This window comes from Salvelinus sp. IW2-2015, linkage group LG18 (genome assembly GCF_002910315.2).
Source record: "Salvelinus sp. IW2-2015 linkage group LG18, ASM291031v2, whole genome shotgun sequence".
Taxonomy (NCBI): Eukaryota; Metazoa; Chordata; class Actinopteri; order Salmoniformes; family Salmonidae; genus Salvelinus; species Salvelinus sp. IW2-2015.
The window spans coordinates 15,509,989-15,654,167 of NC_036858.1; the positions used below are offsets into that span (position 1 = coordinate 15,509,989).

A 144,179-nucleotide genomic window follows, 5' to 3' on the forward strand; every position below is an offset into this window, starting at 1 on the left:
AAAATAAAAGCTGAAATAAATCACTCTCTAAACTATTATTCTGACATTTCACATTCTTAAAATAAAGTGGTGATCCTAACTGACCTAAGACAGGGAATTGTTCCTAGGGTTAAATGTCAGGAATTGTGAAAAACTGAGTTTAAATGTATTTGGCTAAGGTGTATGTAAACTTCCAACTTGAACAGTTTTTTCATGAATTGGGTGTGGGAATTTCCATGTGGAGTTGATAAACATTACATTTTACATTTACATTTAAGTCATTTAGCAGACGCTCTTATCCAGAGCGACTTACACATTGTAAAGTTCATACATATTCATCCTGGTCCCCCCGTGGGAATTGAACCCACAACCCTGGCGTTGCAAGCGCCATGCTCTACCAACTGAGCCACACGGAACTACAAACATCAACAAATAGGGCACTGACAGCTGTCAGTGTAGCTAGCTAGCATGTTAACCTTATTGAGCTAGCTAATGTTGTTTTTTACTACACCATATTCAAAAGATTAGTCAGCTAGCTTTATGTCTGGTTCTGAATTTGTCATAAGCATTGATTTAGGGAAAACCTTGCCACTGATGGAAACTACTGGCCTATCTTTGACTTCGCCATCTATTATTATCTCCAAAGTTTTGGTATCTTCTATAAATTGCAGCTGTAAATCCGCCATAGAAATAGTTATAAAAAAAAAGATGAAGCTCCATTAATAATGATAACTATTGAAAGACAGCTCAAATGTTTTTTTCAAGCTGTTTGAGAGAGTGCCAAGAGTGAGTAGGTGTGTCCAAACTTTTGACTGGTACTGCATATATATTTTTAATACAGACTAGCTAAAAATAAGTGAAAATTGACCAGTTACTCAACTGGATAATGTAATTTCTGGGGGGGGGGGGTTTGCAAAAACAGTTTGCACCCCCTATTTTTATTTGCTCCATGGCTCAGGCGACCAAGTGGACACAAAGCTGTTTGGCTCATCTCAGTCACATCGAGGAATAACTTTGCAGGTGTTTCTGATTAATAAACAATGCCATGCTGGTGGGTGGTAACCAAGGGGCCAGGGTTCCGTTCTAGAGGCACGGTTTCGACTGCTCCTACAGTTTTGCTTCGGTACTGCAGTTCAATTGACGCCCAGCCCAGATAGACAATTTCCATATAGACAATTTCCACATAGAGAAGTCAGATTTGAAACTTCCTTATAAGTAATTTGTTTTGTTCGATAACGTCCCTCTTTATATCCCAAAAACTCAGTTTTGTTGGCGCGTTTTGTTCAGTAATCCACTGGCTCAAAGGCGGTCAAAACATGCAGATGAATACATCCTAATAGTACCGGTAAAGTTTGTCGAAACATGTCAAACGATGTTTATAATTAATCCTCAGGTTGTCAATTGTCTAAATAATCGATAATATTTCAACCGGACAATAGCGTATTCAATAGAAGGGAAAAACAACGAAGGGCGCGCACTCGGTCATGCGCACAAACCAGCACTGCATGATTCTACAGTCCACTGACAGAAAGGTCTCATTCTTCTTCATTTTTCAGAAAACAAGCCTGAAACAATGTCTAAAGACTGTTGACATCTAATGGAAGCCATAGGAACTGAAATCTGGGTCCTAACCCATTAGGTACTCTATAGGCATTCAATTGAAAACTACCCACATCAAAATAATCCCACTTCCTGGATGGATTTTCCTCAGGTTTTTGCCTGCCATATCAGTTCTGTTATACTCACAGACATTATTTTAACAGTTTTGGAAACCTTAGAGTGTTTTCTATCAAAATCTACCAATTATATGCATATCCTAGCTTTTGGGCCTGAGTAACAGGCAGTTTACTTTGGGCACGCTTCTCATCCAGATGTCAAAATACTGCCCCCAAGCCATAAGAAGTTTTAAGCACAAAATCGTCTAGAATGTCATTGTATGCTGTAGCGTTAATATTTCCCTTCACTGGAACTAAGGGGCCTAGCCCGAACCATGAAAAACAGCCCCGAACCATTATTCCTCCTCCACCGATCTTTACAGTTAGCACTATGCATTGGGGTAGGTATCGTTCTTCTGGCATCCGCCAAACCCAGATTCGTCCATCGGACTGCCAGGTGGTGAAGCGTGACTCATTACTCCACTGCTCCAGAGTCCAATGGCGGCGAGCTTTACAGCACTCCAGCCAACACTTGGAATTGCGCATGGTGATCTTAGGCTTCTGTGCGGCTGCTCGGACATGGAAACCCACTTCATGAAGCTCGCGACTAACAGTTATTGTGCTGACGTTGCTTCCAGAGGCAGTTTGAAACTTGGTTGTGAGTGTTACAACCGTAGACAGACAATTTGTACGTGCTAAGCGCTTCAGCACTCGGCAGTCCCATTCTGTGATCTTGTGTGGCCTACCACTTCGCGGCTGATCCGTTGTTGCTCCTAGACATTTCCACTTCACAATAACAGCACTTACAGTTGACCGGGGGTGCTCTAGCAGGGCAGAAATTTGACAAACTGACTCGTTGGAAAGGTGGCATCCTATGATGGTACCACGTTGAAAGTCACTGAGCTCTTCAGTAAGGCCATTCGACTGCCAATGTTTGTCTATGGAGATTGTATGGCTGTGTGCTCGATTTATACATCTGTCTGCAACGGGTGTGGCTGAAATAGCCGAATCCACAAATGTTTTTATTTGATTTTATTTAACTAGGCAATTTGAAGGGGTGTCCACATACTTTTATATATACAGTGTACGTAAATTCAACCAACCAATAGGAATATATAAACATCAAATACATATTTCTGAAGTGGACACATAACCAACACTGTTACGGCAACTGCACCACCTGCAACTGCAAGGCTCTCCAGAGGGTGGTGCGGTCTGCCCAACGCATAACCGGGGGCAAGCTACCTGCCCTCCAGGGCATATACAGCACCCGATGTCACAGGATGGCCAAAATGATCATCAAAGGACATCAACCATCTGAGCCACTGCCTGTTCACCCCGCTATCATCCAGAAGGTCAGTACAGGTGCATCAAAGCTGGGACCGAGAGACTGAAAAACAGCTTCTATCTCAAGGCCATCAGACAGTTAAATAGCCATCAGTAGCCACATTAGAGGCTGCTGTCCTATATACATAGACTTGAAATGACTTGCCACTTTAATAATGGAACACTAGTCACTTTAATAATGTTTACATATTTTGCATTACTCATCTCATATGTATATACTGTGTTCTATCCTATTCTACTGTATCTAGCTCTGACATTGCTCATCCAAATATTTATATATTCTTAATTCCATTCCTTTACTTTAGATTGTGTCTATTGTTAGATATTACTTGTTAGATATTACTGCACTGTGGGAGATAGCAAAATGCGTGTTTTTCTACCACCACAATAACATCTGCTAAGCATGTGTTTGTGACAAATACAATTTGATTTGATTTACATGGGCATTTAAGACTTTTTCGGTTTTTATTTATAAAAGAAGTTCTCACTTTGAAAATATGAAATATGGTATGTAATCCCTTTTTATATTTAAATAAAAGGCAGTAAAACTGTGCAAAGGGAATCAAGACTTTCACTCGCAGGGCTGAGCAATTAACCAAAAATGTTATTAAACAACTAATTGACAGACGTTGGTTCAATTACTTGAATTCCATTTAGTTATCATTTTTTTGTGAGCCCAAAGCGCTGTTATTGTAGAGAAAAATCCTAATAATTCAGGAGAGAAATCAAGTCAAGAACTATGTGGGACACTGGGCTGAAGGGAGTTGTAGCTTTCATTAAACAAATATTCAACCTAGTTCAGCGCAGACACGTGGTAATTAACTACAATGACCACAATCCATTGCAACATTTTTTTCATCTCAAACAGACAAATCAGAAAGGAAAAGGCTGACCTCTCACCAAAATAAGCCTAATGCTCTTCTATAGGCTTAGTTTGGACCCAAGCGTGTTGCCTGCCTTCCCTCCTTTGGGACAACTACTCCCATTGTTAGGGTCGGAAACACGAGCATCTCCTCATCTTTTTTGATTAAAATTCTAGAATTGTTTATTGTTCGATCTTGCCCCCTGATCACTTCCTGTTGCAATTTTTTGTTGTTTTGATTGCGTTACCACTCTGTCGCTATATTTTGCGATGTTTCAGACCCCTCCAGCGGCTTTTATTTGCCAAAGATATTGCGTCAAATGTAGCCTATTTGTAAGGCTGCCCCCAGCGACTTCCCTGTTTGTGTGTGTGCCTGCTCGGTTGAGCTCAGCTGTGCTACTCCGCAGTCTGCTCCCTCTCCGCGCCTCCGCCTCGTGTGCGCACCAAGCAGCCTTAAAATAAACTAGTCTGCACCTTAAACATTTTCCTTGTTGTTAAATGACACCACAGCTCTCCAAGACATAATTAATAATAATACAAAATAAAATACTAAATTATTTAGTATTTTCTAAAAATGTTATCTGCCTTACTTTTTTTCTATGCTGTATATTTAAATAGGTTGCTTTTTGTTCTACTTCAAATATGATATTTAGGTTGGGTGGGGTTATATCCTGCCTGTTTGACCCTGTCCGGGGGTATCGTCGGACGGGGACACAGTGTCTCCCGACCCCTCCTGTCTCAGCCTCCAGTATTTATGCTGCAGTAGTTTGTGTGTCGGGGGGCTAGGGTCAGTCTGTTATATCTGGAGTATTTCTCCTGTCTTATCCGGTGTGAATTTAAGTATTTATTTATTCTCTCTCTCTCTACTTCTACCTGAGCCCTAGGACCATGCCTCAGGACTACCTGGCCTGATGACTCCTTGCTGTCTCCAGTCCACCTGGCCGTGCTGCTGCTCCAGTTTCAACTGTTATTCCTGCGGCTATGGAACCCTGACCTGTTCACCGGATGTGCTACCTGTCCCAGACCTGCTGTTTTCAACTCTCTAGAGACAGCAGGAGCGGTAGAGCTACTCTGAATGATCGGCTATGAAAAGCCAACTGACATTTACTCCTGAGGTGCTGACCTGTTGCACCCTCAACAACCACTGTGATTATTATTATTTGACCCTGCTGGTCATCTATGAACATTTGAACATATTGGTCATGTTCTGTTATAATCTCCACCCGGCACAGCCAGAAGAGGACTGACCACCCCTCATAGCCTGGTTCCTCTCTAGGTTTCTTCCTAGGGAGTTTTTCCTAGCCACCGTGCTTCTACATCTGCATTGCTTGCTGTTTGGGGTTTTAGGCTGGGTTTCTGTACAGCACTTTGTGACATCAGCTGATGTAAGAAGGGCTTTATAAATACATTTGATTGATTGATTGATCCAGCAATTTTGCGCCCTATAGGCAATATCAAAATGTGCAAAAATAACCTAAAAAATAGGTTAATTTACCAGAGATTCTTCTGTGGCCTATTATGTTAGGCTATCTGTATTACAGGGCTACATGAAATAATAGGCAAGACGTAGTTTGAAGAAAGTCGAGTTGGAGAGACTGTCTCTTCAGCTAAGTTTTATAGCCTAGCTTTTAGAATTGGGACGATTTTCAGACAGAGACAAATATGGGTGATCAATATACATTTTTAGACAATGTAGTAAACTATAGACCAATCATATTTAGGAAGTACATTTCCTTGGAAAGATAACTGCCCCATGGTTCTCCGTCCATAGGCTATAGACTACTCTATTTAATTAAATGTGCACCTGATCTCACACGTAGACTATAGCTACCGAACTTGAAGCAGCAACAATAATAATGACAGGGAACACTTGCACTTTCTCTTGAGCAAGGTCTTGCATATAGGATAGAGCCTACCTTTTAGGAGGACGATTTGCAGGCAGAGACAAATAAATGGGTAATTCATATTTATTGAAAATGAAAAGGCAGAAAGCTTGCTCATCATGGTAGCCTGTGCTTTTCCTTTTCAATATTATGATTTTTTTTTTTATTGCACCTCGACTCACGTTGGTTGATTTTACATGATCAATATTTCTTTACAGACACTGTAAAAAACTATAGTCTAATCATATTCATGTACATTTCCTTGGAAAGATAACTGCCACATGATTCTCCTCCCATGCATAGACACCAGGCAGCCTACGCAAATTTGTAATTCATAACATATCATCCTAAATGGTGTTTCTCGGATTTACGTACAGAATATTACGAACTGCTCTGAGACCAGGTTTGCGAGACCACACATACTGTATAATAGGTACACTTGATCTTGCATGCCCGACTAGGAGAGGAGAGGTAGGCTACTGAACTTGAAGCAGTGAATTCTGAGTGTGTGAATAATGTGACAGATTTGATTTTAATACAATAGATAGGCCTAGGCTAAAGCATACAAAGAGCATTTCCCAATAATTTGCTAAATATTTTCATCCCAAAGTTTCCAGCCCTCTAGACTGAATGACAGCATAAGCATAATTGTTTTAGGTTTTTTTGCCAACTTGAAGCGCTTCCTACTGGGCATCACGGTCGTGTCGCCGGCGATAACAAACCTGGGGGGAAAAAAATTCTCACAGGATAGCAGCCTACATCTTTTGAAAAAAGGTGCTACCTAAAAGGGTTCTTTGGCTGTCCAAATAGGATAACCCTTTGAATAACCATTTTTTGTTTGTTTGGACCATGATAGATCCTTAGTGATGTGGACACTGAGTAACTTGAAGCTCTCGACCCGCTCCACTAAAGCCCTGTCAATGTGAATGGGGGCATGCTCGGCCCTCAGTTTCCCACAGTCCACGATCAGCTCCTTTGTCTTGCTGACGTTGAGAGAGAGGTTGTTGTCCTGGCACCACACTGCCAGGTCTCTGACCTCCTCCTTATAAGCTGTCTCATCGTCGTTGGTAATCAGGTCTACCGTACCACCGTCCTGTCGTCTGCAAACTTAATGATGGTGTTGGAGTCGTGCGCTGCCAAGCAGTCGTGTGTGAACAGGGAGTACAGGAAGGGACTAAGCATACACCCCTGAGGGGACCCCATGTTGAGGGTCAGCGTGGCAGATGTGTTGTTGCCTACCCTTACCACTTTGTCACACCTGGACTACTGCCCAGTTAAATTATCAAAATATAAAAAATCTTTAAATACAATAATTGTTATTGATGAGATTTATATTTTATTTTTTCTGTCTCCCTGATATCCCTTTCCACCCTGTTTCATAGCTGCGGGAAGGATGTTTTAGATAGGGAGTGCTGTCAACAGGGTGGGTTTCTCAGGGGGTGCTGCAGCACCCCTACCTCCCGTGGCTATGCCCTGTATGCAGAGCGGCAACAGAATTAAAATAAAAACATGTCTTAACCTTTTTGTAGTTAATAAATCCAATATTGAAACGTTATAACTATAGTAACCGTATCGTGCATTGAAAAGATGAATCAATTTTTCTCGAATAAAAAAAAATCTCTCCTTAATTTCTGAATCACGATTGTAATGTCAGTCGGCTAATAGACTATGCTTCGGACGGGGAGGGGCCTACACACACGCACACACACACACACACACACTGGCAAAGATTTTCAGCTGGCAGGCAGGCAGACACTGGAATAAGTTTCTGAGTGACAGAGTGAGGGCTTTAAATAGGTGCTTTGTTGCATTTTTTTGTAGGACTGGAAAAAAATGCTGGAATGTACAATAACGTCATTACCTGGTTCCCATGCTTTTAAAATGCTGGTTCCATTCATGGTTCTGATTCTGTTCGTCGAAAAACTTTATTTTCAATTTTCGGTTGTTCCCTGAACTGGTTCCAACCCCTGCTTTACAAACTCACTTCAAGCTACTTTTTCCACAGCCTCAGGTCAAAGAAATTATTTCTAAAATAACTCTGTGCTTCAGTCCATGTCTTCCGCAGGTTCACCAGGTGATACTGACACTGCTAATTGTTTGGACTTGCATAGAGGTGCTTGGACAAGGATGTTTTTGTGGAAGGAAGGATTGTGGTTGTAAAAAGTAAATTGTTTGGTTCGGTGAGATTTAGAAAAAAACTCTAACCTTGTAAAAGGGCAATGAATAACACTCTCCACTGCATGACTATAGAAAGTCTTCCTCCTATACACAAATACACATACAGTGCCCAGTGACTAGTGCTGAGCGATTAAAGCTTTTTGAGGTTAGTTTCAGTTAGATTATTTTTTTTAAATCACAGTTTTAGATTTTGGTATCGATAATTTACTTTAACATTAAACGCATTATGAAATATTGACATTACAATGATTTTAGGAAATTCCAAAGACAAAAATAGTGAACATTCAATTGCCAAAACATTGAAAATATTCCATTGTCTCTGTTAGGTCCACATTGGTAGACATCAATAGAAAAATCTGAAATCATTATGAAATACTACAATATATCAGTTGTGTATATTACTTTGATTACTTTATTATTTTTCATTCCTTAAAGTACTCATCTCTGCTCAAGCAGTAGCAGACAGACCATGTGCTCCCAATACTGTACTGTCTTTAGTCATCCTATTTACCTAGCCTGCCTAAGTATGCTGCAGAGCTGTCTGACAAAATCAGTTTACTTGTTCTTCAAAATAGATAAGGAATACTTTCACAAACTGTCTGTCCCTTTCGTTGTTGTGTTGTACATTCCTCTCTCGTGTGATCTATGTGGTCAGTCCGTCTGTGTATCTAACCAACCGTACCCTGCACGGAAGTGTATCCATCCAGAGAACTGTATAGACTTCTTTGGAAAGTAAACAATAACAAAACTAATTTAGAACACGAGGCTCCACTCTTACATCCAGCTAGTTGTTCCTTATTATGGAAGTCATTGTCATAGTGTGTGTTCTCTCTTTGTGTCATAGGGTAAACAGTCTACCATCATGCAGTGGATGTTATCCCTAGTGCTGTTCTCAGGTCAGTGTCTTTATTCAATGTCTACTCACTATCATCAAGCGTGAGGCGCAAAACCAGGGGTTAAAAGGGCCGTCAAAATTAATTTTGTCCTGTGTTTATTTAAATCATTATTGTACAACAGCTGAATGAAAGGAACACTACCAAGGTCTGAAAGAAATGGATCAGTGTTATTTCCTGATAGTTGCTGGTTGAAAATACAATCTACACCGGACCTTGTAAATCAGCAGGTTTTACATGGGTGGAGTTTCGGCTTGCCTGGTGAAATCACTATTGAAATAAATGTATTAGGTTGTAATCTTTCACATGACTGGGAATACAGATATGCATCTATTGGTCACAAATATATATATATTTTTTTAAAGGTAGGGTTGTGGATTAAAAAAAAGAAAAGTCAGTACCTGGTGTGACCACCATTTGCCTCATGCAGGGTGACACATCTCCTTCGCATAGAGTTGATCAGGCTGTTGATTGTGGCCTGTGGAATGTTGTCCCACTCCTCTTCAATGGCTGTGCGAAGTTGCTGGATATTGGCAGGAACTGGAACACGCTGTCAAACTCAAGTAGTTTTTTACTGGGTGACTTTCACTTTTACTTGAGTCATTTTCTATTAAGGTATCTTTACTTTTACTCCACCACTGAGTAAAAGTAAAGATACCTTCATAGAAAATGACTCAAGTAAAAGTGAAAGTCACCCAGTTTTTGTTTATTACGGATAGCCAAGGGCACCCTCCAACACTCAGACATCTTTTCAAACTAAGCATGTGTGTTTAGTGAGTCCGCCATAGAGGCAGTAGGAATGACCTGGGATTTTCCCTTGATAAGTGCATGAATTTGACCATTTTCCTGTCCTGCTATGCATTCAAAGTGTAACAAGTATTTTTGGCTATCAAGGAACATGTTTCGAGTCAAAAGTACATAATTTTATTTAGGAATGTAGTGAAGTAAAAGTTGTCAAAAATATAAATAGTAAAGTATAGATACCCCCAAAAAATACTTAAGTAGTACTTTAAAGTATTTTTACTTAAGTACTTTACACCACTGCAGTAAGGTACTTATTTGTTACCCAGAAATGGTTTGATACTGAGATAAAAATGGCTGCCCTGGGTCTTTAAAGAGAATTGTTCAAGACAATTTTCCACCTTAGGAGTTTGGCTGTGGATTATCCTGTTCAAAGCAGGAACCAGAATTATTTCCCAATCGTTCCGTTCCGAACAGACCTGATATTTTTTCTATTCCGAAGCCTAAAAAATGTCCAGACCAGAGTAGTAACTCCCCCTGCCAGCATCACAACCAAAGTGTTAGGGGCAACAGTGAAATGTAAAAAAAAAATAATGAAGTAAAATCTCCTTTAAATAACGTCAACCTCAGTTGCCCCCATCACTCCCATAGATGTTTAGCTAGCGGTGGATGAACTTAGCTTAAGTTTGTAGTGGCTGTTTACAGAAAACCAAACCATACAGTTTCTCCTGGCTCATAGACTTCTTTCAGGATGAGGAACCATCGAACAATACGTTTGCCCTTTAAAGGCAATTGCAGAATTGAAGCTGAACACAGGCAGATAGTTTAGTAGACTCCGGAATTTTTTTGTGGACTATCCAAAATTAAGAACTATAGTTACGAGAGGTTGCTTAAAAGCTGCAGTCTGTGATCAGTATAAGCACAAAGATCAAAATTGCAGATTTTCTTAAATTATACATCTAACAATGCAATGTTTATAATGTTGAAGAAATCCCATTAAAGCAGATGGAAGGTTTTTCGGAGCACAAAAAAATGTAATAGTTCAAGCAACAGAGACCATCTTCCTGAATGTTGAAAATAAAATGTGTGTGCTTGCTACAGCAGTCTTCATTTTTATTGGTAGTGGGAGAAGTAGTTATAGTTTATTTTATTCCAGTAACAGTACACTCTTAGCACCTATTTTTCTATCTAGAACCAAAAGGGGTTATTCTGCTGTCCCATAGGAGAACTCTTTGAAGAACCACTTTTGGTTCCAGGTAGAACCCTTTCCACAGAGGGTTCTACATGGAACCCAAAAGAGTTATACCTGGAACCAAAAGTAGTTCTCCTATAGGGACAGTCGTAGAACCCTTTTGGAACCCTTTTTTCTGTGTAGTGGTGACTGTAGAAATAGTAGTACTGATTGTAGTAGTACAGCATCAGTAATGTACTGTGATGGTAGTAGTAGTGACTGTACTGGAAGTAGAGACTGTACTGTCCGAAGTACAGTAATATTGACTTTCTAATGTTTTATTGAGCTCCCCCAGTATTTTGGTTCGAACAGTCGGAAGATTCGGTGTGAACAGTGGATTCACTCCACAGCGACCCCAGCGTTAAGCTGAGCGCAACTGCAGATCTGAGTCACATGGCATCATTGTAAATGACGTCACACCGCTTCCCCCTATATTGGCAATTAACAAGGCTCGAACTCGGGACCTCTGCCTCGCAACCAGTCGTGACCACCCTCCTGAAGCGTCTCTACCCGTTGCTATATTGATTGCGTAAGGGGAGAACACTTCACGAGTGAGTTTCACAGATCCCAATCTGCTTCACATGCTTATGTAGAGGGATAAATTATGAAAAGGGTATTCTGATTTTGATTCACTTTTTCTACTCTAGTGACAGACGTAACAGAACCATTAAACGGACCCATGACGGCTGCCCCGACACCTGTTATGACAACAAGAGGTAATAATGCCGCACCCCATGTGATATGATAAATAGACCTACAGTACAGTACCTTATAGGGGACAGTGGGGAATGTTGAGCCATCTTTTACATTTAGGATCATTACGTCAAGGAAATAGAGTATTCTTTCTAACAAATATATCAACAGATACTGTGCCCTATGTAATTATTGGGAGAGTGAAGCATTTAAAAAACATTTTTTTGTCTCTATACTTCAAAACGTTGGATTTGAAATCAAAAAATGATTATGAGGTTAAAGTGCAGACTGTCAACTTTAATTTTAGGGTATTTTCATCATATCGGGTGAACCGTTTAGAAATGACAACACTTTTTGTACATAGTCCCTTCATTTTAGGGGAATAAAGGTATTGGGACAAATTCACTTATAATGTAATAAAGTAGTAAAAAGTTAAGTATTTGGTCCCATATACATAGCGGTTCACACGATATGGATGAAAATACCCTCAAATTAAAGCTGAAAATCTGCACTTTAACCTCAATCATTGTTTGATTTCGAATCCAAACTTTTGGAGTATAGAGCCAAAAGAAGAAAAAAAGTGTTCCCTGTCCCATCTCGAGTTCATATGCATGATATTTTTCTAAAATACTATGCAATTACTGACAAAATGTAATCATCATTTGTATGGGGTATGTTCAGCCTTTGGCTCAACTTGCCCTGGCCAAAATGGCACAATTTACCCCAAAGCAAAACATTTATTATATTAGCCCACACAACTACAAGGATTAGGGTTGCATAGTTACCAGGTAATTTACCAAAGTTACCGGAATCTTCAGTAATGTTGGTAATTACCAGAAAATCTAAGGCAATCTATCATAACTTTGGTAATATAGTTTTTTTTTTTAAAGTATTCATATATAGTATTAATTTATTATATATGTGTCCACATTGTCCATGAGTTTCTAGTGGATAAACATTATGGTTCAAGAGAAAATAGCCTAAAAATGATTACATCAAATCCTTGAAAGATACCAAAATTCTGGTAGTTTACTGGTAAACTTTGGAGGTTTCCAGTATTATACCCTCCCTTTGCAACCCTAACAATGATGCACTTTCATGCTAGGTTTAGGACCTCGTATTGTAGCTTATAGAGAAACCAAATAATGTATAAACAGTCTTAAAACTATCTACTTAGGTTTAGAGACAAGCACTCAAACACATTCACTTGACATGTGAAAATCTGTTTTTTGGACCAAACTTCCTACATTTTTTCATGTGGTTTCTTCCTTCACAGACTCCATGAAATGATGGCCTCTTCCTAAATATTTGGTCACATGATTCATTTTGTGTATGGTTTCCTAGAAACAAGGGTTGGCTCAACTAACACTTTGACACGATTTACCCCACTCTCTCCTACTGCTTGCAGCTGAATCAGAGCCCTCTCCCCTACTTTTAGTTAGTGATGGGAAGTTTGGGTCTTTATACTGACTCTGATCTTTTCAATTTTTCAAAATAATTAATCTATAGACTCGTTCCTTTGATTCAATAATACCCAGAGGCCAAACCATGCAGGACCCCTACCAGCGAACAACGAACTGAAAACTCAAAAGAATGATGATTCTACAAGACTCTCGTTCTCTCTGTCATTTGTGACTGAGACTAATGAGTGGGCTTCAAAACAATGTACATTTCTGATTGCTAGGTATACAAATAAGATTATTTCTTGATACCTTTAAAACAAGGTTTAGTTGCAGTCGCAACCGTACTAGATTGTGAAAGACGCGTCTTGGCAGAATGCAATTGCTTGGCTCCCATAGGGAGATTAGCAGATCATCATTAATATTAACTGCAGCGACCCCCAAACAATTCGTTCTCGAGTTTGTTGAGCAGAAGCAGGCTGTGTAATGTTTGGTTCTACACAGCAGTGTCCATCGATAACCTTCAATTATCAATTCATTGCACACATTTTTACACCATGCAATCAATTATCAGTTCTAAACATGTCTTTTTCCTTCTCTAAACTGTCTGCATGATCTATTTTCCTGCGCGCACATACTGTATGATAGACAGTTGGTGGTCAGAGCATGGTCTCCAGAGCCGCTGAGTCAGAGGAGCGCATATCCATCCTGCTGAATAATATATAAGCCTGCTGAAGAATATATCAAGCCTGCTGAAGAATTAATTGGGGCCAGCAGGTCAAATTTAACGACTAAAATGAATGAGTTACCCGTAAAAACTAACCATGACTCGAGTCAGTGAAAAGAGTTGTTCAAAAAGAACAAATCGTTCTCAAACTGCACATCACTACTTTCAGCGAGCGTGAAATAAACACCCCAGAAGCTAATTGGTAGGCCAACAGCTTTTTTAAGACATTGGGATACTTACTTATTATTCATAATGATGTACTACTTTATTTTCTATTTATAGATTGTGCAACAGCATATTTTTGCTATCAAGCACACCATGAAGACTTTCTTCTTCTCTATTTTGACATGTACCCATCTGTCAATCTCTCGGTCTTCTCCAGAGATGCCCACCATCCGCGTGGTGAACGGCAACAACCGCTGCCAGGGCCGTGTGGAGGTGTTCCACATCAACCAGTGGGGCACGGTGTGTGATGACTTTTGGGACCTTCAAGATGCCCTGGTGGTGTGTAGGCAGCTGGGCTGTGGTCCCGCCATCTCAGCCAATCCTATGGCCTACTTCGGATCCGGCTCGGGCCCTATCCTCCTAGATGATGTAGACTGCAAGGGAAGCGAGATAGATCTCACAAACTGCTCCCACTTAGGCTGGGGAATGCACAACTGTAACCATAATGAGGACGCTGGAGTCATCTGCACAGGTAAGGGATTTGATTCTAAGGAGTTGTGCGCTTTTACTTATCAATGGGAACGTGTATAAATATTTCGGAATTCAGATATGACGTCATTGTTTAAGCAGCGCTACCAAACCGTGCAAATACATCCGCCAAACACCGGCTTCGAGAGCATTAGCACTTTTATACAACGGGTTACCAACTTATTCAAATAATAATTGACATTTTCATTAAAAACGTTATTTTATTAATTTATTCATACTGTAGCGACCCGCACAGACAGCTGTGTGTTATGTGTTAGGCTAGGAGGTGGTTGTGTTGTACTGACCAGTGCCCAGTGTTCGCGGGGTCCGACATGTCAATCAACCTGCTATCTGCCAATCACGGGAATGCCTGGAATGTTCTGATGCCGGGCATCCTGGCGGTTGGCGGAGTGGCGTGGAGGGGGTTGGGCAGGGGGATGGAGCATGGGAGGTTAAGACCCGGTTTGGCCTTTGTTCTCTCTCTTTTTACGTCTGGGCTTCACAAGAGAAGGTCACGATTGGCTTGTGGGTTATCTGTCATTTATTTGGCGTGGGCTACGGCCAAACAGTAGCCTGTGTAAAGTTGGTTTAATAAACCGTCGATTCGCAAACTCAATCCTATGTCTGGACAATTGTTCATTTATGATCTAGTCAGGTCATTACAATACTATTTTATCCTTGCACAAGATAGTCCCGACAAATCTAGCGTTGCTAGAGACGCGACCCAGTCGTTCAGTCTTTTTATTCTGTATCTACGGACGCGACCCAGTCGTTCGTTCTAAATGTTCCATTGCTATATTGGCTGGAAACGTTCTTATCCCTTGCTTGCTACAGTAGCTAGCCAACTACGGCTAATTTAGTCATTTCAAAAAGTGCAGCCAGAATATCAGCAAAGTAGCTACATTTGTTTAAGCTGTTTTCTAGTAACATTTATTTGGATACATGCATAACAATGAGCTAATGAGGCGCGATTTCGCCTGGTATAGAACATGTGCTCACTCCAGGACACTGCTGTTCAGAGGAGCTACCAACAACACAGCTACAGTAAAACAATCCCTTCAAACTGAAGCTGTAAAGATAGAAAATTAGCTGCGTTACGTTTGACCTTTTTTCCATAGATTTCTTTTTTTATTTAACCATAAAAATGAAGCAAGCTGATTCATGATCTCGACTGGCTGAGAAACGCTGCCTGCCAGCAAGGTTTATACAAATCTCCACTGTTGAAAAAAAAAAAAAAATCTGTCTAAAATAAATGTGAGGTAAATCGGCATTTTGACGTCATAGATTTAGACAGCGGTAAACTTGTGCAATAGACACCGGCTGGAATGCGGTTTTAACCAATCAGCATTTAGGATTAGACCCACACGTTGTATAATACGTCAATAAATCAGCAATCTTTTTTTTCGGTTTTTCAAATTGCCGGCGTATTTGAGATAGAATAGGGATCGTGTATGCTGTACTAATGATACTTTTTTTTAAAGGAGTAATTGAGTGCAATGTACAATAGGTGAACTTAGCAAACTAGGCATTTGTGGCAAGTGATTGCTTTGACACCAGAGATTGCTTTAAAATAGCTGTATATTTTGATTGGTAGAATATACACTATATACACAAAAGTATGTGGACACCCCTTCAAATTAGTGGATTCGGCTATTTCATGTGGCTGAAATAGCCGAATCCACTAATTTGAAGGGGTGTCCACATGTGTTTGTGGACCACTCTTTCTTTGGTTACCACTGATATATTCAGCCTTTTCCCCAGATAAATAGCGTGATGTTCTACCATCTGTGCTGTCTATTGATAGAGCACCCCACTAAGACGATACAGATGGTGAGAGTGGAGCTGACCCCTGATTCACCTACGAACTTCAGTGATCCTGCCGTGAGTGAGGCCATTTTGCAGCAGGTGAGTCTCACCCTCTACTCAACTGTATATTGGGCTTTCTCAACCGGCAAACTCCGGTCCCAGCAGGAACAGACCCAAAGTCCAATGCAATTCTTTACAAACATATTTCAGTTTTAAAACACAGTCATGGAGATCAATTAAGAGTAGAACTAAGAGTACATTATGGAACCCTACAATATTATAAAATATATTCAGTAAATGACTCTGCTTTTCAGATAAAAGCCCAACTGAGAGCTCAGGGGATGTCTGACGACATTAAACTGAGTTGGAAAGTGCAGCCTGATGAAGAAATTTTCCACAAGAAGGAGAAGGGAAAGAGTCCGAAATAGAGGAAGAGGTCAGAACTTTAAATACACATAGGCAAATATACACAGTTTACAAACCATTAAGAACACCTTCCTAATATTAAGGTTTTATGCACTATATTCATTGATTCAAATGTTTTTCTATTACCTATAGTAACTGCTATAATGCTTGATATTGAACGATAATGCTTCCTATTGCATTTCTTTATATAACCATAAGATTTTTTTTGCTTTAATACAGAAAAAACTAGTTTTATTGTAAATGTGTGATGTACAGTTCAATAATTTAAATACAATGTTTAAAGGACACAGGACTATTTTTATCTATAATTTACCCTATAATGAATAACTTTAATTAGCATGGAGCCTTACTTTGAGGCAGGTAGCCTAGAGGTTAGAGCATTGGGCCAGTAACTGAAAGGTTGGTGAATCGAATCCCCGAGCTGACAAGGTAAAAATCTGTCGTTCTGCCCCTGAACAAGGCAGTTAACCCACTGTTCCTAGGCTGTCATTGTAAATAAGAATTTGTTCTTAACTGACTTGCCTAGTTAAATAAAGGTTACATTTTTAAAAATAATTACTTGAAATATGGGTATACAGTTGAAGTCGGAAGTTTACATACACTTAGGTTGGAGTCATTAAAACTTGTTTTTCAACCACTCCACAAATTTCTTGATAACAAACTATAGTTTTGGCAAGTCGGTTAGGACATCTACTTTGTGCGTGACAAGTAATCTTTCCTACAATTGCTAACAGACAGATTTTTTCACTTATAATTGTATCTGTATCACAATTCCAGTGGGTCAAAAGTTTACATACACTAAGTTGACTGTGCCTTTAAACAGCTTGTAAAATGATGTCATGGCTTTAGAAGCTTCTGATAGGCTAATTGACATAATTGGAGGTGTACCTGTGGATGTATTTCAAGGCCTACCTTCAAACTCAGTGCCTCTTTGCTTGACATCGTGGGAAAATCAAAAGAAAATCAGCCAAGACCTCAGAAAACATTATTGTAGACCTCCACAAGTCTGGTTCATCCTTGGGAGCAATTTCCAAACGCCTGAAGGTCCACGTTCATCTGTACAAACAATAGTACACAAGTATAAACACCATGGGACCCCGCAGCCGTCATACCTCTCAGGAAGAGACGTGTTCTGTCCCCAAGAGATGAACGTACTTTGGTACGAAACGTGTAAATCAATACCAGAACAACAGCAAAGGACCTTGTGAAGATGGAGGAAACAGGTACAAAAACATCTATATCCACAGTAAAACAAGTCCTATATCGACATAACCTGAAAGGCCGCTCAGCAAGGAAGAAGCCACTGCTCCAAAACCGGCATAAAAAAGCCAGACCGGTTTGCAACTGTACATGGGGCAAAGATCGTACTTTTTGGAGAAATGTCCTCTGTTCTGATGAAACAAAAATATAACTGTTTGAACATAATGACCATCGTTATGTTTGGAGGAAAAGGGGGAGGCTTGCAAGCTGAAGAACACCATCCCAACCATGAAGCACGGGGGTGGCAGCATCATGTTGTGGGGGTGCTTTGCTGCAGGAGGGACTGGTGCACTTCACAAAATAGATGGCATCATGAGTAAGTAAACATATTGAAGCAACATCTCAAGACATCAGTCAGGAAGCTAAAGATAGGTCACAAATGGGCAATGACCCAAGCATACTTCCAAAGTTGTGGCAAAATGGCTTAAGGACAACAAAGTCAAAGTATTGGAGTGGCCATCACAAAGCCCTAACCTCAATCCTATAAAAAATTTGTGGGCAGAACTGAAAAAGTGTGTGTAAGCAAGGAGGCCTACAAACCTGACTCAGTTATCAGTTACACCAGGAATGGGCCAAAATTCACCCAACTTAGTTGTGGGAAGCTTGTGGGAGGCTACCCGAAATGTTTGACCCAAGTTAAACAATTTAAAACCTCTTAGTGCACGGATCCCGTTACCGGGATCAAAATCGACAACATCCGGTGAAGCTGGAGCGCGCCAAATTCAAATGACAAAATTGTAATATTAAACATTCATGAACATACAAGTGTCCTACATCATTTAAAAGCTTAACTTCTTGTTAATCCAACCGCGTTGTCTGATGATTTCAAAAAGGCTTTACGGCGAAAGCATACCATGCGATTATCTGAGGGCAGCGCCCCACATACAAAACATTAAAAGACATTTTCCGAACCAGCAGAGGCGTCACAAAAATCAGAAATAGCAATAAAATAAATCACTTACCTTTGAAGATCTTTCTCTGTTTGCAATCCCATGGGTCCCAGCTACACAACTAATGGTTGTTTTGTTCGATAAAGTCCTTCTTTATATCCCAAAAAAGTCAGTTTCGTCAAGTCAATTCACCCGTTCAACATGCAAAGGAATCTGAAAAGTTACCAATAAACTTTGTCCAAACAAGTCAAACAACATTTCTAATCAATCCTCAGGTACCCTAATATGTAAATAAACTATACAATTTAAGACGGAATGTAGTATGTTCAATACCGGAGATAAATAACGAGGTACGCGCCCTCATCCACGCGCACCACAAGACTAGTCAAAATGAGAGCCACTTTGAAAAACTACAACTACTAATTCATTTTTCAAAAAACAAGCCTGAAACCCTTTCTAAAGACTGTTGACATCTAGTGGAAGCCATAGGAACTGCAATCCGGGAGCTATTTATTTGTATATCTCATAGACAAGCGCTGAAATGGACTGTGACCTCCCCCCCCAAAAAATTGGGGGTTGGATTTTCTCCTGCCATATCAGTTCTGTTATACTCAGATTAAAAAATAAAATAAAATAAAAAAAACAGTTTTAGAAACTTCAGTGTGTTATCTATCCAATGCTACCAATTATATGCATATCCTATCCTCTGGGCCTGAGTAACAGGCTGTTTACTTTGGGCACGTCATTTATCCGAACCTCCGAACACTGCCCCTTACACTCAATTAGTATTTGGTAGCATTGGGCTATGTAAACTTCTGACCCACTGGGAATGTGATGAAAGAAATAAAAGCTGAAATAAATCATTCTCTACTATTATTCTGACATTTCACATTCTTAAAATAAAGTGGTGATCCTAACTGACCTAAGACAGGGAATCTTTACTTGGATTAAATGTCAGGAATTGTGAAAAACTGGGTTTAAATCTATTTGGCTAAGGTTTATGTAAACTGACTTCAACTGTAAGTGGTGGCTCCACTTGGTGAGATAGAAGTAACGATGAGAAAGACAGGGACAAACTTGCACAAATTTATCAAGTAAAACGTGGTCATTCTTTGAACTTACATTTCTATTTGAGGCATACCTCATAGCTTTTTCTCATTGCTTACAGTGTCTGTATATTTCTCATGCAAAGTGAGAATTCAGGTTTAAGCATTATTGCACCCTATACCCTTCTCACAATACCTTAGGGCCTGATTCAATCAGATCCACATAGCTGATAATTTGACGGTGTGGGAGGTTGAACTGCAGTAGAGCTGTCAAATCCACAAGCGGCTCCCGGCATTATACCTAAAGTGGACAATGCCATAATCCGATGGAGTGCCACTTCCAACACCGTCAAAATTACATCTGGGACCTTCACCACCAGGTGGTGTAGGCAGCTGGGCTGTTGATCCACCCTCTCGACCAAGACTCAGGCCTACTTCGACCCTGATCCTTCTAGACAACGTGGTTTTGCAAGGCAAGTGAGGTATATCTCACAAACTGCCCTCACTCAAGCTGGGGGAAAGCCCAACTGTGGCCACGACAAGGACGCTAGAGTCAACTGCACCACACGTAAGTCTGGGGCTCTGATTCAGGTTTTATGTAGACCCATCACAAGAGGGTTCTAAGTAGGAACCTTTTTGGTGCTACTTAGAACCAATTTTGGAACTATAGGAGGGTTATTAGTTTTATCCCTGTAGTGCAGCGGTGTCAAACCAAAGATTTAAATAAACCCAACTACCTACTTTGGCAAATAACAGTAGTGTTTTTGCTTTCAGCAAGCAAACTAATAAGTCACAAGTATGTCGGATAATAGCCCACTGATAGCATGACGGTTTACCCGTTTGTGTTGCCAATAGGTAAAGATAGTGTTACAGCTCTTTCCCCCCACTAAGACTCCTGTGGAGAGTAAAGAGATTGTAATTTTCCTTGTGCGTGCTTTCTCGTTTCCCATTGTCTAGGAAGTCTATTGGTGGTGGGGTAGGTTTCTCAAAAGCAACTGAAATCACAAAAAGTGTCTGGAAGCTTCTATAACATGCCATTTACAAGAAATGTGGTTCGATTTTTCATACAAATCCATTAAATGTTAATATGAGATAAGCGCCAGATCTCAAATTAGGATTCAGCCCTTCATGAATAGCCATTAATATATAGGTATATACAGCAGTGATGATCACCAACGATATACTAATCATAACCCAATAGGAAGAGGAAGGAACACACGCATAACTGTGACAGAAACTGACACAAAAAAGTGTGACTGAATCTCTTTTTAATAAAATAGAAAATTCATACGTTTTTGTTTTTCCATTACATTTAAATGCTTAAGAATATCGTGACACGCTCAGCTGTTCAGTGGTTGATCTGGAGTGAGAAAAGAACTAGCAAAGACAAGGAAACCGAGTACATACATGTATATGTACATACACATACATTATGAATGCAACAACAAAAAAATACAATTTTGTACACAAATTGTGGCACTGGTAAAATGTACTGGCCGTTGAATCATTCTATTTAAATCAGGCCGATGGACAGAAAGAGATAAAGACGCACAAACGCAAATCTTCAAAAAAAATATTATCGGCTTGCTGAAACATAACTTAAAATGTACAAAGAAAAAGCGTCATTACCCAGTAGAGGTTTACATTTGGTAGTGAAATGACTTGGTGAACTCAGAAAAGAGCACCGCTACTGTAATACACCCTCCCTAGTCATGGAAAGTAAACTGTCAAATATTTGAATATATAAAAACAACATTAGGGGCTGTCAAACAAATCCAACATTGCATGGACCGTATCATTCAAATGGATACTCAAACTAGTTTGATTTCTTAAGAGGATAAGAATTCCTACTGTTAAAAGAAAGATAACAGGGGTCGAAGTGGACTTATTGCTTTATAAATGGCTTTATAAAGGGTTAGAGTCATTGGGTGAAGAGAGCAGAATAAACCTAGGTCATTTCACCACCGTGTAAAAGTTAAAAGCCTCCTGGACAGTGCAGTAACGATCTAGCAACATACACCATAGTACAATCATGTGTTACTCTGCAAACCAGAGTTAAATATGAAGAAGATTTAGCTAGGAAACCCTGGTGTTTCCGGGTCCACAGAGTTTGTTTTGTTTGTTTCGTTCAAATGGTTGAATTTTCGACGAGCAGTTGCTTCACAGCCCAAAGACCGTAGCGAGAAGCAAAGTCCCATGAAAAACAATACTTGCCATGATGATGCCAACTAAACTGTGCTGTGCGTTAATAGCGCCAGTCCCGTAGCGCTGCAGGACTTTGCATTTCACCCTTTTTTACATATTGACATTTTGTAACCTGAGGAGAAAACCTCTACCATCAACATGGATGAGTAAAATTGTAGAAAACAAATTCCATTTTATTTGCATTGTTGTGCCTTTTGAACCAATTGGAGCAGAAAAAACAAATCCAAAGTGAACTTTGCACTGTGTACTAGGAAACAGAATACTGCAATTAAAATGATACATTGCACATCTTAGTGAGATACACTTCACGAATAGTTACCTCAATCTTAGAATGCAGATTTTTGTTTTGTATTATAATTTTTTACAATGGACCATAGTCGCGTCATAATGAGATGTTATTTGTAGGGCCCTGTGTTTTGCAAAAACGTGGCATGCTTGGATTTTTTAGCCTTTTATTTAAAGCTTTAACATCAAACTGTCACTTTTTCCTTTTATGTCAGATGATCCAGCACCATCYTCARACAATAGCTTTCATTTTTGGTGCAATTCTCATTTCTGGATAAGGCTTAAAATACAGGTTCAAATCTTGCTATGACACATGATTGCGCAAAACATTGGGCCTTATAATTTGGTCAATGTGGTTCTAATTTGTGTTCCAAAGTAACGGTCAAGGTTCGGGCACTGCATTCAAGTAAAACATTATTAATGCTTTAGAAGTTTAAGTCCCACTTTACAATAAGTGTCTCTAATGACTACCTATGGTAGTTACATAGGCAGGTACAATGTTATTACAGTGSAGGCCTATGTACTGTATTGTTCCAGAGTACTTCCAAAAGTCAGGCCTGTTTGCAGTTGTTTAAAAATCGTAATATTTGTAATTACACAAACTCAAATAAATTGTGGCTAAATCTCTCATGCAAATTATTTTTGAGATACTTGTAAATACTTTAAATTGAGATACGTCACTAACCATGTGTACCTACAGTCATTTATTACACTGTTTTTGTATGTACTACACTATTAGGGACACTTATTGTAAAGTTAGACCAGAAATCATACAGTCGCAAATACAAAAGGTTTAAGGATTTAACTATATATCCATATCCCTCCTTCACTATTTTATAAATTCATGTTCAAAAAAAAAAGTTAGGTTTTCATCCAATTAGTTTTTATCATAGATACTGATCCGTCAATCACCTAACCCATCCACCTTAAACCACACACTAAAAACGGCAGTCGTGTCACCCTATAACGCTCATTGACATCATTCCAACGTTCTTCCGACACTCACCATCAAATTATCACAACCACCTTCTCTTCTTCTTCTATCACCTAACCCATCCACCTTAAACCACACACTAAAAACGGCAGTCGTGTCACCCTATAACGCTCATTGACATCATTCCAACGTTCTTCCGACACTCACCATCAAATTATCACAACCACCTTCTCTTCTTCTTCTCCTCCCCCCCCCCCCCCCCCCCCTTTTACCCTCTCCACCCTTGGTTCTGATTCTCCTCTCCAGATCTACAGGTCCTTCTTGGTCTGGCTCTGGTCTGTTCTAGAGGGTTCTCTTTGGTCTGGGCAGAGCAGCTGAAGCATGTCCAGCAGGGCTTGCCTGATCTGACCTCCATACTTGTGGGAACTCTAAGAGAGACAGAATAAATGAGCAAGAGAAAGACTAGTCCCAAGAATTGTTTGCTTGGCCAAAATATGTATCCCGTTAATCAACCTCAAAACAAATATTCTCAATTAGCTTAGGAAATGAATAAACGAGGGCATTGTTTAGGTGTGGACATGTGGTGCGAAGAACCTCCCTGTGGACCGATCAGTGGTACTCACAGTCTGTGGGCAGGAGTGCTTGCAGGAGATGTGAAAGTTCATCATGTTCTCTCCCATGATGGTGTAGGACACCCCGTAACCATCGTCTGCCACCTAGGAAAGACAAGTACATACGTCGCTCTCTTGAAGCACAGCTTTGCAGCACAACACAGCTACAGTATACCGGTCTATTACCATGGAGTAGGTTGGCATATGCCATAACATGATGTCTTGCATATGGAAGCTTCTGYACGGAACACAATCTTTCTCCATGTTGAGATGATAAGCTCGTTGACAAATGATGTACTTATGTTGTAAGCATTCTGTTATTCCACCAAGTTATGMAATTAAAGGTGTTTGGAGACGAAGATAGAGACTGAGAGGTACTGACCGGGCCAAAGCCTCCGCCACAGGAGATGTACTCTGGGTGGTTGACCATGTCAAACAGCTCCAACTGYTGGACAGGAGTCTGACTGGTGGAGAGATGCCATGGCTCGGACAGCACCTGGAACACARGCAGGGACAGTGTTGTTACTACCACTAAGCTAGACAAGTCACCACAGAGATGATCAAACATGGCTGAGGTTATAATTAAGTAATAAGGCTTGAGGAAGCGTGGTATATGGCCAATATACCAHGGCTAAGGGCTGTTCTTAGGCACAACGCAAACCCTGAGGTGCCTTATTGCTATTATAAACTGGTTGGTTTTCAACATAAATATAACAGTTAATAAGTATTTTTGGGTCATACCTGTGGTATATTGTCCGTTATACACACTGCTGAAATGCTGTTTAAGCCTATCAGCATCCAGGAACCACACTACCCGGTTTATAATACTGTACATAATACAACGTTGTTGTAACGAAGGCGGTTGCACAAAARGTGTTTCTGACTACTACCAAATTAATATATCAGCGCAGATTTTTATATATATCATGGATATAATTATTATTTATTTGTGTAAGACTGAACTACTTAAAAAAAGGACAGAGCCATGAGTCAGTCGTACGGAATCAACATTTCACTACAGAAAAGCAACGCGCCCCAAAAAAACAAACCTCTTTCAGGAAGGGAGAGTCCACGCCAAGGTATTTGGAGACCACGTAGAGACAGAAGAGGTGCCTGTCGATGCCGGCGCCGGTCATGGCATGTTTGTACAGGTTCTGGTGCTTCTCTGAGGCTTGGCGGAGAAGCCTCCTGCACACCTCGACCCCCTGGTGGACATTAGAGGGGGGAGAGCGAGCGCGTTAGGGGGTGAGCGAGCGGCACAGAAAGAGAAAAGGGTAAAGAGAGCGAGAGAGATGAGGGAGAGTAATGAGTACGTTTTATGAGAAAGTATTCCGAGTAAGATCGCATGCTCCCTACCTCTCCTCCCTCCAGGGCTTTGATGAAGGCACAGCTTTCATTGGAGCAGGAGCGCACAGTCTCGGTCCGGCCCTCCCTAAACAGACGGGTCATGGAGGCCTCGTAGGTCAGACAGAACACGCCCCTGTCCTGAGAGGGGAGTGGGGGAGAAGGATGGGTTGAGAGATTGTAAGGAGGCAACAGAATTGATCATGTTTGAGCAATGATCCTGACATTTTGGGGGGGGGGGGTTTGTTTTGTTCTCATTTACTTTGGTTTACATCTGCCAACGTTAAATTTGATCGACCGATTGTTGCTACATTGAAGCCGTACTAAGCTACATAGCGTATGGGTCAACCCCCCCCCCCCCAACAAAAAAAGTAAACAAGTGTGTGTGTAGGTGTATAAATGTTCATGTCCGCTTCGAGCTGTCCCCTCACCCTGTAGTAGGCCAGCTGAAGGGCCAGCTGGATGTAGGCGTCAGGACTGACGCGGCACTTCTTGATCTTGCCCTTGCCAAAGTCCCGGAAAGAGAAGACGTGGAAGTCCACGTCGTCGGCCAGGGCCTGGGCCACCGCCAGAGACTGGGAGATCTGCTCCTGACACTGGGACAGAGAGAGGACGGGGAAAGGCAACACTGGATCATAAGACCACTGGGTGTCAAAAGAAGAGTTAAGCGCATGGCCATTGAGATGCACATGTATATACACTGACGGGGAAGATCATTTGYGTTCTCATTGGAATTACACATTCGTCTGATGCACGCATGACGCGTTATGAAATGAACGATTATGAACATGGGTATTACAATGTCCAGAAAATAGTCCCATAGCCAAGGAGAGATTTTCAAATGAGGTGAATGGATAATTAAACGAAGAGAATGTATAATTCAAATAATAGATAGATAAATGAATGGATGAATAAATGAAAGGAAGGATGGATGGTTCACCTCTGGGGTGATGTCCCAGCTCAGTCTCTGAGGTCGGGGCAGAGAGGCATCCACCTCTCCCTTACAATGGCCCTCTTCATTGTACCCCAGCTGGAAACTGTCTGTGGCCAACACATACTGAAAACAGACAGACAATTAGCTGAGATAAATGTATGAATTCACTTATTTACTCAGTACAGGTTATTTATATATATATATCCCTTAAAATCAACTCTGGACCTCGAAGCCAGTTCCACTGCATTTTATAATTGTTTCCCTCTAAYCAGGGACTGATTTAGACCTGGGACACCAGGTGTGTGCAATTAATAATCAGGTAAAACAGAAAACCAGCAGGCTCTGGACCTCGTAGAGTAAGAGTTGAGTACCCCTGGTATATACATTGTACATACATTTGGAATATATTTATACATAAAAATAAACTTTCCCTAAGAGGTCTGCTAGTTTTTCTGTATGTTCATATATTTATAGTTATACAGTGCCATCGGAAAGTATTCAGACCCCTTAACTTTTCCCACGTTGTTACATTACAGCCTTATTCTGAAATTGATTAAATAAAGTTTTTCCTGAGCAATCTACACACAATATTCAATAATGACAAAGCAAAAACAGGTTATTTTTTGTGTGCAAATGTATATATATAAAAAAAACATACCTTATTTACATAAGTATTCAGACCCTTTGCTATGAGACTCGACATTGACCTCAGGTGCATCCTGTTTCCATTGATCATCCTTGAGATGTTTCTACAAGTAAATTGGAGTCYACCTGTGGTAAATTCAATTGAATGGACATGATTTGGAAAGGCACACACCTGTCTATATAAGGTCCCACAGTTGACAGTGCATGTCAGAGCAACAACAAGCCATGGGGTCGAAGGAATTTTCTGTAGCACTCCGAGACAGGATTGTGTCGAGGCACAGATCTGGGGAAGGGTACCAAAACATTTCTGCAACATTGAAGGTCCCAAGAACATCATTCTTAAATGGAAGAAGTTTGGAACCACTAAGATTCCTCCTAGAGCTGGTCGCCCAGCCAAACTGAGCAATCGGGGAAGGGCCTTGGTCAGGGAGGTGAGAAAGAATTCGATGGTCACAGTGACACAGCTCCAGAGTTCCTCTGTGGAGATGGGAGAAACTTCCAAAAGGACAACCAGCACTCCACCAATCAGGTCTAAATGGTAGAGCGGCAAGACGGAAGCCACTCCTCAGTAAAAAGGCACATGACAGCCCGCTTGGAGTTTGCCAAAAGGCGCCTAAAGACTCTCAGACCATGAGAAACAAGATTCTCTGGTCTGATGAAACCAAGATTGAACTCTTTGGCCTGAATGCAAAGCCCCACGTTTGGAGGAAACCTGGCACCATCCGTACGGTGAAGCACGGTGGTGGCATCATCATGTTGTGAGGATGTTTTTCAGCGGCAGGGAGACTAATCAGGATTGAGGCAAAGATGAACTGAGCAAAGGCACAGAGAGATCCTTGATAGAAATCTGCTCCAGAGCGCTCAGGACCTCAGACTGGGTCGAAGGTTCATCTTCCAACAGGAGAATGACCCTAAGCACACGACCAAGACAACGCAGGAGTGGCTTCGGAACAAGTCTCTGAATGTCCTTGAGTGGTCCAGCCAGAGCCCAGACTTGAAACCGATCGAACATCTCTCTGGAGAGACTTGAAAATAGCTGTGCAGCAACGCTCCCCATCCAACCTGACAGAGCTTGAGAGGATCTGCAGAGAAGAATGGGAGAAACTCCCCAAATACAAGTATGACAAGCTTGTAGAGTCACACCCAAGAAGACGAGGCTGTAATTGCTGCCAAAGGAGCTTCAACAAAGTACTGAGTAAAGGGTCTGAATACTTATGTAAATGTGATATTTCAGTTTTTTATGCGTAATAAATTGGCAACATTTTCTAAAAACATGTTTTTGCTTTGTCATTATGGGGTATTTTGTGTACATTGCGGAGGGGGGAAAAACTATTGAATCAATTTTAAAATAAGGCTATAACGTAACAAAATGTGGAAAAAGACAAAGGGGTCTGAATACTTTCCAAAGGCACTGTATGTCATGTCTTACCTCCCATAAGTGTGCTACCACCGGTGCATCGGCCCATGAGTGCTCAGCGTTCAGACCGATCTTCCCGTTTTTATAGATCACAACGGAGAAAGACTTGTCAAACCACCTGGCGAAAAGAGAAGACGACAGTGTGCAAAACTTTGATAACCGGCGCTACCTCCGACAAGGGTAGAACCATGGGAGTGATTGAGGAGGATAGACCTTATTTCATTTAGGTATTAAAGGAAAAGAATGAATGATACAGGCTTTGTGGCAAGTGTGCCCTCTATCCATCTCTATGGTTGGAAAGAAGCTTTATTTTTTTTTAAAGGTAACTATGTCGTAATGTCGTGACAACCATTAGTATGGATGACTTACCTGTCGTAACACTTCCCGTGGAGCAGGGACTTGGCGTAACGGTCCAGACTAGCAGCTGGGTCTTCTCCCATCATGCCTTGCTCGTCATCGTCCAAGGTCACAAAGAACGCTGCTTTCTCGATGCAGTCGAGTGACCGCTTGTTCACGCCCAAGCTGAAGTATTCCTTCCTGGCCTTGGCCCAGGGAATTCTGAGAAACAAAACGTATTGCTTAGGAGGACAGGTACAGCCAGGCACACAGACCTGGGTCATGTTCAGTAGGTGGAAAACGTTTCCAGACGGAGTGAAACGGAGAGGTACTACCAGAACACAGATTTTTCATTTTCCGGTTTTGCTACGGTGTGCCCTACTGAACACAACCCAGATATTTCCATTGGGGATGTTTTGAGCCCCTGCTATCAATCAGATGACTGTATATTTTACCAAAACATCTATGACTCACCTGTCTCCAGCCGTCAGGGCCCCGAGCTTCTCCTCTCCAGGGGAGGGGGGCGACGGGTCATCCAGGATCCTCTGGAGCTGCGACTCGATCTCGCGCGGTGACAGCGGCCGGCTAGACGAGTACATCCTCAGACGGAAGTAGCGCCCCCGGTGGTACACCGCCACATAGTCACTGTCCTGCCAGTGCTGCACCGTGTCTACACACGGGAAGAGGGAGAGAGAGAGAGAGAGAAAAGGGAGAGAGACAGAAAGTGGGAGGGAAGAGAGAGAGTTAAATATGGTACAGATGCCTCGGAGCAGATGGACAGGGGCAGAGGGTGCAGAAAGGGAGGGAGACTGACAGCCTACAGGAGGAAGGAGAGTGACTGACTAGAAACTACAGGACCAGCTGCAGACAAGAGAGTTTTCAACATTACCATCATGTAACAATAATACAGGACCTATATTGATATCAGTAATGMCAATGTCAAAAGAGCCACTTGCCCAGTGTTTGCTGGCTGGAAAATAAGATTGAAGACATGGGAAACAAAATTGCCAGAGTAGGGGACATGTCAATATTTTATAGTCATGACAAAGCAATGGTGCAGGTCTCAAATGCTGGTCATTGGAGGGCGCTTACATCTGCAAGTTCTCAGTTTCAGCTCAAATCAATAAAGTGAAAGATTTGGTTTGAGAGTGTGTATTTAGAGAAGGGAAATGAAGTGGTACCAAACCGTCCAGTAGCAAATCATTCCCACCATGAATTAAAGTCCCTAAAATCAGCTTTAAAATTACAGTACCAGTCTAAACTTGACACACCTACTCGTTCAATTTTTTTTTTTTTTTTTTTTTACTATTTTCTACATTGTAGAATAATAGTGAAGACATCAAAACTCTGAAATAACGCATATGGAATCATGGTAGTCACCAAAAAAGTGTTAAACAAATCAAAATATAATTTAGATTTTAAATTCTTCAAAGTAGACACCCTTTGCCTTGATGACAGCTTTGCACACTCTTGGCATTCTCTCAAATCTAAACTATATTATGATTTGTTTAACACTTTTTGGGTTACTACATGATTCCAGATGTGTTATTTCATAGTTTTGATGTCTTTACTATTGTTCTACAATGTAGAAAATAGTAAAAAATWAAGAAAAACCATTGAATGAGTAGGTATGTCCAAACTTTTGTCTGGTACTGTATATCCAAGTGATTTGGTGATAACTTTTCAAATGTTTTACTACAAAAAATTGGGTAGTAAATCCTAGTCAAGTGCTTCAACACCTAGTGAAGAACACTATAAAAAACAGGCTATATATTGTCATTGTCAAAATAAACCAAGCAGGTGGGGAATTATAAAATACTGGACTGATTTATAAAACAAGGGCTCCTGTTTGTAATCGGGCAATGGCGTGGTGGTCACCGCGGGGACTTTGCAGAGGGATGTCACAACACATGGGAGATACAAGGACAGGGAGACTACGTGTGTGTCCCAAATGGCACCTTATTCCCCGTGGACCCTGGTCAAAAGTGGTGCACTGTACAGGGAAAGGGGTGCCATATGAGACGCATCCTACATGTATTGAGGAAGTGTTAATACCTGTGATCGTCCCGGGGATTCGACAAGAGTCAAACATCCTCTCAAACTGATAGGAACAGCAAGGGACCGAAGACATCAACAACCACTGAGCGATAGAGGAACCGGGGGAAAGAAAACAAAGAAATATGGGGGAGGATAGAGGARAGGAAACAATGGGACGACAGACAAAAACAAGGGACCGAGTGAAAGGGAAAAGGGGAGGAACAACAGAACAGGTGGGAATAGTGAAAAGGAAAGAGGTGAACGAAAACAAATATGAAGTGGATAGATACAAGAGAAGTCCGTTAGAGGCAAGCCCTTTCCAGAGTGATGGCACAGACAACAGACTAGGAAACAGGACGGATGAGAGACAGTGAAAGATGACAGAGCAGTTTTGTGGCGGACATTTTGTGACTGTGTGAAGTACAAACACCCCTCTCCTCATGAAATGGACAGTGAGACCATACACACATTACTGCAAATGTCCAGTCAGTTATGGTACAGTATGRCTACCCTCTCCAAATAACCGTTCCTCCATGATGAAAGGGGGGCTTGAGTAAAAAAGTTTGGAAAGCACTGTCTTATTTGAATGGCTACTGATATTTACGGCACATTTGTACGGTAAAACCTATAGATCTGTGTTAATGTGTGCTTTGAACGCGAGGCATGTATTGTCCTTTGTACATGTAGGTACTGTGTTCAGAAGTGTGTATTGATGTAGATGACTCTACATGTGTGTTTACCGGTCTCCTCTCCAGGAGTGCGTGTGGTGTTGAACATCCTCTCACACTGAGCTGCACACAGAGGAATGACAGTGCCTGGAACACGACTCTGGGGAGGAACAGGAGGAGAGGGGAGAGGGAGAGAGGGGGGAGAGCAACAGCGGGCGAGAGTTCAGACCAGAGAGCGGGCGAGAGTTCAGACCAGAGAGCGGGCGAGAGTTCAGACCAGAGAGCGGGCGAGAGTTCAGACCAGACAGAGCCGGGGAGAGAACGAGAGAGAGTTCAGACGCAGAGAGCCGGGCGAGAGAGAGCGAGGAGTTCAGAACACGAGAGCGGGCGAGAGAGAGCGAGAGTTCAGACCAGAGGCGGGCGAGAGAGAGCGAGAGTTCAGAGCAGAGAGAAGGCCAGAGTTCAGACCAGAAGCGGAGCGAGAGGAGCGAGAGTTCAGAACCAGAGAGCGGAGCGAGAGAGAGCGAGAAGTTCAGACCAGAGAAGCGAGAGAGGGCGAGAGGTTCAGACCAGAGAGCGAGAGAGGGCGAGAGTTCAGACAGAGAGCGAGAGAGGGCGAGAGTTCAGACACGAGACGAGAGAGGGCGAGAGTTCAGACCGAGAGAGCGAGAGAGGCAGAGCAGTTCAGACCAGAGAGCGAGAGAGGGCGAGAGTTCAGACCGAGAGAGCGAGAGTTCAGACCAGAGAGCGATAGGCTCAGACAAGAGGGAGAAAGGACAGGAAAAGAAAAGAGAGAGAAAGGCCAAGGGAAGGTACAGAGTGTGGGGGTAGGGAGGAGAGATGGGGATGGTATGAGACCATGAGAGGGAATGGGTTTCAAACAAACTGGAAAATCAAACCAAAGGACACTTCAAACCTCTACACACAGAGGGAGCTAAAACAAACTGGAGGGATGGATTGATGCAGCTTACACACATGAACATGGTCAGTCCACACCAGCACACACTCAACATGTACACAGACAAACACACACGGATGAGTTCATACTCAACACATCTCTCCTATTTCGGTACGTATTTAAAAGTAAATCGCAATAAAAACACCTCACTATGAAAACATGTAAACACCTTGGTACAGGCCCATGCTCATATGTAAAATGAGTTAAGAGGATTTTTGATTTGGGGTGTGCTGACATGGCCATACTCGTATTCTTATCCGGAAGTTGTCAGTTGATAGTCAGAACGGAAGAAACTGAAGTGTTTTAATATGCCAAAATAGATGTTGGAAAAATACCTCCCTGCACGCTCTCACTGCAAAAAAACTGCAGATTAGGAGTTTGCGGTCACTCAGTCAGAATGGGCACTAACGTTTCATATTTTTCCCTACCCTTGCCCATCTGGTTAGATATTATGCACATTGACAGCAAGTGTCCTCGCCATGGGATTTATCATAGTAGCGGGCAGCAGCAATCTAAATGATCAGACCGAAAACATGCGAGGAAACGTGATCGGGGGAAATGATGAAGCGAGTGGACAGGAATACAGCTTCATTCTATCCAATCAGAGTAGCAGGATCAACATACAGCCCGCACTTATCTTTACAGACAGACAAACTAGCCAGTTGCTATTTAGACCACGCACGTGACTGACTTAAAGGCAGTACAGTATGATTTAGAAACTCTGACTGACTGACATGAGAAATATGCTTGCTGGTGCTCCAAAAAATATATATATTCTGATTACAGATATTTGAAAAAATAGATAAAAATACTCTGATCATAATCGTAACCAGAAAATTGCCCATATCCGTTACGATACCTMTTTTGTCCGACTACTCGGCACACCCCCTAGTTTTGATGTGTCAAATAAAGCTTGCTGATTGGTGCACCAAACCTATCGTGATCACACAGCAGGCATCGAGGCAGTACTTTCATGAATTATACACGGTATTCACTGAACAACGCATGATGTTCAAAGGCCAATGGTATTTTCATGCATAGGGCTCAGAGTTTTTCATTAGGCATCAAATGGATGAAAACAGACAGAAATAGGGAGGGCTATCTGGACTTCCAAAAAAATAAAACTTAAAACTTTTTCCATTGCGTGCCCTAATGAATATGGCCCAAGTTAAACTCCAGCCCCTATCACACGTTAATGGTGGAGGTTGACTGGTTGTTGAACTCACAGGCTTGAGCTCCTCTCTGTTGAGCTTCCTGCGGTACATGAGGAAGGCATGAAGGGTGTTGCCTGCTCTGGCAGCCTGGATGGGGGTGGGCGTCACATACAAGAAGTCCTGGGGAGAGAGAGTGCGTGTGAGAGAGGGAGGAGGCACCATTTTGACAACGCAAATCAGCATTGCTAAGTGGCAAACCAGAGAATACTATTAGTATGCGAAACGCTTTTGGACTGTAGCGCCGCTGTCATGCTTCCAAAATGTCACCCATAGAGAAATAGATATGTTGTTTAACCTTTCCATATGTGAGTTCCAAATATCTCTAACGGTCGCCCCAGTGCGAGTGGTTTTATGCACGTGATGTCAGAATGCACTCTCTGTTCCAAAATGTGATTGTTACACAACAGGACAGTTAACACGCGCTCCCTGCTAATTATCTATAGGCTGTTTCTCAACTTGTCAATTTCAAATGATTTTTTAACAAGTTGTATTTTCTAACAACAGTTTGAATTGAGGGTTGTTTCGCCTCATTAATTCACATAGAAATAGCCCATTTCAGTGTTGCGGACAATTGATGATTGAGGCTTCACGGAACCGGACAAACTTCCCCCGTCGAGGAGAGCCCTTCCCCATTTCTTCCGCACATCAAGAATGCAGACATTTGCGCAGTCTTGCACGAACCGGCACATTTTCTGGCTAGCGCTCGCATTGCTTCCATTGCTTCCATTCTTGTTTTCCTTATAAATAAAAACTTTGTGTGTTTCTATCAAAGTAAGTGCCTTATTTTCTGTATATCGTGTTGTCGTTTCTACTGTAGCATGAAGTATGTATGTATGGAGCATAATGTATTTACAGTTTTATTCACATGTTTTCAAGTACTGGTGACAAATAATGCATTCCAATTATTGCATAGATTGTAATGGACACCTATGATGTGTGTAAAATATTTTTTTGAAGGTTGTACTGATTATAATGTGCTAATGCTAAGCTATTTGCCAGCTATGTGTGGCGCCATGTTTGTTGACATTATACAATGCATTCTGGGTGTCACGTAAACGTTTGTCAGACCAAAGATGTTATAATGAGGTGAAGGAATGGTTCACTGATCTTTCGGGTAAACTTCCGGAAGTGAATGAAGGGAAGTGAATGATCGTAAACGACACACCCCCTTCAACATGCATACTGCAAACAGACCAAACTCTTCTTGTCTCCTCTTATCTTTGGTTGACGCGAAAAACAAACATGGCGGCGCCCACAAACTACCCATCGTCGGATTACTTTTGATTTCTATAAAGTGTTTTACTAAATTCTTTCAATCAATGTTAAGCTCAACCGTGATGTAATGAATTATAAATAGTAATTAGCTATTAGATAATTCATATTGTGGTTTCTGTCAGCTGAGAGTCCTCTAAATATGACCGCTTGTGTTACGTCAATATTTCCTCAGTTAGCGCTAGGACTAATGTAGCTTACATTTTCCGGTTTGGATGATTGTGTTATGCTGTTGCTACTTCTGTGAATGTCTGAACATTGCATCCAAAAATAAACTGATCACATTCACGACATAACTTTGTAAGGACTGTGTTTGTGCAAAAATAGTTCAGCGAAAAAAGTGTGGCTAGCTCAAATGCTGACTGTTGCATCAATCGAAACTGGACGTTCTAAATAAACGTTCTAATCAAACCGGTTTGAGCGTACGATGCAGGGACCACTGTAGAATGATCACACCCATTTGTTGGGTTAAAGGTTAAATGGACCAAACCACAGTCATCGTTCAAGTAGAATAGGGAATCGTGTTTGCTCTATTTGTTACATTTCTACCTGCAACGTTGTGAACTTCTCACCTCACTTAACACACCTCCGCTATTAGGAGACAGAACGTGGGGAGTAGTCGATGATTTGTTGATACGTACCATGCCGTAGTAGTTGCTGTTGACCATGATAGGGCTCCGTCCTCTCAGGTAGATGTACTCCTCCCACCAGTCGCTCACCTAAAAGGGAAAAACACAACCCCAGGTTCGTGTTCAGTAGACAAAATGGACAACGGGAAGGTAGGTACTATCTGAAGTTGTCCAATAAGAAATGGTTGTTTCCTTGATCCATAAAAAAAATGTTTTGTTACAAAGTGCCCTAATGAATACACCCCATAGAAATCCTCTGACACAACCACGCAACATCCTGGCCAGGGCCACAGCCCTCACACACCCTCAGCACATCCATTACAATGAATAATTCTAAATGGCCTCCGACAAAGATCTACATTGCTCTTGGGATTTTTAATGCGCATCCGACTATTAAAATAGGTCATTTCTACGTGTGCATAACGCTTTTCTTTGTCTCACCTCCTGCTCTCTTAAAGCTCATTGGAGGAGAGGATCCAAGAATCCTCCATTGGACCTCCTCCAATAAGGAAGGCCAGAGGAAGCAAGGATTTGACGGCTCGTGACGTTTTTGAACACAGCCAGTCTACATATAAGGGGTTACTTACGTAGTTGGAAGCCCAGAGAGCCTTGAGTTTGAGGTACCACTGTAGCCGGTTCCCCAGGCTGCTCTCAAACTGAGTGGCCAGCGACGTCATGCGTTCAAACTCATCAGGGGTCATCAGCGGCCGCACCGACTCCAGATACTGCAGAGAAACAGAGAGAGAAGAACAAACACACAGAGCAATATTCTATTATATACATCATTATAACATTATGCAGTTGACACAGAACATTATCCCACACACAACAAAACAGAATACACGGAGGGTATCGAGCTACGGTGTGATGGAGGTACAATGGAGTGTTAGAGGTTCAGTAATACTGAGGGAGAGGCAAAGAGGGAGACAGAGAGAGGTAGAGAGAGAGATGTAGAGTGAGAGAGAGATGTAGAGGTGGAGAGATGTAGAGAGAGAGAGAGAGGTAGAGCGAAAGCAAGCGAGCATAGGGAGAGAGATGACGGCAACTTCCAACCTGCGTTTGTCTTTGTCTAGCCTCTGCAGAGTCCCCAACAACCGAAAGTTCCGGTTTTCAGGGGAAATGGAAAGACTTCCCGCTTTTGGACGTTAACAAAGCGACACTCCATCTTAACTCCTCCTCCACATTAAGTGGATTGGTTGAACAGTGCAAAAGAGAACCTCCCTTTTTCTCCTCGTCAAGACCAGTACGTAGGGGAGATAGCTTCAGGCCTTTCAATGCTACGTTGGGTTAGGCTTTGTCAAGCGTGAATATCTGGTGAGCGGATATGCTGCATCTTTTGTCGAAATGTATTTCCCTATTGGGACAATAAAGATTGAATTGAAGAGCGTCTCACCCTCTTGACCGTGTCTTTGACGGCCGGCACGGGCTGGTTTGGTAGAGAGCCCTGGTAGCTGTAGAGGAGAGGCTGTCTGCCCGAGAAGATCCGCACCAGCGCCTGTAACACACAAAACCACTTTTTACACTGATTGCAATGGAGGTAGAAAGATAATTTAGACCCCCCCACAAACAATTTGAGAGGAGAGCATGAGCTTGCAAGTAAGCATTTCATTGCACGATGTACACTACACCGTATTCTGTGCATATGACAAATACAGTGATTTGATTTTCAATTGTTGACGACTCCCCAGGAGTGGGTAAGCGGCAGGAGTCTCTACAGATGCACGGTGTACACACACACACAGGAGAAGGTAAGGATCAAGGGGGGGGGGGGTACTGACCACCCAGACTTTGGTGGTGTTGGACATCTTGCCGCGCTGCTCGAACATCCAGCGGTGGTAGGAGAGCAGCTGCTTGAGGCACATGCGCATGGTGAAGATGAGGGAGAACCAGAGGAGCGTGCTGAACAGCACCGCCGACACCAACGTCTGACACTGGGCACTCAGAGACTGACTGGGAGGGAGGGGTTCATTCCATTAGAGAATGAAAGAAGTGGTAAAGGTGGGGGGGGGGGGGGGGAAGGAGGGGGAGCGACGAGAAAGAGGGGGAGGCCGGGAGCGGGGAGGGAGAGAGAGAAGGATTTCAATGATTTGGTAAGAACATCTGAGAAAAAGGGGGAAATTATTGTATTTCAATACCAGTCTTTAAGCAATACTCGTAGACTTTGAAGACAGCGGAGTGTCTGTGCACGTTGGTGACTGGTGCTAGCTACCTGGCAGGTGTGCTCCTGGATCTTGGCGATGAGACCCATGGAGGGGTCGGAGCGCATGTACATGGTGGCCAGGATGGCGATGACCACAAACAGCCAGGAGGAGGGACTGGCCGGGTACACCCCGCTTATCACAGCCGTTCTGTTGGGGAATTAGGGGGAAAAGAGATTGGTCATTAAGGCACCAACGGGAAGAAACATCCTGAAAAGGGAGGGGACAATTTTTTTTATTAAATACTTATCATTTTTGTACCCATTCAAAACCCAATCAACTTCCAGCCTGTCAACACGGCATATTATCCAACGGGGGTATTGGATAATGCTCTTCACAGCTACTCTATGTACCTTCGCCTGGTTTTAAAAGCAAAAGCCCACACTCTCCCAAGCTTATCTCCAGCACGAGTGACGGGACAGAGAGAGATACAGCCAAAGTTAAGACCGAACAGGGATGAATGCGTGCCGGCATTGAGTTGTGACAAACACAGCGCGGTGTGTGTGTTTACTAATGTGGTCACCCCCGGAGGGCATGTTAACCCAACAGATTAGAGAAATGTGACGCTGCTGGCCGTTCATATTCCAGCTCTCTACTGTTCAGCACAGCACTGTGACGTTAATGACATCTGTCAGCAGCACTGTGACGTTAAAAGACATACTGTTCAGCAGCACTGTGACGTTAAAAGACATACTGTTCAGCTCAGCACTGTGACGTTAAATGACACTGTTCACAGCATGTGACTTTAAATGACATACTGTTCAGCAGCACTGTGACGTTAAATGACATACTGTTCAGCAGCACTGTGACGTTAAAGACATACTGTTCAGCACACTGTGACGTTAATGACATCTGTTCAGCAGCATGTGACTTAAATGACATACTGTTCAACAGCACTGTGACTTTAAATGACATACTGTTCAGCAGCACTGACTTTAAATGACATACTGTTCAGCGCACTGTGACGTTAAAGACATACTGTTCAGCACACTGTGACGTTAATGACATAACTGTGTCAGGCGCACTGTGACTTTAAATGACATACTGTTCAGCGCACTGTGACTTTAAATGACATACTGTTCAGCGCACTGTGACTGTTAAATGACAATACTGTTCAGCAGCACTGTGACGTTAAATGACATACTGTTCAGAGCACTGTGACTTTAATGACATACTGTTCAGCAGCACTGTGACGTTAAATGACATACTGTCAGCGCACTGTGACGTTAAATGACATACTGTTCAGCAGCACTGTGACGTTAAAAGACATACTGTTCAGCAGCACTGTGACGTTAAATGACATACTGTTCAGCAGCACTGTGACTTTAAATGACATACTGTTCAGCAGCACTGTGACGTTAAAAGACATATGCTGTTCAGCAGCACTGTGACGTTAAAAGACATACTGTTCAGCAGCACTGTGACGTTAAAAGACATACTGTTCAGCAGCACTGTGACGTTAAATGACATACTGTTCAGCAGCACTGTGACGTTATAATGACATACTGTTCAGCAGCATTGTGACTTTAAATGACTTACTGTTCAGCAGCACTGTGACGTTAAAAGACATCAATTGATCAGCAGCCACTGTGACGTTAAGACCTACTGTTCAGGCACTGTGACGTTAAATGACATACTGTTCAGCAGCACTGTGACTTTAAATGACATACTGATCAGCAGCACTGTGACGTTAAAAGACATACTGTTCAGACAGCACTGTGACGTTAAAAACATACTGTTCAGCAGCACTGTGACGTTAAAAGACATACTGTTCAGCAGACACTGTGACGTTAAAATGACATACTGTTCAGCAGCACTGTGACGTTAAGACATACTGATCAGCACACTGTGACGTTAAATGACCTACTGTTCAGCAGCACTGTGACGTTAAATGACATACTGTTCAGCAGCACTGTGACTTTAAATGACATACTGTTCAGCAGCACTGTGACTTAAATGACATACTGTTCAGCAGCACTGTGACTTTAAATGACATACTGTTCAGCAGCACTGTGACGTTAAATGACATACTGTTCAGCAGCACTGTGACTTTAAATGACATACTGTTCAGCAGATGTGACGTTAAATGACATATGCTCAGCAGCACTGTGACGTTAAATGACATACTGTTCAGCAGCACTGTGACTGTTAAAAGACATACTGTTCAGCAGCACTGTGACGTTAAATGACATACTGTTCAGCAGCACTGTGACGTTAAAAGACATACTGTTCAGCAGCACTGTACGTTAAAAGACATACTGTTCAGCAGCACTGTGACGTTAAAAGACATACTGTTCAGCAGCACTGTGACGTTAAATGACATACTGTTCAGCAGCACTGTGACGTTAACTGACATACTGTTCAGCAGAGGTCAGGTTTAAGTGTGTCAGCTACTGCCGTTTGTGCTGATATGATTATTATACACAGCCGAGGTATGTCACAGTAGAGAACGTATGGACGCTGTTGTGCAGAAACCATGTGATGTAATTCTAACCGACAGACAGAGAGAAAAGCAGACTGGGAGGAAGACAGGAGGCTAGAGAGGCAGGCGGGGAGGCATAGAGAGGCAGACGGGGAGCATAGAGAGGCAGACGGGGAGGCATAGAGAGGCAGGCGGGAGGCATAGAGAGGCAGGCGCGGGGAGGTCAGAGCAGGCAGACGGGGAGGCATAGAGAGGCAGACGGGGAGGCATAGAGAGGCAGACGGGGAGGCATAGAGAGCAGACGGGGAGGCATAGAGAGGCAGACGGGGAGGCATAGAAGGCAGACGGGGAGGCATGAGAGGCAGACGGGGAGGCATAGAGAGGCAGACGGGGAGGCATAGAGAGGGCAGACGGGGAGGCATAGAGGGGAAGACGGGGAGGCATAGAGAGGCAGACGGGGAGGGCATAGAGAGGAAGACAGGGAGGGCATAGAGAGGAAGACAAAGACAGACCAATCTTAAGACATACAAACAGAAGAAAAGGTAGTAGTCAAGTAGTAGTGCAGTAGAACAGACAGGCGTATAGACAGATAGATGGACAGGGAGGCAGACAGACAGGTGTACAAACAGGCAATTTAAGATAGACAGCGATATCCCGGACAAATAGTCTGAGGGGACAGCCTAGGCCCTACACTTAGCGGAAGTCAGGTTTAAGCGAGTGAGAGCAATTTGTCCCCTTACAGACAGATAAGCAGGCGATAAAGACCAACAGCGATAACCCAGAAAGCTCATCTGAGAATATGTACATTCAGGCTAGCCAGAGAGACACATACATCAAAGAAAGAGAAAGACAGACAGATCAAAGACAGACAGACGGGCCCTCAGGCATGTCCAGTACCTTGAGGCGGATTAACTTCTTTTTCCAGGAGCGCAGGCCTGAGAGGTAGATCTCCGTGAGGGCCTGGTGGGACAGCTGCAGGTCGATGCCTTCCGGAGTCACCGTGAACTGGAAGGCCACGGCCTGGTGGGCTTCAGCCATGCCTGGAAAAAGGTACGAAAGGGAGAGAGAGAAGGGGCAGATAGAGACGGGGAAAAAAATATATTAAGTGACCATCTTCCATACCAACTACAACTCTTTCGCCTTAACCTACACGTGTACGCACAATTATCAATAAAACTACACTGAGTTTAAATCGAACCACTGGTCTACAGGACTCATCAGGCGAGTGTCAAGCAAAAATAACATTTTTAAATCTCTTAAAAAACGCCCACACCAATAGAAATCCACTTTTTCGAGCTGAAATATGGCCAGAGCTTACCCATGATGTTTCACAATGATGTAAGTCAATAAGTCATCGTATGTTACACAGTGCATTCGGAAAGTATTCAGATCCCTTGACCTTTTCCACATTTTGTTACGTTACAGACTTATTCTAAAATGGATTTTATAAAAAAATCCATCAATCTCCACACAATACCCCATAATGCCAAAGCAAAAACAGGTTTTCAGAAATGTGTGCAAACTTATATAAAAAAATGAAATATTACATAAGTATTCAGACCCTTTACTCAGTACTTTGTTGAAGCACCTTTGGCAGCGATTACAGCCTCGAGTCTTCTTGCGTATGACGCTACAAGCTTGGCACACCTGTAATTTGGGGAGTTTCTCCCATTCTTCTCTGCAGATCCTCAAGCTCTGTCAGGTTGGATGGGGAGCGTTGCTGCACAGCTATTTTCAGGTCTCTCCAGAGATGTTCGGGCTCTGACTGAGCCATTCAAGGACATTCAAAGACTTGTCTCAAAGCCACTCCTGCGTTGTCTTGGCTGTCTGCTTAAGGCTATTGACCTGCTGGAAGATGAAGCGTCGCCTTAGTCGGATGTCCTGAGCGCTCTGGAACAGGTTTTCATCAAGGATCTCTGTACTTTGCGCCGTTCACCTTTCCCTCGATCCTGACTACTCTCGCAGTCCCTGCCGCTGAAAAACATCCCAACAGCATGATGCTGCCACCCCCATGCTTCACCGTAGGTTTCCTCCAGAAGTGACGCTTGGCATTCAGGCCAAAGAGTTCAATTCTGGTTTCATCAGACCAGAGAATCTTGTTTCTCATGGTCAGAGTCCTTTCGGTGCCTTTTGGCAAACTCCAAGGGGCTGTCATGTGCCTTCTCCTGAGGAGTGGCTTCCGTCTGGCCACTCTACCATAAAGGCCTGATTGGTGGAGTGCTGCAGAGATGGTTGTTCTTCTGGAAGGTTCTCATCTTCACAGAGGAACTCTGTTTATAAATCAGAAACACCTGAAAAGAGTTGCAATGGAGCTGAGCAATATAATATATCATCTTGGGCTACAGCAAAGATGGTGGATAAATGACGAGAGTTCACTCAGGCTGTTTACCGTTGAAAAACATTGTCAGTTTCAGTCTACTTAACGGGGTGGGTCTCCCATAGACACCTATGTAATAGCAGCTGGGTCTGGTCTACTTAGTTCATTGACTTTCATTAAACCCCCCCCCCCAAAAAAAACTGCGAGTGGGGTGTCTCGCTACCACTTCAGTCTGGCTACAGCGACACTTGGCTGCCTGAGCCATGGAGCAAATTAAAATAGGGGGTGACAGCTAATGTTTTTGCACCTCCCCTTTATCAGTAAATTATTATAATCCATTGGATAATTTGTCAAATGTTTTATTTTTTGTCTGCATTAAAATAAAGGCAATTTTATAAATCGTAAAATTGCATCATATGATTGCAATTTAGAGCCCCGCTCCCACCAAGAAGAACGGTTTAGACCACTAAGGTTTTAGGCAAATTCGTTTTGCATGGCCCGGGGCAAAAGAAACTTGCCCATTAATTCAATAGTTAGGCTACACATATAACCGTAGCTTATATTCCTTCTACAGTATTTCTATGCTGGATTCTCAGCCGCAATTTAAATAATGCATTGATATATAGCTAGCTAGCTAAAATGATAGAGTGAATATAGCTATTTGATCATGTCCGTGTCCAAATATTAATGACGTCTGGAATCCGACAGTTTCACTGGAATTATCCAAACGCAGACAAACTTCAACCCTCAACATGTCAACAGCTTGTATAGGTATGATTTAGCTGAGACTCATCTCTGACACATATGCTGGTAGTTTTTTTCTGAAATAATTATTTTCCCCTGATTTACAGCATCTTAAAGCTGCGATATGTCACTTTTTGGGCGACCTGACCAAATGCACATAGAAATGTGAGTTGTAGATATGTCATTCTAATTGAAAGCAAGACTAAAAAGCAGTAAATCTGTTCTATATGCACCATTTCTATGCTTCCCATTGTTTCATTTTTTGCATCTATTACTTTTGGTTGTGTATACCAGCTTCAAACATCTGAACAAACAATATTGTTGGTTATTAAAAATATATTTCACAGTATTTAGATGGTACAATGATTCTGAAATTAGGCGAACTATTTGAATTTTAGCGGCCAGGAAATGGCAGAGTGATGTCTGCATATTGCACCTTTAACTGAAATGGTGCTCACATAACTTTCATTGACTAGCTAAGGTTAGCATGCTAGCTAGTTACACCAACAGCGTTATTTGTTGTCATTTCTCTGCTACACGTGGCAATTACCACAACGTTCCCACCCCCAATTCCTGAATATGTTTTAGCAGCCTGCATCCGTCTTCAAGGTGAAACCTAAACGAGAATTTCCGGATGAGCTGCATTGTAACCTAAGATGTGATGACACTTGGGGTGAGTTCCAAACGCCACCCTATTCCCTTTATAGTGCACAACTTTTGAGAAGGACCCATATTCATGCACTATATAGGGCAAGGGTTACACCCAATGTTCCCTCTAAGAGGCTTGCGGGTGCGCAGCTCGCCAGGGCCTGGTGTGCAGAAGAAAAATCAGCCCGCGCAGAGAAGCACAAGATTAAAAAGTTGAGTGAAGTTCAGAATTTCCCCTGTTAGTTAACACTATCAACGTTTCTCTTCACTGTAGGAATTGTGATCGAATCAACGCAATATTAGGCACTTTCAATGCAACATACCGAAACAAAACAAACTATGCAAGACTTAATATGCAAAACTAACTATGTTGTAGACAGAATGCATCGGAGTACGATTCTATTGCATTGACAGGCACGTACTCTACAGAGACCGGTGCGCCATAAACAAATCAGAACTGCAGTAGGCCTATATGCAAATAGACTGTTGCCATATTTGGATTTGTTCTATTGACTTTGAACTGGACTGTTTTACAGCATGATCTGTCAGTTATCATGCGCTTGTTTTGAGATCAAAGCGAGAAATGCTTGTAGCCACGTGTGCACATTTGTGCATATTCTTTGCTAGTTAGTGAGTTATCTGCCCAGTTATAGTTAATTTGTAGCTAGCAAGGTGGGAGTGATAGCTTACTACAAGAGCACAAAACCTGTACATTTCAAAGCCCTCTTTGAAAAGCGAGTCAGGTAAAGAGCTTTTTTTTGTCTTAAAGGGGCAGTGCTCTATTTTGAGACAGGCTTAAAGAAGCTAAGTAGTTAATAGGTAGAGGGAAGTGGTTCTTGCATCAAACAACATTTTCAGTCACCTTGTCTGAAGGACAAGTGGATAAACAGGTTAATGTCAAGCCCTGTGTGTTTCATGGAATGTAGGCCTGCATCAAACACCACACATTGGCTGTTACTGCAGGCTGAATGATAGAAACCTTATTTCCATGTTAAAATGTTATGTGATTCATTTTCTCCATCTTTTTTTTATGGTAGGCCAACATTATGATCAATAGCCACATTAGCCTACTTGGCCACTGTAAAAACAGTACATTAAAGCGGGTACAACCYCAGTGTTCACAGTAAACGCGTTTTAAGACTTGAAATTTGTGCCGAAAAATATTAAAGGGAACTTTGGTTCCACCTGATAATTAATTGCACCCACCTGGTGTCCCAGGTCTAAATCAGTCCCTGGTTAGAGGGGGAGAATAAAAAAAGACAGTGGAACTGGTTTTGACGTCCAGATTTGAATTTGAGTGATAGGGAATAGAGTGCCATTTGGGAAGCACCCTTAGTTTAGGCTCATGGGYTGGAGGGTTTCACCTTTAAAATTATTATTTAATTCAATGTTTATGAAAACGCTCATTCGAAAATTGCATCAGAAAAAAACAATAATCCAAACCATATGTCTCTACCATATATGGCTCAAAAGTTAGACCATTTACTCGGAGAATTTAACATGATTAAAGTGAATGTCATTACAGACATTGTCAAAGGAGGTCGCTGCTCAAGAGAACTCGGTCACCGCGCCGTGGGCAACGTCGAATGACAACTGACAAGCAAGCTAGTGGCTGCAGGTTTGTGTGTAACATTGGCTTTTTTCTCAATGAAAACCCCAGAACACAAAACAAAATTTCACACACACATTTACAAAGCTAACAGACTGAATTTGAATATCTACCCTCCCCCCAAAATATCTGTTCAGGTTTTCATGGTGTATTTCTGAGTCTTTCCATTTCAATCTCCATAGAAACAGCACCTCTCAACATTGATTGACCAGGGTTATAGGAATAGAGGCACCTAAAGGCACCTAAACGACTCTCAGACCATGAGAAACAAGATTCTCTGGTCTGATGAAACCAAGATTCAACTTTTGCCCTGAATGCCAAGCGTCACATCTGGAGGAATCCTGGCACCATCGCTACGGTGAAGCATTGTGGCGGCAGCATCATGCTGTGGGGATGTTTTTCAGGGTCAGGGACTGGGATATTAGTCAGGATCATGGGAAAGATGAACGGAGCAAAGTACAGAGAGATCCTCGATGAAGAGGGCTCTGGAGCGCTCAGGACCTCAGACTGGGGTGAAGGTTCACCTTCCAAAAAGACAACGACCCTAAGCACACAGCCAAGACAACGCAGGAGTGGTCCTTGAGTGGCCCAGCCAGATCCCGGACTTGAGCCCGATCTAACATCACTGGAGAGACCAGAAAATAGCAGTGCAGCGACACTCCCCATCACACCTGACAGAGCTTGGGAGAAGAATGGGAGAACCTCCAAATACAGGTGTTCCAAGCTTGTAGCGTCATACCCAAGAACACTCAAGGATGTAATCGTTGCCAAAGGTGCTTCAAGAAAGTCTGAATCTTATGTAAATGCAATAATGACGCCGACAGAGATGGTCGCCTCGCTTCGCGTTCTTAGGAAACTATGCAGTATTTGTTTTTTAATGTATTATTTCTTAAACTGTTACCCCAGGAAATCTTAAGCCTTATTACACACAGCCAGGAAGAACTATTGGATATAAGAGCAACGTCAACTTACCAACATTACGACTTTCCCGTAGCAGATCCTCTGTTTGGACCACCACCCAGGACAATGGATCGGATCCCAGTAGGTGACCCAAAACAAAAGCGCCGCAGAAGGGGCAGACGGAGCGGTCTTCTGGTCAGGCCCCGTAGATGGGCACATCGCTCACGAGTTAACTACTCGCCAATGTCCAGTCTCTTGACAACAAGGTAGACGAAATTCGAGCAAGGGTTGCCTTGCAGAGAGACATCAGAGATGGTAACATTCTATGTTTCATGGAAACATGGCTCACTCGGGATACCTTATCAGAGTCGGTACAGCCACCCACATGGCTCACTGGGATACCTTATCAGAGTCAGTCCTGCCACCCAGTTTCTTCACGCATCGGTGCCGACAGAAACAAACATCTCTCTGGTAAGAAGAAGGGCGGGGGTGTTATCATAACAACATACAGGAACTCAAGTCCTTTTGTTCACCTGACCTAGAATTCCTTACAATCAAACCCAGGACAGAGTCGCAATTCAACGGCTCGGACACGAGACGTATGTGGCAAGGTCTACAGTCAATCACGGATTACAAAAAGAAAACCAGCCCCATCGCGGACACCGATGTCTTGCTCCCAGACAAACTAAAACAACTTCTTTGCTCGCTTTGAGGACAATACAGTGCCACTGACACAGCCCGCTACCAAAACCTGCGGGCTCTCCTTCACCGCAGCCAACGTGAGTAAAACATTTAAACGTGTTAACCCTCGCAAGACTACCAGCCCACACGGCATCCCTAGCCACGTCCTCAGAGCATGCGCAGACCAGCTGGCTGGTGTGTTTACGGACATATTCAATCAATCCCTATCCAAGTCTGCTGTTCCACGCTTCAAGAGGGCCACCATTGTTCTTGTTCCCAAGAAAGCTAAGGTAAATGAGCTAAACGACTATCGCCCCTTAGCACACACTTCCGTCATCATGAAGTGCTTTGAGATACTAGTCAAGGACCATATCACCTCCACCCTACYKGACACCCTAGACCCACTCCAATTTGCTTACCACCCCAATAGGACCACAGACGACGCAATCGCAATCACACTGCACACTGTCCTAACCCATCTAGACAAGAGGAATACCTATGTAAGAATGCTGTTCATTGATTACAGTGCAGCATTTAACACCATAGTACCCTCCAAACTCATCATTAAGCTCGAGACCCTGCAATTGGATCCTGGACTTTGACGGGCCGCCCCCAGGTGGTGAGGGTAGGAAACAACATCTCCACCCTGTTGATCCTCAACACTGGGGCCCCACAAGGGTGTGTTCTCAGCCCTCTCCTGTACTCCCTGTTCACCCATGACTGCATGGCCATGCATGCCTCCAACTCAAATCATCAAGTTTGCAGACGACACTACAGTGGTAGGCTTGATTATCAACAACGACGATACGGCCTACAGGGAGGAGGTGAGGGCCCTCAGTGTGTGGTGTCAGGAAAATAACCTCACACTCAATGTCAACAAAACAAAGGAGATGATCGTGGACTTCAGGAAATAGCAGAGGGAGCACCCCCCTATCCACATCGACGGGACAGTACAGGACAAGGTGGAAAGTTAAGTTCCTCGGCGTACACATCATGGACAAACTGAAATGGTCGACGCACACAGACATCGTAGTGAAGAAGGCGCAGCAGCGCCTCTTCAACCTCAGGAGGCTGAAGAAATGTGGCTTGTCACCGAAAACACACAAACTTTTACAGATGCATAATTGAGAGCATCCTGTCGGGCTGTATCATCGCCTGGTACAGAAACTGCTCCGCCCACAACCATGAGGCTCTCCAGAGGGTAGTGAGGTCTGCAGAACGCATCACCGGGGGCAAACTACCTGCCCTCCAGGACACCTACACCACCCGATATCACAGGAAGGCCAAAAAGATCATCAAGGAAAACAACCACCCGAGCCACTGCCTGTTCACCCCGCTATCATCCAGAAGGCGAGGTCAGTACAGGTGCATCAAAGCAGGGACCAACAGACTGAAAAACAGCTTCTATCTCAAGGCCATCAGACTGTTAAACAGCCATCACTAACGTTGAGTGGCTGCTGCCAACATACTGACTCAAATATGTAGCCACTTTAATAATAAAAAATTGGATGTAATAAATGTATCACGAGATACTTTAAACAATGCCAACAATTTTATGTTTACATATTCTACATTACTCATCTCATATGTATATGCTGTACTCTATACCATCTACTGCATCTTGCCTACGCCGTTTGGCCATCGCTCATCCATATATTTTTATGTACATATTCTTATTCATTCCTTCACACGTTTAGGTAGCTGCTGTGAAATTGTTAGACATTACTGCACGGTCGGAACTAGAAGCACAAGCATTTCGCTACACTCGCATTAACATCTGCTAACCATGTGAATGTGACCAATAAAATTTGATTTTTCAGTAGTTTTTTTGTATACATTGGCAAAAATGTCTAAGAACCGGTCTTTGCTTTGTCATTATATGGTATTGTGTGCAGATTGGGGGGGGGGGGGACAATTTAATCCATTTAAGAATAAGGCTGTGACTTAACAAAACGTGGAAAAAGTCAAGGGGTCTTAACTTTCCGAATAGACTGTCAATAGTCAATGTGTGGCCTACTATTGGTGTAGTACTAAATGTAGGATATATGCATGTGTGCTCTGCAAACAGAGATCAATACCATTGAAGAGAGTCTCCTTCAAAGAAACACTGTATAATATTGTTATCATTCGGTCTCGTCTGTGTCAATCAGTGTACCCCCAGGGCGATTTGGGTGAGAATCGCACAACTGCTGTTTTTAAAGGGATACTTCAATGGGATACCATTTGTATGTCTCTGCGTGCAGTTTGAATTAAGTTAAAAGTAGCATTTCGTTAACTTAGCGCAATTACTGGAAGTCTCCTGTAACTACTAGCCAGCGCCTCTCAAAAGCAGGGAAATTGACCTTTAACTACTCCAAAGCATGGTGGTTAGCACTTTGTACTCTTAAGAATTATAATATTTTGATTATAGTCTCCGAACTATGCATTTCATTAACCCGCTTGTGACGGTGGGAGGAAGAATAGGCTATGGCAAGTGTCAACACAGCTGGCCCGCTGAGACAGCTGCAGTTTTGAACAAGTTTGTTCGCTAGATATCAAGTAAGCAAAGTGTGAGAAGAACACAGACAGCCATTGCTCGTCCAAAGCAATATGATTTTCAACTATTAGCTAGCTTACGCTAGCAAGTAGCGAGCTAGCCCACATACACAACATGACCAAAAGTATGTGGACATCTGCTAGTCAAACATCTCATTCCAAAACCATGGTTCACCTCTGGGGTGATGTCCCAGCTCAGTCTCTGAGGTCAGGGTAGAGAGGCATCCACCTCTCCCTAACAATGTCCCTCTACATTGTACCACAGCTGGAAACTCTGTGGCCAACACACCGAATACAGACAGACAACTAGTTAAGAAATATGAATACATTTATTATGGACTGTCGTTTCTCTTTGCTTATTTGAGCTGTTCTTGCCATAATATAGACTTGGTCTTTTACCAAATAGGGCTATCTTCTGTATACCAGTCACAACACAACTAATTGACTCAAACGCATTGAGGAGTAAAGAAATTCCACAAATTAATAAGCCACACCTGTTAATTGAAATGCATTCCAGGTCACTACCTCATGAAGCTGGTTGAGAGAATACCAAGCGTGTGCAAAGCTGTCAAGGCAAAAGGGTGGCTATTTTAAATAATCTCAAATACAAAATATATTTGTTTAACACTTTTTTGATTACTACATGATTCCATGTGTTATTTCACTATTATTCTACAATGTAGAAAATAGCCCCCCCCCCCCCCAAAAAAAACAAACTGGAATGAGTAGTTGTGTCCAAACCTTTGACTGGTACTATATGTCTAGTTGCCCTGAATATAGACAACACTGACCGAGGACCTCAAAGTTAGTTTGCTCTGAATTATTTGTTTTTAACCGGGGGACTATGAGAGGATGGAACTGACAAGACATATGATGAGCCATTTCCTGAGGGATACAACACTCAGTGGGCATTCTACGCACACCAAAACAAAGTGGAATGGGGGTAAGTGTGAAGATCTAACATGATCTGAATAGCAGCTGTTCTCATGATAAATGTGATAGGGCTGTGAATTCTCACATGGACAGGCTGTCCGTGTCATCCGTTACATCTGTGTGAATGCCCTCCTCTCAACGCCAAAGAATACAACAAAACTACTAAGAAATCTGTCCTTTTTTCATTATTCAAGTACTTTCCAACTAAATACACAATTTCCACATGCTTGAGAAAATAACACATTTACTTGACTTTCTAGTGTTAGCCTTGTAATAGATGACAGCATACCACAAACAGAACAGCTATTATGGGCTTCAAGTGTCTTTTCCTTTGTTTATTTCAAATGAATAACATTTCCTGTTCCACTTTCCTTTATTTCTAACTCAGGAGACCTGCATGCTATGAACAGTCCACAAGGAACGACTCCGTGTCTCTGCTGCAGTAACATCACATTCAACTCCGCAAAAGCCTCAATAGTTGCTGGTACTCAAAATGTCATCAAATGTTCCGGTTTACACTTTAGAATTTGTTTTGTCATCATTCGGAATGGTTACGCAATCATTGGCCTATCCAGACAGATCTATTCTAACAAAATGACAGCTATATGGCCACTCCAGGATAGTTGGTTGACTTGGGGAAAGTGGGGGGGGGTTCTTAGGGTATGGTACTCCCTTTCCAAGTGTGCTCAGAGGCACCCTGTTTTGTCTGTGGTGTGGGGGGGGCTGACAATATCTCCACTACACTAATAAAAATCACTGCATCCAATCTGAGTGCAATGTAGGAAACCAAGAAGTGTCCCATATGTTATGTTTTTGTTCTTCTTCTTATATGTATGGCAACTGTAACGGCTTTCTTCCATAGGTGAAGGAGAGGACCAAAGTGCAGCGCGGCTAGTGTTCAACATGTTTAATAAAAGAACAAGTGAAACACTACAAACAACATACAAAATAACAAAATGTGCAAAAACCGAGACAGACCTATCTGGTGCAGACAACCACAGAGACAGGAAACAAACACCCACAAAATCCCAACACAAAACAAGCCTCCTATATATGATTCTCAATCAGGGACAACGATTACCATCTGCCTCTGATTGAGAACCATATTAGGCTGGACATAGAAACAGACAAACTAGACACACAACATAGAATTCCCACCCAGCTCACGTCCTGACCAACACTAAACAAGCAAAACACATAACTCTGGTCAGGACGTTACAGCAACGTTGTATTCACTGGTTTATGCTCTCCTCTTTCCTCATTTCAGGCACTCCAAGATTCAACGTTGTCTATCCAAAACAATGGATTGCCCGGGCAATTTCATCCCACCAGTCAAAGATTCAGTAATGACCTGATGGAGCGCGTCCTACAGAGACACATTGGACAAATGTCAACAAAGCCCCCCATCCTAAAACCCAGAATGGAGGTGGTCATTGCAGCACAAAGATTCAAAGACACTCGAGGGTTATTCTGACAACCCCCCCAACTCCACCGGTATCCATGAACATGGTCCTCTTGCACTACTACCGAATACAAACACACTCCAATGTAACAATTTGTTAGCGTCTGGTCATTATCACTATAATTTTATCAAAATCCATTCATTGTAGGCTACTACTGTACATAACAGCACCGCCATACCCATTTTGTATATTTGAGTTTGAATTCATGTGAATTATGTGAATGCCTTGTCTATATTGTGTATGGTACATTATGTGCAGCGACCTGTACCGTTAACAAAATCAATAATTGTCATCTTTGCTGGTTCATCAACTGAAGACCATGTTTTGATGGGTCTTCACATCGACGGGGCCGCAGTAGTGAAGGTGAAAGGCTTCAAGTTCCTCGGCGCATAAATCACTTACAATCTGAAATGGTCCACCCGCACAGCCAGTGTGGTGAAGAACAGCGCCTTCTCAACCTCAGGAGGCGAAATACATTTTGCTTGGCCCCTAAGACCCTCACAAATTTTACAGATGCACCATTGAGAGCCTTCTGTCGGACTATATCACCACCTGGTACAGCAAGTGCACCACCCACAACCGCAGTGCTCTCCAGAGGGTGGTGTGGTCTGCCCAACGCATTACCGGGGACAAACTACCTGCCCTCTAGGACACCTACTGCACCCGATGTCACAGGAAGGCCAAAAAGATCAAGGACATCAACCACAGAGCCACGGCCTGTTCACCCCGCTATCATCCAGAAGGCAAGTTCAGTACAGGTGCATCAAAACTTGGGAAAAACAGCTCTCAAGGCCATCAGACTGTTAAACAGCCATCACTAGCCGGCTACCATCTGGTTACTCAACCCTGCTGCCCTGTATGCAGACATGGAATCATTGGTCACTTTATTAATGTTTACACACTGTTTTACTAATTTCATATGTATACACTATTCTAGTCAAAGCCACTCCAACATTGCACATCCTGATTATTTATTTCTTAATTCCATTATTTTAGATGTGTGTATTGTAAGACACTACTGCACTGTTGGAGCTAGGAACACACATTTTGCTACACCCGCAATAACATCTGCTAAATATGTGCATTTGACCAATAAACCAATTACCTAAAGTACTCAAATTTTACTGATACAATGATCTGACTGCTATATTTGTGGCATACTGTAATTAATCACTTATAGTGGACAGTAACAAAAGATGTCACTGGTGCAAATGGCATTTTACTGTGATGACAGAACTATAACAAAACAACGTACTGGTTCACTTCAAAAAATAATTTATTACTGTTGACAGAATTAACACACACATACTTGTTCACTTCAAAAAGCATTTAGAGTGATTTGAAATTGTTTAAAGTTTTAGTCATATGTGCAGGTTACGCATAGTATACATCGTCCAACGAAATGCTAACTTGCAGGTTCCTTCAACAATGCAAAATAAAAAGATATTGCCTAACCATTTTATTTTATGTTCGTACTGTCTGGCTGTGAAGCTGAATCATTGGTGAAATTACAACAGGCCCATCACATCCTCCGCCTCCTTGAATCCCACAAAAACTCCTGTCGGCGAGTGATACTTGCGACAAAAAGGGAAGACTTCTGTTCCCTCGTCCCAGTCTCTCTTCAGTACCCACTCCAACAGCAGCCTGCATTGACAGAACAAATAAGTAGCTAGAAACAAATAAATCTAATAACAAGAAACTGTTTATAATTTGATCAGAGTGCAATTATAAATACAAAAGTTATCTATATATTTTGTTACGTGTGCTAGGACAAGAAGAAGAATAATGTCACTTACTCAATATACACCTGTCCATTCGGTCCGGCATGTCTGGGTTGCTTCTTCCAGTTTATTTTTGGGACATGGAAGAATGTCTCTAACTCAACGATTGAGGAGTGCAGAAAAGTCTAGTTTGTTACAGTCACAGGGCGCGCCGCTTTCTTCACCCGAGATATCAAGCCCACCCAATCAATGGCAGTATGAAGTCCCACTCTGTAGCAGAAACACTCAACGTCAGTTGCCATGGATTGGCACATCCCGCCGTTGCACCATCAGTCCCTCTCAGACCTAGCCACCGCTCCAGGTAGCTAGTCTACCGGTTCCGCTGATTCAGTCTCCCTCCGTATTCGCTCAGCGTCCAAATGCAGAAGTTCCTCCGTAGCACATTGTGGCTTGAATAAATATGTCTCGGAATAAAAAAATTATAAATGTTGTTTTCAACCTCAAAGTCCAACATGACTTATTGGTAAATTGTCATAACATTTGATAAGCAAACTAATAGCTACTTTAGCTACTAGAGTAAGCAACAGCTGGCTGCCTCAAGGGAGTTTTGTTTACAAAAACAAAAAGTCGCACGGGAAGAAAGCACAGGCAGAATTCAAAAAGTAGTCCATAAAATGAGGAAGTCGATAGAGAATATTTATTTTATAATCAGTAAAATTGTCCAAATTTCTAAATATTGATAAATGACCAACCACCCAGCTTTAGAGTTGTTAAGTCCATTTCTCTGCTCTTGAGGAGCTGGCTAAGTAGTTACCGCTGACTACCAGCAATTGCACTAAGCTAACGATATGTTACCTTTAAATTCCTCAAACTGCACGCAGAGACATAATAAGTGGCATCCCTGATTTCCTCTGACTATGGGTAAGTAGGAAATTACCCTAAATCCCAAAGTTGCCTATCCCTTTAATACAGTAAGTATTACCCATCCATCACTAAAGGCAGACTGACCAGGCACCCTGTCAGACATTAACAAAAAAAAGGGGTTTGCTTTGCTCTTCAAAGAAACTGGTTTAAGATGGGCATTCAAGCAGCCTCAGCTGCTAATAGATTAATGCCCACAGATGGGTTAGGCAGGACTGTGTGGTGCAATGACGGACGGCTGGTTCGTCCAATGGAAACACCACGCTATTCTCAGATAAGCGATTGGATTGGCTGAAATCAAGGCCAAAATGATAGCGCCAATCCATTATGGGGATCATAACAACATGCTAGGTACTGTGCGGTGTGAAAGGAAGGCTAGGAAGCGGTACCACAGCAACAAGTCTGACACCAACAGGCTCCTGAACAGTTTCTATCCCCAAGCCATAAGACTGCTACATAGCTAACAAAATGGCTACATGGACTATCTGCATTGACCCTTTCGTTTTGCCACCGACTAGGCACACGCACTTCATTGGCTCACACACGCGCTGCTGCTACTCCATTTATCGGATGCCTTACCTTACCCCTTTACATATCTACCCCTACCACTCCAGTATCCCCTGCACATTGCAAATATGTGACACATGAAACTAGGCGTAAGTAGCGCATCACTACTTCACAGGTGAGGCAATTGGACGCAAACATCACGTTTTTTTTAATCAGAATGCTTTTTTGGGCATAAATGCCTTTTGGAACATGTGACCTTTCATGTGCCTTAATAAACTTGTATGCCATCTGTGGGCATCTGGATGGGCTGGACATGCCGAGAGAGGAGTTTGGATTGGTCTGCCATGTTTCTAGACCGACGCGTGTTACATGAGCTGCTCTGTATGTATGTATGTATGTATGTATGTATGTATGTATGTATGTATGTATGTATGTGTAATCCTGTCTAAAGCAGTTTTTTTTTTAAAGATATCACGAAGAACTGTGATAATGTTGCTAATGCTCTCCACTTTCTGGAGGACCGAGTTTTGAAATCAGTTGAATGCCCGGCGGAAGCACAGCATGATAGCTAAGGAGATGGAGAAAATGCAGGCGTTTGATTACGCGGAGGGAGTCGAAAAGAGAACAAAGGCCGTCTCCGGATTTCATTTCCAAACTAAGGGCAACCGTGGCATCCGTGACCGAGGGATACGTCCGTGTATACGGGTCTAGCCAACTACATTCAGATATGCGTTTCTAACTGTCAGAAAGGAGTGTTCACAGCAAGTTAAAGCGTACTGTAAGTTGGCCGGCTCACTGGCTAACGTCACATGTATGATCTGTGTAGTACCATCGGGCTCCCGAGTTGAGCAGCGGTCTAAAGCACCGCATCTATTATCTCGACTAACCGGGGCACCAATGTTCATGTCACTGTGACAACCAGCCTTTAGTCTTGAAATCTTTGGTTGTTTAGTACACCACCGTACTCACCTCGTTTTATTTTATTTAACTAGGCAAGACAGTGACGGCCTACACCGGTCAAACCCGGACAACGCTGGGCCAATTGTGCGCCCCGCCCTATGGGACTCCAATGACGGCCGGTTGTGATACAGCCTGGATTTGAACCAGGGTGTCTATAGTGATGCCTCCAGCGCTGAGATGCAGAGCCTTAGACCGCAGCGCCACTCGGGAGCCCCACGTGTCAATCCTTAAATAGAGTAGTGGAGCTTAGCCTTAAGAGGGTGTGAACGATACAGAATGTAGTAGACAAAGAAGAGCTCTCCAGTAGGTCAACCAAAACATTCAAGAGACATTCTCAAAAGTAGGTTTACAAGTTCATCAACTTCCAAAGCAGAATTTCTTTCCCATTGTTCTTCAACTGTGGTGTGCGATATGCCATTTTCTAGCTCAGAGTTTCTACTTTATCCAATGTAGAAAACCATTTCAAATTTTGCTACATAAGACCGAATCGAGCCGGTTGGTCACATATGGCATTGGCACAGACCCTGTATATAGCCTACTTAATTTCTTTCTCGTGTACTTATTTCTATTATTTGGGTGTTTTTGTTCTACTTTATAGTGCCACGGATATTGATTACCGCATTGATGGGAAAGAGCTTGCAAGAATGGCATTTCACTGTATTTGTGCACGTGACAAAAACTTTGGGGCCTCCCGAGTGGCACAGTGGTCTAAGGCAATGTATCGCAGTGCTAGAGGCATGACTACAGATCCAGGTTCGATCCGGGGCTGTGTCGCAGCTGGCTGCAACCTTGACACCCATGAGGCAGCACACATTTGGCCCAGCGTCGTCCTGGGTAGGGGAGGGTTTGGCCACCTGGGATGTCCTTGTCCCATCTCGCTCAAGTGACTCCTTATGGCTGCCGGGTGCATGCACGCTGACTTCGGTTGCCAGCTGTACAGTGTGTATTCTGACACATTGGTGCAGCTGGCTTCCGGGTTAAGCAAGCAGTGTGTCAAGAAGCAGTGTCAAGGACGCATGGCTCTCGACCGTCTCCTCTCCCGAGTCCGTACGGGAGTTGCAGCGATGGGACAAGACTAAAGTACCAATTGGATATCACAAAATATAAATGAGTGGGCTGTCATTTTGTCAAAGGCCATCGTCATAGTGGACATTGGCTAGACTCTAGACTGATGCTACAAAAGTTGATAGGGATGTTGACTGACGTGGTGGAACGAGTGTCTGCGCTGATCACTGTTTTTCCACCAAAGGGATCGATTTTGCTCTCCACAATTACCGATAATAGCCTAGGGAACATTGACAAACATTCCTATAGGTCACATTCAGTATCTATTAATTCTCCAAACTCACACCTCCCCCATGCCTTTCATTCCCTCACCTCACGCTACTCCCTATAGTGCACTACTTGACCAGAGCCCATAGGACCAGGAACATTGATCAGATATATTAAAAACTTCCAACATTTGTCTCTACCCTAAAGCAAAATGTGTAGATGCATGAAATGAGTTATAAAATTGCCCCAGGCCAGTGACAAAAAAAAGTCACTGGCAAAATTGCAACCAACTTGCTGTTCTATAGGAGAGCTGGCATATGCAGCAGTGAGTGTCCATGCCAGGGACTAACAGCAATGAATTTCAGCTCTGATCACTTTACTGCAGCCCTTTGTGAGTGCCAACCCCCCCCAAAAAACACCTTCTGTTTAGCTCATCGCTGACTGCCAGCACACGGAGGGTTTCAACACTAAGAAATGTTGGCTCGCGTTCAATTCATCACTGATATCAGTTTGATCGCACTGAAAGCAGCAGGCATGAGACCTTAATCTATTGTGATAGCACTTTAACCTGCCATATCTTAGTCACGTTTACTCAATAAGAGATCTAAGGGACATTGTTTTATGGTTTTAATGATTACAGTAGCCAACTGCTTCAGAAAGAAAAAACGTTCGGCATCGGATGTGACGGGATAATGGATCCAGAATGAGGGAGAATGATATGAAAAACCAACATTTCTGTACGTTTCCATTTTTAATGCAAGATAAAAATCAGAAAACATGTAACTTTGTTCTTCTATGCCATTACATCGAGAACTTCTTCAAACAAAAGGCTCCCTCTTTTTTCCCCACTTCACCCCTCTATCCTCCAGCACAGACAGATGGAAAACTAACAAGCAGGCAGAGTGGAACAGCAGGGAGGAGAGCAGGATAGGGGAGGGCGTGGTGTAAACTAGGTAAAAGGTGAGTGTTCCCACAGGCTAGAAAACATAGTGACACAGTCAACACAGGGGACCGGAACACACCGACTGCAAGTACAGTCATGTTAGAGCACGATTGCCCTGCCCCAACCACCCCTTCCCAGTTGGCCTGAAAGCTAAAAAAAAATATAATAATATGAAAGTAGGTCAATAATTTTATAAAGCCCCCAAAAAATATATTTGTATGTTGGGCTTTAGCAGACATTATTTTACAGTCAAGTGTGTCCAGGTCTCAATTGTTTGACTGCCACCATTTAGTCAATAAGTCTCATGTTATAACTTCTAATAGTAACTGTAACCCACTGGCGAACTCTGGAGCTGTGTGCCATCTAAACACAGTGTTGCCTGCCAGCAGTAGTCGTTTCTGATTTATTGAGCGAGTCGAGGAGCGATCATCGTTAACATCGTCAATGCAAAGCATTGAATATTTACATTCATGCACTTCGAAATGAATTCCGTAACTTGATCCCAGAAGTATTTAAGTACAGGGCACTCCCACATCATATGAAGGAATGTGCCTACCTGATTTAGAGGGCACAGTGAACAGTTGGGGCCAATTTCATCAGAAAAGGTTTCCTTGGTGTTAAATACGGTCTGTGAATAAACTTAAAACAAATAAATTGATGGTTCGGATTACAGAGTGCCAACGTGATATTCTTTCCATATTTTCTTCCAGTTAAAGGGTTGTTCAGATTCCCTTATAAAACCGTGGACAATACTTCAATGGCTAGCTCAGAATTATTTTTTTCCAAAACAGTGTTTCTTCGACAGCCAGATAAATTACAGCCATTTCAATAAATTGGGCACACCTCCCTTCTAAACTACAGAAATTCTGAACAAATAATTAACTATGACTTTCAGCAGCTTTTAGACAACATGCATTATAACGGAATACAAACACTGACAGTAGAACACAATACATGGGAGATAAAAAGGCCAACTGCGGTTCAGTCACGATGACCTAACTTTTCTCAAGTTCATGGACAAGAGCCCCTATACTACAGTTTGAGGAGTTAGAGAGGTAACTTTGGTCAAACGAGTTCAACTCGGGATAACCGGTACCAAGAAAGTGGCTCACCTTTGAGCCAGGTACATTTCTATGGCAACAAATCTTTCAGAACTAACCTGCTCCTGGGCAGGCTACTCAGGGATAATTCCATTTATTCTGAATGAAGTATCTGAGCTGTGAGTTAAGGACCAATGGAATCAGATTCCCCCCCTTTTGCAAAGATAACCTCATCCCCCTTCATTTGAGGAAGACGACTGCCCCAAAAACAAACTAATTCCTTTGAAAAGCGACCTATACGGCGTCGATAAGAGTCAAACATTTATTCTAGTGTCAAATTGCCAAAAGTAGGACAAGTTACATTTACGCCATTTAGCAGACGCTCTAATCCAGAGCAACTAGGGAACATTTTTAAACATGTATTTTTCCATATATAGGACCCACATTATGTGTTTTAATAAAATCAACTACATGTGTTGAGCTTGTTTCACTGCTTTGAGACCTGCCCTTTGGCGGGGGCAACTCCACCACATAAACCTTAAGATAGGTGGTCGTCTGCTCGTTCGTTGCCTGGTTCTCCTGGCGCTGGTTGAGGATGAAGCCTTCGTCGGTGATTTAGGCTTAGCTCCTGGAGCTTTTATTCTTTCCAGGACTTTTCCTTCATCTTTATCCTCATCTTTCCTCCCTTCCAGTGGAGACAACTCTTCCTTCTCCAACTCCCTTTCACCGTATTTGGTTCAGTCATCATATGGTTCGAAGGACCATTGAATGACTCTTGGAATCTGTGTGTGTAGCCAGACAGGTAGGATGACTGACGATCGTGAAGGAGGTCACAGGTCAGGTGACAGAGGAGATTGAGGCATAAAGTGGTTTATTTAAATGGATAGTTGTGTGCCGCATAACAAAGGAAAAAGAATAACATATGAAATTCACCAAAGCCCAATCATACATTAATGTAATTAAGTAATTCAGCTCAATATGAAGGATGATTGAGTCATTTAGGATCATAACCGATTAAAATCATGATAATGCAAATAAATCGATCAGTTATAAATTATTCAATAATCTCAGTTTGATCTCACGATTATCAATTTAACAAATAATTACGTTTCACACTTCCAGGTTAATCTTCATATGTACATATAATTTCATTACATTTTAACCATATATTAATGGCATAATTGTCCCATGATGATCTGTAGGGCCGTGATAATTGTCCATTGATAAAACAGGTTTAAAGAGTGCGCTCCAAGCCACGCTCCATGTTAATAAACTATAAAACAATAACTGATTGACCGCTCTCAAGCGCAACAGATAGTTCAGATGAAACATAATAGATTTGGTGGACTTAAGTAGATTTGTGGTTGCACACAATGTCTGGATTAGGTGGAGTTGGGGGAGAGAAAGCAGCGAGGTCGGCTGGTGGCGATTACCTCCTTTTAATGAGTTGAGATCTGTCGGACATTTCCACCCAACATAATTAAGTGCTCACGCACAGGTGCGCAAGCGGCCATGAATTAAAAGGGCGAGTCCACCAACTCCATGGCCCATTTCCACTGCGAGACTAAAAAATAAATATTGGCCGACCAATTGGGGTCAGCCCTAAGAGCGACATACAATTAGTGCATTCATCTTAAGATGGCTACAGTGCCTTCAGAAAGTTCACACCCCGTGACTTTTCGCTAATTTTGTTGTGTTACAGCATGAATTTAAAACAAATGAAATCTATATTTTTGTCGTCACTGAGCGACACAATACCTCAATGTCAGAGTGAAATTGTTTTTACAAATTCATTCCAAAAATGAAAAGCTGAAATGTCTCGAGTCAATAAGTATTCATCCCCTTTATTATGGCAAGCCTAAATAAGTTCAGGAGTAAACATTTGCTTAACAAGTCACATAATAAGTTGCATGGACGGACTGTGTGCAATAATATTGTTGAACATGATTTTTGAATGACTACCTCATCTCTGTACCCCACACACAATTATCTGTAAGGTCCCTGTCGAGCAGTGAATTTCAAAGAGGTAGGGTTTCAGACTTGTGCAAAAGATGGGCAGGGACTCCGCTATCCTGACTTTAGGGGGACACTTGTTCCACTATTCGGGTGTCAGGACAGAGAAGATCTTTGACTGAGCGGGAGCTGCCCTCCTGTAGGGGTAGGAGGGACAAGAGACCAGAGGTGGCAGAACGGAGTGATCGGGTTGGGATGTAGGGTTTGAGCATAGCCTGAAGGTAAGTAGGGGCAGTTCCCGTTGCTCCTCCGTAGGCAAGCGCCAGGGTCTTGGAGATGATGCGAGCTTCAACTGGAAGCCAGTGGAGTGTGCAGCGGAGCGACGTGGGAGAATGTAGGAATTTTACAAGACGCAACTCAATATTAGGAAGGTGATCCAAATGTTTAGTGTACTCAATGTATATTCCCAAATATTTGTATTTCTCCGTTACCCTGTGTGCACTGAACTGACATGCATGATTGTTGATGACACGCCGATGTTCAGATGAAGGGAATTAAAATAGTCTATAATGCTCACCACAGCAGTGCTCAACTCAGAGGTGTGTAGCCTACTGTAGCTGCTGGCAAAGCCATTTAAAGCCTATACTTTCACACAGGATGTAACTTTCATGTAATGTTATCAAAACAAAAATCACTATGACTCATCAGTTAGGCTACAACTGATAACGCTTTTTGCTAATAGAACATGCATAGGCTATATGCATGGTCCAAAGTTAGAGGTATTTTAACATCCTTTAAACCAATGGTTGTGCCCATTTCTGGAGGTAATTTTAATAAATTTGGGAGTAGAATGTGCCTCCATGTCCATAAAAAATATTCACCAGAACTGAGCTTCTTAGTCCTATATAAAAAGAGGACCCCAGACCTAAGCAATGGGACTGGAATTGGTCAAACGTGCAGTTTAATGTGATGTACAAAATGAGCCCATTTCCCTAAAAGCATGATGGTAATGACTTTCTTACATACAGACGTGGAGGTTAACTTGGCCCCAGACAAGTTAGTCATGGAATTTTTTGGGCTTTAACCTCTGCCCATTACCACTAGACAAAATGCTGATTATCACTGTATCTGTATTGGGTGGGAATGACAATGAAAGATGAAATGTGCATATTGTTATATTAGCAGAACACTGCTATGATATTATGTAAAAGGTTGTTTATTCTACATGGATCTATTACTATATTTGAAAGTTATCAAAACACATGTGTTCAGAATATCTACATGATTCAACTATTGCATTCTTCTCACATTACTCTGTAGACTACTGACCAATTCAAAGCCTCCACTGACATCTCATCACTCACTTGCTTGTAGTTATTGAACTAAACCTGTGGGAGATTTGTTTAAGATTGAGTGGGGGGTGCCTCCCAAGTGACGCAGAGGTCTAAGGCACTTCATCGCAGTGTTGCGTAGTCACTACAGCCTGCGGTTTGATCCCAGGCTGTGTATTTACCGGCCTTGACCGGGAGTCCCATAAGGCGGCGCACAATTGTCCTAGCATCGTCTGGGTTAGGGGAGGGTTTGGCCAGGGGGGCTTCAACCGGCCCATCCTGCTCTAGCGACTCCTTGTGGTGGGCCGGGCGCCTGCAGTCTGATTTCGGTCGTCAGTTGAGCAGTTTTTCCTCCGACATAATACAAATTAATAAAAGATTGAGTGGGGGGAACCAGCTGTGGGCAAGGTTCTAACAGATGGGTGTCTTGGTGGTGGCAAGGACACCCCCACATCCAACCACACCCAAGCCAACTCATACCTTGCCTCTGTCATGGCCGCCAGCATTTCTTGAGGTGCATTCCAAAAAACGAGGCCAAATCAGCAGGTGCAGTTAATTAACCTTCAAATATTTGATTAATCGAATGTTAGTGGGAAAAATAGTCATGTTAAAATACCTATCACGTAAACTAACACATTTAGTAATGATAGCATGCATTTGAAACTTCACGCACAGTAAAACTTTCATATGACTTAACAAAATAATTGTGGGAAAACACCTGAGCAGCATTTCTTTCTGTTCCTAATGAGGAAGAAAAGAACAATCAGGGGCGGTTCTGTTCTGCACTGTTCAACCAATTCTGTAAATGTGGATGAGTGCAGTCAAAAACGTGATTTTCCTGTGTGTGTGTATACATTTCCACACTAGGAGGTTGGAATAATACTTTGAAATTGTGACACTGAGGATTATGCCCTTTTATTGTCAGAGCTGTTTGAAGAGGTTTGGTGGGATGGAGTTGAGGCCTGCCTGGCGACATAAGTAAATTAGTTAATAGACCAATAATTGTTATTTATTAGGAGCCCCATTAGCCAACAACTAGTCTTTAAGGGGTCTGACACAAAGAAAAATACATTCCAGAGAAGTCTTTACAATTGACATACATTTAAAAACATTAACGTGTGCTCGCGCATCTATCAGTTACACAAACATGTTAGTACATACACACAAGTAGGTAAGAAAGAGTTCCAAACCTAATTGCCAATAAAAGCCTAGTTTCAGTTTTCCCAGCCTGGTCTCAGACTTACATTTACTATGTTACAGCTAATCAGAGACCCACAAATTAGTATGATATGTTACGTTTGGTTGCATAAGACAGAAGGTCAAGAAGGCACAAACGAAAGTAGGGTGTACGGGTGTTAGAATTTTATCATGGAAAACTTTAGCAGCTACTTACTAGCCACTTTGCAACGACATAGCATGTTAGCCAACCCTTCCCATTTAACCTACATGACCAAAAGTATGTGGACACCTGCTTGTCATACATCTCATTCCAAAATCAAGGGCATTAATATGGAGCTGGTCCCCCCTTTGCTGCTATAACAGCCTCCACTACTCTAGGAAGGCTTTCCACTAAATGTTGGAACATTGCTGCGGGGACTTCCATTCAGCCACAAGAGCATTAGTGAGGTCAGGCACTGATGTTGGGCTATTACGCCTGGCTCGCAGTCAGTGTTCCAATTCACCCCAAAGGTATTCGATGGAGTTTATTTAAGTCAGGGCTCTGTGCAGGCCAGTCAAGTTCTTCCACACCGATCTCGCCAAAACATTTCTGTATGGACCTCGCTTTGTGCACGGGGGTGTTGTCATGCTGAAACAGGAAAATTCCTTTCCCAAAACATTTGCCACAAAGTTGGAAGCACAGAATCATCTAGAATGTCATTGTATGCTGTAGCGTTAATATTTCCCTTCACTGGAACTAAGGGGCCTAGCCCAAACCATGAAAACAGCCCCAGAACAATATTTCTCCTGCACCAAGCTTTACAGTTGGCACTATGCATCTGGGCAGGTATGGTTTTCGTGGCATCCGCCAAACCCAGAATCGTCCGTCGGACTGCCAGATGGTGAAGCGTGATTCATCACAGCAGAGAACGCGTTTCCACTGCTCCAGAGTCCAATGGCGACGAACTTGACCACTCCAGCCGACGCTTGGCATTGCGCATGGTGATCTAGGCGTGTGTGCGGCTGCTCGGACATGAAAACCCATTTCATGACGCTCCCGACGCAACAGTTATTGTGCTGAGACTGCTTCCAGAACTCAGTAGTGAGAGTTTCAACCGAGGACCGGCGATTGCTGCACACTACGCGTTTCAGCACCTGGAAGTCACGTTCTGTGAACGCGTGTGGCCTACCACGTCGCGGCAGAGCCGTTGTTGCTCCTAGACGTTTCCACTTCATAATAACAGCATACATTTGACAAACTGACTGGTTGGAAAGGCGGCATCCTATGACGGTGCCCCTGAGCTCTTCAGTAAGGCTATTCTACTGCCAAATGTTTGTTTATGGAGATTGCATGGCCGTGTGCTCGCCGATTCCACTAAATTGAAGGGGTGTCCACATACACTATATAAACACAAAAGTATCTCCTAACCCTTAGCCTAGCTAATGTTAGCCACAACAAAAAGCATTCTTAACATATCATACGTTTAGCTAATTCTTAACATATGAGATTCATAACACACTGTACAAATTGCAATTCATAACATATCATACGAACTGGATGGACATCCACAAATGAATACATAACATATGGTAATTGAGTATCCTGGATTTACATTTACAATGTTGTCTACCCCTGAGTCCAGGTTGGATTTCCCCTCCCCACTGAGACCACTCCCAGGAAGTCCTAGCAAAATTCTTGCTTGAGAAATTGCTTTCCTATGAAGCCATTTGTTTATTCTTACTATTTTAATTGAAAACATCTCACACAGTACGGTACTTAATTGTTCCCCAGAAATGTATAGATATCGAGAGAAAGAAAAAAACGGCTGCATTGAAGTCCAAAAGTGGCGGCAGGCAGACGAGCAATATCCTCTGTCGTAGTATGTATGAAGCCTGCTGAGCCGGAATGTGAAGCTAACTGAAGCTGGCTAGCTTTAGAAAACCCTGATCGTAGTATACCCCATCCGCAACATTAGTTATTTGGCTAAATGCCAGATCTAACGTTACTGTAACTAAAGCATTCAAGGAACTCAACTTACATTGCAGAGAGTGACCTACAGTTATGCTAATAATTATTAGGATGGAGAAAGTAGCAATCCAACCAGGTTTACCGTAATCAAGCCGAATCACTAGTTTGCTAGCTAACAGGGCTAGCAAGCTAGCTAGCTCGTTTATGGATGCTACTTTTACATACTAGCACGCGCTTGTTCGTCATGAGCGAAAAACGGAAACACTGACACGCATAATTTACATGTATTTTTCCAGAATGACTTGGCTTGAGTAGCTAAATAGCGAACGCCGAATAACACGTATTGTTAGCTAACAGAAATTAGCCATCAACCTACAATTTAATAAAACTGCAGTCAGTAAAGGCATAGCCTGCTAAAACACACTGAACTCATTGTATATCATAACTAAACCAGCAAACTTAGCTAGCTGACTTTGTTAATTGTCATGGACTCCAAAAATAGCCGCGTTTAGCCAGAGAGTATAATCTCTGGTTAACTGGCTAACGTTAGCAATTGCTTTCTAATTAATGTTAGTTATGGCTGACAGAGCCAAAGTAGAGCTAGCCCCCTGCCCATTATACGCGTGGATCTCCTAACTGTGTAACATATGTAATGTATGACAAAAAATATTTAAAGATGTAAAGGCATTTCGTTAGCATACCTGGAATCTATGAGGAAGACGAAGATTCGAGAACTCTGCAGGCACCTGTAATGACGTCGATACCTTCTTTGATGAGATTTAACGGCGGTTGGCATCCAACATTTTTTGCAAACGTCGAAACCTCCAATGTCCTCCTCTTCTCTGCTCGCATCCAAGTAGTTAACTACCTTCCTTCTCTACTAGTATTCTTCCAGCAACACAAATGATGGCGTCACTTCGTATGGTAATGAAGAAACCTTCAAAATAAAAGCCCGCATTTCAAAACATTGCAATGTGGATAAGTAATTCATATTATATTGAATTTTAATCACAGGAGATTGGTGGCATCTTAATTAGGGAGGACGGGCTCGTGGTAATGGCTGGAATGAAATTAGTGGAATGGTATCAAATATATCAAACACATGCTTTCCATGTGTTTGAAGGCCTTCCATTCGCTCCATTCCAGCCATTATTATGAGACGTCTTCCCCTCAGCAGCCTCCACTGATTTTAATCAATGGCCACTTTTGTTGTGCCAACAAGAAAATACAATTAGTAATTCATGAAAACAAATACAAAATATTTGTTAAGTCCAATAATGGAAAAAATACATTGTTGACACAGGTATGTTGAGAAGATTGGGCTGTAGAGAGAACATTTTTCTACCTGTCTCAGCTAAAGTTGGGTGGAATATACTCAGTACGGTCCCTACTCACCAAATACAGTCAGTTTTGGAGGGGGACTGTGTAGTAGATACCCATCAGCGATTCGTTCTCCACCCCCTCTATAGCCCCAAATGCAATACACTGTAATTGACTGTACACGGGATATACACAGAGTATACAAAACATTAAGGTGTTCCTAATGTTTGGTGTACTCACTGTATATGTTGGCTTGTAAAAATATAACTTTTCTACCCGTCTCAGTGAAGTAGAAAATACTCAGTAGGGTCTGTACTAACCAAATATGTTTCGTTTTGGAGGTGGACTGTGTCACACCTCCTGCTGCTGGCTTTTCACTCTGCCCCCTCCATAGCCCCCAATGCAATACACTGGTATAGACTGTTCATGGGATATATATTGGCTTGTGGAGACAACTTTTGTTATCTGTCTCAGCTAAAGTGTGGTGGAAAATACTCAGTAGGGTTTCTACTAGCCAAATATGGTTCGTTTTGGAGGGGCACTGTGCTGTTCATAATGAGCAGCACTTTGTTCTCCACCCCCTCTATAGCTCCCAATGCAATACACTGTAATATACTGTACATGGGATACATATTGGCTTGTAGAGAGAACTTTTATACTTGTCTCAGCTAAAGGGGTGGGAAATACTCAGTAAGGTCTCTACTAACCAAATTAGTTTTGGAGGGGAACTGTGTCCTACATATCCAGCAACACAGAATTAAATGATCTGGTACTATCCATGGTCCTGAAATCAATACACACTCAACAACAACAAAATTAATTAATTTTTTATCAAAACGAAATCTCATTTATTTACAAGTTAAATTTAATTCATATTAACCAGGCTATTGGGACACAGTATAATCACACTCTCTAAACAGCAATGAAAAAAATTATTTACAATTTGTCGGCCGATATGTGCCTCTTATCTATCAAGGTTTGCAGTATACAGTAAAGGCCTATTGCCTATATATTTGTTTAAATAACAGAGACAAGATTATTTACAAGCTATATGGTCATGATTATCGATTAAAGTCAGCAAAGTCACTTTTTGTAGAGTTTACACTGTATTACAAGAGACAACAAGGCTAACAGTACACAGTTTAATTGAGCTTTCAGGAGAGCAATGGAGAACATTATTTACAAGTTATAGGCCTCTGTGTTGCTTTTCTATCAAGGTTAGCAGTGTACTGTAAAGTCCTATCAACCATGTTTTCAAAACCAATAACAGAGACAAGATTGACAGATAATCAACACGTCTATGTATTATGCATTATCTATCACGCTCAGCAAAGGCATTTTCTGGAGAGTATTAAATGTATTACGTAGGAATTTCCTGTCTGATAGCTGATATAAAACATACTCTCGCATGCCATTGTATTCACATTGCCCTATAATAAGACTGCTTTAGAGAATAAGCACACGTAAACACCACAACTACTACCGCCTGACTGTTTTCTAAAATGTGGGCACCGATGAGAAAATTCAGAGTTTATTGTCACATCCATCACAAGTCCATGCATTGCCAGATACTGTAATGCCAGGTATTGGAAGTGGGAGTAGTGTATCCTTTAATTCTCTTTCATACTGACTTAAGGAATCCATCATTTTAAGATTGAATGTAATGCAATTACTGCTACTAACTATATATTGCATATCTATGGTTATAACTGTCCAGTGTGACTTTAAGTTCACAGGCACTATGTTATGATAGCAAGCCGTGCAACACAGCAGCAAGCCGTGCAACACAGTACCCCTCAAAAACTACACATATTTGGTTAGTAGAGACCCTACTGAGTCTTTCCCACCCCACTTTAGCTGAGACAGGTAGAAAAGTTCTCTACAAACCAATATGTATCCCATATACGGTGTATTGCATTGCAGTGAATTGAGTGGGTGGAGTAAGGAGTCCCCAGTACTCTGTATAAAACCCGCTGCCTAGCACAAGAGACCCATTTAAGTTGTGCAGACTCTATTGAGTAATTCCAACAACATACTGTATATTTGTATTTTATAAAAAAAATCTTTAAATATAGCCTACACATTAGCTTTCAACATACCAGTATTTGGGTAAACTTTCAAAAGAAATGCTGGTATAAAATACATCAAATTATTCATTTATTTTTTCAAAGGTGGTTGTAAATAATAGTGCAAAAATAAAAGCGATATTCCCAAAGTTAAGCCTGTCTTTGTAGGGGGACACAATATCTTACATTACTCATATCACATGTATATACTGTATTTTATACCGTCTATTGCTCCTTGCCTATGCCGCTCAGCCATCGCTCATCCATATACTTACATGTACATATTCTCATTCACCCCTTTAGATTTGTGTGTATTAGGTAGTTGTTGGGGAATTGTTAGATTACTTGTTAGATGTTCCTGCACTGTTGGAACTAGAAGCACAAGCATTTTGCTACACTCGCATTAACATCTGATAACCATGTGTATGTGACAAATCGAATTTGATTTGATTTTGACTCTTATAGAAAAAAAATATTTTAAAAATCAGCAATCGTGCTGCCAGCATAATATCCTGTAGCTAGGAGAACGGTCATTCTTTCACTTATAGGCTGCTGTGTAGACTGCGATGATATATATGCAGCCCACTAAAAGGCGTACTCAGGACCACCTACAATAATTGGGGAAATGCCCATTTTGCCCATGGTTCAATGATTAAAGGGTAGGTCGCATAAATGTAAATGCACATGTAACATATGCATTTGCATTAGTGCACACATCAAAAGTCCCAATGAAAAGACACACCTCACTTTAAATTTTTCTAGAAATTACATAAAATTGATCAGAATTCCATAGAATGCAGGGGGAAAAATGCAAGGTGTGACATAATATAGAGGACTTGGCAAGCAAGCCTATTTCCTAATGTAAACTTAAATGTATAACTTCAAATTAAACCAAATCGTTTGCACTCATGACTACTGGTTTCAATTACATTTTCTACCAATTTACAAGCAAATACTTTATGAATATTTTGTTACAAATCAGCTTGCAAGGTTGCTAGCCAACTAGCCTGCTAACATTAGCCCTAACAGCCTGCTAACATTACGTTAGCACAGCATGAATCAAGCCAGTTGCTATCAACACCTAGCTTACACTACACTAAAGTAAACCAAAGTTTTGGAAATACATAAAGCCATCTAAGCAGTTATCAAATCATGTTACTGGTATATGCAGTTATCTTAGGCTGTAAGTGAGCCAGCCAGCTAAAGTTAGTTATTTAAGCCTGCTAGCTAACTAGCCACCACGGTTGACATAGCTAAGTAGTAAGCCAGAGAACAACACCAACTAGTCTAGCACAGGTAGGAACCCAGAGAACACAAAAAAAATCCAGCAGATATAACATAGAGAGCAGAGACTTACCGATTGACGGCTGAGTTAGCTACCAAAGAAGAGCCAACGGGAGAGGCGCTTCTGAGAGGCCATTTCACCGGCTGAGAGAGAGTCAACTAATCCAATGGCGATATAGTGAAGCAAATCCAAAGTAAATGGATTCCAGAGGTAGCATTGGGCACAGGAGACAGAAGATTCAACAAAAAAATGGTGATCGGAGGAAGGCTCCAGGCAGATGGAAATTATCACAACAGCTCAGTCAGTCAGATACTGTACTAAACCAAGGATGAAAAACTCTGAGAGCCTACTTCATGGAGAACAGGTCGAAAAGTTGACCAAACAAATTGGAAGATGAAAAACAATGAAGAACAGACAAGGTACTAAACAATTAAAGCACTGCAGGAATGATTTTCCACTTTCCTTTTGAGCCAGAGGCAAGCCTGCCAGTGCAGGAGAATTCAGAGCAGTGGAGCAGGATCATGCGGCCCACACTTGTGGGCAATCTGATTGGTTGTTTACATTACAACTCCTCATGATTGGTGGATTGTAGCTCACCACTGCCAACACTCAGGCTGCATGGCTAGTGGCTAACGTTAGCCAGCTCAAGCTAGCTAGCTACCACAGAGTAAATTATCCATGTGAAGTTGTTAAATAGTGCATTGTAGGTCGTTTAGAAGGTATCTGGAAATAAGTTAATGAATATATAAAATAAATAAAAAACGAACTGTTTGTAGTTATAGGTAACCAGATGGTGACTACAACTAAGTTACTAAGTCTTTGACCGCACTGTGTTGTTACTTTGGTGAGTAAAAACTCATGACTCCTACACTTTAATGTGGAGTTTGTAAATGATTTATGCCTTTCAATGTATTACAAATGGATTTTGGAACATCTAGCTGGAAACCAAAAGGACACAACAGACATACTATTTTAGAGTTTATTATTATAATCATAACAATAAGGTGGATGTCTCTTTATTTTGACCATCAATTCAACCATAATTGTTTCATTTTTTTTTTATCACAGGCAATAGTTATAATAGTGCACTTTTATATTTAAATTATGATACAGACATTTCTTTTTTTAACACCTTATTCTACTGACCCTTAGGAATGGACAATAGTTTACAATCTTAGCTAGAGTAAGGATGATGAATATAATGATCTTGGTGATGATGATGATGGAGATGATGAAAATGACAGTGAACAATCATAAAGGTGAATAGCGACAGTGATGCCCCGACTTGTACAGCGTGCTCTCTCTCGAAGTCAAGTGGTCCGCACAACGATGGCGGGAACTGGTGATGACAGACGCATCAGGTCAAGGGGAAAGGCATAAAGAAAGACATGGGAGCAGTATGAGCGTTTGATGTTGTCGGAGGAAAGGTGTACGATGGTGGACAGTTGTCAATGAATGTGGACAGTTTAGCTTGCTAGAGCAATGTGCTCATTGCTGGCTCAGTCACTTTATACAGAATGCTTAAAGAGAGTCCCTCTCATCTCTTTGCCTGTAACCTGGTCACAGGTGGTGCAACAGATCTGAAATATAAACCCCTGACTCAGTCATTGACTCAACTCTTACAATCCAATAATCAGAACTGGGTCGTATTCATTAGTGCACACCGTAGCGAAACACTTTGCAAACAAAAAATCTGTATCTCATTGGACAACTTCAGGTAGTCCCTCCCTGTTTCGGTCCGTTCGCTTCCGTTTCGTTCCTAGTGAATACGACCCTGAACAGAACATAAAATATATAAACGAATTCATACAATAGAAACTAAAACACCAACATTTAGACAGAATGCTGGGAAGGAATGTAAATGTTGTAAGTTCATGATCCAAAAACAAAATTAGTGTCATGGGAAAGAGAAAGATATCAAAGAAAAATTCATGTTGACAAGAAAAACATTATATCCCTAGCTCCTGATATATTTATGTTGGTGCAAGATACATTTCCCACATAAATAAATAATATATCAATAAATACAACAGTAAATAAATAAGTAAATAAATACGGAAATAGAATAAACAAGGAAATGGAACATCTCAAAACATTCTGCATCTGTTGCATATTGTGCAGTAAGGAAGACTGGCTGGTAATGTGTCTAGTTTCTATCACATAATACTGTTGTAATCCATGATCGTCAAAACAGCTGCGTCTGCTTGTAGAGAGGTGATATAAGGTGACGCGGGTGCAGAGGATGGATCACTTGGCTCATTGGTGATGGCAGAAGGACTACCATTTTGTTAGCCTTTTTTAAGTCTTGGATAACAAGGAGTAATACGTCAGCATTTTGAGTACAGCTTCATGAGAATGTCCATCGATCAATGAGTGTTGAAATCTAATGTTTGGAGTCAATATGTGAATAGTGTGGTGATATGAGACAAGCTCAGATGGAGTTTGTCCAAACCATAGGTCTGGAATTCTCTCCTCATTGAGTCAGGGACAGACAGTGGAAGTCCAACCCATGTAACTATTTGCCCATGTTTTTTTTCTTCAATATATTTTCATATTTCTCTTCAAATCAAAAATACTTTTCTTCAGAGCAAAGGTTTCCGACGACGCCTACATCTCGGTTACATTGTATTTGTCTCTGAGTAAAAAGAAAAGAAAAGAAAATAATCCAAATATATCAGCGGTGACTTCGTTCTGACTTCCTCTCATCGGCGTGGGGTCTCCACATTCAGATACTGGAGCGGATATGTCGAGGATGTCAAATCTTCCTGTTGTCGTTCCTCTCCTATATCTCGGCTGATAGCGCCAACCTCAAAATCAATAACTACATCATCTTAACTAAACCTAAATAAAAAAATATTTTTCACATTCACTTAGTTAGCCTAATTTGCATTTCGTTACCGCAAAAGAAGACGATGTTGAAAATGCCTTTTTTTTTTTTTTAAGGACCTCATTTCTCCCTTTTAAAACAGGATCTGAAGGTGTTGTCGCCAAAGTCATTCATGGAACTGGCAGCCGGTTCTAACTTCTGGAATGGGTGGTCTGTGATAATAAGCAAGAGGGTTCTCTACGTGTCTCCATCATCTTTCATTGTCTTTTGAGTAAATGTACGTACAATGTTGGGCACATCAAGGTGTTCACCGGGTATCCTTTTCAGTTACGCTGCTGAGGGGTAGAGGTACGGGAAAGGGGGGCGTTGTGTGTTTTTGAGAACCATCACAGGATTGTTTAAACTGTTTTTAACTTTTTGCTTGAGTTATTGCAAAAGGAATGGTATGCTAGCAGATCTTATCATCAAAATCAAACACCCTTTATCGTAATGACTGGCTAATTGGCATGCAAATTAGCGCTTCTTCAAAGTTCCTAGTTTGACCTGTGCTGTGTCTGGCTCATCTATTATATCCCCTTTGGGAAAATGTTTTTGTTTTATTACTGGTTTGAATGGGATCCCTGCTTGATTCAGTGAATCAACATGAATGTATATTTTAACACAGGTGAAAAGCAGAAAAAAAGATCAGCTTGTGTTCAGGCTTAAAGCATCTTGTTGAGACATCTTCTGGGGGTGGAATGGGAGATACTGTACATCTCATGGTTTGTGAAGGGTTTGGGTTTTGTCTGATGACAACTTGTCTTATTTTTTCACCAATGGATTTTGGACACCTGCTACCCGACTGGTCTCTCTCTCTCTCTCTCTCTCTCTCTCTCTCTCTCTGATTTAGGGTTGGGACTGTGTTCCATTGGAGGACAGTAGTCGGGTCCTCTCCTTCCCAGAGCCTCGGCGTTGCAGGACCCCCCCACTGCCTCCGATGCCGCCTCCGATGCCTCCTCCGTCCCCTCGCTCGCCCCACTCGCACCGGTCGCCCCCGCCCTCGGAGCGCCGGGAGTTCTGGCGGGTGGGGGTACCGTGGGGCCGACTGTTCTTCTCGTCTGGGAAGGGGTCTGTAGAGAGAGAGAGAGAATACAGTGACTCCAGTCATGCAGGTGAAACCAGTGTGTGTAAGAATGTGGGGTAAACACTATAATCTTCACAAATAATTAATCAACTATTAATAGTGTGCATACTATTAATACATTAATATTTCAATATTTGTAAACATATACAAACATTTACAACAATTTCAATAATTTACAACGCAAATTATGGATTATTCATTTAAGTTATCATGACGTGAACCTGGATGTGGGAAAATGGTGTGTGAGGTTGGTGTGTGTGAGTGACAGAGAATGTGTGTGACTCACCAGAGACCCCCATGGGCTGATCGTGGGAGCTGAGAAGCTGGGCCTGAATGGTCTCCACCACTCGTTTGAACCTGCGACTAGGACCTGCGAACACGCACGCACGCACGCACACGCACACACACACACACACAGGCATTGAGAAGATGCAAGCTTTTACCAGCACTAAAGACACACACACCTGCACCGCACACACACACACACACACACACTTTGCACAGTAGCATATACCAAAAGCACAGCCAAAGCTCTCCCTCCAACCATAACAAACCTGCCCTACTTTAAATCATTTGCATGAACTGTAACAATTCAATCCACCATATAAACCAGACGCTGTAAATCACCAACTGACAGCATTAGAACGAACACCTTTCCTTTCCATTCCAAGCTCCACTTGCCTGATATGAGGCTGAACGTCACGCTGTAGATGCCCGCCTCTCTCTTGCCCTCCCGCTCGGCTTTCTCCCTCTCCCGCTCTCTCTCTCCCTCGGAGAAGGCAATGTCCACCTGGAACTTCACAGGCTTCTGGAAGACGGAGGGGCCGCCGGAGGTCTTATACTCGGCCCTGAAGCTGGTCTGGGAGATGACGCTGTGGCTGAGGGAGGGGATCTGGGCCGGGGGTTGGGTAGGGTAAGTAAAGGGAGGGATACATGTGCGGGGTAATGAAAAGAAAGGAAAGGAGAGGTGGGTAGAGAAAGTAAAAGAGGGAGAGGCAGATAAAGAGGGTCAATGTGAGATTGGGGTATTAGAGAGGAAGATTGAGAGAGTTGAACTCCATTTTAGCCACATCGACACGTTTTTCTGTCAATAAAACAGATTGTATTGAAAATATAAAGGCTCACAAGATGAATTCCGAACACTTCAAAATCATGACCATATTACTAGGACTGAAATGTGATTAAAAAAAACAACAACAACAAGCTAGAATGTAGGCCTTTCTCAAGACAAGTCTCGGACACTGTTAACTCAGGATGTTCAGCGCAGAGTCAGATACTCACAGAGAGAAAGGCGTGGACGATGTCTGCCTTGACAGAGCTCAGCGGCTTGTCTCTGATCACCACGAAGATCTGCTCCTCCTTCTCCAGGCTGATGAAGTTCCCAAACCACGACTTCTTAGCCAGCCTGAGGGAGCATGACGCACATACACAAACAGACAGACAGACACACAAAGAGAAGGTTGTGGCGAGGTTAAATGAGTTGGTCCCCGATGCGTAGGGCATCTGGGAGGCATGTTCATGAGTGTGCGTGTGTGTGTATGACTTACTCAGGGCTGGACTCTGGGGTCAGGCTGGACATGTCCTCTAATGTGGGTACTGAGAAAACAGGACATTTGTTCCATGTAGCTCTGTATGCTAATTTGCTCAAACTCAATTTCAATTGTTTAAAATCTATTGCTATGTAGTTACCTTGCATCTTGCGGCGGTGGAAGCGGGGCGAGCCCAGCAAGTTGTTCTTGAACGAGTTAAGACGGGTCCTCCAGTGGGCAGAGCTGCTAGCCGCCATGCCGCCACTCCCTCCGGGGCTGGAGGGCGGAGTCAGGGACAGGGAGCCCACCCCTCCGCCTCCCTCCGCCCGTGAGGAGGAGGACGAGGAGGAGTTGGAGGGAGGGGTGGAGGAGGAGGGGTGGTGGGGGTGGTGGACGGGGGTGCCCATGGGGGTGGGCAGCGGAGAGCCCTGGGGTGTGACCTGCGACACAGAGTGGGTAGAGTTGGGGTAGAAGCTCTTAGTGACCGACTTGAGCACGGAGGGCGAGGGGAAGAAGAAGAAGCGGGGGATGGGTGAGAGGAGGGGGGAGGGAGAGCGGGAGGGTGAGTTGTGGATGGGGAGAGACTTGATGGGCTGGAGGTGGGGCCGATTGGTGGCGGGACCGCCCTTGGTGGTGGTGGGCAGGGTCTGGGTTTTGGGGTTCTGGGCCGCTTTGGGTTTGTCGTGGGTTCGGGCCGACCGAGGCGTGGTAGCACTTCCCGGTTTGGGTGGGTCCTTAGTGTGAGGGGTGGTGGAAGTGACGTCTGATTGGCTAAACGTGAAGACAGGGCTCTGATAGGACTGGGGGGGTAGGGGGGGATGGAAAAGAAGAAGAGAAAGAGAGGGATGGGAAAATGGAAAAAGAGGGATGGAAATGAGTGTTATGGGTTATGACAAAGGAGTGCTTCTTGAATGACGGTGAAGAAACTGCACTGATGGTGTGAGCTATTTGTATAACTGAATGTAAAATCATTAGTTCTGACCCTGCTTTCAACCATTTATGTTCCAACCTCAATCTTTTTATTTAAATCACTTTCAGCTAACACTATAGATAACCCAGTACGCAAAAATGTCAGAAATAGTATGGAAGACAAAAACTACAAAATGGCGCAAGCAATACATTATGACTCTGTTTCTGCTTTTGGTGATCCGGAAAGTATTAATTCAACTAGTACGTTGACGTTTTCACGGTTACAGTGGAACACAACTCAAATAAATGTCATTAAAATAACCAACAATGACTACCAACGATGATCAACAAGGGGAGGTGCAAAATGTATCTTACATTTCTGCAACCCAAACATGTTTTAGCTTTACTTTATGTGCTGTGTTGCTTTACAAAATAAGCCATATATTCCAGAAAGTGTGGTGTAGAGAAAGAAGAAAAAAGAAGAGAAATGCCAAAGAAACTCCAAATGAGTGAGAATTATTCTGAGAGTGTGGTATGACATGTAAAATGGCTCAGAATGACCAAGGAGCTTGAGTGAGTTCGAGGAAGCGTTAAAGCAACATTAACGCAATGTTAAAGCAATGTTAAAATCGGCAATAAGTCTTTGAACGTTGCAAAAAAAGACAACCATTATCTGACATATACTGTATAGGAAAAGACAGTTCAGAGTCAACGTTGTGTACTTTATCATTTCAGAGTGGATTTTAAAAGCGTTGGCCAACAAGCCTCTTACCCTGGGACTGCTGAGAGGGCTGGAGGAGAGGCCGGTGGACGCCCCACTGACTGATCGAGACCTGTAGAGGGGTCACAAGAGGTCATAAGGTTAAAGGTCATCATCATAAAGGTGAAGAGAACGAAAAATATTCCACCCTCAAGTAAAATGTGACAAATAAAATTACATTACAGCCTTATTCTAAAATTGATAAAATATTGATAAAACAAAATACCCCATAATGACAAAGCAAAAAAAGGTTATTTACATAAGTATTCAGACCCTTTGCTATGAGACTCGAAATTGAGCTCAGGTGCATCCTGTTTCCATTGATTATCCTTGACATGTTTCTACAACTTGATTGGAGTCCACCTGTGGTAAATTCAATTGATTGGACATGATTTGGAAAGGCACACACCTGTCTAGATAAGGTCCCACAGTTGACAGTGCATGTCAGAGCAAAAACCAAGCTATGAGGTCAACGGAATTGTCCGTAGAGCTCCGAGACAGGATTGTGTCAAGGCACAGATCTGAGGAAGGGTACCAAAACATTTCTGCTGCATTGAAGGTCCCCAAGAACACAGTGGCCATCATTCTTAAATGGAAACATTTTGGAACCACCAAGACTCTTCCTAGAGCTGGCCGCCCAGCCAAACTGAGCAATCGGGAGAGAAGGGCCATGGTCAGGGAGGTGACCAAGAAGCCAATGGTCACTCTGACAGAGCTCCAGAGTTACTTTCCAGAAGGACAAACATCTCTGCAGCGCTCCACCAATCAGGCCTTTATGGTAGAGTGGCCAGACGGAAGCCACTCCTCAGTAAAAGGCACATGACAGCCCGCTTGGAGTTTGCCAAAAGGCACTTAACAGGAGTCAGACCATGTGAAACAAGATTCTCTGGTCTGATGAAACCAAGATTGAACTCTTTGGCCTGAATGCCAAGCGTCACGTCTGAAGGAAACCTGGCACCTTCCCTACGGTGAAGCATGGTGGTGGCAGCATCATACTGTGGGGATGTTTTTCAGCGGCAGGGAATTGGAGACTAGTCAGGATCGAGGGAAAGATGAACAAAGCAAAGTACAAAGAGATCCTTTATGAAAACCTGCTCCAGAGTGCTCAGGACCTCAGACTGGGGCGAAGGTTCACCTTCCAACAGGACAACGATCGTAAGCACACAGCCAAGACAACGCAGGAGTGGCATCCGGACACGTCTCTGAATGTCCTTAAGTGGCCCAGCCAGACCCGGACTTGAACCCGATCGAACATCTCTGAAAATAGCTGAGCAGCGACGCTCCCCATCCAGCCTGACAGAGCATGAGAGGATCTGCAGAGAAGAATAGGAGAAGCTCCCCAAATACAGGTGTGCCAAGCTTGTAGCGTCAAACCCAAGAAGACTTGAGGCTGTAATAGCTGCCAAAGGTGCTTCAACAAAGTACTGAGTAAAGGGTCTGAATACTTATGTAAATGTATATTTCAGTTTAGTATTTTTAATACATTTGCAAACATTTTAAAAACCATTTTTTTGCTCTGTCATTATGGGGTATTGTGTGTAGATTGATGAGGAAAACATACAATTGAATCAATTTTAGAATAAGGCTGTAACGTAACAAAATGTGGAAAAAGTCAAGGGGTCTGAATACTTTCTGAATGCACTGTATGTGGCTAACAAAATATTTTTGTCTAGTAAGAATGTAATATGTGTGTGTGTGTGTGTGTGTGTGTGTGTGTGTGTGTGTGTGTGTGTGTGTGTGTGTGTGTGTGTGTGTGTGTGTGTGTGCGCCTGTCTGTATTTGTGAGTGTGTGCCTGCATTTGCCTTTTTTTGTGTGTTTGCGGACCGTGTGTGTGACACCCCTCTAGTACCTCTGGCTGTGTGCGGCCGTGTCCAGGGCCCTGCGGGTCGGGGTAGGAGACCCCTGCTCGGTCACACTCAACACCTCTAGGCTCTTCCTCTCCGGGCGGCAGCGGCCATGACGCGTCAGCATGGGAGAGTCCACGCGCTTACGAGGGGGGTCCGCTGAGAGACACCAGGGTGGAGTTAGTCCATTACGCAGTAACAGCCACCCCAACCCCCCCACCCCCCATAATCAGCAATAACGAAATGTCATAGTAAGGCTATCACAACTACTCAAAATATCCCGACACCACACACACACAGGCAGGCCCCTACACACACTAACTCCCCCCCCACACACACACACACAACAACACACACACACACACACACACACACACACACACACACACACACACACACACACACAACCACACACACACCACACACACACACACACACACACAACAAAGACACCTTTCCCAAACACACTTTCTACCCACACTCATATGCATCAGTATCCAGATTCGCGCGGCAAAATGAGGAATTAAGTTTAAAAGGTGGGTCCGTGGAGAAGCAGGAGCGAGGTGCACACCGAGACACAGAGACAGAGGGCAGGAGAAAGACTGCGGACCAGACAGGGACGGAGTCAAGTCAGTGCGGTCAGTGGCTCGCGCTGACAGCTAGGGACTCACCTACGTCATTTCCTGGCGGCAGATTTTCATCCTCGTAACTGGGGTAACGCTCTTTCTGTCCAACAGGAGATAATAGATCATTTTCTCCTGGTTGTCTCTGGGGGAGGGAGAGAGAGAAGGAGGAGGGAGGGAGAGAGAGAGAGAGAGAGGAGGGAGGAGGGAGGGAGGGAGAGAGGGAGGAGGAGGGAGGGAGGGAGGGAGGGAGGGGGAGGGAGGGAGGGAGGGAGGAGGGAGGGCTTTAAAGAGAGTTGACAATCTTAGAGATAGCCTTGGACTTTCTCGTAATCGCAAAACGAAAGTCAAGGGAGATTTTGTGTAGAAAGATTTCAATTCAGGAATACAATTTGGAGGAAGGTAGCAGACGAGAGACAGGTTGAACACAAGAAAAGAAAGACACAAAGGTGGACATGGGCCCAGCTAGACAAAACAACAAAAGAAGAGAACGGTGACAAAGAGAGAAATGTGGAGAAGCACACACACCACACACACACACACACACAACACACACACACCACACACACACACAACACACACACCACACACACACACACACACACACAGACACACGTACTCTTCGCACTGCAGGTCGGGGTGAGTTCCCGCGGTCTCTGAGAGCAGCCCAGAGAGTGCATGCTGTCCAGCCATCCGGGTCCAACTCGGTCAGCGACAGGATGCGCCCTCACACACCCGCCTGGGAGCGGGCTGCTCAGGACAAGGGCCGTACGACCCGACCGAGACCACACCCACACGAGACAAGATCAAACGTACACACCACACACAAGCACACACACCCCCATGTTAGTGACCCAAAACACTGGGCACCATAACACATGTTTGCATCAACTTCAAATTCCCAATTCCTTCCTATTTATAATTCAAAGGCAGACCAAACTAATCATACTTACTTGATACCAGGTGTGCTTCTGGATGGCCTCTAGCTGAAGGGCGAGAGGGCAGATGAACGATTAGTACAGCTGTTCAAAGACACAGATGGCCTAGCTCAAGGTGTAAACAATTCCTGCCTGGGCCTGACTTTTGAAATTGGAAAGAGATCTCTCTCTCATCACTTTTGCCTACATTTTAGGACTCTCAATCCCCATCTTGTGCGTTCCCAATGCAGCATAGTCAAATAGGGTGCCATTTTGGAAGCGACCCTCAAAGACGTCATTGAAAACCCTCATTGAATTTGTATGCTAAATCCTCAATTGGGATCACCTCGTCCCCTTTTCCTTCCACCCTCCGTCTCCCTCTTAATCCTTCACTTACCTCTCTTCCTCTCCTCCTTCATCCTTGCCCCCCCCCCCACACACTTTTGTACCGTGAGCCTATTGTCGGGGGTTAACCTCTCCCTCCATTACCTCCTTCTCCCCCTTCGCCTCTGCCTGCCTATCCTACCTCTCTCGTACCGTGAGTCTCTTGTCGGGGTCGACCTCAATCATGCCTTTGAGCAGGGCCTGGCAGTCCGGGGGGATGAAGTGGGGCATGTGGAACACCCCGCTCTTCACCTTCTCGAGGAGCTGACGCAGGTTGTCATGGTCAAATGGTAGGGCACCCTACAGAGGAGAGGACAGGGGAACGGGGACGTTACTGTTAAATAGGCCCTTTTACAAGGAATGGGAGGCGTGAATACACATACAAACACATGTTGGGCTGGTTATCCAGACACAGATTAAACCTAGTCTTGGACAAAGAAGCACCTTCAATGGAGAATCTCCATTAAACATACTTTTTAGTCTAGGGCTAGGCTTCATTTGTGCCAAGCAAACCGACCAGTTATTTTGGGTCACAAGGTTATAACCCAATTCCACACATACTCAATTCCAAATTGACCCCTAGCCCCTCCTCTCGATCTGAAAGGATTGGGTAGGTGTAAGACGTAAGCAAAGAGGGCAAACGGGACACTTTCTCACCACCAGCAGAGCAAAGAGGATGACTCCGCAGCTCCACACATCTGCCCGGCGACCATCATACTTCTCTCCCTGATAGAGAGAGAGAGACAGAGAGCGAAAGAGAGAAAGAGAGAGTGAGTGAATGAGAGAGAAAAAGAGAGAGAGCGAAAGAGAGAGAGAGAGCGAGCGAGAGAGAGAGAGAGAGAGATGTGTACTATGCAACATGTATCCCTCCCTACATACACATGTTGGTATCAGCAAACTCTTACCTTATCAAGTACTTACATTTCTTATGTCTTATCAATCATTACATTTCTATATCTCACTTGGTTGGATGATCTTAGAAACTTAAAAGAACGAAAAGGGAAGACGAGCAGGAACCTACCCGGATCACTTCTGGACAGGCATAGTGTGGGGATCTGAAATGGATAGAAGTGAGGCCTTGAGAAGATACGAGCTTTACCAGCACATAAGACACACACACACACGTACTGCATGCACTTATACACATCTAGATGTGTATAAGAGACAGCACACACACACACAGCATACTCACCCACAGCTGGTCTCCAGCAGGCTGTCCCCCACCTGTAGGGAGGCCATGCCGAAGTCTGCGATGCGGATGTTGTTCTTCTCATCCAGGAGCAGGTTCTCCGGCTTCAGGTCTCTGTGACTGTGGGATGGCGTGAATAGAGCAGCGTAGAGCAGAGCAGAGTAGAGTTGAGTGGGATAGGACGGAATATAATTCATTTATTAGTGAGACCTTGAATTACCTACTGAAGTAAGCATTAAAACACTGAGCGAGTAAAATAGAATAGATTCGAATAAAATGACATTATTAGTGAGATATTAACGGATGGCGTGAATAGACTGGAATTACTCATAAGGACGCATAAAAACAATGAGACCACACCAGACCATTTGATTGAGCCTGGAGAGCAAGTTGGGCAGGGTTTTCAGTTTTGGGACTAATCAAGTTTTTCCATTGCACCAGGCAAGCTCAATCAGGCACTGCTAAGTTATACATGTATTTTATTTTTTAAATGCTATTATTTTTTTTTTAAGTGGGCAGTCCCAATCATTTCATATTTGTTGTGCCTTTATTGAACGATAGGACAGTAGAGGAAAGACATGAAAGTTAGTAAAGGCTCTAACCGCTGGATGACACAAGCCACTCACACATAAACACACACACACAATAAGTTTTGTACATGAATAGAGTCGTTTACCAGATAGAGTGACTGTGACAGAAGTCCAGGGCCGATATGATTTGTCGGAAGAACTTCCTGGCCTCTTTAGGTGTCAGTCTGCCCTTCTTCACCAGATAGTCAAATAACTCCAACCTGGCTCTCCAACACCAGGTACTACAGGGAGGAGGAGGGAGGGAGGGAGGAAGGGAGGGGAGGAGGGAGGGTGGTGGTTAAAATTGGCAAGAAAATACAGAATTCTTTAACAGGGGCGGGGCCTTCATCAGGGTTGTAATCTGAGCCCGCACTCTTCAATATTTACATCAACGAATTGGCCACTATTCTAGAAAAATACTCAGCCCTGGTGTTAGTCTCACACTTCAGAGGTTAAATGCTTACTCTTCGCAGATGACCTATGCTGCTGTCACACAGCACATGGCACGCAAGCCTGGGACCTGCCTAGGAAGTTTACTGTCAAACCGGGCCCTGGCATAAACCCCAAAAAGGACTAATAAATAATGATTCCAGAGAAATCCAGATCTCATGGAATTTAGACCAAAGTCTCAATTGGACACAAAGAATATAGAGTAATGCACACACTACAATTTACTTAAGGTTTAAAAATAAGCTCAAACTGACACCTTAATGAAGGCAGGTGATGAACTGAGAGAAGAAAGCACCAGGGCTTTATCTTCGGCCATTAAAAAGCCAAATCAGAATTGAAATAACCTATTAAAATTTGGCTAAAAGCTATAGTTGAATTTGTCATTGAACCAAATTGCCACGTTTATGGCAGCGAGGTGTGGGTCCACTTGCCCAAAACAAGATTTTTCATCAAATGGGACAAAACACCCCATGGTTGAAACCCTGCAATGCAGAGTTCTGTAAATTATTCCTACATGTCCGAGGAAAAACTACAACAATGCATGCAGGCCAGAATTGGAAATATCAGCTAATAAATAACTCAAAAAATAAGCAATTCAGCTTTTGGAAACACTCTTAATAATACAGGTGACCCCTCTCATAATCACTACACAAGTCCTGCAAATGCCTAAGAGCTGACGCCAATAAAGAAAATCGTCCCCTCATCCAGCTGGGTCCTGGGGCTGAGTTCACAAACCTGTCTACTGGAATGCCTCAGACCAGAACATCCAATCAATCAGGGTATAAACCAAAATTACAACCACAGTCAAAATAAAACTACATTTGCTATTGGGAAAACACACAGCACAAGACACAGAAGCAAAATGCGAGTGCTTATCTGCCCTAAATCAACAGTTCACTGTGGCTAAATAGTTGTGACCATGGTTACTGAATCAAAACCTGTAGAAAAAGCCTTGACAAGAGTAACGAGTGCTTCATGAGTCACGATTCCTTGCCATTGAGAAGGGTAGCGAACACAGAAACCTGGACTTCCCTGTAGAGGAAAAGGCCTGTGCAACCACTGCCACAACAGCCAGAACCTGAGATGGAGCTGCATTTCCTGACAAAACTTTCAAAAAATAATATAAACAATTAGAGAGTTCATTTCCTGTCCAAATTTGAACCCTATTACAAGGTTTCGAAAAAGATTCTCTCTTGGCAATGAGTATAGTAGTGCTAATACCATCCGTTGGGGGAGATGCAAAGAGCTGTAGGGTTGGCAGCGCACTACATTGCTGCTGCCTAAGTTTGAGGACAGTGTCTGACAAACCAGATCAACCTGCACATGTATCGTTACTGTATGTTTTTGGTTATGGATGAATGTATGGTTATTTTGTATCCAGCACTTGGCATATGTTGTTACTGTTCCAGTTGACAATATCTTATTCTCATTTTTATGATTGTAAATATCCAAAAATAAGCTTGGGTCAATATGTACATGTGTTACGTCATGCCAATAAAGCAAGATTTGGCGGAGAGAGAGAGAGAGAGATGCAGAGAGAGAGAGAGAGAGAACGAGAAGAGAGAGAGAGAGAGAGAGAGAGAGAGAGAGAGAGAAGAGCAGAGAGAGAGAGAGAGAGAAAGAGAGAGAAGTTGAGCAAGAATTCAAAGAGGCGTTGAATCCTAACTTTGAGGCAGGCTTGTGTAATTGGATATGTTGCGGTTAGAACAGCATTGGAATCAATGGGAGATTTATGGCAGGAAATCTGCAGACTCAAGAAGAGAGACGCGAAAGCAGACTAATACACGTCCTTTGATTAATGTATTTAACACATTACACCCACGGTCTAGAGCCACAAGGGCACAGCAGGAGGACCAGAAGGGGCGCACCTGAATGTACAATGAAGAATGAACTCACAGTATTGTTTTATTTCGTAAACGTATGCAGCTTCAACACATGTCGGATGCTCAATCAGCTCAGGATGGCAATCTCCTCTCCACCTTGACAGAGACAGGGGGGGTAGAAAGAGAGATGGGGGAGAGGGGGAGGGCGAGAGAGAGAGAGAGAGAGAGAGAGAGAGAGAAGAGAGAGAAGAGAGAGAGAGAGAGAAGAGAGAGAGAGAGAGAGAAGAGAGAGAAGAGAGAGAGAGAGAGAGAGAGAGAGAAAGTGAGATAGCGGGGGATATAGGGAGGGAGGGAGAGAAGAGATGGGGATAGAAAGAGAGGGGGGAAGAGAGAGCGATATAAAATTGTAATTTGAGAGGAATTTACATTCCAGTGTTCACTCTTAATGCATACTTGATGAAATATGTCTTGTCGAAGAGCCTTTGCATGCATGTAATTTCTTTACAATTCCTAACAGTAATTACTATGTATATTGCATTAAAGTTACATATATATATATATATTTAAGGTTTATTTGGAATTGTACACATTTGCAGCTAAAAGCTGAATTGCAGCATACATACGCCTACGTAAGTAAGTAAATACAATCAAATACATTATTAGTGATTCATTTTAAGGTTAAAAAAACAACCTGTCCCTTATTTTAAGGTCAACCCTGTTCCATGAACTGATGTTTTAATATGGTGAAACTAATCCTTTCGAAATTTATTTTTCAAAAGAGACATTGAACATCTAATGGTCAAATAATTGTGTAAAAGCAGGTGAACTACTTTTATGGTGGGAAACTGAGCTGGTCGAGCGTAACACGTCAACCCTGTTACCCATAGATAGACAGGCTAGAAATGTTTTAGCAATTGATCTTTTTTGTGAAGTTTGCATTCAATTGCCACTTAATTGGCACTTACTATTGTCCATTTTTTATTTCACCTCTTGAGATGGGGAAAAAAGGTGTTTTATATGAAGTTGAACATGTGCTCTTTATGACAATGTTAAAATGAAGTGATATAAAACAAATTATTGGAAGACCCAACTACTGCAAACAGCCAGTTAATCATAATGTTGTCCGTTTTTAGAAAAGTAGTCATCATACTGGGATATCCTTATTTGCGTCATCATTCTCTTACCTTCATCAGAACTGACTCGGACAGTTTCTCCCTGTTGACTATTTTGATGGCTATCTTCTGTCCCGTAATGCAGTGAACTCCAAGCTTCACCAGGCCTGAGAGAGCGAGTCACATGCTCACCATACACTGACCAATATAAGGGTATTACGCATTCTTAACACATTCACAAAACACATATATGACTCCCATCTATCTGTCCATCTATTCACCCATCCCTCCATCCCATAATAAACACTGTTATTTTTCACACAGATGAAAGAGGAAAAAAACTGTGAAATTCAGAACTCACCTGTCTGGCCCTTCCCCAGTGTTTTTTCCAGTCGATATGGCCCAACATATTGAGCTGACTGACTTAGTGACAGTTCCTTACTCATACTGCTCTAACTATTGGCTACGACTTATAACGGCTAATGGTGATAACTAGCTCTATAGTTAGGTGGATTTCATGAATTATCGCCCCCGGATAAAAAAAAAAAGGAAGCCTGGATAACAATGGTAATGGTTAGGAAAAATATTACAACGCTTCTTTGAGATAAGACTGGAGTTGTAGGTCTATATTCAGAGCTAAAGACTGGACGAGTCCTGAATTAAGAATTGTGGTTTTACTTCTTTTTTGATAGGTGGTTCTGGACTCATGTATTTTGCTTTCATTCGATATAGACAAGTATTATACTGAAACTGAAACGATCACAGGTAGGCAACAGCTGAGTCAATGGATTGCTATGACACACATATCATGTTATGCACTAGCCTAAACTCAAAATAGCGACAACTATCATGATAACAAGTATGACAAGATTGATAACATGGTAGGCCTATATGTCACAGTTTTCAGATTTGAAATAGCTTTGCTTTTGATACATTGGTCAATCAACAGAGATCAGTACCAATATCTATCTCTTTGACAGCACCAACCATCAATAGATATTTATCAACATTAGTTTTGACTGCACCATTCCTTTTCTATCTGCAACCTGGTCACAAACAGGTTACTATCATTGGGATGCTACATCAATTCATTCAAACAACGTATTGCAACATAAAACGTCCTTATAGTTCAATGCAGACAGATGTAAATGGTATTCACTGTGTCAGGCCTATATCACAGGTGGAGCAGCATGTTATCTTCGAGTTATTAGCCACACAAGTGCGTCCATACACTGTGGTTAGCCTAGCCTACGTTTATCCACGTCTTTAAGCGTCTGTCAAAATCGGATCATTTTGAAGTTTCTTTGTAACGCGAAATGATATGTTTCGTCCAACAGCCACATTGCTGCGATTTTTTTTGAGGAAAGATGCGTCCCTTGCAAAACAACCATCTTTACCGTATCACCCTCCCCCTCCCTCTCGCTCTAGCCCTGCCAGTAGGCTAAGCGTATCACAGCATCTTCTCTCTCTCCTTTGGCGTGTCCTCCCTCGCCGGTTCCAATTTCATTAATTCAACGATTTGCTAGTGAAAAATAAATATCTGCATATGTATTCACACTATACTAGATAGACACATTTTCATATCATTGCACACATTGCGTGAGAGGGCCTCCCCGTTTACAGTCCTTTGCTTTTCTTGCCGTAAATCGATATTTTCTCTCGTCTTCCTTCGCCTCATTCGCATCAGCATCCGGGTCCCACTCCCTCTCCATCCTCTCTCTACCCCTCCCTTTGATCTTCCTCAAATACGCTTGTCTCTCTGCATTCACCTCAGATACATCGTATATGCGGCACTGCTTTTGCAAGCAGAAGCACATTTGTTTTGAATTATGGAATAAGTTCTTACCAGGATGAATCTAACTTTTATAAAGATTATATATATTTTTTGCAATACATTTTACCCACCTTTTGTATTGGGCAAAGTTGGTAATAGCAGCCTAAAAATTACCCCTGACGGGCCTACCTGACTATGCGAAAGTCAGTGATGTAAACTGATAGGCTGTCTGTTTTCTTGTTGATTTCAGAATTAGAATGTCAGCTAAGTTTAGTAAGGTACAAGCTACATTTAATGTAGCCTAGGCCTGTTTTTTTTTTAACTGAAATTCTGTCAAATTGCTATAGCCTACACATTGGCCTATGATTCGAATTTAAGCGCAAATAGCCTACTACAACAATAGCTGTATGGACAATTACAATGTTTTATTGCATGTCGGACACAAATTCTGAATATTATTCATTTTAAAAGGTAAGCATTAAATTCCATTGCTAAACAAATATAATAGGTCTACAGGATTTATTTGTGACGCCACATTGATAATGAAGTAGCCTGGCCAGCCGCTAGAGAGCGCTATGGATCCTCACTATCATCTGGAATTAAAGTGCCCAGTCAGTAATTCACTAGTGTCCCCCGATGACCGGTTTGTACATAAAACAACCTCCATTCAGGCTATACAGGCGTCGGTTGCCTCCTTTACTCGATTTAATGGCTCGTCGGTGGGAAAAAGGGGGGAAAACATGCGTGCTGTCTTAATAAAACAAAATTTTCTGCCACCATGCTAGGCTAATGCTACTTTCTGTTGTGTACTGCATTCAACCAGGGGTAAACAATATACTCAATGTGCAACATCCGAAAATGGTGGTGTAAAATGTTGTTTTATTAAAGACAGTATGCATATTTTTTTTCAACAGGTTGAATTGAATCGAGTTAAGGAGGAAACCAACGCCTTTGCAGCCTGAATGGTTGCCTCATTGAACAGCAGCTAAAATTGCCTGGCCTTTCACAATATTTAAAAATACATTAGCAGGGAAAACAGTTTGGAATGCAAATTACTACTGCTGAAAAGAGAAGGCTTTAATCTATCTGTATTTAGGCGACAAAAATATTTTATAAACTCCCACCCAGCACCCCAAACTAAACATTTTTTTTTATGTAACTAGGTAAGTCAGTTAAGAACAACTTCTTATTAGCAGTCAGGAACAGTGGGTTAACTGCCTTGTTCAGGGGCAGAACAACATATTTTTACCTTGTCTGCACAAGGATTTGACCTAGCAACCTTTGGTTTACCAACCCAACACTCTAACCACTAGTCTACCTGCCGCCCCAAATCTCCACTAGGCCTTCCTGCAGCTATGCCTATACTGTTTTTCAATAGGCCTATATATGGATACCATGGGTTCAGGATAGGCCTCTCACAAGATTGAATTTTATGTAGAAAACAAGTACCCCTACTCCGGAGTAGAGAATAATGGTATATCCAGAGACCAGAAAGCTGAACAGATAAATACATTTTTGATATGCAGGAGGGGGGCGGTGCACCGCTAGTCATTTATAAATGCCTCATGAGCTTAGTCCAACTACTGTACCCCATCAAAACACCAAATATAGTCCTATGCTTGTTTTATTCCTTTGTTTGTACACCATCAAACAGGCAAAGCATCAAAACAGGGCTAAGATTGAATCCTACCACATTGGCTATGACGCTCGTCAGATGTGGCAGGGATTGCAAACTATTACGGACTACAAAGGGAAACCCAGCCACAAGCGGCCTAGTGACGCGAGCCTACTAGACGGGCCAAATGCCTTTTATGCTTGCTTCGAGGCAAACTACACTGAAGCATGCATGAGAGCACCAGCTGTTCCGGACGACTGTGTATTCACGCTCTCCGTAGCCAATGTGAGCAAAACCTTTAAACAGGTCAACATTCACAAGGCCGCGGGCCAGACAGAATACCAGGACGTGTACTCGGAGCATGTGCAGACCAACTGGCAAGTGTCTTCACTGACATTTTCAACCTCTCCCTGACCGAGTCTGTAATACCTACATGTTTCAAGCAGACCACCATTGTCCCTGTGCCCAAGAAAGCTAAGGTAACCTGCCTAAATGACTACTGCCCCGTAGCACTCACGTTGGTAGCCATGAAATGCTTTGAAAGGCTGGTCATGGCTCACATCAACACCATCATCCGGTAAACCCTAAACCCATTCCAATTCACATATCGCCCCAACAGATCCACAGATGATGCAATCTCAATCGCACTCCACACTGCCCTTTCCCACCTGGACAAAAGGAACACCTATGTGAGAATGCTGTTCATTGACTACAGATCAGCGTTCAACAACATAGTGCCCACAAAGCTCATCACTAAGCTAGGGACCCTGGGACTAAACCCCTGCCTCTGCAACTGGATCCTGGACTTCCTGACGGGCCGTCCCCAGGTGGTAAGGGTAGGCAACAACACATCTGCCACTCTGATCCTCAACATTGGGGTCCCTCAGGGGTGCTTAGTTTTCTGACAACACAACAGTGGTAGGCCTGATCACAGACAGCGATGAGACAGCCTATAGGGAGGAGGTCAGAGACCTGGCAGTGTGGTGCCAGGACAACAACCTCTCCCTCAACTTGAGCAAGGCAAAGGAGATGATTGTGGACTGTAGGAAAAGGAGGGCCGAACACACCCCCATTCACATCGACGGGGCTGTAGTGGAGTGGGTCGAGAGTTTCAAGTTCCTTGGTGTCCACATCACCAACAAACTATCATGGTCCAAACACACAAAGAAAGTTGTGAAACGACTACGCCATTTCTCCCTCAGGAGACTGAAAAGATTTGGCATGGGTCCCCAGATCCTCAAAAAGTTCTACAGCTGCACCATCAAGCATCCTGACCGGTTACATCACCGCCTGGAATGGCAACTGCTTGGCATTTGACCGTAAGGCACTACAGAGGGTGGTGCGTACAGCCCAGTACATCACTGGGGCCAAGCTTCTTGCCATCCAGAACCTATATACTAGGCGGTGTCAGAGGAAGGCCCAAACAATTGTTAAAGTCTCCAGTCACCCAAGTCATAGACTGTTCTCTCTGCTACCGCACAGCAAGCAGTACCGGAGTGGCAAGTATAGGCCCAAAAGGCTCTTCTTAGGGCTAGGCCCCTTTTTCTCAATTTCCGCCTGACTGAGTAAACTGCCTGTTGCTCATGCCCTGAAGCTAGGATATGCATATAATTGGTACCATTGGAAAGAATACACTTTGAAGTTTGTAGAAATGTTAAAATAATGTAGGAGACTATAACACAATAGATATGGTAAGAGAAAATCAAAAGAAAAACCAACCAGACATTTTTCTATGTTTTCTAAGTCTATGTTCAAGGTATCAGGCTTGTAACTAACAAAACGAATAAGAAATATCCGTTTTAGTACAGGGACACAGTCTTGGAAATTCGTGTTTGGGCGTGCCATGAAGACAAGACGCACCTGCTAAAATCGGTTTCCTATTGAACATACTTCTTTCCGTAAGAAATATTATAGTTAGATTACATTTTAGGGTATCTGAGGAGTAATTAGAAACATATTTTGACTTGTTGAAACAAAGTTTGGGGTAGATTTTCGGATTCTTTTCTCTGCATGTTGAACGAGCTAATTGATGATTAGGAAACCCTTTTGCAATTATGTTAGCACAGATGAGAGCTATTGTACTGATTAAAGAAGCAATAAAACTGGCCTTCTTTAGACTAGTTGAGTATCTGGAGCATCAACATTTGTGGGTTCAATTACAGGCTCAAAATAGCCAGAAACAAATAACTTTCTTCTGAAACTCGTCAGTCTATTCTTGTTCTGAGAAATGAAGGCTATTCCATGCGAGAAATTGCCAAGAAACTGAAGACCTCATACAACGCTTTGTACTACTCCCTTCACAGAACAGAGCAAACTGGCTCTAACCAGAATAGAAAGAGGAGTGGGAAGCCTCGGTGCACAACTGAGCAAGAAGACAAGTACATTAGAGTGTCTAGTTTGAGAAACAGACGCCTCACAAGTCCTCAACTGGCAGCTTCATTAAATAGTACCCGCAAAACACCAGTCTCAACGTCAACAGTGAAGAGCCGACTATGGGATGCTGGCCTTCTAGGCAGAGTTGCAAAGAAAAAGCCATATCTCAGACTGGCCAATAAAAATAAAATATTAAAATGGGCAAAAGAACACAGACACTGGACAGAGGAAGATTGGTCTGTCCATGACACTTTTTTCCAATCTAAGTTTGAGGTGTTCGGATCACAAAGGAGAACATTCGTGAGATGCAGAAAAAATGAAAATATGCTGGAGGAGTGCTTCATGCCGTCTGTCAAGCATGGTGGAGGCAATGTGATGGTCTGGGGGTGCTTAGGTGGTTGTTAAAAGGGATATTGAAGAAGGAAGGCTATCACTCCATTTTGCAACGCCATACCATACCCTGTGGACGGCGCTTCATTGGAGCCAATTTCCTCCTACAACAGGACAATGACCCAAAGCACAGCTCCAAACTATGCAAGAACTATTTAGGGATGAAGCATTCAGCTGTTATTCTGTCTATAATGGAGTGGCCAGCACAGTCACCGGATCTCAACCCTATTGAGCTGTTGTGGGAGCAGCTTGACCGTATGGTACTATAAGAATATTTTGAAGATAAATACACAACGCAGAGACAGAGTACGAGAGTTCAAGAGGACGAGAAGTCAATATAATTAACGATCAATGGAAATAGTGTTTTTTCTGTAATAGGGAATTATTTATCAATGGGTCAGAGACATGGGAGGAATTTGTCTATACAGTGAGCATGAAATAGGATACTTGTTATTTGGCCATTGGCCCAGTTGTACCGCAATGACTTCTAATTGGTCAACCACAGGCTAGGGCTGGGTTATAAAACTAGATCCTGTCCCTTTGTTCTTGGGAGATAATCACAGGGGAGAACCACAGGAGAGAATCACTGGAGAGCATCACTGAGGACAGGGGAGAATGACCATCTACTTCCAAGCATGATTTGTCCTATTTGAATAAACCTATTTTCCTCCCCCTGATTTGCTTTGGGGTCTGTGTTATTAAAGAATAACGTCAACTGCTAACAGTATGTAAGAAGTGCCCATCAAGCCAATCCAACTTGTGGGAGGTGCTTCAGGAAGCATGGGGTGAAATCTCTTCAGATTACCTCCACAAATTGACAACTAGAATGCTAAAGGTCTGCAAGGCTATAATTGCTGCAAATGGAGGATTTTTGACAAAAGCAAAGTTTGAAGGACACAATTATTATTTAAATAAAAAAATCATTATTTATAACTTTGTCAACGTCTTGACTATATTTCCTATTCATTTTGCAACTCATTTCTTGTATGTTTTCATGGAAAACAAGGACATTTCTAAGTGACCCCAAACTTTTGAACAGTAGTGTAGGCTAATATAATTCTGGAAGCCTCTGGCAGGCCAAACTAAATGTTTTGGGTGGCCCTCGAACCCTGTTATAAATGTTTCAATCCAGGAACAGAGAAACCTCAGCCCCCCAACCACCAGGAACTTGTGGACCAAGGCCAGGGGGGAGTCGCCAAGGGTGATGCAGGATTAGAGAGAGCCTGGACATCAGCCTGAAGGTCCATGGGAGAACCATGGAGGAAAGGTAGATGGAGTTGGTCAACATGGTCCAGGTGATGATTGAGCACTGCAGGGAGATTAAGGAGAATTTGGTGGAGCTGTGAGCAACCATGGAGCAGTAGAGAGTGTAGAAGTGCTCCCAACAGCTCACTGTAATTTCATGGTTGGGGATGTGGAGTATGTGGACTGTGGTGAGCATGTCTCTACCATTGCTGTAATGTAATGTCCTTTATCAGTATGTTTCCATTGAATTCCTAATCCTTCAGTGTTCAAAGGTTTTGTATTATAGTGAACAACACCGTGTCTCTCCAATCATGCAGAACTTCAACAAAGTCCCTGCTGAAGCCATTGTGTAATTGGTGCGTGCTGGTGGCAGGGAAGTCAGGCGCAGGAGAACGAACTTGGTATAAACGGAGTCATTTAATAAGTGCTCACAAAACTCTGAAAACCAAAATAATTAAAGTGGGTACAAAACCCGCCGCACACCAGAACATAACTTACACATAACATACAATCAAACAATCCCAGACAAGGACATGAGGGGAAACAGAGGGTTAAATACACAACATGTAATTGATGGGATTGGAACCAGGTGTGAAGGAAGACATGACAAAACCAATGGAAAATTAAAAATGGATCGGCGATGGCTAGAAGGTCGGTGACGTCGACCGCCGAACACCGCCCGAACAAGGAGAAGGACCGACTTCGGCGGAAGTCGTGACACATTGAGCCTCACAGAAAGACAGAAGTTAGGCTCACCTCTTCTGGTCCTCCTTTGTCATCAAGGACTCTGTTTTGTTATTTATATTAAAACAGTATAGTAGTAGGCTGTGGCCGGCTACAAATGTATTTATTGTCCTGCATGTCCGTTGCGAACATCCAAGGTGGGACTGTAGCCTATATTTCTCCCTTTCCAGAATGAGCCAACTAATCTACCAGCTCACGTTTGTTGCCTATGTTTTAAACCTAGTGCTTATTTGATTCATTATGAGCCTTGCCTTATTTGACAGCATTATTTGGATGGATTTCATTGTTAGTGGGGAAAACAGGGCAGCGGGCCATGAGATATGCAGTTGTTGATACGTGAGTGGACACCTCCAACACCTGGGGCCTGTTGCACAAAAGTAGAATTAAGACATCCGGGATAAATGACTCAGCTGAGCTCAATGAAGCCAAAACATGTGCGTCCAGGCTTAATTGGTTGCACAAAGACCAAGCCAGGATGAGCAGACACGGATTCATTAAGCCAGGTGAAACCAATCCTGGATAGGTGCGCGCTCACGGCTCACTCAAATAGACCCCGCCACAGATCACAGATTAACTGATTTACCATGGCAACTAGAGCCGCGTACTTTTCCCCGTCGGAAGCACAAATCCTCATGGAGGCATACGAGGAGGTAAAAGATATAATTAAGAAGAGGCAACACGCCACAGTGATAAAGCAAAGAGAAAAAGCGTGGCAAGTATTGCAGACCGCCTGAATGCGTAAGTAGTGCACAATTAACACTCACCGCTCCGCTGAAACATCACAATTACATTCAAATATTAATTCACATCTCCAAAAATGCAGTTGTACTGTATTATGAAACGGTTAAATTTTTAATTGAAATGCACTGCAGATATGAGTGAAATTGTGTAAAGTAACTCCATCACACTGTATAAAGCTATGATAAATTTTTTGATATTTTTACTGAAAACAAGACAAAAATACCAAGTAATTTTTTGCAGTGTGACTCCATTAAATGTGTGTGTGTGTGTGTGTGTGTGTAGATTAAACATGAACGGGCCAAAACGGACATGGCAGCAGGTCAAAATCAAATACAAGAACATTCTGCAGAATGGTATGGTCCCTGACTAATATTTAACAAAGCACAAGCATATAGTACCCAGAAGGTGCCTGCTCACACATTGTCTGTACTGTTTTAGCAGTGAAAAAGAATACCCACAGACAAGGCACGGGTGGTGGGTCACCAAAGGCTGACCTTACCCAGCAGAGGACATGGCTTGGAGCTAAATAAAGGCAGGCCCGTCTTAGAGGGGATCCCTGGGGGAGAGACGAGCATAGGTTCCTCCCAAGATGCCACCCGCTTCATTCAAGGTATGTCCTTCCATCTCTACATGGGATACAACCACATTCATATTGATCAATTGGACTGTCTGACTTTGGTTTACCTATTGCCTTGCAGTGTCTGGCAGCACTGTGTTCCTGTTAGAGCCACCAGCACAAGCACAGACGATGCTGATCCAGTGAGTATCCATCAAAGGCATACTGTAGGCCTGGCATGTCTTGTCTACTAGCTTCAATATGAATCCGATTAAATGTGATAGGGTGAAGGCCCAGTGCAGCAGCAACAGCACATGATGGAGACGATGATGAGGAGGAGACCATCTCTCTGGATTCCAGAAGGCATGAGTATATGTTAAGACTGTGAAAGTACTATTTACTCTACAATGGTGAGGAGTCCTCATCAAAATCAAAAAATCGAATTCTTTTACAGGACCCAGATGCTATACAGTGGGAAACCAGCCTGGCAACATAGTGCGTATTAATAAAAGGACACCACATCCTGCCAAATTCCAGCTGCGCTAATTGTATTGTGTTCAAAGAGCTCACAAGCTATCAGAAAGTTGTATGGCAACCACCTCCGGCGCAAATAGAACTGGCAGACATAGAACTTCAGTACAAGAAGAAAAGATGGAAAATCTTGCACTGGAGTCCGAATAAAAAGAGGACAATTAGGAAACTGGACCTTGAAATAAAAAAACTTGAGAGGGAGGTGAGATATGCCTTCAATGTACACTGTATGTAACTGTAACACAAATGTATTAATCATTATTTTCTTTTCTCCCCAGCTCAAGAAGATGACACAGCTCAAAATAAAATTAGGTATTCTCGTAAAGTCAAGTGAGCCATGACATATGAGCTCTTATTGTAGCACACAGGACGGTGGCATCTTTCTAAGGTTTTTTTTATTTTCCCAGCAATCAGTACAACCAAGTCATCGTTATAAGGCATCGCCTCTTTTGCCCACCCCCCCAGCACAGGTGTGGCCACTAGCCTATATGAAGGCCCAAAATTGTGTGTTCTTTCTGCTCTGACAATGGCATGCCCATTCGTGCGAGATGTGGTGATGAAGAAGCATCTTGTGCTGAGGAGAGCCTTCAGGCGAGAAAGGGTCTTCAGGACCGTTGGACCCACTGGCCTTCCCTGATGACCATCTATATGAAAGATACAGGTTTTCTGCAGATGGCATCAGGTATCTATGCAGCATACTGGGTCCCAGGATTAAGCACCGCACTGCACGGAGCATGCACTGAGTGTGGAGCAAATGGTTTGTGTGGCCTTGCGCTTTTTTGCTAGTGGAGCCTTCCTGTACTCAGTGGGGGATGCAGACAGCTGAACAAGGCCACAATTTGCCGCACAATAAGGAGTGTGTGTCTGGCTATCAAAGCATTAGCAGATGTCTTCATCTCCTTCCCTGGCCACAGAAGACTCTGTGACATCAAAGAGGAGTTCTATAGATTGCAGGTAAGAGGATCTACAAATTACAGGACAACTGTTAACAATAGTAGGATACTCATTACTTTGTGTGACAGGTTTCCCCAATGTCATTGGTGCAGTGGACTGCACACACATAAGGATAAAAGCCCCCTCAGGTGCCCATGAGGCCGATTTTGTGAATAGGAAATCCTTTCACAGCATTAATGTTCAGGTGAACATAACTTTTTGATATTGTCCATTGACGAACACTCTGCATTGCCAGTGATGTGCATTGATTGGTGTAATATTCCTCATCTTATGATTTCAGATGGTCTGCAATGCTGACTGTGTGATCAGCAATGTTGTGGCAAAATGGCCTGGCTCAGTCCATGACTCCAGAATCTTTCGGGCCTCTGAAATCTTCAGTGCCTATCACAAGGTAAGCACACACCCCTATTTATAACCATCATGGCTGTGTCAAGAATATCACTGTGTTTATGAGGTAGTAATGATGAGATTTTGTGTTGACAGGTGAATTCTCTGGTGTGTTGCTGGGAGACAGGGGTATGGCTGCCAGCCTTTTCTCCTGACACCTTTCACAGACCCCCAGGAAGCACAGCAGGCCTACAACCATGCCCATGCCAGACCAGGGCCAGAGTTGAAATGACCTTTGGCTCCTGAAGGCCCGCTTTCACTGCCTTCACAAATTAAGGGTCAGCCCTGTTAGGGCATGTGATATTACTGTGGCTTGTGCTGTCTCCACAATGTGGCCTGCCTGAGGAAGGAGAGGCCCCAGGTGCCACAGCCATGGACTGGGACAATCCGGCAATCTTCCCTGATGACGACAGTGGTCGGCTGCTGAGGGACCAATATGTGTTGAATTATTTTAGTTAGTATGTGTGCTTTCAATTTTGGTTAAATATGTCCTGCGGTGGCAGAGGAATTTGGGTTTTTTGGGTTCGTTTTTTGACGAATTTGGCCTCTTATGATGTTTGTGCGGTATATCTGTGTGTAATACAAGGCTGCAGGGAGGCTACTGCATCCATTATTTGTCTGTTCAGTTGATGTGTAGGATTGTCCTGCATTTATTTTAGTGTGCAGACATGCAGGGTGTGTTTATATCAGACCTTTGAATGTGTATGTATCATTTTGTATAATATGCTTGGATTCTGTGCTTTCCATCTTGTAGAGTCACTGTGACTTCAGTTTCGAAGGAGCTGATGGTTTACCTGCTTTGTTTTGTCCTTATTCAATAAAGAACATAATGTTACACATTGTGTTTTTATATTCATATGGAATGTGTATTTGTTATATGACAGAGTACTAGGGCCACACTGAAGAAAAAGGATAAAGTCATACATTATGAGGCTGGTTCTTTCTGCAGAAAAGCACATATTGTTTTACAGTTTTGATACTTATGACAATGTGATACTTAATATTCTGGCACATCAGCATGTCTTTGTTTATGAAACCATACTGAAGTACAATTTCACGAAATGCCCCACATCTGTCATTTTAACAACTGTCCTCCTTTAAAACAACTGGTTACAATATTATGACTTGTGTTTTTTTCCCTCTGTGGCCCTAATATTCTATCATTTTATATATAGCCTTATAGTCTATGGGAAACTGTAAATTATCTAATGATAGCAACATCATCTAAAATCATTTTTTATCCAAAATCATTGAAATTAATGATCACAAACGTTTAAATAATAACAGTGGGTCTAGTTATATGTGATAACAATGTATAGTGAGCAGTGAAATAACTATTGGTTTCCATTTGTGGTGACTGCTGACTGACATTAGGGATGAGATTAAATAGATCCTGGAATTTAGCCTGGTCTGGAGCAGGCTAGCTCCACAGAATAAATCTCCATGGTAATTTATACCATAACATATCCTCCTGCCCCCTATCCATCTTTAGTGCAACCGGATTACGGATCAATTGAGCCAGGATCACCAAGATATCCTGGCTTAATCCCTTATCCTAGTTTTGTGCAACAGGCCCCTGTTTTGCAGAGCCATATAGTTAGAGATTGTTTACCAAAAGCATTATGATGCAGCCATTATGATGCATTTTCATGACATCACATAATGGTGTGGAAGCAGATACAATTATGGGTAATGAAGTCATTTAAAAAAGTTAGATCACTAAGATATTTTCAGCCCATGTGAGCCCAACGGCCAACATTTGGGGGTCTGGCTCATGGACTAATTTTACAGTATCTAAATTGGCCTACAGATGCGTGCATCATTTGCATTGTGACAGCACATTTCCCAGGGATACCGGACACTCCAAAACACACAAAAAATAGAAAATTAACAAAAATACCAAACACAGCAAAATATACAGGTACAGTAACTGCCAAAATAAAGGAAACACTTGAATAAATGAGGGATACAAAGTATATTGAAATCAGGTGCTTCCACAAAGGTGTTGGTGCTGAGTTAATTAAGCAATTAACATCCCATGCTTAGGGTCATGTATAAAAATGTCCAACGGCCCATTATTTTGGCTACCATGGCTGGAAGAAGAGGTCTCAGTGACTTTGAAAGAGGGGTCTCAAAGGAGCATAGGGGAGCATTGTACACTTATGGGAGATTCTAAAGCTGTGCCTGAGACAGTGTTTTACACCAAATGGTGGAACTTCTCGTGGAAGAATGGTGTCACATCCCTCCAATAGAGTTCCAGACACTTGTAGAATCTGTGCCAAGGTGAATTTAAGAGGGTTGAGGTCAATTTCAATTCCAGTCAATTCAGGAAGTGCACTGAAATTCTGATTTGAATTCCCATTCTCTTCAGTGCTTTTTAAAGAGTAAAATTTGGTTTACTTCATTTACTGGAATTTAAATAGAATAGACCCCAACCCTGGCATTGAAGGTGTTCTGATGGCCCAATTAAGACGTTATGTTTGTGTTTCCTCCTTCTACACAGTTGTAGAAGGAGATCCCACCACAGTTGTGGCTTACGGTATTATGATATATTTTGTGTGAAGTATCAGGTAAACCACAATCATGGAGTCTACTACGTATACTCCCTCCCCAGCGCTCAAGGTCACTAGGCTGCTCATTAGTATGTCAACCTGTCACCATCGTTACGTGCACCAGCGCCTCATCAGACTCACCTGGACTCCATCACCTGCCTGATTACTTTCCCTATATATGTCACTCTCTTTGGTTCTTTCTCTAGGCATTGTTTCTATTTTAGTGTTCATGTCTGTATGCAATCTGTGTTTCGGTCTTATGTTTATTTATTAAATACACTCCTTGAACTTGCTTCCCGACTCCCAGCTTACACGTTACAGAATAACGCCTCACCAAAAGGAAGCATCAGGGAGTGTTGAATTTTTGGGGGGTTAGTGTAGGCAATTTCGAGTCCGGGTGTCGCACGCTACTAGGGGTGCCTCAGCCTGCTCGTCAGACTGCCGCGCCTCAGCAGAAGAGACCGGCCTGGTCCCCAGGACCGTCCCTCTGGTCGGCGTCCTGCAGCTGGAGCCGCGCGACAGGAAGGGGGTTCTGTCACGTATACTCCCTGTCTGGCGCTCAAGGTCAGCAGGCTGCTCATTATTATGCACACCTGTCACCATCGTTACGTGCACTAGCACCTCATCAGACTCACCTGGACGCCATCACCTGCCTGATTACCTTCCCTATATATGTCACTCCCTTCGGTTCTTTCCCTAGGCGTTGTTTCTATTCCAGTGTTCATGTCTGTATGAGACCTGTGTTTCTTGTTTTTGTTCTGTGTTAATTTATTTATTAAATACACTCCCTGAACTTGCTTCCCGACTCCTAGCATACACGTTACAGGAGTCAACAATTATTCCTCACCATTAAGTGAATAGTGACGTTCTCCCTTGTTGTTTTCTTAGTCTAATAGCTTAGAAGTGTCTCGGCTGACCAAAGGGCTCTATGCCATTGACTAGAAGAAAGAGTGACGGATGAGACAAAGGTCACAGTGACTGGGTGAAGGAAGAGATGACAATTAAGGATGAAGAAATTGAAATGAAGGGGGCGAAAAATAAAGTGGAATGGGAACAAGAGGTGAGATATCGAGAAGAGTCATTAATTGTTGTGGCAGAAATATTTTGTTTCTTAGAGCATGACTTTATGCAGTAACAGTTAGAGTACACTAGTCCATGTTCTGTTGGGGACTTGAGGCAGTGAGATTGATAAATGTACAATTTATCATTTGGACTTTTGGCACTATGTTGACACCGGTGGCAGTGAGAGTAATTGCATGCTTGCACCGAATGCGCTAAACGCTTGTTGCATGCTTCTCCGTCAATGGTTTGCCCATATATTATGACGAAATGTGGTTAATAACCCATGGAGCTCGTTATGCCTTGGAAGCAGTGAGGGAGAAGCTCTTTATGAACGGATTACTTTATTACTAACCCGGAGCATGGTGTAACAGGCAGGCAGCTACACTCAACGTGTGTACCGGGGTCCATTCCAATACTCGAACAATGTTACCAAACGGTACTCAAGTGCTACATCACCTGGTGGCGTGTATGTGTAATGACGTTAATACCACATTACCACAGTTTACCCCTATTACCCCTCTTAAGATTTCATTATAAACTGGGTGGTTTGAGGCCTGACAGCCGTGGTATATCTGAGGGTATACCACGGGTATGACAAAACGTTTATTTTTACTGCTCTAATTACATTGGTAACACGTTTATAATGTCAATAAGGCCCCTCGGGGGTTGTGGTATATGGCCAATATACCACGGCTAAGGGCTGTACCCAGGCACTCCGCATTGTGTCGTGCTTAAGAACAGCCATTAGCTGTGGTGTATTGGCCATATCCCACACCTCCTCGGGCCTTATTGCTTAAATATAAGATCTTCACGAATAAACCCTTTTTTAGGATATACATGTACAACACAAGACATTCCCTCTACTCTTCTATTGTGTTAATGAACTAATTATGAAATAAAGTTCCTTTGACAGAAACATCCTTTTAAACTTGTTATGTACTCTACTGATCTAAACAAGTCAGTGTAAACAATAAACATGACATTTCACATGTTCACAATAATAAATTTTTCACATGCTTGGGTACTAAGTATTTAACTCTTGAGTCTCTTTTACTGTGAGTCTTTTGTCTTTTGAAAACAATTTATATCACAGTTCTTTCTTTTTTCTTGTTCAGAGTTCAAAGTCTTTTAAGCGGCTTGGAAGCTTTGCATGCCTCTGTGAACGACGAACACTACGGGTAGTGTTCATTCTCAATGGTGGAAAAGCCACCAGCTGGTTCTGAGCCGGGTTCAGAGTATCTGACTCAGGGTTTTTCCTCTATTATAGTCTCTGTCTGTGGAACGTACACCACAGAAGCACTTGGATAGCTAGAGAACAGCCTGTCCTTTGCCATCACAACTGGTAACTCACTTGTTGTTCCATCCCATCTGGCAAGAATCTGATCAACATATCTCCCAACATTACCTTGTAGGAAACAGGACCAGTCACTGAGTCTATGATTCCAGGAAGCCATTTTGGCCTATGACTGAAATTTCGGCTAAGGACAGGGTCCCCCTTTCCAAAACTTCGGCCCTTAGCATGTTTGTCATGGTTCTCTTTCTGTTTGTTTTGTTTGCGTTCAACTTTCCTTTTCAGGTCTGGATAGACTAGGTCCAGTGTGGAGCATAGTCTACGACCTAATAACAACTCAGCAGGAGACAGTCCTGTTGTGGATTGAGGTGTTATTCTGTAGCTGAACAGAACACGTGACACTTATGCTGATATGCTCCCTTCTGCACTTTTCATAATTTCTTTGAATGTCTGTACTGCACATTCCGCCAGTCTATTTGAAGATGGATGATATGGAGCAGATGTCACATGCACAATACCGTTGTTTCTGAATAATTCTTGTGTTTCTGTACTCACGAAACAGGTCGCATTGTCGCTCCACGCCATCTCAGGTATCCCTTGGTTGTTATTAAACCTTGGTCGTAGCCCATCTATAGTAGTGGATGAAGCAGAACTAACAGGATACACATCCACCCATTTGGAACGTGCATCAATGATTATCAGGAACATTTTCCCCATGAATGGCCCTGCGTAATCTATGTGCAATATTCTCCAAGTTTTCTCTGTAAACTCCCACGGGTGGAGTGGAGCTGCTACTGGTGCCTTTCTGTGTCCCTGACACGTGTTACATGTCTTGACTAGATTCTCTATCTCCTGATCTAGTTTTGGCCACCATAAGTAACTCCTAGCCAACGATTTCATACATGAGACCCTAGGGTGCCTCTGATGTAGCTGCTGTAGGATAGCCTGACAATCACTGGTGCTCCCCACAAAACGCAACTATCCTGTACGCTCAACTCTGTTTTCCTGACATGGGTTTTCCTGACACTGGTGTGAATTCAGTCCCTTCTGTTTGTTGTGGCCATCCCCTTACCACATGTTCTCTAACTCTAGACAGTATCGTGTCTTTACCTGCCCAGGATATCACTTACTCTGCAGTGACGAGTGCCGTGTCTGTGTCCACGAACATCAGCACTCTGTCCTCTTGAGCTGTTATAATGGGCATGTATGGCAGTGGAAGACGGCTCAAGGCATCTGCATTCCCATGGTACTTTCCTGCCTTGAAAACGACGCCATACTCGTAAGCCCTCCACGTCACTGTCCACCTCTGGATTCTCGCTGACAACATCTGTGGAACTGCCTTCATTTCATTGAAAAGAGACAGTCAAGGTTTATGATCCGTACGTACGGTAAACTTCCTGACATATATGTATTTGTGGAACTTCTGAACCCCAAACATTACTGCTAACCCCTCTTTGTCTAATTGGGAATAGTTCTTTTCTGCTGGGTTAAGAGTTCTCGACATCAACCCTATTGGTCTCTCAGTTCCGTCCTGCATACGATATGACAGATCTTCCCCTACCCCGTAGGGTGACGCATCACACTAGTATCGTAGTGAACCAACACAACCGATGACTGCATCAGTTTCTTTGATTCTACAAACAAAGTCCCCCCTGCTCTATCCCCCACTGCCACTTTGTCTCTTTACGCAGCAGTGTAAGAAGAGGTGCTAACACTTGACACGCTTGGCAAGAACCTGTTATAATAGTTTAGCAGTCCCAGGTAAGGTTTTAACTCAGTCACATTTTTAGAAGCAGGTGCGTTCTGGATTGCTTGTACCTTGTCATTGAGCGGATGGACACCCATGGCGTCCACTCTGTGTCCTAGGAACACTGCCACGTTCTCCATGAAGGTACACTTCCTCCGCTTGAGACGTAAGCCCGCACTCTCCAATCTCTGTAGTACCTCAGTCATTGTGCTCAGATGCTCCTGGTCACTCCTCCCCGTCACCAGGATGTCATCAAAGGAAATAGCAACATATGGAATCCCTTGAAGTACGCCCTCAATGGTCCTCTGAAAAATAGCATGACTGCCGGAGACACCAAAAGGTCAACGTTTATACATAAACAACCCCTTGTGTGTTTACTGTACAATACATCTTAGATTCCTCATCCAGAGTCATCTGTTGATATGCATGGCTCATATCTAACTTTGAACTTCTGTCCACCGGCCAGATTTGCAAATAGATCCTCTGTTTCTGGAACTGGATACTGCTCTGACTAGGATAGTCTGTTAACAGTCAGTTTGTAATCCCCACAGATTCTCACAAAAGTGTCAGGTTTCAAAACAGGCACTATGGGAGCTGCCCATTCTGAGAATTTGACTGGTTCGATTATTTCCTCCTTCAAGAGACGGTCAATCTCTGCCTCTACCTTTGACTTCATGGCATAAGGCACACGTGTTGGTTTGTAAGACCTTGGTTTGTCCTTCGTGTCTACTTAGATTTTAGCTGGGGAGCCGTTCAATCTTCCGGGTTCCTCTTTGAACACATTCTCATGCTTTGTCAACACCCCTTCCAGTCCACTGTTGACCCTCATCAATCTGATTTACTGTTCCCCAGTCTAATTTCATTTATTTTATCCAGCCCTGACGTAGAAGCTTTGGTCCGGTGCCTGATATGACTACTACAGGTAGCTGAGTCACTGTGCTGCACAGTTACATTAGCTGCCCCTATTGGGTCTAGTCTCTCACCTGTGTACATTTTGAGATGCACAGAACAAGTCATTAACTCTGGAACTTTTGCACTGTCCCACAACTCTGTTGATTATGGTTACACTGCATCCTGTATCCACTTCAAACTCTGATTCATTGACTTTAAATTTCAATGTGATAGGAGCCACTTTTGGTATGTTATCTGACATGCTGTACATTGTAAACATATCCTCTTCTTCCTCTTTGTTTTGTTCAGCTTCCCCACTGATGTGATGTCCCATACATTTTCTTGCTCCTTTTTCTTGCTTTTGCTTCCCTTCCCCTTTTTGTTTGGATCTTTCTGTAGGGGATTTAGCCCTACATGCTTGTTTTACATGTCCTTGTTTGCCACACTTATGGCACTTCTCATCCTGAAAACAGCACTCACTTGCCCATGTGATCACCTTTACATCTGTAACATACTTTCACGTACTCACCTTGTGCTGGTTTCTCTCGCTGACGTATGCCTAGCTTGTGCACACTTCCCTGGGATTTCTTTGACATCCTTGTTGGCAGTGTCCATTGCTTGAGCAAGGAACAAGGCTGTATCAAAAGTAAGTCGAGTCTCAGATAATAACTTCAGTTGGATCCGGTCATTATTTATAAAGCCATACCCTTACAGACAAATAAACACGCCGTAGCCGAGGCACTTTCAAGACGGCACCTTCCATATGTCTGAAAAGGTTATTAGTTAGATGTAAAATTGTGCGATTAAGACCGTCAAGTAGTTACAGACGTCTTGATTTAACTTAGATTAATTTAGACTATTTTGAGGAAGTGTATACTGGGTATGTTGTTGCTAAGGTGTCTCAAGACAGACAGTAATATTGATGCTTTTTTCCCAGTTTTTCAGCAAAGGTCTTTTAAAGGAGTATACCAGGCACAGACATTCGCTTAGCATCTGCTAGGAGCAAACCGAACCTAGTATGCGTGCGCGTTTAATCTCATGCGCCATACTCTAGAAGCGTGCTAGACTAACAGGGATGTCCGATGAGGCAATTGGAAGATGACGGAAACTGAGGTTTTGTTTGAAACTGCTGGTGAGTCGGGTGAAGCTAATAGTACAGAAAGTGAGAATGAGTGGGTTACAGTGGCGAAGAAAAGGGGAAACAGAAGTAAAGCTGTGGTGGAACATAGGACACTACTATACTCGTTTTGGTTCAATGCTACTTGGGAAATCCGTTTAACGTCTCGAGGAAAATCTGGAATGTGTTGGAGGAAAGTGTGGAGTCGGTGAGAGTCACAAGAAGTGGTCTTATTGAGATTTGTTTTGTGTCTGCGGAGCAGAAGAAGCGTGTTTTAAGGCTAAAAAAGATACCGGAGTGGAATGTTTCCTGTATGGAATTTTGTGGCAAGGTGCCTATCAATGGGGTTATTTCTGGGGTGGCTCAAGAAATAAAGTCAGAGGATATTACTGAAGACATCAATGGAGTGGTTGGTGCACGTCGACTGACCTGTATGTTGGATGGAGAAAATTAATTAACTTCCTCCATGCTACTGTTCTTTGATGGAGAGTCTCTCACCTTCTCATATAAAGTTAGGATTCATGAGATACCCTGTAAGAGCTTTTGTGTACAAGCCCATTCAGTTTCATAAATGTAAAAGATTTGGTCATGTGTCAAGTGTGTGCAGAAGGGATCATATGCCAGATGAAGTGAAATGCTGCAACTGTGGAGGTGAACATGCACCTGAATTCCTGGAGTGCCCTGTTAGAGTGAAGGAGAATGAGGTAGTAAGGAGTGTCCAGCGTGTCTCCTATCTGGGGGTTGTGAGAAGATGGGAAGGAACGAGTGGCGGGGAAGAAACAATGGTAGTACAGCCACCATGACCAGTGAAGGTTTCTCAACAACCGAGGGATAGTGAATTGCTACATGTTAAAAAGGTGGACTTTGTATTTATTGCAATGGTCATAAACTGTACAGCACAAGCGGAGAAGAAGTCTAAGAAAATTGGAATCATTTGTGAACGCTGCTGAATGTTTTTTGGGGTCTTTGTGATTTCACAGCCGAGGCTGTGGAAGAAATCCTGTCAGTGAACGTTCCGCCATCACAGGCCCTTGAGCTTGTGTAGGGATGTATATTGGAGTGGACTGTGATTGAAGAAGTGGGATGCGTTTTTCTTAGTTGACATGTTTAATTCTGTATGATGTCGTTTTCCCCCTTTCCCGTAATGTTTTTTGTTGTTGTTTCCTATTCAATACCCCACCCAACTGGTGGCGATAATGCACCATTAACACTGGATGCCAACCGCCGTTAAACCCCATCGAAGAAGAAGAAGGGCTGTCTGACGGTGTGCCTGCTCAGCATGAACTCCCCGTTGACGTCACAGGGGGAAATGTTTGGACTCTAGTGGAGCAGAATTGATAGCACTGACAAAAAAAACATGTATTTCTACAGTAGAATTTAATCTCGACATGCTGTATCTGTGTTCTCACTTTCCCAACATATTTAACATGTATATGCAAACAGTAGCGCTAGCAACAAGCACCTCATTCACTGGGTTTCCATTATCTTCCATAACGACAAAGACAGATTCCACAGCCACAAAGTAAAAATTGCCTACAAAAATGTACTTTTTGGTCTTAATTTAAGGTTAGGCATAGGCTAACAGTGTGGTTAAGGTTAGGCTTAGTAGCCGACTGATGCTTGATTGTAGTGAAATTCTGAAGTCTATTCTACACTGAACAAAAATAAACGCAACATGCTGAGTTACAGTTTATATAGTAAATTGAAATAAATTCATTAGGCCATAACCTATGGATTTCATGAGTGGGAATACAGATACAGATCTGTTGGTCACAGAAACCTTAAAAAAAAGGTAGGGGCAAGGATCAGAAAACCAGTCAGTATCTAGTGTGACCACCATTTGCTTCATGCAACGCAACACATCTCCTTCACATAAATTTGATCAGGCTGTTGATTGTGGCCAGTGGAATGTTGGCCCACTCCTCTTCAATGGCTGTGCGAAGTTGCTGGATATTGGCGGGAACTGGAACATACTGTCGTACACGTAGATCCAGAGCATTCCAAACATGCTCAATGGGTGACATGTCTGGTGAGTATGCAGGTCATAGAAGAACTGGGACATTTTCAGCTTCCTGGAATTGTGTACAGATCTTGCAACATGGGGTCGTGCATTATCATTCTGATACATAAGGTGATGGCAACGGATGAATGGCACGACAATGGGCCTCAGGATCTTGTCACGGTATCTCTGTGCATTGAAATTGCCAATGATAAAATGCAGTTGTGTTCAATGTCCGTAGCTTATGACTGCCCATACCATAACCCCACTGCCACCACGGGGCACTATGTTTACAACGTTGACATCAGCAAACGGCTCGTCCACACGATGCCATGCAGGCATCTGCAATCTGCCCGGTACAGTTGAAACTGGGATTCATTCCTGAAGAGCACACTTCTCCAGTGCGCCAGCGGTCATCGAAGGTGAGCATTTGCCCACAGAGTCGGTTACAATGCCAAACTGCAGTCAGGTCAAGACCCTGGTGAGGACGACGAGCACGCAGATGAGCTTCCCTGAGGCGTTTCTGACTGTTTGTGCAGAAATTATTTGGTTGTGCAAACCCACAGTTTCATCAGCTGTCCGGGTGGCTGGTCTCAGATGATTCTGCAGGTGAAGAAGCTGGATGTGGAGGTGATGGGCTGGCGTGGTTACACGTGGTCTGCGGTTGTGAGGACGGTTGGACATAAACGACGTTGGAGGTGGCTTATGGCTTATGAAATTAACATTAAATTCTCTGGCAACAGCTCTGGTGGACATTCCTGCAGTCAGCATGCCAATTGCATGCTCCCTCAAAACTTTAGAAATCTATAAACATGTCTCTAAAAAAAAAGTGGTCAGACGAAGCAGATGCTAAACTACAGGACTGTTATGCTAGCGCATATTGGAATATGTTCTGGGATTCTTGCGATGACATTGAGGAGTACACCACATCAGTCACTGGCTTAATCAATATGTGCATCGAGGACGTCATCCCCACAGTGACTGTACGTGCATGCCCCAACCAGAAGCCATGGATTACAGGCAACATTCGCACCGAGCTAAAGGGCAGAGCTGCCGCTTTCAAGGAGTGGGACTCTAACCCGGAAGCTTATAAGAAATCCCGCTATGCCCTCCGACGAACCATCAAACAAGGAAAGTGTCATTACAGGACTAAGATCGAATCGTACTACACCGGTTCTGACGCTCGTCGGATGTGGCAGGGCTTCAACACCATAGTGGCCTCAAAGCGCATCACTAAGCTAAGGACCCTGGGACTAAACACCTCTCTCTGCAACTGGATCCTAGACATCCTGACGGGCCGCCCCCAGGTGGTAAGGGTAGGTAACAACACATCCGCCACGCTGATCCTCAACACCGGGGCCCCTCAGGGGTGCGTACTCAGTTTGTACTCCCTGTTCACCCATGACTGCAGAGCCAGGCACAATTCCAACACCATCATTACGTTTTTTGATGACACAACAGTTGTAGGCCTGATCACTGACAACGATGAGACATCCTATAGGGAGGAGGTCAGAGACCTGACCGTGTGGTGCAAGGACAACAACCTCTCTCTCAACGTGATCAAGACAAAGGAGATGATTGTGGACTACAGGAAAAGGAGGACAGAGCACGCCCCCATTCTCATCGACGGGGCTGTAATGGAGCAGGTTGAGAGCTTCAAGTTCCTTGGCGTCCACATCACCAACGAACTACCATGGTCCATGCACATCAAGACAGTCGTCAAGAGGGCACGACAAAACCTATTCCCCTCAGGAGGAAAACATTTGGCATTGGTCCTCAGGTTCTGAAAAGGTTTTACAGCTGCACCATCGAGAGCATCCTGACAGGTTGCATCACTGCCTGGTATGGCAACTGCTCGGCCTCCGACCACAAGGCACTACAGAGGGTAGCGAGTACGGCCCAGTACATCACCGGGGCCAAGCTTCCTGCCATCCAGGACCTCTATACCAGGCGGTGTCAGAGGAAGGCCCTAAAAATTGTCAAAGACTCCAGCCACCCTAGTCATAGACTGTTCTCTCTGCTACCGCACGGCAAGCAGGTACCGGAGAAACAAGTCTAGGTCCAAGAGGCTTCTAAACAGCTTCTACCCCCACGCCATAAGACTCCTGTACAGCTAATCAAATGGCTACCCAGACTATTTGCACCCCCCCCCACACACACACACACACACTGCTGCTACTCTCTGTTATTATCTATGCATAGCCACTTTAATAACCCAACCTGCATGTACATAATTACCTCAATTACCTCGACACTGGTGCCCTGCACATTGACACATTGACTCTGAACCTGTATTCCCTGTATATAGCGCCGCTATTATTATTTACTGCTGCTCCTTAATTATTTGTTTTTCTTATCTCTTACTTTATTTTTGTTTTGTATTTTCTTAAGAATGCATTGTTGGTTAAGGGCTTGCATTTCACTGTAAGGTCTACCTGTTGTATAAGGGCGCATGTGACAAATAAAGTTTGTCACATGGATTTTTTATTTGAACGGTCGTCGAACTCGGAATTCCATGTCGGAAAAGATTTAACCTCGTTTTTTTCGAGTTCCCGTTTTGAATGCACCACTAGGGCTACGACTTCTCTGACCTGAAGATGACTGACGTCACGATCTGACATCGTTTTTTCCCGAGTTCCTAGTTGTCTTGAAAGCGCTATACCGCTTGCCATCAACTACGCATGTCCATTCTGGAGTGTTTGTTTACTTGCGTTGTATGTGCGTGCGACTGCTTTCCCAGGCTTTTGCATAGCATTGTTTTAAGGTTTAAACCTTATTCTGCCGATATGGCAGCCACAGCACCGAACCCGGAGGATTCGAACAGAAGCAGTGGCAGTGGAACCAGCCCACCCACTGTACTCGCGGGGGATGGCGATTCAGAGGAGGCCGAAGATTTTACATCTTCAACCCACTGCTCAGAGCTGTCTCGTCGGCAGAATGAGCAGAGGAAGACCGGGTTGTTCTGCGATGTGACGTTGGCCTTCAGTAGCGGGGCGGCAAGCGAAAGGGTACAAAGTTGCGAGTTCACGGCCCACCGTTCGGTTCTGGCTGCATCTACGGACTATTTCACCCCTCTACTGGGGGGGCAATTTTCTGAGTCGCTGTCCGGGCGGGTGGATATGAAAGAATGGAGCTCTGAAACGGGGCCCGACCCAGAGACAGTGGAAAGCGTCATACAGTTCATGTACACTGGTGAAATACGAGTGAGCACCGCCAACGTTCACGAAGTATTGGAACTAGCTGACAGGTAATTCATAATACAGATTGCACTAGTTATCTATCTATCGGGTAGCACTAATTTACTGTTTATATAGCTAAAAGTAGTCGCAAAAATAAGCAACCGCCATTTGTTATTGGTGGTTTACTGTAAACACACAGTTTTCCTATTACAGTGAAAGCCTAAAGCTGTCCTTTCATCGTTGTTCAATTTGTGCCCTAACAAGCAAACATAGCTAGATATTTTATTGTCACATTGAGCCAATTGTCAAAGCCGGAAAAGACACTTGCCCCAACCCCCTTTCAAATGTATTGGGTGCAATGAAGGCTACGTTGCAGGTGCAGGATTGGCTCACCAAGCAGATCAAGTGGTGTGATAAGTTGGTTTGGCGAAAATTCTGGTTTCTAAGCTTTGGCAATTCCAATGTTCTATTATAGGTCTATATGTAGGCTATTATGATTTTATTTAAATAAAAAATGTATAACCACTACCAGATCTATATATACATTGATATGGCTCTAACCACTACTGGTAGTCTGAGTGCTATGTTGATAAAGGTTGAATAAAAGTAATGCTTCATTAGTACGTTGACTGTTTCAGGTTCCTGCTGGTGCAGCTGAAAGACTTTTGTGGTGAGTTCCTGAAGAAGAAGCTGAGCCTGGCTAACTGCGTAGCGGTGCACAGCCTGGCCCACATGTACACGCTGGACCAGCTTGCCCTGCGTGCCGCTGACATGATCAGACGCAACTTCCACAAGGTCATCCAGGACGAAGAATTCTACACGCTCCCCTTCCACCTGGTGCGGGACTGGCTGTCCGACGCCGAGATCACCGTGGACTCGGAGGAGGTGCTCTTCGACGCTGTCGTCAAATGGGTACAGCGCAACGCCGAGGAGCGAGAGAAGAACTTTGAGGAGCTGTTTCGTCTCCTCCGGCTTCCCCAGATCATGCCCACCTACCTGACCCAGGTGGTCAAGAAGGAGCCCCTGGTGGCCAACAACGCTGCCTGCCTGCAGCTGGTGTCTGAGGCCGTGGAGGGCCACGCCATTCGCTTTGAGAACCTCAAGTCAGTCGACCTAGAGTTCTGGGCGTCACACATGGCGGCCTTCCAGCCGCGCTTCGGACAGAACATGGACGTGATCATGGTGGTGGGCGGGGTGTCTGAGGGCGGCGACTACCTGAGTGAGTGCGTGGGCTACTTTGTGTACGAGGACCGCTGGGTTAACTTGCCCCACATCCACAACCACCTGGATGGCCACGCCATCGCCACCACGGACTCCCACGTTTACGTCGCAGGCTCCATGGAACCGGGCTTCGCCAAGACCGTGGAGCGTTACAACCCCAACCGCAACACCTGGGAACAGGTGAGTAACCTGACCACGCGCAAGCACTCCTTCGGCCTCACCTGCATCAAGAACATCCTGTACAGCATCGGCGGCCACGGCAACTTCAGCCCAGGCTTCAAGGACGTGAGCGTGTACGAGCCCGAGCAGGACAAGTGGCACAACCTTGAGTCGGCGCCCAAGATCCTGCGCGACGTGAAGGCGGTGAGCGTGGAGGATCGCTACGTGTATGTGACGGCGCGCACGCCCGTGGACACGGACAACGAGGACGGGCTGAAGACTGTGACCACGCGCTACGACACCGAGAGCCACCAGTGGCAGGAGGTGGACTCCCTGCCGCTCATAGACAACTACTGTGTGTTCCAGATGGCGGTGGCGCCCACCAACTTCTACCACACAGCCTCCTGCTGCCCCAAGAGCTATGCCGTGCAGGACGAGACCGCAAAGCAGAAGATCAGTGCTCGCATCGCGGACGACATCCTGGAGAGCCTGCCGCCTGAGGTCACCAGCATCGAGGGCACCGCCATCTGTTACCTGGGCGACGACGTGTTCGTGATCGGCGGCTGGAAGAACAGCGACGACGTGGACAAGCAGTACCGCAAAGAGGCCTACCGCTACTGCGGCGAGCGGAAACGCTGGATGCTGCTGCCGCCCATGCCCCAGCCGCGCTGCCGCGCCACCGCCTGCCACGTACGCATCCCCTACCGCTTCCTGTACGGCTGCCAGCGCTACCCTATGCCACAGAACCTGGCGCGGCAGCGGGACCGCATGCAGCAGATGCAGCAGCTCCACCGCCGCACACTCACCCTGCGCAGGCAGCTGCAGTCGCAGATCGAGTGCTGAACTCCATTCCGTCCTCCCACAAGCGGCAGCATTTCAGTGTCCGATTCCCATTCTCCTTTCAGTATTGTCCCTCCTGTCTAATATGCAGTTTGTTGATATTGCCACGCATTTTTTGGGTTGCTTTTAATTTTTTGGCTCAGGTTTGTAGAAAGGTGAGAGCAAGTGTCTGTGGCAGTTGTATGTGACAATTAGCATAGAATATACGTATGACCAGACAATGGAATGATACGCCATGTAAAAAGGACATTATTTATGTATGCTTTTGGCCTTATTAAATATGCCTTCTCTTAATATATGCTTTAGCGTTTCCCAAACTTGGTCCTGAGGAACCCAAGGTGTGCACATTTTGTTTTTTGCCCTAGCACTTCACAGCTGATTCAAATAATCGACGCTTGATGACGAATTGATTATTTGAATCGGTTGTGTAGTGCAGTGGAGGCTGCTGAGGGGAGGACGGCTCATATTAATGCCCGGAACGGAGCGATGGAATGGCATCAAACACCTGGAAAACTTGTTTGAGTTATTTGATACCATTCCACTAATTCCGCTCCAGCCTTTACCACAAGCCCGTCCTCCCCAATTAAAGTGCCACCAACCTCCTGTGGTGTAGTGCTAGGACTAAAAACAAAATGTGCACCTGAGGACCGAGTTTGTGCAAACGCTGCTTTAAGGTCTAGACGCAGCAATGCTCTAGTGTCAGCCTGTTAGTGCTATCATGCCAACTCAGTTGCTGTCAATGCATGACGAGTTGATCTGGGACCAGGCTAGCAATACTCCAATCTAGCTTGTAAATGGGAGTTCCTGTCCAACTAAATTAGACACATGCCAGATCTTAAAACTCCTGATTAGGTATTTAACATATCTGCTAACCACATCACATGCTATAGCAATCTGATGCCCGGCTGCACAGTCGATGACGTGGCACGGAAACTATTGAAACTACACTTTCGCTTGTCGTCGGCCAGGAACTCGACCTTAGACTGACATTCCATTTGACACTGTGATGGTTCCCGTGACCACCTTTATGTGCTGGCTTTAGTGAGATGCTACGGCCCACATAAAGGGGAAGGTTTTTAAAGATTTGCTTTAATGTACATTTATTGAGTGCATTGTATAGACAGGCTTCCTTTCGCTTGCTTCATTACAATCTTCGGCCTGTTTCCTTCATGGCTTTGTTTTGCACTAGATATATGTGTTATGATAGTTCAATATGTTCTGTACCATTTGAATGTTGGAAAGAGACTCGTAACATCAGATTTTTTGTGTTTAAATATGCACTGTAAATAATATGAGAGGAACAAAAAGCACTTCATTTTGGAAAGTCTCAATCTATTTTTGACCTTTTGGATCTGGTTTTGTTTTTTTTGTTTTCTTTGTCAAAAGAGAGCTATAAAATTATAGGTGGAGCAGAATAATAATTGAAGGGAACAAGTGTCCTCTGTGGGCCAAATTATATCTACAGTAACTTAACGTTAATGTTTTCTCAGGAGTCATTGAGAGCACTCCTTTCTCCATTCCATTCAATTGTGACATTCCTAAAGCACGGATAATTGCACTTGAGTAAGCCTATCTACTTTGCCCGCTTATAAAAGGGGTCAACTGAACTGCCTTACCAAGCAAAAAGGCAGTAACTGCTCATAGCGTGGAACTGAGAAAAAATGGCTTTTATTTACCTTAGTTTCACAGTAACCTTATGCAGTTACTGCTAACATGACTCCCACTTTCTCCAGAACACAATACAAAAGAGGCAGGATACTTGTCCACATGATTAAGCATGTATTTAATGTAGCAAAAATGACTAACTCGTTTTCGACCAAATGAGCAGTTACTGCCTTTTTGCCTGGTAGGGCAGTGAAGACCATACACTACAATTTCACTTTATAATTCCCCCAATGCCAAAGCGTAACCTGCAAGTAATTCTATTTAGAAATAATGAACCCCACTACCTCACAGGAAGGCAGATTATAGCTACTGGGGTAACATACCTACCCCACTTGCACAGGAAAGTTTAACGACACACTCAGGTGGTCTTCAATGAAATGTCTGTCAGTCGTCATTTGGCTCGTTCATTAACCTGAAACCAAGGTCAAACACTTTACTAGCATTCCATTGTGCTTACAATATCGACGTGTGTGAAATGTTCTTCAAGCTGTGATGTTATCTGGTGGTTTAATAACTTTTTTTTCTGGAAACTTGTCTGGAAATGGGGAAAGCTGTAATTATGTATTTACTCACTCAGTGCATTGTGAACGTTTTCAGGTAATTGTGTGTATTTCCTGCTGTGTGTTTTATATTGTCAAAGACTTAACCTTTTAAGGTCATTGTGGCCGGAGGCACATTGTGTTACGTAGTGACTTACATTCCTCAACGCCATTTTATTCACGGTACCTCACAATCGTTTTTCATGTAAAACAATCCAGAGTTCTGTTGATTCAGATCCTCATAATCATTATGTTCTACCATGTAAATTCATAAATGTACACTGTGGATAGTTAGATTCAGAGTAGTGTACTATGTCGGTGTTAATTTTGTAAATATCTCTAGTTGGGATGTTTTTTTTTTTAATACTGAAAGTCCTTTATCCTGGTGAAAGCAGTGAATCTCCCACCAGTTGTTGTTCCTCTTCCATCAATGCAGAGGGAATCTGAGCTTGTGTGTTATTGTAGGTGTCTAGAACCCATATTCCTTCTGGTCTCATTCTTGTACAGTAGTTTGAAGTTGTAAAGGACATATTTTGCTTTTGTGTGTATTCGCTTTAAAATGCAGAACGAGCTCTGAGAATACCATCATTTGCAATTAAAAAAAATCTATTTCATATAATTAGGCGGCCTATATCTGTTGTCTGTGAAGATGCGGAATATGTTTTATTTTGGTACGTCAGATGTATAATGCAAACAATCAGCTAAAACGTTTTACTCAACAGTTATCTTAATATATTTATTTCCTTAGCAAAATATCCTCTCTTTTTTTCTAGTCTTAGAGTGGGGAATGGGAAGGATGTGCTTGTCTATAGGTTTGAGGCCAGCCTGGTCTTGGAGGAAGGTGTGTTCCATTCGTCAGCGAGCAACATTGGGGAGTCGCGGGGGGCAGCATACTGTGCCACGTTGGGCAGGCCGGGCACGACGCAACAACCGAGGGCACTGCGGAAAGTGGGCATGTCGTGGGCGTCATACCACTCGTCTGTCTTCCCGTCGTAGCACTCCACGTTGTAGGTGGTGTTGAAACCATTGAAGCCGCCCACCACGAAGAGCAGGTCATCCACCACGGCGATGCCAAAGTTGCTACGTGGGTTGAACATGGCGGGCAAGGTGCGCCAGGTGTTGTCCAGTGGGTTGTAGACCGCTGCGGTCTTCAGACGGTTGGCGCCGTCAAAGCCTCCAACCTAGGGTAGAACAATCTTGTGAGTCTGAGGCTAATTGGATTTCAAATGTTGTGAGAAAGAAACAGAAGCCAGAGACAATTCATCTGTATGTTTAATTAGCCACATATACATTCATTATAAACTTTACATTAAATGTCAAGAAAAGCTTCATGAAAGAACAGCTGCTTATGTTCAAGTTGTACCGTCAAAATGTAACTTGCTTGACAGCCTGAGACTATTGAGGTAATTGACGTCTCCATCTATTCCAGACGGGTAGTTTTACACAGCAATCAATCTCACTGAGGAGCCGAGCACCATTTACTCCAAAGGCCATCTCAGTGCTCCAGGTAGTTACTGCAATTTGTTTTATCCTCAATTCTGAATATCTCCCATTGAATTGTACCATGAGTAAAGCGCCTGCACACCCCTGGACTTGTCCTGGGACAAGTGTTTTGAATGTACAGACCAAATCACATTACAAAAGTGTTAGTCCTCCAGACATGACTACTTAGTTTGTTCCGACTAGAAGTGCTGCTCTGACTCATGTTGTATGTATAACTTACTGCATAGAGGTGCTCCTTGTATGCAATGACGCCGACCCCACTGCGGCGGCGACTCATAGGGGCAATCAGGGTCCATTGGTTAGTCTTGGGACAGTAGCTCTCTGCATTGAACAAGCACTCGGTCCCATTGAAGCCTCCACAGACGTACACCTGAACGCCAGAGAACCCCACAGGATTGACACATCACAAATGTTATTTTATTACTTGTAAGGTGCAATCTAGTAGTCTAGTTTGCCATTTACTGTTTTCGGTTTAATACCAATCACTCTTTCGTACTGCCACATGAGTATTGGCAGGCATCACTTATCTATTCCCCTTCAACTTCTGCCTACCTTGCCATGCAGTGTGGTGGCACTGGCATCGCTCCTCTTCTCGTGCATCGGTGCTACCAGGGTCCACTGGTTTGTCTCAGGCTCGTACCGCTCCACACTTGTAAGACGCCCGTAGCCATCGAAACCGCCTATGGCATAAATGCAGCCGTCCAACACTGTCACACTGACGTAGCAGCGCCGCGAGTGCATGGGTGCAACTTGGTGCCAGGTGCACGTGATGGGGTTGAACTTGCGGACGCTGTTGAAGTATTCCACGCTGTCAAAGCCGCCTAAGCAGTAGACGAAGCCGTTGAGGTACGCAGCACCGTGGTAAGCCCGTGGGCTCTCTTCCTGCGCTATGGTCGCCCAACGGTCGGCCCTCGTGTCGTATGCTTCGATGACATTGGTCGGGTTGCCTCCACTCCAGCCGCCGATAGCTAGTAAGATGGCGTAGGGCAGGCGAGGTCGCCTCAGCGGATTACTGGAAATGGAGGGGCCGTGCATGTTGAGTTCGTATATGGCCTTTAAGGCGTTGAGGATGATGGGTTTGCATTCATCGCTGTCCTTCACCAGGGAGTTGTTCCTCACATGGTTTATGAAGTAGTCAGCATTCATCAAAGCCATTCGCACCTAGATGGACAGAATTAAATGTAAGGGATTTCATACAGTTGAAAAACACTCAAAGCAAACCAGATAGAGGTATGGAAGACTAAGCAAACACGCTTCTTGTCTAACATAATGTGGCACATATTATGAAACCAGTTTTTACTTGGTTGTTATTAGCTCCATAGGTGCCCAGTATGAGAACAAAAAAGTAGGCCTTTGATCAGTGACCATTTTATAAGTGGACCATCACCTTTGGCAGTAGCACAGAGATCCAGTGCCTGCGGCTGGCAGGAGTGTGGGCAATCCAGCGCAGGATGCCCTCAAACACGGTGTTCTCCTGCCTCACGTTCAGGTCGTCCTTCTTGATGAGGTCGAGGAGTTGGGCCAGAGACAGCTCCAGGAACTCCTGGGAGCAGCAGACGATTTCCTCAAAGTGGTGCAGGATGAAGAAGAGTGCTCGGCGTTGCAGCTCCGGGCAGGAGTAGAAGTCGGCAAACTTGCAGATGCCGATGCAGTTTTCCAGACACAGCTGGGTCTCCAGGAAGTGGCAGCAGGCCTGCACGATGCCCAGGATGGAGAACTGGTCTGCCGCCTCTAGGAGCAGCTCCACGTTGTCCGCCGTGACCGGGACGGTCCGGGTGTAGGCGTACTCGATGAGCATCCTCATAATCTCAGGAGATACACCTGGGATGGTGTACACACGTTTCTCGCAGGGGTTCCAGCCACTGGTGAACAGAGCACTGCAGAGGGAAAAAGGGAAAACATTGACAACTCACTGAGGGACAGTTTCACACATCACAGACCCAGAATAAGGAAACCAATTCTTTAAAAATGTAACTGTCCAGAGTTGGATACATGTATCTGGCCTATGAAACTCTTTTGATTAAGCATTAACCATAGTCCAGAAATAATTGAAGATGTGTCTATGAAGACAAATTATGATTAATCTGAATGAAATGTATTTACAGAAGAAGGCTCAATCGTGTTGGGAAACTGGGCTAGTGTTGGTACTCTCCCTGGGCATGGTTTGAGGCTAAAGTCTCCATTCTTCATCTATGTCAATTCATATTCAGAATGTTGAAGTGATTTTTGTTTGCATGTTTATGGTACAATCACCACAGAAGCCTCTCACCGGAAATACGAGCTGCATCCACACAGGATAGTCTTGTGGGCACTGAACTCAACTCCCTCGACTTTGATGACCACATCGCAGAGTTTCTCTTCCAGGCGTAGCTCATTGAAAATGTTGCAGGCCATGGCACCAGTAGTCTTCTCCTTTTGAAATTTGGTTAAGGTTCTAAACTCTTCCATGTCTTCAGCAGACTTTTTAGTTTGTGAAATGTTTGATGTGATAGAGAGAGGGCTTTGCTTTCCATTCTTGTTGAGTTCTAGAACATCCGTACATTGATACATCACAATGGCATTTCTTCCACTTCTCTGTTGATACAAAGCAATCAATTTACCATGGTAACATGATCCAATAATGAAATAATCTAAAACAAAAAAGTTAAGAGCCCCAAAATATAAAATGTACAATAAAATGTTTTAAATTGTAATTATTGTGAACTTAACTGACATTCTATATTTAAAAATAAAATATGTCAAAACAGATTACATTTTTGGGTATATTCTGAATTTTTCAGGTTTTTGCTTTAGTTTTCAGGTGACATCCATTTGATCAACAACCGCCGATATCTGGCTACTTTTTGAAATCAACGTATGGGAACCACTGTTTACGTTAGTCTGTTTCAGAGGGAGGACTGCAGGTGCAACAAGATTTTGACATGTAAATAAATCTAGCTGGCAAGCTAGCTAGCTAACAGTATTCTGTTTCTGATTAGTAGCATTTACTCAAACCAATTAGTTGTAGCTACATTTACTCAAACCAACCTTTCATTGATGTATTGCAAATACGTATGTTTATTGCTCACTGCATACCAGTTTGTCTAGTTAGCTAGCTAGCTAGCGTCTGAAAATGGTAAGTGTCTCTTGGACTGTTAAATATCTAACGTAGCTAGATAGATAGCATTGCCATTGGTTATTCCTATGCACTACTGGCAAGATTGCACAACAAAAAACAAGGGACACTAGATTTCTAATGGCTTACCGAGAGAAACATCTCGTTGGTTTGCGTTATTTTGGATAGCAGTGCAAGGTAACCACACACTTTGCTAGGTTAGCTACGGTTGTTTACCATATTGTTTTGAATTGGAATGATGAGCACAACGTAATAATGCCATATTTACCAAGGAAGGATGTTAAAAAGTGAGGGAAATATAATTTATTGCAAACATATGGAAATTATTTCAAATGTTCTCAAACTACAGAGAACACACATAGCTAGTTATTACATCTAGCTAGCAATGTACATGCCTGTAGTCATCTTATTACTGACAAAAGTAATTGACATTATCTCAATTCATATTGGCAAATGTTTGTTTTGTATTGGGGTATCTTGAGTAGAATGACTGTTAAACGGTAACTCCACCACATTTCAACCTCATTTTCATTATCTCCAGAACAATGTCATATGTGAAAACGGTACATTTATACTCAGGGTATCTTGAGTAGAATGACTGTTAAACGGTAACTCCACCACATTTCAACCTCATTTTCATTATCTCCAGAACAATGTCATATGTGAAAACGGTACATTTCTAAGTTTTGTAGAAAGATATATATATAAAGTTAAAATTTAAATAAAAATTAAGTAAGCATTTCACTGTTAGTCTACAACAAAAGTTAAAACTTTTAAAACAGTGATTTTCAAACTATGAGATTCGCGGAGACGTGCTTGGATAGAAACCCGTTGCAGGTTTAAAAAAATATATTTTTTAAACTTTTAATCCTACCCTTTGATATCACAGAGAATCATTTTTTTTACCTTATCTTTTTAAACACAAATCATAGAAACACATTGTTTTCACATATGTAGACACTGGTTTGGTGCTGGGGCTGATGAATGAGGTTGAAAAGTGCCGGAAATGCCCTTTTAATATAAATTGGATAAGCTAAGCATGTTTTTTTCTCCGCTCTGCCATGAGACATCAGTGACTGGGTGATGATGTCTCCTGTTCCATGAATACCATTAATTAGCTAATACCTCTCTCCCTGGTTCTTGGCTCAGATATACCACATCCCCTGGATATATTTGCCAATAAGGACTGCCCTAGCAATCTGGCACCAGCTGACAAAGTCTGAGGTCAGACAGTTCTCCGTTCTATTGTTGTTTACTGCTCTGCTTTTTACCCATGCCTAGTACAGTTAATTCATCCAAATCCATCTCTGCTATTTAGTAACTGCATGCATTTTGTCTGACAGTCTCTCCTTTGGATTTACAATATGCATCTAAACTGTTCGAATTCCACACTATTTGTAGCCTATTAGAATGCACTGTATTTGGTGATTTGGGAAACGCATGTCGTTGGAGCATGTGTCGATGCTGATAGGATCGAAAGAAAGGCAGTGCTGCTCTTGTATCCGCATCCTCAATTCAAATCATGCCTTAATATTTGAATTATTTCACAATACTGATGACGTATCAGCCGCTAGAGAGATATTACCCCGTCTGCAAATATTGAGGTGGCGTATTCTAATGCTTACTCTATAAAAATTCACTAAATCACCGATTTGGCGCATCATTGTGCACATGTTAGGCTACACATCATTAAATATATTGAGATTACAGACAGTAGCCTACAAGTAGCTAAATATAACTACATTTATTGAACATGAAATATGATTGAAATAGGCCTATAGCCTACCATATTTATATTTTATTGCAGTCGTCTCGGTTTTCATTGTAATACGTCACTTAGTAGTTTGTATCAATTGCAAAGACATTGGCAACTTTGTATTTGTAGTCAACTTTGTCCTGAAGATGTCGGCGGTCACGGAGATTCTATGTTTAGCGGAGATGTATAAAGTGACACGGGAGGGCAAAAAAAGCGTTGAAAGACTCACTTAGTTATTCTACGAGTGGTCGGAGGCAGGCTTTAGATTACAAGTGCAACGTTAATAATGATGGTTTTGGGAAACAGCTTGGAGACTTAACAATGCTCCTATGAAGGTTCAAATTATGAATTTTTCCTTACGATGCTTTTGGGGAACCGGGCCCAGACCGGGTCTATAATAAGTTAATAACTGCAAACTGTGTGGATTTGGAATAATTGTATCCTACCCTCCTATTTTTCTCTTTAAGTCAACCTAGGCTGTGTAGTGGCTTTGTAATGGTAAAAATAGGTCTTCGTGTGTAGTCTAGTATTACTAACTTGGAAGAAATCGGCTACATTTTAAATGCAGGCTCTGTAGTTGACTAGTAAATTAAAGCAATTAGCTCAGCGTGCAGAGTGACGCATGATACATATGGTGTTAACGTGGTGGCGGGAGTAGTATCTCAAAATTAACCACAGTGTATTCAAGTAGGCCTATGTGGGTTAGCGTTGTCCCCTATTTTCTACATTTGTCCTTTTGCGCCCCCTACAGGTTGATAGCAACAATAGCAGGTGTGGGATTTGTATTATTATTTTGGATTCAGACTCTACTAAAGATATGTGTGTGAGATTTCGGGAGGTTGAAATACGGGCTTTGAATGCAGAAATAGCCTCGTACAATTTGTTTGCGATTTTATAGAGCCACATTCATCTTATTGTCCATACTGAACACATTTCACTAATCCATTCATTCCAATTAAATAGTGTTGATTTGCCCTGTTGACTTACTTCTGGCCAGTGATTGATTTACTTCCGGCCGCTTTGTTTTAAGCTTCATCATAGGAGTGTTTTGGTACTGTAGTAAATGCATTACTTTATCCATGAATTAGCGGTGTAGAGCCTTGTAGTATAATCTACTGACTCTAGTCCCCCCATCCCTCCGCCCGTCCTTCCTCAACCCCCACGTGGAATGGTCACCACTGGTACAGGTATCCAACGCCTGTCTTCTCCTTATTCCCCAGATCCCAGAGCTGGCCAAGGCCTCTGTGCTGATGAGGGACCGCAGCAGAGTGGAGGAGACCATACAGGCCATGCAACGAGCCGGGCCAGATGCCCTCCAGGTAACCACTGGCCAGAAGTACTGTATACAGGGTCAAAGGTCACTTAGACCTAGCCAAAAAAAGCACACTGCAATAGCTCCCCACAAGAGTTTTTGTGTGTATGAGTAGAAATTTAGCAAACACTTCTGAGTACCATCCGTGACGATAGGGGAGGGGTCGCACTCACACAATAACAGAGGGGGCAGAATACTGTGGCCCTGACGGCACAGCATAATCATAATGGTCTGACTGCACCGAGGTGCCGGGGAAGAATGGTCTCCACGGTGGACCAGCGTGTGTGTGTTGTGGGGAAAGGGGGGTAACCGAGCACCATCAGCCAGGACTAGACATTGGCTTATCAAGTTTTTCCATCCCTGCTCAATTTTGGTGCGCCTCGCAAACAGCTACAACGGTATGCGCATTTACATAGCAAGTCTAGTCTTTGAGCTGGGCTCGGGGATGGAACAACTGTTCAAATAAAAAAAAGTGTTGTCACATGCTTTGTATATGACAGGTGTAGACTAACAGTGGAATGGTTACTTACGGGCCCTTCCCAACAATGCAGAGAGAAAACAAGAAATAGTAAAAATAATAACAAGGAATAAGTACACAATGAGTAACGATAACTTGGCTATATACACGGGGTACCAGTACCAAGTCGATGTGCACGGGTACGAGGTAATTGAGGTAGATATGTAGGTAGGGATAAAGTGACAAGGCAACGGGAGAGATAATAAATCAAATCAAAGTTCATTTGTCACATGCGCCGAATACAACAGGTAGACCTTACAGTGAAATGCTTACTTACAAGCCCTAACCAACAGTGCAGTTTATAAGTAAAAAATAGCTATTACGTGAACAATAGATAAGTAAAGAAATAAAAACAACAGTAAAAAGACAGTGAAAAATTACAGTAGCAAGGCTATAACAGTAGCGAGGTTATATACAGGCACCGGTTAGTCGGGCTAATTGAGGTAGTATGTACATGTAGATATGGTTAAAGTGACTGCATATATGATAAACAGAGAGTAGCAGTAGCGTAAAAGAGGGGTTGGCGGGTGGTGGGTGGCGGGACACAATGCAGATAGTCCGGGTAGCCAATGTGCGGGCGCACCGGTTAGTCGGGCTAATTGAGGTAGTATGTACATGAATGTATAGTTAAAGTGACTGCATATATGATTAACAGAGAGTAGCAGCAGTGTGATAAACAGTAACAGCAGCATATGTGAACAGTCAAAAGAGTTGCAAAAAGGGTCAATGCAGATATTCCGGTTAACTATTTAGCAGTCTTATAGCTTAGGGGTTTAGAAGCTGTTCAGGGTCTTGTTGATTCCAGATTTGGTGCATCGGTACCGCTTGCCGTGCCGTAGCAGAGAGAGCAGTCTATGACTTGTGTGGCTGGAGTCTTTAACAGTTTTTAGGGCCTTCCTCTGACACTGCCTGGTATCAAGGTCCTGGATAGCAGGGAGCTCGGCCCCAGTGATGTACTGGGTCATACGCATTACCCTCTGTAGCGCCTTGCGGTCGGATGCCAAGCAGTTTCCATACCAAGCGGTGATGGAGTCACGGAGATGGGCTAAATACTGTACACTGCAATAAGGTCAGAGCAAAAACCAAACCATGAGGTCGAAGGAATTGTCCGTAGAGCTCCGAGACAGGATTGTGTTGAGGCACAGATCTGAAGGGTACCAAAAATGTCTGCAGCATTGAAGTTCCCCAAGAACACAGTGGCCTCCGTCATTCTTAAATGGAAAAAGTTTGGAACCACCAAGACTCTTCCTCGAGCTCGCTGCCCAGCCAAACTGAGCAATCGGGAGAGAAGGGCCTTGGTCAGGGAGGTAACCAAGAGCCCGATTGCCACTGACAGAGCTCCAGAGTTCCTCTGTGGAGATGGGAGAACCTTCCAGAAGGACAACCATCTCTGCAGCACTCCACCAATAGGCCTTTATGCTAGAGTGACCAGACGGAAGCCACTCCTCAGTAAAAGACACATGACAACCCGCTTGGAGTTTGCCAAAAGGCACCTAAAGACTCTGACGATGAGAAACAAGATGCTCTGGTCTGATGAAACCAAGATTGAACTCTTTGGCCTGAATGCCAAGTGTCACGTTTGGAGGAACCCTGGCACCATCCCTACGGTGACGCATGGTGGTTGCAGCATCATGCTGTGGGGATGTTTTTCAGCGGCAGGGACTGGAAGACTAGTTCGGATCGAGGAAAAGATGAACGGAGCAAAGTACAGAGAGATCCTTGATGAAAAACTGCTTCAGAGTGCTCAGGACCTCAGATTTGGGCAAAGGTTCACTATCTAACAGGACAACAACCATAAGCACATCAGCCAAGACAACGCAGGAGTGGCTTCGGGACAAGTCTCTGAATGTCCTTGAGTGGCCCAGCCAGAGCTCGGACTTGAACCTGATCGAACATTTCTGGAGAGACCTGAAAATAGCTCTGCAGCAACACTCCCCATCCAACCTGACAGAGCTTGAGAGGATTTGCAGAGAAGAATGGGAGAAACTCCCCAAATACAGGTCCGCCAAGCTTGTAGCATCATACCCAAGAAGACTCAATGCTGTAATTGCTGCCAAAGGTGCTTCAACAAAGTACTGAGTAAAGGGTCTGAATACTTATGTAAATGTGATATTTCACATTTATAAATTAGCAACAAAAAAATGGTTTGTCATTATGGGGTATTGTGTGTATATTGAGGGGGGGGGGGGATGATTGAATCAATCAAGGCTTTAACATAACAAAATGTGTAAAAGGTCCAAGAGGCTTCTAAACAGCTTCTACCCCCAAGCCATAAGACTCCTGAACATCTAGTCAAATGGCTACCCGGACTATTTGCACCCCCCCCTCCCATCTCCACACCACTGCCACTCTCTGTTGTCATCTATGCACAGTCACTTTAATTAACTCTACCTACATGTACATACTACCTCAACTAACCGGTGCCCCCGCACATTGACTCTGTACCGGCACCCCCCGTATATATTCTTATTTTCTTGTTACTTTTATGTCTTATTCTTATCTGTATTTTTTGAAACTGCACTGTTGGTTAGTAAGTAAGCATTTCACTGTAAGGTCTATCTATACCTGTTGTATTCGGCGCATGTGACTAATAAAATTTGATTCGAAAAAGTAAAGGGGTCTGAATACTTTCCGAAGGCACTGTATAAATGGCAAATTGTCGGATACACAAAAAGAGAGACTGATCTCCCTGCGACTGAAGCAGGAGCCAGGGGGGCAATACAAAGACGCCGTCTATAAAAATAAAATAAAAAAATAGGGAGGCTCCTCACCATTAAATGTTGCGACACAAAAATATTGGCTAAATGTATTGCTCATAGAATTCTTAAAAGGAAGATATATGGGAGACAACATTAGATACCTCCTAGAAATAATGAAAACTATTAGAATGCAGGGAAACCAGGCGTAATATATTTATAGTAGGTTTTGAGAAAGCATTTGATTCTCTACATCTAGAATCTGTTTAAGTGCCCGGATTTGATACATTTTGGAGAATCTCTCTTAAGATTGGTAAAAGTCATGTACAACAATCCTTTATGTAAAATAATAAATAACAATTCATTCTCTGATAACTTTGAATTGTCAAGAGGCGTAAAATAAGGTTGCACTCTCACCATAACTACTTATTATGGCTATTGAACGGCTAGCTTTAAAAATCAGATCTAATGATAACATTAAGGGGTAAAAATGTATGGATTAGAGACAGAAGTATCAATGTACGCCGATGATTCAAGTTCTCTTGAGTCCTCAATCTCCAACCTTGAAAGGGCCTCATTGAGGACCCGGATAATTTCTCCAGTTTCTCTAGTCTAAAACCCAACTATGATAAGTGTACTATTAATGGATTGGGTCTCTAAAAGATAGACTTTAAATGGCCATGTTGTCTCCCGATTTTTAAATGGTGAAGTCGATGTGCTTGGTGTACATATCCCGGAAAAGTTGAGCGATCTTGCAATCATTAACTTTGATAGAAAACTTATCTAAATGGATCATCTTGAAACTATGGAGAGGGAAACGCCTATCCATTCACGGGAACATTACCCTGTTTAATTCACTAGTGATATCGCACTTTACATATTTATTCATGTCTCTACCGACTCCTGAATAATCGTTTTTCAAATCATGTGTATGAGTGGAAAGGACTCCCTTCTTAGCAATGCCTGGTATCTACAGGTGATCTCGGACTTTGACATGACCCTCAGCAGATTTGCCCACAACGGGAAGAGGTGCCCCACCACTCACAGTGAGTACACAGTTCCCCATCACCAAGACTTGGGTCGTGTTCATTAGGCACCAAGGGAAGAAAACCGAGGGTCCTAGATTTGTCCAATAAGAAACTCATTTTAATTTTTCCTTACAAAACGTTTTCTGTTGCGTGCCGTAATGAACACTACCCTGGATCATTATACCAAGCGATTACAAAAGTAGTTATTTTGAAGTGCAATTAGATATAGTCCCTTACCATTTTCTTTCCCACCATTTAAGATATCCTGGATAACGACTTGCTCATCAATGACGCCTGTAAGAAAATGGTGAGTACAATCACAAAACCAGGAGAGGACTCAGAGGAAGTTAATGTTCCTCTGAGACAGTAGGAAAAAGTCAATTCTCTATTGAGATATTTTGTTTTCTCTCTCACACGCTTTTCCCTTCCATGTAGATTAGGGAGTTGTTGAATACCTACTACCCCATTGAGATCGACGCAACTCGCACCGTTGAGGAGAAGCTTCCTCACATGGTGGAGTGGTGAGTGGCTGGCAGACTGGCAGTATCCACCTCACACTACACCTAAACATATTCAGCCTCTCTTTCTGGTTTCATGCCAAAAGGTGTCTACCGTACAGTTTAATCTAATTTCCATTTTTTTATGTGTATGTTAGGTCGCTAAGTGGTCATTTAAGTGGAACACTAACTCAGTGTCCTGGGTTTTTCATTGCAGGTGGACCAGTGTCCATGAGCTGCTGATCCAACAGAAGATCAGGAGGGACCTGCTGGCTCAGGCAGTGAAGCAGTCCAGTGCCATGCTCAGGTCAGATCACTGTAGGACTCTGAACACTCCAGGGTGAAGTATTTATGGGTCCCCATGAGCTGCTGCCAAGGCAGTTATACAATTTTATAAACATTACAACAGATTTCACAACACATTGAATGTGTGCCCTCAGGTCACTACTCTACTACCACATATTTACAACACCACAGATGTCTCAGGTTTTGAGGAAGTGTGCAATTAGCATGCTGACTGAAGGAATGTCCACCAGAGCTGTTGGCAGACAATTTAACCTTAATTTCTCTACCATAAGCCACCTCCAACGTCGTTTTAGAGAATTTGACAGTACGTCCAACCGGCCTCAACTGCAGACCACATCTAACCACGCCAGCCCGGGATCTCCACATTCTTCCCCAGTGGGATCGTCGGGGGAGGGGGGGGGTTGCTGAGTAGTATTTCTGTCTGTAATAAAGCCCTTTAGTGGGGAAAAACTCATTCTGATTGGCTGGGTCTGGCTCCCCAGTGGGTGGGCCTATGCCCAGTCATGTGAAATCTATAGATTAGGACCTTTTTTATTTCAATTGGCTGATTTCCTTACATGAACTGTAACTCAGCAAAATCTTTTAAATTGTTGCGTTTATATTTTTGGTCAGTATACTTTTCCTGAATCCCTCTTTGTGGCACCAGACCACAAGACTGGGCAGTAATCCAGGTGTGACAAAACTAGGGTCTGTAGGACCTGCCTTGTTGATAGCGTTGTTAAGAAGGCAGAGTAGCGCTTTATTATGGACATACCTCACTCCATCTTAGCTACTGTTGCATCAATGTGTTTTGACCATGACCGTTTACAATCCAGGGTTACACCAAGCAGTTTAGTCTCCTCAACTTGCTCAATTTCCACATTATTCATTACAATATGTAGTTGAGGTTTAGGTTAGGCTTTAGTGAATGATTTGTCCCAAATACAATACTTTTATATATTTTTTATATTTAGGACTGACTTATGTCTTGCCACCCATTCTGAAACTGACTGTAGCTCTTAAGTGTTGCAGTGATTTCACTTTCTGTGGTAGCTGACGTGTATAGTGTTTACTCATCAGCATACATAGACACACAGGCTTTACTCAGAGCCAGTGACAGGTCATTAGTAAAGATTGAAAAAAGGGGCCTAGACAGCTGCCCTGGGGAATACCTGACTCATGTTGGAGACGCTTCCATTAAAGAACACCCTCTGTGTTCTGTTAGACGGGTAACTGTTGATCCACCACACATGTTTTACTAGCAGCAGATTATAATCGATAATGTCAAAAGCTGCACTGAAGTCAAACAAAACAGCTTCCACAATCCTTTTATCAATTTCTCTCAGCCAATCATCAGTCATTTGTGTAAGTGCCGTACATGTTGAATGCCCTCCCTATAAGCTTGCTGAAAATCTGTTGTTCATTTGTTTACTGTGAAATGGCATTGTGTCTGGTCAAACACATTTTCTTCCAAAAGATTGACTAAGGGTTGGTAACAGGCTTAAGTCTCCCCTAGGTACAGGGATCAGCTTCCTCTCCCCCAATCCTAACCTTAAACAAGTTGGGGAAATGCTGACCCAATATTAGCGTCAAGGGGCAACTTCACCCTACTCCCAACACACCCACACTATGCTCAGTATTAAAAGCGATAGTTCACAATTTTGAAGTTTTAAAGAGCGACTGCCATTAAAAAGCAAAAAATCGAAGCAACCGTCACCCTATTAAAGAAGCCAGGTAAGGACCCACTAGACTGGTTCCCACAGACCAGTAAATTTACTAAAATGTGACTCTAAAATCCTTACTAAGATTTTAACAAAAATAGTTGAGAGGTTAATAAATCCAGATCAAACCGGGTTCATTAAAGGACGTCACTCAACGTCGAATATAAGACGACTTCTGAATATTATCAATTACTCTAAAACCCAACTCAAACAAACAGTTATACTATCTCGAGATGCAGAAAAGGCATTTCACCACGTTGACTGGGTCTTTTGCAACGTTAAAGAAGTTTGGGGGAGCATAAAAAAAAAAAAAATGGATAGAGTTGATATATTCAAGTCCAAAATCATCTGTTAGAACTACAATGAGCAAATCGTCAAGGAGATTGCCTCTCGCCACTCTCGAACTGGCAGAAGCGCCATAAACATTCATGGTTTGCAGGTGGGGCCAAATGAACACAAGATATCTCTATATGCAGACAATGTCATCCTGTACATAAGAGGCTGAGACAACGATTCCAAATATACATTTTTATTTAACCTTTATTTAACTAGGCAAGTCGGTTAAGAACAAATTCTTATTTTCAATGACGGCCTATGAACAGTGGGTTAACTGCCTGTTCAAGGGCAGAACGACATATTGTACCTTGTCTGCTCGGGGATTTGAACTTGCAACCTTTCGGTTACTAGTCCACCACTAGGCTACCCTGCCGCCCCAAATGAATAAGTGAATAATAGTGCTATATCAGGCTTTAAAATTAACGTTGGTAAACTATTGCTATGGTGACATTTGGTGATGCACCCTCAAGTATCAAAGACAAGCATGCGTTACTTGTGAAAATATTACGTCAGACTATGGGAAACTATATGCTTTGAACTACCCCCGCGTGATTAGTAAAATCACTGAAGATCAAGACTGTTGGATGCCCCTCCCTATATCTCTAGCAGGTCGGGTTGTTTCAGTGAAAATGTGAATCAGTTGTTTCAGTGAATAATGCTTTATCTGTTTTCAATGCTTCCTGTTAAAACCTTTACTCGCCTAAATGCAGCAATAGGCAAATTTTTTATGGTAAAATAAGAAGGCTCGTATTAGTTATAAAACGCTACAGCAGTTCAAAGAATTGGGTGGGCTTGGCCTCCCTAACCTTAAATCATATTACTTAATCACACAGCATCATGGATTCAACAACCAAAAGGATTTGTCATGGCTTGAAATGAGAGTCAATATTGTGATATGTCTTCTCTCTATAGCAGACCCTATTTCTATTGACAGTATTAAACAAAACCCAATTATTACTCTTACATTGAGGGAGGTTCAACGCCAATATAAACTGAGTAATGACATTTCTAGATACTCGCCTTTATTCCACAACCCAGCCTTTCTTCCTGTTACTATGTCCCAAGGATTTAGGGAATGGGAAGAGTGCTTGGTAGAGTCTCTCAACTATTCAAAGACTCAATTTTGAAATAATTTCAAGAAATCCAGGAGGAATTCATTATATCCCACCTAAATTTTTATAGGTACCTTCAAGTAAGGCAATTCATTGTTACAAAAAATGACTGAGCTGATTACTCCTATTGACAAGATGATTGAATTACTTCATTTAAAAAAAATAAAAATATTTCACCTTTATTTAACCAGGTAGGCTAGTTGAGAACAAGTTCTCATTTACATCTGCGACCTGGCCAAGATAAAGCAAAGCAGTGCGACACAAACAACACTGAGTTACACATGGGATAAACAAACGTACAGTCAATAACACAATAGAAAAATCTATATACAGTGTGTGCAAACGTAGTAAGATTAGGGAGGTAAGGCAATAAATCGGCCATAGTGGCAAAATAATTACAATATAGCAATTAAACACTGGAGTGATAGATGTGCAGATGATGAATGTGCAAGTAGAGATACTGGGGTGCAAAGGAGCAAAATAAATAAATAACAGTATGAGGATGAGGTAGTTGGATGGACTATTTACAGATGGGCTATGTACAGGTGCAGTGATCTGTGCGCTGCTCTGACAGCTGGTGCTTAAAGTTAGTGAGGGAGATATGAGTCTCCAGCTTCAGTGATTTTTGCAGTTCGTTCCAGTCATTGGCAGCAGAGAGCTGGAAGGAAAGGCAGCTAAAGGAGGAAATGGCTTTGGGGGTGACCAGTGAAATATACCTGCTGGAGCGCGTGCTACGGGTGGGTGCTGCTATGGTGACCAGTGAGCTGAGATAAGGCGGGGCTTTACCTAGCAAAGACTTATAGATGACCTGGAGCCAGTGGGTTTGGCAACGAATATGAAGCGAGGGCCAGCCAACGAGAGCATACAGGTCGCAGTGGTGGGTAATATATGGGGCTTTGGTGACAAAACTGATGGCACTGTTATGGACTGCATCCAATTTGCTGAGTAGAGTGTTGGAGGCTATTTTGTAAATGACATCGTCGAAGTCAAGGATCGGTGTGATAGTCAGTTTTACGAGGGTATGTTTGGCAGCATGAGTGAAGGATGCTTTGATGCAAAATAGGAAGCGGATTCTAGATTACATTTTTTATTGGAGATGCTTAATGTGAGTCTGGAAGGAGAGTTTACAGTCTAACCAGACACCTAGAATATGTGGATAACTACAAATACCTAAGTCAGAACCGTCCAGAGTAGTGATGCTGTACGGGCGGGCAGGTGCGGGCAGCGATCGGTTGAAGAGCATGCATTTAGTTATACTTGCATTTAAGAGCAGTTAGAGGCCACGGAAGGAAAGTTGTATGGCATTGAAGCTCGTCTGGAGGTTAGTTAACATTGTGTCCAAAGAAGGGCCAGAAGTATACAGAATGGTGTCGTCTGCGTAGAGGTGGATCAGAGAATCACCAGCAGCAAGAGCGACATCATTGATGTATACAGAGAAGAGAGTCGGCCCGAGAATTGAACCCTGTGGCACCCCCATAGAGACTGCCAGAGGTCCGGACAACAGGCCCTCCGATTTGACACACTGAACTCTGTCTGAGAAGTAGTTGGTGAACCAGGCGAGGCAGTCATTTGAGAAACCAAGGCTGTTGAGTCTGCCGATAAGAATGTGGTGATTGACAGAGTCGAAAGACTTGGCCAGGTCGATGAATACAGCTGCACAGTATTGTCTCTTATCGATGGCGGTTATGATATCGTTTAGGACCTTGACGTGGCTGAGGTGCACCCATGACCAGCTCGGAAACCAGATTGCATAGCGGAGAAGGTACGGTGGGATTCGAAATGGTCGGTGATCTGTTTGTTAACTTGGCTTTCGAAGACCTTAGAAAGGTAGGGTAGGATATAGATATAGGTCTGTAGCAGTTTGGGTCTAGAGTGTCTCCCCCTTTGAAGAGAGGGATGACCGCGGCAGCTTTCCAATCTTTGGGTATCTCAGACGATACGAAAGAGAGGTTGAACAGGCTAGTAAATGGGGGTTGCAACAATTTTGGCAGATAATTTTAGAGAGGGTCCAGATTGTCTAGCCCGGCTGATTTGTAGGGGTCCAGATTTTGCAGCTCTTTCAGAACATCAGCTATCTGGATTTGGGTGAAGGAGAAATGGGGCGGCTTAGGCCAGTTGCTGTGGGGTTGCAGGGCTGTTGACCGGGGTAGAGGTAGCCAGGTGGAAAGCATGGCCAGCCGTAGAGAAATGCTTATTGAAATTCATTGGTGGTCCCTTTATCAAGGGGAAAACATTGGAATCGTTTCAAATGATTATCACAATATCCTTAACATGCTAATATTATCTTTAGATAATCTTAGGAACTCATGGCAGGTGGAATTACAGGTGCAGATATCAGAGGAGAGTTGGGGGAATATGGAAAACGCTATATAAAGCCACGACATGTAACCGACCAAGGAAGTTTCAATTCCAAGTACTAGATCGTTTTTTTGATCCCTGATAAACTTAATAAAATGAATAAAGGATTATCCACTATGTGTTGGAGACAGTGTGGACAAATAGGTACTTGATCACATATATTTTGTCAATGTCTGAAAATCTAGTATTTTCGGTCTGAAATTCACCATGTTATACAGGACATCACAGCTATTATTATTCAACCAGACCCATATCATCTCCTCCTAGGTATTGTTCCTGTGGATACATTCCAATCCTCTCCAGTTCAAGTATTAGATGATCTTTTAGCAGCAGCAAGGAAATGTGTGAAAAAATGAACTTACACCCTCAAAAGATATGTGGTTAGGTCTATGCGGGGAACTTCCTGACATGGAGAGAATTCCATCAATCTTGAAACATAGACAGCGTAGGTATGAAGGTGTCTGGTCAGAGTTCCTGACATATCGTACTGGTCTTATTCTGTAATTTTTTTTGTTTTTGTTTGTTTCTGGTGTTTTTCTGTGGCTTAATCCAAATTGTATTCTTATTCAGACACTTGAAACATTTGCTCTATATAGCCAAAATGTACCCTTAATAACATGTGAATGTAATTACGCTCCCTTGCAAGGATACATTGTGTATGTATGGTACATGTTCTTTATGTGGTCTTGAATAAAAAATGCAACAAATCCCTTTGAAAACAGCCTATATAAGTCAAACTGTGACAGTTTGACAAACTTAGACAGTGAGACAGACCCGCCCAGCAGTTTTGACTTAGTCTACATAAGACAACACATCGCACATTTTTTTAACTTGAGAAATACTGCATCAAACACCTTTTATTTAGTTGTAAAATAGTGCAACTTAAACATCCGCKGTAAAAATGTATAAACTAATTACAGATTTCTTAGATTCATTCTGGGGATTTTGAGGATGTGAAATAGGCTGCCTTGTCTCGTGGGGGACGAATATCAGTAACCAAACACACCTACAAGACTGAAATCTAGTTTTTCTGATGAGCAACAGAAAAACACACATGCAAATCGGCGTGTTCAGTGGCTCGTTAACCTTATATTCCATTTACCTAGTGGAGGTGTTGGTTATTTAGCTGGATCCAACATCTTCGTGTTAGCATTTTTAGTGCTACTAGAAATGCTAGTGGAAACGGATTGTCTTTATCGGTTACATCAGTGGTGGGGGGGTAAAGAAGGCAGGAAGATAATAGAAAATGGGATACTGATGAATAGGAGAATTAGCAATGATGATATTTCCCCCTCCCTGTCTCTGTAGGGAGGGCTACAAGGTGTTCTTCGACCGGCTGCAGGAGCAGCAGGTTCCTCTGTTGATCTTCTCGGCTGGCTTGGGGGACATCCTGGAGGAAGTGATCAGACAGAACCACGTCTTCCACCCCAACGTCCACGTCATCTCCAACTACATGGACTTTGACCAGAGCGTACGTTTCTTTCTTGACTGTTTGGTTAATTTGGACATTTTCAAACCAGTCTAGCATCGAGTCTAATTATGTGTAGTATGATATGTGCCTAATGCAGCGTTTCCCAAACTTCCCAAGGGTGGGAAAGTTTTGGATTTTGCCCTCACACTACAGAGCTGATTGTAATAACGAACTCATCAAGCTTTGATTATTTGAATCAGCTGTGTAGTGCAAGGGAAAACACCAAAATGTGCACCCCTTGGAGTCCCCCAGGACTGAGTTTGGGAAACGCTAGCCTAATGCCTATGGAACTGCTAAAGTGATAGTTCACCCACATTACAAAATGACATATTGGTGTCCCGAAAGCAGTCTATGTACCGGGAGATACAGCAATCCACACTTTGGTTTTGTTTACCTAATCACTTTCACCAACTTACAGCATTTTTGGCCTTTAACCAATTTAAGTACACGTTATGCCCAAATTCACAAAATGTCTCACGTTTTTCCCCCCCAAACTCAGCAATCCGTTGACCACAAGTGCGACCCATGTCTTCCTGCAGGGTGTACTGCGGGCATTCAAAGGCCAGTTGATCCACACGTTCAACAAGCGAGAGGGCGCTCTGCTCCACGCGGCCCACTTCAGGGAGCTCAAAGAGCGGCCCAACGTGCTACTGCTAGGGGACTCTCTGGGAGACCTCACCATGGCCGATGGGGTGGCCCACACTCRGCACGCCCTCACCATAGGCTTCCTCAATGACCAGGTGGGTGTTGAGGGGTGCTGTATTTGTCTTTGTGTTGCCTTTTGCAAACCTGGAAGTGGTGAGGATTTAAAGGAAGTCCGTTTTGTATGTTGACTTCCGATAAATGTTGTACATTTCCCACACACCCACTTAAAAGCCAGAAGTACACTTACTTGTACTAAACTTCATGAAATATTCCTTCAATCTGTTAGTGCTGCTCACCTGTATTCCTAACCGTGTATGTAAGKTGTTGAAGCACTGTGTTAGCTGGATACTAGGGCGGCAGGTAGCCTAGCGGTGAAGAGCGTGGGGCCAGTAAACGAAAGGTCGCCGGTTCAAATTCTCGAGCCGTCTAGGTGAAAAGAAATCTGTCTGTGCCCTTGAGCAAGGCACTTAACACTAATTGCTCCTGTAAGTCGCTCTGGATAAGACTATAATGTAAAAATGTACTGACTGTTCTGTTTGGTCAGGTGGAGGAGAGGAAAGAGTCATACGTCAACTCATACGACATCGTCCTGGTCAAGGATGAAACCATGGACGTCCCCAACGCCATCCTCAACTACATCACCACTGCGCCGGCCAAGTGAACCGCCGTGAGGACGCAACGAATCACGGGCCAAAAGTTAACCTCGGGTCAGGTTACTTCCCGTTTGCACAGGCGTCAGGAATCAACCGCCTTGATGGCCGACATCACAAAGAGAGGAAATTGACCCTTTGTTGACCTTTACAGAGCTGCACGCACCGCAATTATTATAGCGCCACAATAATCCTCAGGCACCTTCAAACCAATTCAACACCTCAGTGACATTATTTTAAATGAAATCACCTTGTTTCATGTGTGGGGTTGGTGCTGCAAATCCCATCCACCGAAGCCCCTTGATTCTGTTAACTTAATGTTTGTACCTATTTACTGTATGTTTCTATGGTCTCTCTAAGGACAAGCAGCTCCTTCCATTTGGAGAAGTGGTTGATTTTGTAACTTTAAGTTAAAGGCCAGTATTCTGATCTCGCTTTGTCAGCTATGCGCCTTTTAAAGGTAATTTCCGATTGAGCCGACATGTGCGGCATTTACCGTGAATGCCGTCTCCGCGCGGTTATGGGAGAAGGTTATGACGCTATTCACTTTATTTCCCAAGGCGCAGGGCTGTGTAACGAGCATACACTGTATAAGCTGCTGTATCGCCCAGTAAGTATTCTAACACGTGAGAGAGTTGATCAGTGATAGTGTGTGTGTGTGTATATGAGACTAGTCTTAATCTAAATGTATTAATTTGTGTATATCTATACCCATCCTCTAATTTGTGAGGCGCAATTATTTTGTGATTGTCAAGTGTGGATGCTGCCCTATGCACATTTGACCAAATGTAGTATATAAATGTATTTATTTGGTTGAACAAGTACTGTAACAGATGAAATRGTTACCTCACGAGTCACTGTGGGAGTTCAGTGGCAAATGCTTATGCTGCTAGGAAAGCTTTCCTTGACAATTAAAGGGATAGTTCACCTAAATGTAATATGTTCATGCAAATTATGACATTTGGGAGAAATGTCCCTCTAACCACTATTTWGCTTTYTTTTTTTTTTACAGAGGTATTGGTTTCCTTGTAGGCAGGTACTTTTAAACTGGATGTCTACATAAGCTGAGATTTCCCGGCATCCTAAAACAATATTGAAGAATAGTGCTTTAACTATTGTTCACATTTCGATTGTATGTTTTGCCTGTATTTAACCAGGTATGTCGTTGAGAACACTTGTCTTTTGCATTACCAACGTACTATCTCAAGACCTAACGAAGAGTGAAGACAGTTGTGAACAAAACAAGATGTGTTATTTTGTGGTTTTTAATCTACATTTTAAAGACTTTCCAATACTGCCACCTAGCGGGCATGTTCAGTTTATAACATTTGATTAGTCTGACAATCACACCCTGCAAAAAAAAAGAGATGTTTATTTTTCTAAAAATGGTTTTATTGGTGTAAACATCAGATCAGGAACATACGGTGCTGGTTTGGTTGGTTGATTTGTCAACACGTAATTTTTTTAAACTTTTTATTTTTTTTTTTATTTATTTTTTTACATCACTTTATCAAACATGACCAAATCATGCWACACAAATATTACTCTTGTAAGACTCTTTACCCACCATCTAAAATGTATAACACCTGTTAAGGGATCACTGTATAAAAAAGGGTCTCTCTTGGAATATTTTACGGTGTGTGTGTGTGTGTGGTCCATCCCTGAGAGAGAGAGGCTGTGGTCCGATTCTCGAATATTCGAGTAGATCTACCCTTGTCACCGAACTGTGCACTTGTTCACTCCAATCCAATGCTTTATATTATAAATCCACGAGGTGGAGTGAACGAGTGCACACTTCGGGGCGGAGAATTGGAACTAGTGTGTGTGCGCGCGTTAGACTGACTGATCTACAAATCACTTTGTATCCTAAATAATTACTCATGATTATTTGTTGCTCAGTCGGTGACCAATTGCTGCACAAAATGTATGTCCTTGAACACTACCAACGTGTGCACTCTCCTCATCACAACTCCTCGTGCATCCTCTCTTTGTCCTCCTCCACCTTCAATTTGAGCTCCTCGGCGAAGATGACCCCATCCTTGTTGCGGTCCTGGTTCCTGAACATGTCAGCAATGATCTCTTCAGGTTCCACCCCCGGCTTCATACGACCTTTGCCCTCCGCCACCTGCAGCATGATGAACTCTCCAAACTGGATGAAGAGAGAGAGAGAAACGAGAGCGTTGTGAAGAAGAGTAGCAGCCATGTTTAGTGTGAGTCATGACAAATGACAGCTTGACCGTTGTCTTACATGAACATGTCTGCAGAAGCACTTTGGTCTGGCTAAATAGCACATGARATCCCAATCAAATATGGTAATCTTCAAAAGGGTGGGTTTTTCGTGTACAGTCAACTCCTAATTAATGCAACCACTTGGGACTAGTGTGACACCGTGCAGGTGGGCACTAAACCAGCGGTCCAGAGTATGCAGTTATCAAGAGCTATAAAACGAATGTCATTGAATTGGGACTGACAAAATATATTGCACTTAAATGGAGTAGACTGTACKTTATAACTCCCATCAATATTATTTGATGGTCTGATCCATCTATTTTCTACTAGTCTATTCCAGCTGTGCGGTAGATAGCATACCTCCTCTATGGGCACCTCTCCATTCTGGTTTATGTCCATGGCCTGGAAGAGCTCCAGCGGGGCGTCCTCCACCCACACAAACAGGTAGCCCTCCGGCACGCCCTTCTGCAGGTCCATCAGCTCCAGCTCAAAGTGAAGCACTGCACTGCCTGGCACACCAGTGGCTGGAGGAGAGGAGGAGAGTGAGTGTGAAAGAGCAACACCGGTATGTGTACCTGGGTAATAGTTTATTGTACCCCTCCTTTACGCATGCCTTTATAACAGCTACATAAAACATAACATCTGTCGGTTCTAATGTCAATGCAGCTGTTATAGAGGCTTTATGGATACATAAATAAGTGGGGCTACAATAAATTATGACCTGCACCTGAAATGCCTTTATGCATGAGTGTCTCACTAGTGCAGACATGTGTGAACATGGTGTCACTTTGAAATGGAACGGTATCAAACACATGGAACCCAGGTGTAGACTAACAGTGAAATGCTTACTTACGTGCCCTTCCCGAACCATGCAGAGACAAAAATAATAGAAAAAACAATTTTACATACACTTAGGTTGGAGTCATTTAAACTCGTTTTTCAACCACTCCACAAATTTCTTGTTGACAAACTATAGTTTTGGCAAGTCGGTTAGGACATCTACTTTGCGCATGACAAGTAATTTTTCCAACAATTGTTTACAGACAGATTATTTCCCTTATAATTCACTGTATCACAATTCCAGTGGGTCAGAAGTTTACATACACTAAGTTAACTGTGCTTTTAAACAGCTTGAAAAATTCCAGAAAATGATGTCATGGCTTTAGAAGCTTCTGATAGGCTAATTGACATCATTTGGAGGTGTACCTGTGGATGTATTTCAAGGCCTACCTTCAAACTCAGTCCCTCTTTGCTTGACATCATGGGAAAATCAAAAGAAATCAGCCAAGACCTCAGAAAAAGAAATTGTGGAGCTCCACAAGTCTGGTTCATCCTTGCGGAAGTAATTTCCAAACGGCTGAAGGTACCACGTTCATCTATACAAACAATAGTACACAAGTATAAACACCATGGACCACGCAGCCGTCATACCTCTCAGGAAGGAGACTCGTTCTGTCTCCTAGAGATGAACGTACTTTGGTGCGAAAAGTGCAAATCAATCCCAGAACAACAGCAAAGGACCTTGTGAAAGATGCTGGAGGAAACAGGTACAAAAGTATCTATATCCACAGTAAAACAAGTCCTATATCGACATAACCTGAAAGGCCGCTCAGCAGGAAGAAGCCACTGCTCCAAAGCAGCCATAAAAAAGCCAGACGACGGTTTGCAACTGCACATGGGGACAAAGATCGTACTTACTGGAGGAAAAAGGGGGGCTGCAAGCCGAAGAACACCATCCCAACCGTGAAGCACGGGGTGGCAGCATCATGTTGTGGGGGTGCTTTACTGCAGGAGGGACTGGTGCACTTCACAAAATAGATGGCATCATGAGGGAGGAAATTATGTGGATATATTGAAGCAATATCTCAAGACATCAGTCAGGAAGTTAAAGCTTGGTCGCAAATGTGTCTTCCAAATGGACAATGACCCCAAGCATACTTCCAAGTTGTGGCAAAATGACTTAAGGACAACAAAGTCAAGGTATTGGAGTGGCCATCACAAAGCCCTGACCTCAATCCTATAGAAAATTTGTGGACAGAATTGAAAAAGCGTGTGCGAGCAAGGAGGCCTACAAACCTGATTCCGTTACACCAGCTCTGTCAGGGGAATGGCCAACATTCACCCAACTTATTGTGGGAAGCTTGTGGAAGGCTACCTGAAACGTTTGACCCAATTTAAAGGCAATGCTACCAAATACTAATTGAGTGTATGCAAACTTTTGACCCATGGGAATGTGATGAAAGAAGAAATCAATTTCTCAACTATTATTCTGACATTTCACATTCTTAAAATAAAATTGGTGATCCAACTGACCTCAGATGGGAATTTTTACTAGGATTAAATGTCAGGAATTGTGAAAAACTGAGTTTAAATGTATTTGGCTAAGGTGTATGTAAACTTCCGACTTCAACTGTATGTGATTGTGCTATTATACTCCCGCTGGTGCATTCTTAGTTGAGTGAGCGTATTGTTTGTATTTTATTGTTGCCCTGTCCCCTGATGGCCCACGGTGAACGTCTTTCTCACCCCCTTTCTCTCCGTGGCCCAGGTGAGGGGGGATGATGACAGTCCTCCTCTCACCCACACACATGCCCCTCAGACCCTCGTCCAGACCGTCAATCACTTTGTCCGCCCCCAGCACCGTGTCCTGCAGGTTGTCATAGTCACTCCTGGGCACAAGGGACATAAACACAGGTAAGGGAACGTAAAAACAACATATGGAACATGTCTGTCAACTGCATAGTCTTCAATCTGTATTTCCTTTCCAACGACGGCCGTTTTAGAGATACGATATCATCAAAGTGAAGTACACAACAAATGAATTAGACCGTCAATACAAAAGGATCCACATGAGGGTTTCAATCGGTTTTCTTCCGTTTGGTGCCTAATGAACACGACCCTGGTCAATGTACTCACGAAGAGAAGAGTCGGGTGCCGTCCAGCAGAGAGCAGTTGTAGTGGTAGTGGATTAGATCGTCCACATCGCTGGTCAGGTTACACACCTCAGGCTTGTGAGTCACATGAACCTCCACAGAGTCCTTGGGGTTGTGGAAGTCGATGACATGGATGTCGAAGACCAGCACGGCCGAGCCTGGTATATCCTTACCTGGTACGGCAAGACGGAGAGGTCAAACTGGGTTTCAGTCAGTAATATAAACTATTGTATAATTTGACATATAATGTTGTGCCTAAATTATAGCTAGCTATTGGGCTATCTGTTACATTTTAGACTAAATTAATCATATTTATACATATTTCACACAGGTATGCACTTAATAAATCATACATTTAAGGTGTATTCTTCCCACACAAATAAGATTTCAAAAAGGCCCAATGAAGCCATTTTTATATCAATATCAAATAATTTCTGGGTAATAATGAACCTTACTGTAATATTTCTGTACATTTTAATGGAAACTGTCTTTTTAGCAAAAAAATACTTCTCAAGCAACAATTATGCTAGGACTGACAGAGTGGTCTAAGTGGGAAGGGAAAACTAGCAGTTATTGGTCTATTAACTCATTTACTGCCTGGTGATGTCACCAGGGAAGCCGAAACTTCCGCCCATGCAAACCTGGCGATTAGAAGGTCCTGTCTAGATTGTATTTTCAACCAGGAAATAACAATGATCATATTTAATCACACTTTTACAGTCTTTAGTTCCATCAGCTGTTATACAAAACACCGGAAAAACATAGTTTTGACTGCACTGGGCCTTTAACATGTAAATCATTCAAATGAGAGAGCTTACAACCCTGACCGCTAACTACTCTACTGTAACTACCAATAAAAGCTAACTACCCAACTAACCTACTGTAACTACCAATAAAACCTAACTAACCTACTGTAACTACCAATAAAAGCTAACTAACCTACTGTAACTACCAATAAAAGCTAACTACCCAACTAACCTACTGTAACTACCAATAAAACCTAACTAACCTACTGTAACTTCCAATAAAAGCTAACTACCTAACTAACCTACTGTAACTACCAATAAAAGCTAACTACCTAACCAACCTACTATAGCTACCAATAAAAGCTAACTACCTAACCAACCTACTGTAACTACCAATAAAAGATGCCCCTCTATCTGCCCTGGACTAAGCCACACCTGCTCCCTGCTCTCCATAGGCCATGTGGGGGGGCAGGGTGACCCTCCTCTTCTCCCCGATGCACACCCCCTGCAAGCCCTTGTCCATGCCAGAGATCACGTAGCCCATCCCAATGTAGGTGTTGTACGTGTTGTTCCGCTGGTAGCTGTAGAGAGAGGAGGGATTCGATATGACAAGCAATGACAGACATTGTCAAACAGTAATCACTCAAGAAGTATTTTCATTATGCCATTTTAGAGTACTGAGACGCAGCCTATAACAACTGGACATTGCTCACCTGGTGTCAAAGGTGACCCCGTTGAGGAAGGTTCCATTGTAGTGGTAGCGCATGTAGTCCCCGGCCACAGACTTGCGCTCGCACGACTCGGGCACCACCTGGTTCTCCACGATGATGTCATCCTTGGGGTTGTGTAGGTCAGCCAGGAGGACATTAAACACCAGGGTGGCCTGGGACGGGATCTCTTTACCTGAAGGAGATCGRAGCAGTCAGTCGAAAAGGCTGTACAGAGAAGCAGTATGTCTGTCTGATCGTCTAAAGAGGAATCAATGCTGATTGACGGCTGCAAATGCACCAAACAATGAAATGGTAATGGTGGTAATTCGACTTACCCCCACACCAGGGTGTCACCAGTGTTTTTAATGTTAACGTTAGCTCTAGTGTTCTTGTGTTTCCAGCAAGAGTGTGACACACAATATCACTCCCTAGAAACACAACTTCACACRAAATAATCCTCAGATAGCTTTTCAGAATTCATCGATAAATTGGCCCACATGGAAAACTAAAGGCATAGAAACCGTAAATGACATGGTAACAGGAAATATATTTATTTTCACGGCAGAATTAAAAAGTAATTTTGGACTGACCAATGGAGATAGTTTCAAATACAAGCAACTTAAAAGTTACATATCAYGAAATTATGATTGGACATCAGAGTAACCTTGGGGGAATCTTATTTGAGTCAGAAAATGACATTCAGATGATAGGAAAGATCTACAAAACCTTGCAGAGAGCATATCCAACTGACAATCTCTTAGAAGAAAAAAAGCGCCTGTTCAACCTCTGGAGGCTGAAAAAATGTGGCTTGTCACCTAAAACCCTCACTAAC

General features: G+C 43.0%; 6 protein-coding genes and 1 pseudogene across 9 annotated transcripts in view; 3 read left to right on the plus strand and 4 right to left on the minus strand.

The window, feature by feature from the left end:
• The first annotated feature begins 8,708 nt into the window (after positions 1–8,708).
• Positions 8,709–17,181, plus strand: LOC111978589 (scavenger receptor cysteine-rich domain-containing group B protein). Its single transcript, XM_024008710.2, has 5 exons — positions 8,709–8,800; positions 11,417–11,485; positions 13,972–14,286; positions 16,087–16,187; positions 16,403–17,181. Exons 1-5 carry the CDS (start codon positions 8,767–8,769, stop codon positions 16,514–16,516), a joined length of 633 nt encoding a protein of 210 aa, XP_023864478.1. The 5' UTR covers positions 8,709–8,766; the 3' UTR covers positions 16,517–17,181.
• A 3,780-nt stretch (positions 17,182–20,961) lies between these two features.
• On the minus strand, positions 20,962–66,349 carry LOC111978590 (carnitine O-palmitoyltransferase 1, liver isoform). Of its 2 annotated transcripts, XM_070448337.1 has the most exons (20): positions 66,126–66,349; positions 40,717–40,859; positions 38,889–38,902; positions 37,419–37,532; positions 36,978–37,161; positions 36,593–36,694; positions 35,787–35,924; positions 35,212–35,289; positions 33,311–33,418; positions 31,199–31,286; positions 28,896–29,091; positions 28,455–28,643; positions 28,098–28,203; positions 26,030–26,146; positions 25,521–25,685; positions 25,102–25,230; positions 24,795–24,950; positions 24,128–24,241; positions 23,758–23,850; positions 20,962–23,562 (listed from the first exon to the last, which is right to left on the minus strand). In XM_070448337.1, the coding sequence occupies exons 2-20, from the start codon at positions 40,855–40,857 to the stop codon at positions 23,443–23,445; spliced, it is 2,352 nt and encodes a 783-aa protein (XP_070304438.1). In that variant the 5' UTR covers positions 40,858–40,859; positions 66,126–66,349; the 3' UTR covers positions 20,962–23,442. The 2 variants fall into 2 exon arrangements, with proteins under 2 accessions (XP_070304438.1, XP_070304437.1); XM_070448336.1 differs by lacking the exons at positions 31,199–31,286; positions 37,419–37,532; positions 38,889–38,902; positions 40,717–40,859; positions 66,126–66,349 and adding an exon at positions 30,477–30,561 and having other exon boundaries at positions 36,978–37,181.
• A 4,711-nt stretch (positions 66,350–71,060) lies between these two features.
• Positions 71,061–87,859, minus strand: LOC111977639 (serine/threonine-protein kinase BRSK2-like; annotated as a pseudogene).
• A 22,906-nt stretch (positions 87,860–110,765) lies between these two features.
• klhl11 (kelch-like family member 11) lies at positions 110,766–116,346 on the plus strand. Its single transcript, XM_024006761.2, has 2 exons — positions 110,766–111,371; positions 111,942–116,346. Exons 1-2 carry the CDS (start codon positions 110,806–110,808, stop codon positions 113,524–113,526), a joined length of 2,151 nt encoding a protein of 716 aa, XP_023862529.1. The 5' UTR covers positions 110,766–110,805; the 3' UTR covers positions 113,527–116,346.
• Positions 116,347–116,516: 170 nt separating this feature from the next.
• LOC111978746 (kelch-like protein 10) lies at positions 116,517–119,670 on the minus strand. Its single transcript, XM_070448338.1, has 5 exons — positions 119,500–119,670; positions 118,618–119,107; positions 117,783–118,391; positions 117,451–117,600; positions 116,517–116,908 (listed from the first exon to the last, which is right to left on the minus strand). Exons 1-5 carry the CDS (start codon positions 119,622–119,624, stop codon positions 116,534–116,536), a joined length of 1,749 nt encoding a protein of 582 aa, XP_070304439.1. The 5' UTR covers positions 119,625–119,670; the 3' UTR covers positions 116,517–116,533.
• A 434-nt stretch (positions 119,671–120,104) lies between these two features.
• Positions 120,105–138,254, plus strand: LOC111978358 (7-methylguanosine phosphate-specific 5'-nucleotidase). 3 transcript variants are annotated; one of them, XR_002879154.2, is made up of 11 exons: positions 120,107–120,345; positions 121,495–121,569; positions 123,322–123,420; positions 127,603–127,672; positions 127,915–127,961; positions 128,090–128,175; positions 128,369–128,458; positions 135,272–135,434; positions 135,974–136,174; positions 136,624–137,339; positions 137,742–138,254. XR_002879154.2 is itself a non-coding variant. In XM_024008378.2 (10 exons), the coding sequence occupies exons 1-9, from the start codon at positions 120,343–120,345 to the stop codon at positions 136,168–136,170; spliced, it is 870 nt and encodes a 289-aa protein (XP_023864146.1). In that variant the 5' UTR covers positions 120,105–120,342; the 3' UTR covers positions 136,171–136,174; positions 136,624–136,713. The 3 variants fall into 3 exon arrangements, 2 of the variants coding, with proteins under 2 accessions (XP_023864146.1, XP_023864145.1); XM_024008378.2 differs by lacking the exon at positions 137,742–138,254 and having other exon boundaries at positions 120,105–120,345; positions 135,934–136,174; positions 136,624–136,713; XM_024008377.2 differs by having other exon boundaries at positions 136,624–138,254.
• The window catches only part of fkbp10b (FKBP prolyl isomerase 10b), a 14,940-nt gene continuing 8,960 nt past the window's right edge, over positions 138,200–144,179 (minus strand). Inside the window, exons 5-10 of the mRNA XM_024008375.2 lie at positions 143,351–143,540; positions 143,073–143,218; positions 141,875–142,064; positions 141,485–141,627; positions 139,319–139,482; positions 138,200–138,878 (exon numbers count right to left, since the gene is read on the minus strand). Of these exons, the coding sequence (XP_023864143.1) occupies positions 138,693–138,878; positions 139,319–139,482; positions 141,485–141,627; positions 141,875–142,064; positions 143,073–143,218; positions 143,351–143,540 (1,019 nt within the window). The 3' untranslated portion in view covers positions 138,200–138,692. The remainder of the gene's footprint in view (positions 138,879–139,318; positions 139,483–141,484; positions 141,628–141,874; positions 142,065–143,072; positions 143,219–143,350; positions 143,541–144,179) is intronic.

Coding starts and splice junctions, on each gene's coding strand:
- LOC111978589 (XM_024008710.2), top strand. CDS start 8,767: ATGCAGTGGATGTTATCCCTAGTGCTGTTCTCAG. Junction 8,801..11,416: donor ATCCCTAGTGCTGTTCTCAG/GTCAGTGTCTTT, acceptor TTTCTACTCTAG/TGACAGACGTAACAGAACCA. Junction 16,188..16,402: donor GTGAGGCCATTTTGCAGCAG/GTGAGTCTCACC, acceptor TCTGCTTTTCAG/ATAAAAGCCCAACTGAGAGC.
- LOC111978746 (XM_070448338.1), bottom strand. CDS start 119,624: ATGGCCTGCAACATTTTCAATGAGCTACGCCTGGAAGAGAAACTCTGC. Junction 117,601..117,782: donor CCACCACACTGCATGGCAAG/GTAGGCAGAAGT, acceptor TCTGGCGTTCAG/GTGTACGTCTGTGGAGGCTT. Junction 116,909..117,450: donor ACAAGGAGCACCTCTATGCA/GTAAGTTATACA, acceptor GTTCTACCCTAG/GTTGGAGGCTTTGACGGCGC.
- klhl11 (XM_024006761.2), top strand. CDS start 110,806: ATGTCCATTCTGGAGTGTTTGTTTACTTGCGTTGTATGTGCGTGCGAC. Junction 111,372..111,941: donor GTATTGGAACTAGCTGACAG/GTAATTCATAAT, acceptor TGACTGTTTCAG/GTTCCTGCTGGTGCAGCTGA.